Genomic DNA, 143,824 nt, shown 5'->3' on the forward strand with positions numbered 1-143,824 from the left:
ATCCACCAGCCAGATAGAGGGACCTCACTGAATACATTCAGCATAGATCCCAGAGACAGTCACATCTTAGAAATGGGACTAAACTAACCCTAAAGTAAAGGGTACTCTACAACTACTCTGTAAGAGCTTTAAAACAAGCTTTGAAAGGACCAAACTAATCCACAAGGAATTTAATTGCCTGTCAAAAAACAAACAAACAAACAAACAAAAACGCCAACAAACTTTAAAGGAATAAAATAATATCTAGCACTCAACAATGGAAAAAAATGCAACGCTTACATCCAATAAAATATTACTAGATTTCCAAGAAGCAGAAAAATGTGACACATAACTAGTAGAAAAATCAATTTAAAAAGACCCAGGAAAATGTAAGTTTGTGCAGCCTCTATGGAAAACAGTATGGAGGTTACTTAAAAAACTAAAAATAGAGTTACCATATGATCCAGCAATCCCACTCCTGGGCATATATCCAGAGAAAACTATAATTTAACAAGATACCTATACCCTAATGTTCACTGCAGCACTATTTACAATAGCTAGGACATGGAAACAACCTAAATGTCTATTGACAGATGAATGGATAAAGTAGCTGTGGTATATATACAATGGAATATTACTCAGCCATAAAAAAGAATGAAATAATGCCATTTGCAGAAACATGGATACTAGATATTATCATACTAAGTGAACTAAGTCAGACAAAGACAAATACCATATGATACAGCTTATAAGTGGAATCTAAAAAACATTGTACAAATGAACTTATTTCCAAAACAGAAAGAGACACAGACATGGAAAACAAATTTATGGTAACCAAAGGGGAAATGGTGGGGGCGGGGAGGGATAAATTTGGAGTTTGGCATTAACAGATACACACTACTATATATAAAATAGGTAAACAAAAAAGATCTACTGTATAGCACAAGCAACTATATTCAATATCTTATAATAACCTATAATGGAAAATCATCTGGAAAAGAATATATATATAAGCATACATATATGTATAACTGAATCACTTTGCTGTACACCTGAAACTAACACAACATTGTAAACCAAATATATTTCAATAAAAATAATTTTAAATAAAATAAATGAAATGAAATGAAAATGTAATGTTCAGAGTAAATTCTAGTTGATTGTATATGTGTAATAAAAATATAGGTATAAATTTTCCTCAAAAAATTAAGAGGACCCAGAAAAAATAGAGAAATGGAGTTATTAAAAAACATAAAAATAGATATTATAAAGGTGTGATATGATCAAAGATTTAAAGGAAAACACATGAATAATGAGGAGAAAAGTGAACAGTGTAAAAAAGAAGCAAATGAGAAGTATAACATTGAAAATGAAATTTTTACAGAGTAGAACTTACAGACTAGACATCTGAGAATAAAAGCAATGAGCTTGAATTCAAAATGAAACACAAAAAGAAAAAAATTACAGAAAAAAGGAAAAGAACCTCGGTGATCTTTGGGACATTATCAAGTAGTCTAGCATAAATATAATTAGAATCCAAAGAAGAAAGAGAAGGAGGATAGAAAAAAAAAAAAAAGTTGATGGGGCTTCCCTGGTGGCACAGTGGTTAAAAACCCTCCTGCCAATGCAGGGGACATGGGTTCGAGCCCTGGTCTGGGAAGATCCCACATGCCGTGGAACAACTAAGCCCATGTGCTACAACTACTGAGCCTGTGTTCTAGAGCCCACAAGCCACAGCTACTGAAGCCCGTGTGCCTAGAGCCCATGCTCTGCAACAAGAGAAGCCACTGCAATGAGAAGCCTGCACACTGCAACGAAGATCCAACGCAGCCAAAAAAAAAAAAAAAAAAAAAAAACTTGAATAAATGATGCCTGAAAATTTTCCAAAACCAATGAAAACTCTAAACCCAAAGATCCAGGTATTTCCTGGTGGTCCAGTGGTTAGGACTCCATGATTGCACTGCAGGGGGCACAGGTTTGATCCCTGGTCAGGGAGCTAAGACCCCACAAGCTGTGCAGCATGGCAAAAAAAATAATTTTTTAACTAAAAAAAAGAAAAAACCCAAAGATCCAAGAATCTTAACAAACCCCAATTATCACAATAACTAACAGGGACAACTACACAAAGGAACATTATAATCAAACTGATGAAAACCTGTGATCAAGAGAAAAACCTTAAAAGTAGCCAGAGGAAAATGACACATTACAGACAAAGGAAGAAAGATATGAATTACTATGACCTTCTTGATGGAAATTATGCAAGCCTGAAGACAATGGAGTGCTGAAAGGAAAAAAAAAATTCTATATCCAGTGTAAAACTAAAAGCAAAATAAAAACTTTCAGATGAGAAAAAGCTGAAAGAATTTCCCAGCAGCAGACTTGCCCTAAAAGAAATGTAATTCTGAGGGGTGTCCAGATAGCAGAGTAGGAAGATCCTGGCTCACCGCCTGCCACAGAAAACCAGAACTGCAACTATTTATGCAGCAACCGTCAAGGAGAATCCACAGCTGAAGGTATAAAGAAGGATCATCAACAAAAGGGGTGAGAGGGGAGTGTGTAGTCAAGACCCACACCCTTGGGCAAGCAAACCACAAACGGGAGGATAGTCACAATACTAGAGGTTCTCCAAGCCCCCCATCGGGTGCGTCAGCACCAGGAAGATGAGCCCCCAGGACATTGGGCTTTAAGGCCACTGGGGCCTGTGTGCAGAAGAGCCAAGGGCTGTAGGAAACAGAGACTCTGCTCTTAAAGGACACATGCAAAACCTCACACTCTCCAGGACCCGGAGCAGAGACAGCAATTTTTAAGGAGCCTGGATCAGACCCACTTGCTGAACTTGGAGAGCTGCCCAGAGAGACAGGAGGCAGTTGGGACTCCCCCTGGGGATATAGACACTGGCGGCAGCCATTTTTGAAAGCTCATTCAACTGTGAAGACACTAGTGCTGAAAAGGGCCAATTTGGAGTCCTCCCTCTAGCCTACTTGCACCTGGGGTTTAACTGTCTACCAGCTGGTCAGCACCAACCACAGACCACTTCCCCGGCCCTCCCGGCCAGCAGCCCTAAGGTCCAGCCCCAGCCATAAGCAGGCCCAGGACCTGACCTTGCCCACAGGTAGGTTGGAACCAGCTCCAGGACACCCAAGGTCCCAGTCCTGCCCATCAGTGGGCTGGCACCAGCCTCAAAGGCCCCAGACAACAACATTAGCTACACCAGTACCCTATCCTACCCATCAGTAGCCAGCAGCCTCCACACAAGGCAGGGCCTGGCAGCCAACGGGGTCGGGGCACAGCCCTGTGAACCAGCATGCCCACAGTAGTTGGCCTGGCCACAACAGAAGGAAACACATAGGGGGCACCCCAAGAGCATACAGCTCTGATGACCAGCAAGGAGTGTGCTGCTGGGCCCCACAGGACATCTCTCACATAAGAACACTTCTCCAAGATCAGGAAATGTAACTGACATACCGAATACATAGAAATAAAAACTATGAGATTTAGGTAAAATGAGGCGATAGTGGAAGAGTGGCAATGTTCCAAATGAAGGAACAAGATAAAACCCCCAAAGAACTAAGCAAAGTGGAGATAAGTAACCTACCTGATAAAGAGTTTAAGGCAATGGTCATAAAGACGCTCAATAAACTCAGAAGAATGGATGATCACAGGGAGAGCCCACACTTACACGGTCAATTCATCTATGACAGAGGAGGCAAGAATATACAATAGGGAAAAGACCACCTCTTCAGTAAAGGGTGTTGGGAAAACTAGACGGCTACATGCAAAAGAATCAGACTGGAGGAGGAAGTTGCAAGGTGGAGGAGTAGAAGGACATGAGCTCACCCATTCTTACAAAAACACCAAAATCACAACTTAATGTTGAACAACCATTGACAAAAAAACCCTGGAAACTACCAAAAAGATACCCTACATCCAAAGACAAATAAGAAGCCACAATGAGACAGTAGGGGGGGCACAGTCACAATATATCAAATCCCATACCTGCCGGTTGGGTGACCCACAAACTGGAAAATAATTATACCACAGAAGTTCTCCCACAGGAGTGAAAGTCCTGAGCCACACATTAGGCTTCCAAGCCTGGGGGTCTGGCAACAGGAGGAGGAGCCCCCAGAGAAACTGGCTTTGAAGACCAGCAGGGTTTGATCACAGGAATTCCACAGGATGGGGGAAAAAGAAACTCCACTCTTGGAGGGTGCACACAGGTTCTCATGCACACTAGGACCCCGGGGAAAAAAGCAGTGACCTCATAAGAGACTGAACCAGAACTACCTGCAAGTATTGGAGGGTCTTCTGCAGGGACGGGGGCAGCTGTGGCTCACTGTGGGGACAAAGACATTGGCAACAGCAGTTCTGGAAGTACTCATTGGTGTGAGCCCTCCTGGAGGCTGCCATTTCCTCCCCAAGACCTAGCCCCCTACCCCCAACAGCCAGTAGGCTCCAGTGCTGGGATGCCTCAGGCTGAAAACCAAGAGGGCAGGAACACAGCCCCATTCATCAGCAGACAAGCTGCTTAAAGTTTTCCTGAGCACAGCCCTGTCCACCAGAGGGACAAGACCCAGTTCCACCCACCAGTGGGCAAGTACCAGTCCGTCACACCAGGAAGCCTGCACAGCCTCTTAGATAGCCTCATCCACCAGAGGACAGACAGCAGAAGCAAGAAAATTACAATCCTGCAGCCAACAGAAAGGAAACTGCAATCACAGAAAGTTAGACAAAATGAGGCAGCAGAGGAATATGTCCCAGAGGAAGGAACAAGATAAAACCCCAGAAGAACAACTAAGAGAAGTGGAGATAGGTAACGGTAACCTGCCAGAAAAAGAATTCACAGCAATGATCATGAAGATGATCCAAGATCTCAGAAAAAGAATGGAGGCACAGATCGAGAAGATACAAGAAATTTTTAACAAAGAACTAGAAGAACTAAAGAACAAACAAACAGAGATGAACAATAAAATAACTGAAATGAAAAATACACTAGAAGGAATCAACAGCAGAATAACTGAGGCAGAAGAACGAATAAGTGAGCTGGAAGACAGAATGGTGAAAATTACTGCCACAAACAGAATAAAGAAAAAAGAATGAAAAGAAATGGGGACTGTCTCAGAGACCTCTGGGACAACATTAAATGCACCAACATTCACATTATAGGGGTCTCAGAAGAAGAATAAAAACAGAAATGGCCTGAGAAAATATTTGAAGAGATAATAGCTGAAAACTTCCATAACATAGGAAAGGAACTAGTCACCCAAGTCCAGGAAGTGCAGAGAGTCCCAGGCAGGATAAACCCAAAGAGGAATACACTGAAAGACATAGTAATCAAACTGACAAAAATTAAAGACAAAGAAAAAAATATTAACAGCAGCAAGGGAAAAGCAACCAATAATATACAAGGGAACTCCCATAATGTTATCAGCTGATTTCTCAACAGAAACTCAGCAGACCAGAAGGGAGTGGCATGGTATATTTAAAGTGATGAAAGGGAAGAACCTACAACCAAGAATACTCTACTCAGCAAGGCTCTCATTAAGATTCAACAGAGAAATCAAAAGTTTTACAGACAAGCAAAAGAGAATTCAGCACCACCAGACATGCTTTGCAACAAATGCTAAAGGAACTTCTCTTAGCAGAAAAGAAAAGGCTACTACTAGAAACAAGAAGATTACAAATGGAAAATGTCACCAGTAAAGGCAAACATACAATACAGATAAGAAATCATCCACACACAAATATGATATCAAAACCAGCAACTGTGAGGAAAGAATAAATGCAGGATACTGGAAATGCATTTGAAATTAAAAGAACAGCAACTTAAAACAATCTTGTTTATATATAGACTGCTATATCAAAACCTAATGGTAATGGCAAACTGAAAATCTACAATACGTACACACATACAAAAGAAAAAAGAATCCAAGCACAACACAAGTTAGTCATCAAATCACAAGAGAAGGGAATAAAAGAGGAAGGGAAGAAAAAAGACCTGCAAAAACAATTAAGAAAATGGAAATAGGAATATACATATTGATATTTACCTTAAATGTAAGTGGATTAAATGCTCCAACCAAAAGACATAGACTGGTTGAATGGATACAAAAACAAGACCCCTATATATGCTGTCTATAAGAGATCCACTTCAGATCTAGGGACACATGCAGACTGAATGTGAGGGGATGGAAAAAGATATTCCATGCAAATGGAAATCAAAAGAAACCTGGAGTAGCAGTACTCACATCACACAAAATAGACGTTAAAATAAAGACTGTTACAAGAGACAAAGAAGGACACTACATAATGATCAAGGGATCAATCCAAGAAGAAGATATAATAATTGTAAATATATGTGCACCCACATAGGAGCACCCCAATATATAAGGCAAATACTAACAGCCATAAAAGGAGAAATCAACAGTAACACAATCATAGTGGGAGACTTTAATACCCCACTTTCACCAATGGACAGATCATCCAGACAGAAGTTCAGTAAGGAAACACAGGCCTTAAAAGACACATTAGACCAGCTGGACTTCATTGATATTTATACAGCATTCCATCCCAAAGCACCAGAATACACATCCTTCTCAACTGCACATGGAACATTCTCCAGGATTGATCATATGCTGGGCCACAAAGCGAGTCTCTGCAAATTTAACAAAATTGAAATCATATCAAGCTTCTTTTCCAACCACAATGCTATGAGATTAGAAATCGACTACAAGAACAAAAACTGTAAAAAAAAACCACAAACATGTGGAGGCTAAACAACATGCTACTAAACAACCAATGGATTACTGAAGAAATCAAAGAGGAAATCAAAAGATACCTAGAGACAAATGAAAACAAAAGCATGATGATCCAAAAAGGGAACTCTCCTACACTGTTGGTATACAATTGGTACAGCCAATGTACATTGGTACACTGGTATAGTCACTATGGAGAACACTGGTACATTGTTACAGCCACTATGGAGAACAGTATGGAGGCTCCTTAAAAAACTAAAAATAGAGCTACCATATGATCCAACAATCCCGCTCCTGGGCATATATATATGGAGAAAAACATAATTCAAAAAGATACTTGCACCCCAGTGTTCATTGCAGCACTATTTATAATAGCCAATTCATGGAAGCAACCTAAAGGTTCATCAACAGATGAATGGATAAAGAAGATGTAGTATATATATACAATGGAATATTACTCAGACATAAAAAAATAATGAAAAAATGCCATTTGCAGCACAATGGATGGACCTAGAGATTGTTATACTGAGTTAAGTAAGTCAGACAGAGACAGACATATATGTGCTATTGCTTATATGTGGAATCTAAAAAAATGGTACAAATGAACTTATTTACAAGAAAGAAAAAGAGTAACAGATGTAGAAAACAAACTTATGGTTATGAAGGGGGAAGGGAGGGAGGAATAAACTGGGAGATTGAGATTGACATATACACTATATATAAAATAGATAACTAATAAGAACCTACTGTATAGCACAGGGAACTCTACTCAGTACTCTGTAATGACCTATTTAGGAAAAAGAATCTAAAAAAGCGTTCATATATGTATATGTATAACTAATTCACTTTACTGTACAGCAGAGACTAACACAACATTGTAAATCAACTATACTCCAGTAAAAATTAATTAAAAAAACAAAACAAACAGAAAACCCAAACTGAAAAAAACCTATGGGACATGGCAAAAGCAGTTCTAAGAGGAATGTTTATAGAAATACAATCTTACATCAGGAAACAAGAGAAATCACAAATAAACAACATAACCTTACAGCTAAAGCAACTAGAGAAAGAAGAACAAACAAAACCCAAAGTTAGTAGAAGGAAAGAAATCAGAGCAGAAATAAATGAAATAGAAATGAAGAAAACAATAGAAAAGATTAAAGAAACTGAAAGATTGTTCTTTGAAAAGATAAACAAAATTGATAAATCTTTAGCCAGACTCATGAAGAAAAAAAAGGAAATGAAAAAAAAATATTGGAAATGAAAAAGGAGACGTTACAACAGACACCACAGAAATACAAAGGATCATAAGAGACTACTACAAGCAACTGTATGCCAATAAAACAGACAACCTGGAAGAAATGGACACATTATTTGAAAGGTACAACCTTCCGAGACTGAATCAGGAAGAAATAGAAAATATGAACAGACCAATCACAAGTACTGAAATTGAAAATGTGATTTTAAAACTCTCAACAAACAGAAGTCCAGGACCAGATGGCTTCACAGGCAAATTCTACAAAACACTTAGAGAAGAGCTAACACTTATCCTTCTCAAACTTTTCCAAAAAATTGCAGAGGAAGGAATACTCCCAAACTCATTGTATGAGCCACCATCACCCTGATACCAAAAACAAAGATACCACATAAAAAGAAAATTACAGGCAAATATCACTAATGAACTTAGATGCAAAAATCCTCAATAAAATACTAGCAATCCGAATCCAACAATACATTAAAAGGATCATACACCATGATCAAGTGGGATTTATTCCAGAGATGCAAGGATTTTTTTAATATCCACAAATCAATCAGTGTGATACACCACATCAACAAATTGAAGAATAAAAACCATATGATCATCTCAATAGATGCAGAAAAAGCTTCTGACAAAAGTCAACACCCATTTATGATAAAAACTCTCCAGAAACTGGGCATAGAAGGAACCCACCTCAACATAGTAAAGGCCATATACGACAAACCCACAGCAAACATCATTCTCAATGGTGAAATACTGAAAGCATTTCCTCTAAGATCAGGAAAAGACAAGGATGTCCACTATTGCCACTATTATTCAACATAGTTTTGGAAGTCCTAGCCATGGTAATCAGAGAAGAAAAAGAAATAAAAGGAATACAAATTGGAAAGAAGAAGTGAAACTGTCACTGTTTGCAGATGACATGATACTACAGGTACATAATCCTAAAGATGCCACCAGAAAACTACTAAAGCTAATCAATGAATTTGGTAAAGTGGCAGGATACAAAATTAATGCACAGAAATCTCTTGCATTCCTATACACTAACAGTGAAAGATCAGAAAGATAAATTAAGGAAACAATCCCATTCACCACTGCAACAAAAAGAATAAAATACTTAGGAATAAACCTACCTAGGGAGGTAAAGGACCTATACTCAGAAAACTATAAGACACTGATGAAGGAAATCAAAGATGACACAAACAGGTGGAGAGATATACCATGTTCTTGGATTGGAAGAATCCACATTGTGAAAATGACTCTACTACCCAAAGCAATCTACAGATTCAGTGCAATCCCTATCAAATTACCAATGGCATTTTTCACAGAACTAGAACAAAAAATCTTAAAATGTGTATGGAGACAAAAAAGACCCCTCTTGAGAAGAAAAAAGGAGCTGAAGGAATCAGGCTCCCTGACTTCAGACTATTCTACAAAGCTACATTAAACAAGGTAGTATGGTACTGGAAAAAAAACCAGAAATATAGATCAATGGAACAGGATAGAAAGCCTAGAAATAAACCCATGTGCCTATGGTCAATTAATCTACAACAAAGGAGGTAAGACTATACAATGGAGGAAAGACAGTCTCTTCAATAAACAGTGCTGGGAAAACTGGACAGCTACATGTAAAAGAATGAAATTAGAACATTCTTTAACAACATACACAAAAATAAACTCAAAATGGATTAAAGACCTAAATGTAAGACCAGATACTATTAAATTCTTAGAGGAAAACACAGGCAGAACACACAGCAATATCTTTTTTGAGCTGTCGCCCACAGTAATGGAAATAAAAACAAAAATAGACAAATGGGACCTAATTAAACTCAAAAGCTTTTGCACAGCAAAGGAAACCGTAAACAAAATGAAAAGATAACCCACAGAAAGGGAGAAAATATTTGCAAATTATGTGACCCGACAAGAGATTAGTCTCCAAAATTTACAAACAGCTCATGTGGCTCTATATCAAAAAGACAAAAAACCCAGTCAAAAAATGGGCAGAAGACCTAAATAGACATTTCTCCAAAGAAGACATACAGATGGCCAAGGGCACATGAAAAGATGCTCAACATCACTAATTATTAGAGAAATGCAAATCAAAACTACAATGAGATATCACCTCATACCAGTCAAAATAGCCATCATCAAAACGTTTACAAACAGTGAACCCTGGACAGGGTGTGGAGAAAAGGAAACCCTCCTATACTGTTGGTGGGAATGTAAATTGGTACAGCCACTATGGAGAACAGTATGGAGGTTCCTTAAAAAACTAAAAATAGGGCTTCCCTGGTGGCGCAGTGGTTGAGAGTCCGCCTGCCGATGCGGGGCACATGGGTTCGTGCCCCGGTCTGGGAAGATCCCACATGCCGCGGAGCGGCTGGGCCCGTGGGCCATGGCCGCTGGCCCTGCGCGTCTGGAGCCTGTGCTCCGCAACGGGAGAGGCCACAACACTGAGAGGACCGTGTACCGCAAAAAAAAAAAACACAAAAACTAAAAATAGAGCTACCATATGATCCAGCAATCCCACTCCTGGGCATATATCTGGAGAAAAACATGGTTTGAAAGGATACATGCACCCCAATGTTCATTGCAGCGCTGTTTAAAATAGCCAAGACATGGAAGCAGGCTAAATGTCCATTGACAGATGAATGGATAAAGAAGATGTGGTACATATATACAATGGAATATTACTCAGCCATTATAAAGAAAGAAATAATGTCATTTACAGCAACATGGATGGACCTGGAGATTATCACACTAAGTGAAGTAAGTCAGTCAGAGAAAGACAAATACATGATATCGCTTATATGGGGAATCTAAAAAAAAAATGATACAAATGAACTTATTTAACAGAAACAGAAAAGACTCACAGACTTAAAGAACTAAACTTATGGTTACTGGGGGGAAGGGGAACAGGGATAGACTGGGAGTTTGGGATTGACGTGTACACACTGCTGTATTTAAAATGGATAACCAACAAGGACATACTGTACAGCACAGGGAACTCTGCTCAATATTCTGTAATAACCTAAATAGGAAAAGAATTTGAAAAAGAATAGATACATGTATATGTATAACTGAATCACTTTACTGTACACCTGAAGCTAACAAAACATTGTTAATCAATTATAGTCCAATATAAAATAAAATTTTTTTAAAAAAGAGAGAAACAGCAAGGACGCCAGTGCGGCTGCAAGAGAATGAGAATGAGGAGGAGATGGGACCAACGAGTAATGGAGGACAAGACTATATGGGACCTTCTAGGACATTATATGGACAATGGCTATCACTCTGAGTTCATTTGAGGTAGACAAGACTGAGATGGATTATTGAGAAAAAAAAATCTTTTGTTGGAGTCAAAGACAAAAGAGAAATTAGAGAGAGAGATAAAGTGATTAGGGATTTCAGAAAGAAGATATGTCTACATCATCTGAGTAGAAAGGGTCACAGAGATCTGGCACTAATTTTGTATGGTTCTCTGTATGTAAAAGACCTTCTAATAGCACCTTGAGTTTTTAATATGTAAAAAAAAAAGAATCAAACTGGACTAGTTTCTCACACCATATGCAAAAATAAACCCAAAATGGATTAAAGACTTAAATATAAGATCTGAAACCATAAAACTCATAGCAGAAAACCTAGGCAGTAAGCTCGTTGACGTCAGTCTCAGCGATTTTTTTTTTGGATCTGTCTCCTCAGGCAAGGGAAATAAAAGCAAAAATAAACAAATGGGACTACATCAAACTAAAAGGCTTTTGTGCAGCAAAGGAAACTATCAACAAAATGAAAAGGCTGCCTACTAAATGGGAGAAGATATTTGCAAACAATATATCTGATAAGGGGTTAATATCCAAAATAGACAAAGAATTTATATAACTCAACATCAAAAAAAAAAAAACCTGATTAAAAACTGGGTAGAGGACCTGAATAGACATTTTTCCAAAGAAGACATACAGACGGCCAACAGACACATGAAAAGATGTTCAACATCACTAATCATTAGGGAAATGCAAATCTCACACCCGTTCAAATGGCTGTTATCAAAAAGACAACAAATAACAAGCATTGGGGAGAATGCAGAGAGAAGGGAACCCCCCTGCACTGTTGTGGGAATGTAAACTGGTGCAGCCATTGTGGAAAACTGAATAGAAATTCCTCAAAAAGTTAAAACTAGAACTACCATATGATCCAGCAATTTCACTTCTGGGTATTTTTCCAAAGAAAACAAAAACACTAAGTCAAAAAGATACATGCAGCCCTAAGGTTGTTGCAGCATTATTTACAACAGGCAAGATATGGAAGCAAACTAAGTGTCCATTGATGGATGAATAGATGACTAAGACATGAATATATATATACATATATATGTATATGTGTATCCATGTATACGTTTGTGTGTATATATGTGTGTGTGTGTGTGTATACATATATATACACATACACATTAGGATATTACTCAGCCATTAAAAAAACCCTGAAATCTTGCCATTTGCAATGATTGGACCTAGAGGGCATTATGCTTAGTGAAATAAATCAGACAGAGAAAGAAAAATACCATATGACTTCACTTATGTGTGGAATTTCTAAAACCAAACAAACATGCAGAAACGGACGCATAGATATACAGAACAAAGAAGTGGTTCCTGGAGGAGAGGGGGTGGGAGGATGAGTGAAATAGGTGAGGGATATTAAGAGGTACAAACTCCCAGTTACAAAATAAATGAGTCAGGGGGGTGAAGTGTGCAGCATGAGGCATGTAGTAGATAACATTGTAACATCTTTGTATGATGATAGATGGCAGCTAGACTTATGGTGGTGATCATTTTGTAAGTATGAAAACTTCAAACTGCTGTGTTGTACAGATAGAACTGATACATTTTGTAGGTCAATTTTACTTCAATTTAAAAAAAGAAATGTAATTCTTCATGATGTTCTTCAGGAAGAAGGAAACACGATAAAACTTATATCTACACACAGAAATGAAAAATGCCAGAAATGGTAATATGTAGGTAAATATAACACATTTTTCTCATTTTAAATTTCCTTAAAAGATAATTGGGGCTTCTCTGGTGGCGCAGTGGTTGAGAGTCTGCCTGCCGATGCAGGAGACACGGGTTCGTGCCCCAGTCCGGGAAGATCCCACATGCCGCGGAGGGGCTGGGCCTGTGGGCCATGGCTGCTGAGCCTGCGCGTCCAGAGCCTGTGCTCTGCAACGGGAGAGGCCACAACAGTGAGAGGCCCGCGTACCGCCAAAAAAAAAAGATAATTGACTATAGGGCTTTCCTGGTGGTGCAGTGGTTAAGAATCCACCTGCCAATGCAGGGGACACAGGTTCAAGCCCTGGTCCGGGAAGATCCCACATGCCGTGGAGCAACTAAGCCCGTGCGCCACAACTATTGAGCCTGTGCTCTAGAGCCTGCGAGCCACAACTACTGAGCCTGCATGCCTACAGCCTGTGCTCCGCAACAAGAGAAGCCATCACAATGAGAAGCCCGCGCACCACAACAAAGAGTAGCCCCCGCTTGCCGCAACTAGAGAAAGCCCACGTGCAGCAATGAAGACCGAACACAGCCAAAAATAAATAGATAAATTTATTTTTTAAAAAAAGATAATTGACTATAAAGGAAAATAGTAACAATGAATTATGTGTGACGACATATGAAAGTAAAATCTATTAAAACGATAGCATAAAGGTTAAGAAAGCGTAAGTGAAAGTACACTGTTTTTAGTTTCTTACACTATTACTTGAGGTAGTATAATATTATACGAAAGTAAAATGTGATTAGTTAAAAATGCATATTTTAAGCCTTAGAGCAACAATTAAAAAGTAAAGAAAACGGTGCTTGCTTAGGCAGCACATAGAGTAAAAAGAAAAGAAAAGGAAACAAGATTAGCTAATAAGTCAATAGTAGAGATAAAATGGAATCCTAAAGCTATAACCAGTTAATCCAAAGAAAGCAGGAAAAGTAGAAAAGGAACAATATGGATAAAAAGGAAACAGATAACAACATGGTAGACTTAATTCCAATCATACCCATAACTGTATTATGGAATCTAAACATACTATCAAAAGGCATATGGCCAGTTTAGATTTAAAAATCAAAACTGAATTATATACAGTCTATAAGGTATTCACATTAAATATAAAGGCACAAGTTGGTTAGAAGTCAAAGAATGAAAAAGATAAATCATTAAAACACTATCCCCCCAAAAGCCAGAATAGTTATGTTAATATCAGAGAAGTAGCTCTCAGAACAAGAAATACTACCGAGAATAAAGAGGGACATTTTATATTGATAGAGGGATGAATTCATCAGGAAGACACAACAATTCTAAATATATAAGCACCTAAAAATAAAGCTTCAAACACATGAAGCAAACCTGATAGAACTGAAAGGAAAAATCCACAATAATAGCTGGAGAGTCTTTCATTCTCATCTCAGCAATGATACAAGTAGACAGAAAGTCAGCAGAAACATATGAGACTTGAAGAATACATGAACTAGGATGTTCAGTAAGACCACTGTCCTGGAATTGGCACAAAGGCCCATAGCTGAAAACCACAGGCTCGAAGTATTCCATATTCTAAAGAAAGCTGCCCAAAATGGAAGCCAGCACCCCTTTATTAAGTGATGGACGAGTTAGCCCTACTACCCCGTACCAGCATCCCAACTACCATCCACCTGCCTCCCACAAGCCCATATGGGGCCACGGTTGTCAAGGGGAAGGATTGAAGTTGGAAGTCTTTGGCTTAGGGAAGAGTCCAAGATTCACATTACAGAGGCTCCCCAGCCCAGTTTTGGGAGGGGGACCAAAGAAAATCCATTGTAGCGTCTGAGATGACTTGTCTGAAGGAGAGGCATCTCTCCACTGGCTGCATCCCTGGTGAGCTGTAAGCCAGCAGGCCCATAATAGTGCAGCCACCGGCATGGAGAGAAATAAGAGAATTATGGGGAGAGCTTGATCTGTAGCCCTGGGAGTTGTGCAGCACTTGTGAGTTTGACAAAGGCATTTTCTTCTCCCCTGGAAGTTTCTGGAGGCAAGCAGCCTATAGGAATAGCTGAAGGCAGAGAGAAAAGAAAGTGCTGTGATTCTCAAGAGGAAGATTCTCAGCATCCTCTCCCAGCTCACAGCGTCAGAGGGGGAGTCCCTGCAGCCCCGAATGCAGAGAGCCCCGAGGCTGGAGGAGACAGAGACCAAAGCCAAGGTTATGGCCCAAGCAGGGCACTCTCAGGTCAGGACCATAGGGTCCCTGCCCCTCCTCCTCTTGCAGTCCCCAACACCACAGAAATTGGACCTCGAAAATCAGTGGGAGTTGAGCGACTAATAAGTCCAGAAGCAGACCCCCACCTACAGCTTCCTTCTAAAATGCTGCAGAGGAGACAGTGACAGAGCAGCTCACACACCCTCCCTCTTAAGTGAGACCGGTGGGCTCTGCGGGGGAGGGGGATGAGCTCAGCCCGAAGTCACACCCAGGCCTGGCGTCTGAATAACTGAAAGCGACTGGAAACCGCTGCGGGACTGGCCGAAAATGCTGCCAAGGTAAAGGAGGGGGACTTGACGGAGGACAGGGATAGGGAAAACGTTAGACTGTTTCAGGTCTATATCCCACCGGGTTCCAAGAGCTTAACAAAACCAGATAGCGTGTTGCCGTGTATCTAAATAGTGCGTGTATTTGTCAATCTCAATGACTTTTCGGCACGTGTGTGTGTGCTGCGTTATATCTAGATGCAGTGATGTGTCACTGAGCATTTGGGTCATTTCCATTTTTCCCCTTAGAAACAAGGTTGCTGTAAACATCGTGGGATACATCGCTCTACATTTCTTCTTAGCTCTGTCCTTTGGTGTATGCCGGGAGACTCCCTTCCATCCAGTCCCTTAGCTCACATCTACCCCTGTCAATCTACAGTGACATCCTATCAGTATAGCATATGTATGGGTTGGTTTTCCTTCTGTGTAGGTGATGGCGTGCAACTCAGGCTGGCTTGTACCCAGAAGACAACTTATTGACTCACACAGCTGAAAGTCCAAGGGCAGAGCTGACTACAGGCTCCCCCATCCGGAGCCTCAGAAGGCACCAGCCGGCTGTGTTCTGATCTCTTTGCTCTGCTTTCTCCAGGAGTGGACTTCACTCCAGGGAACTGCGATGGCGGCAGCAGCTTCCAAGCCTCGCACCTTCACGAAATACAGGGAAAGAAAGTGTATCTTTCCCACAAGCCCCAGCAAACATCTGTATTCACCTCATTGGCTCCAAATGAGTTCTGTACCATCTCTGAACGAATTACTGTGGCCAGGGAGGTGAAATACAGTGGTAGAATTAAATTAGGGGCGACTGGGTGAGTGGTCAATCTATTCACATGGTAGAAATGAGGAGGAGATGTTTATAAAGAAGATTTAGACTCTTGTTGTCAGAAAGAGGGAGCATGGATTCTGGGCACCAAACCACACTTGTCTACTACACCCATGAATGTGTCTCTTTCTCCCTGTAGGATTATAAACTCTGAGGGCAGGGGTTATACTGACTTCACCACTGTGTTCACAGAACCCAGAACAGTGCCTGACACAGGAAAGGGAAATGGTTAGTGACTATTTATTGAATGAAAAAATTCCCCAAAGTGGACTAACCAAGCCAGAGGAAATAAACATTTTTTAAAGATCATATTACTTGTTGCCAGATTCTTCTCCAGAAAAAAAAAAAAGTACCAATGTATAATAGAATTGTGGTAAAGAATAGTATAATGGTAATGTATGTTAGGATAGCTATTTCCCCCCAAAATTGCCAACACTGAGTTTTATTGTTTTGGTTCACTTCTGATAATACAATATGTGTTAGCAGATTTTTAAGATGCTTTATTTTACATGCATTTAATCATTAACAAAGTTGATCATTTGCAGAGCTAAAATATTAACTATAAAGTTGGTCTATACATTTTATTTTATTTTTTATTTTTTTGCGGTACACGGACCTCTCACTGTTGTGGCCTCTCCCGTTGAGGAGCAACAAGCCCCGGACGTGCAGGCTCAGTGGCCATGGCTCACGGGTGCAGCCGCTCCGCTGCACGTGGGATCTTCCCGGACCGGGGCACGAACCTGTGTCCCCTGATCGGCAGGCGGACTCTCAACCACTGCGCCACCAGGGAAGCCCGGTCTATACATTTTTAAAAGCTATTCAGTAAGATTTTATAAATCTCCCTTTCCAAGTTACAGCTTCCAGTATATTTCCACAGTGAATTGTCTCTGAGGATTTTTTTTAATTGTAGTAAAATACACATAATATAAAATTTACCATCTTAGCCTTTTTTCAGTGTACGGTTCAGTAGTGTTAAGTACATACACATTGTTGTGAAACCAATCTCTGGAACTCTTTTTACCTTGTAAAACTGAAATTTTATACCAATGAAACATCAACACCCCATTTACCCCTTCAGCCAGCATCTGACAACCACCATTCTGCTTTCTATCTCCATGAATTGGACTCCTCTACATATCTCCCATATATAGAATCACACGGTGTTTGTCCTTTCGTGACTGACTTATTTCACTTAGCATGATGTCCTCAAAGTTCATGATGTTGTAAACCTGTGTCAGAATTTCCTTCCTTTTTAAGGCTGAATAGTATTCCGTTGCATGTGTATATCACATTGCTTTATCCATTCATCTATTGATGGACACCTGTTGTCTCCACTTTTTGGCTATTGTGACTAATGCTGCAATGGACATGGATGTACAGATATCTGTCCAAGACCCTGTTTTCCACAGTGGCTACAGCGTTTTACATTCCCACCAACAGCACATAAGGGTTCCAATATCTCCACATCTTCACCAACATTTTTTATCTTCTGTTTTTTTTTTTATATAGTAGCCATCCTAATGGGTATGATCTGAGGATTTTATGTCCCATAAAGATGATACGGAACACAAGATGGGTAGTGTCGTGTTAAAGGTGTTGAAAGGGAGTTTCTTCCAAGAAAACAGGCAGTGACAATCTCTCACTGGCAGCGAGTGTGGTCCCTGTCCCACATCTACATGTATACTTTGAAAAAAAAGAAACATTCCATTTCTTGTTCTCAAGAACTAGAAAATTTTGGAGAAGCATGGGTTGTTTCCTAGTGTAATTATCTTCCTGGTGTCATTGTCAGGAAACCAGACATTTCCTGAGGATAAAAAAGAATGGCAACTCTTAACATACGTAAGAGCAGCAAAAGAGAATAATTGGAAAAATATAAAACAAGAGGATAAATGATAGGAAATATTATGCATTTCAAGGAATACAGACTGCAGTTCGGAGCAAGAGAGGAAAAGAAACCAAGTTTCCCGTGAATAAGAGGCTGCAAGTCCTCTGCAGGCCACCAGCTGTAAGGACAGCAGGAGTGAGGTAGGAGGTAGAAGGGCTCCTGGGCTGGGCAGCTGGTGCTTGCCAACTGGAGCAACACTGAAGCTCTGTTTTCCCTGGACGCTCCCAGGACCAAGTTAATGGCAGGAGCTGAGCTCTGCCCGAGCAAAGAGATAAGATGATCACTCCTGAGTCAAGGAGATCTCCCCTGCTAAACATGCACAGGAAGGCTCCTTGCGGGTCAAAAAGCAAAGGTCGCCACCCCATAGTAGGTGTTGTCAAACCTCCCATTAGCCTCTGCTCTGAAACCCATCTTGGCAAAAAGATGCGTACGCATATTGGGAAAGAGCCTAGGGCAGGTCAGATGTGGGAAAAGAAGTGAGATAATTGGCCAAAGGAGAACAAAGACGCAGAAGAACTGCACTATATAAATGACTTAACCGTCTCTTTACTGCAATTCTCCTCATTATGGAGGACACCCACACCCTTTCTCTCCAGGTGTGTATTTCTGCCTTGCTTCTGTCTTAAATAAACAAACTGTTTCTCTGTGTGCTCTCCCACATATTGTGCTGTGTCTCTAATAATAAACTTTGTACCTGTTTTTACAGTTTTTGCCTCCTTGAGAAATTCATTTTTCAAACAGGGCAAGAGCCAGGGGAGCTTTGCTTCTAGCCTCTAGCCCCTGGTGGACTGGTGGCTAGGATGCCTGGTTTTCACCCAGGCTACCCAGGTCCAATTCCTGGGCAGGGAACTAATATCCAGCTTCAAGACCACTTGCTGCTGTCTCCTCGAGATGAGAAATACCAGCAGAAACATCTTGAGAGAAGTGAACAGAGGGTGATGGTGTCACTCATTTTTTTATTGAGCTTGTCCTATGTGTCAGGCACTTTTGGAGACGCTGGAGATTACACCATTGAACAAAATAGACAAGCTCCACCTTCATGGCATTTCCTTATAGAGAAGGGGGCTGATGATTAAATAAATACATAGCATTTCAAATGGTGAGTCCTATGGAGAATGACACAGGGCAAGGGTAAAAGGAGTATGTTGGTGGGACTGCCATGTGTTCCCATGTTATATAGAAAGACCAGGAGAGGAGCCTCTATTACAGTGATATCTGAAGAGACACCTGGGGGAAGAGAGGGATCGAGAGGGAGTGAACCATGCAGATATCTGGGGGAGGGACATCCAGGCATGTGAAAAAGCACTGGAGCAGAAACGAGCCCAGTCATGTCGGAGGGGCAGTAAGGAAATCTGTGTGGCTTGAAGGGATGGATGACGGGAAGGTGATAGGACATGGTGTCAAGAGTAGAAGGGTAGAAATCTGGACCCCTTGGTACTTGGTGATCCTGGCAGCAAAGTGGTGTTCCCTTTAACTTGAGTTTGAACCATCTTAAAAAATATTGATTAATTATAGTTGCTATGAAATCATTTTATTCTGCATTATCATGCTTATAAAATTACATTGGTAAGGAAGCAAAGGGGGTAAAATGTTAATAAGTAGCCAATTTGGGTAAAGGTGTATAGGAATTTTTTGTTCTGCTTTTGTGACTTTTCTGTAAGTTTGAAATTATGTTAAGATTTTAAAGTTATATAAATTCCATTGACAACTTTCTTTTTTTTTGGCTGTGTTGGGTCTTTGTTGTTGTGTGAGCTTTCTCTAGTTGCGGCGAGCGGGGGCTACTCTTCGTTGTGGTGCATGGGCTTCTCATCGCAGTGGCTTCTCTTGTTGTAGAGCACAGGCTCTAGGCACGGGGGCTTCAGTAGTTGTGGCTCGTGGGCTCAATAGTTGTGGCACACGGGCTTAGCTGCTCCACAGCATGTGGGATCTTCCCGGACCAGGGCTCGAACCCGTGTCCCCTGCATTGGCAGGCGTATCCGTAACCACTGCACCACCAGGGAAGCCCTAATCTCTGTTTTTAAAATATCATTCTGTCAGGGTATTTGGCAAGAGAAGGAAACTGTCTAGGGCTGGGTTAAAAGCAGAGAAACCAGTGAGAAGGCACTTGCCATAACCCAGGACAGATGGCAGTTGCTGGGATCGGGGGGGAGTGATGGCTGTGGAAGGACGTTGTCAAGGCTTAGAGGTATGTTGAAGGTTGAGCTGTCAACACTTGGTGATGGTTTGGACGCGGGGTATGACAGAAAGAGAGGGTTAAAGGATGTCTGGACTTCAGCCTGAGCTACTGGTAGGGCTGGATTGCCATTTGCTGGGAAGAAGACCAGAGGAGGAGCAGATTTGCTGAGAGCCCAGGAGTTCAGGTTTGGACTGTTAGTCTGAGATGCTGCTTAGATGTGGAGCAGTTGAGGAGGTGGTTGGGTGTGACAGTCGGCAGCTCAGGGGAAAGTCAGGGCTAGACAGGCAGCCAGAGACGTAGCCCAGCCACCTCCAACTGTGAATGTCGCCAGCAGCCTGTGTGAGAAAGATTAGAGGCTGGAACATTACTCACATCCCTCACTTTCATATGTTATAAGGTATGGTAATGAGCTGCATAGGTCTAAAACCTAATAGAATTAGGTAACAGGAATATATATATAACAATATATTTTCAAGTAATATGCTCCAGTAATGACTACAGCCTCCCTGTGACGTGCATCCATTCATCTTGTCTCCCTGTTAGAGCCCTACATGTCCCCTTCACCATGGGGCATTTGCACATGCTTTCCCTCCACCCAGAGCCTCACAATCCCCCCCACCACGACTACCCAGGAAACTCCTACTGCTCACCCTTCAGACTCAGTTCCCACATCCCTTCCCTAGGAAGCCTCACCCACAGCTCAGACCCCTGGGCTCCAGCCATCCTACAAGTGCCAACCCTTCTTTCCAGTGGTAGTTTTATATTTATTCTAGTGATTATTTGCTTAACATCCCTCTCACTCATTAGAATGTAAGCCTAGTATAGAATTTTATTCACGATAGTTTCTCTGGGACCTAGCCTATATCTGGCACAAATACTCAATCATTGTTGGATCAGTGAATAAACAGGAAGAAAATCAGACAATAAGATCTTCCCTTAATGGTTTGAGAAACCTGAAGAACAAATGTGGTCGCTAAGGTCCAAGTCCTCTACATTAATATTAATGATCCCTGAAAACTATGCTAAAGTGAAAGGAAATTTTTAAATGTGTTTACATGTTATAAGAGGATCCTATTTCCCAAAGAGCTAAAACATTGTGAAATTGCTCCTCACACCAGGGCTTTTCATTTGATATCTGATGACATTTTCAGTGTTCTGTACACATTCCTTAATTTTGTACTTTTTCTTTCACAATTGAACACATTCTCAATGGGCTTAATTCTAAAGAACAGCCAAGTGAGACTAAAGTGTCCACTGTCAGCATACCTAATGATTTGCATCATTGTTTTAATCAAATTAAGTTTATAAGATCTATACCTTTATCACTATTATTGACACTTGCATTTTCCTTTCACTTTTATAAAATAATAAGGGACAAATGCAATAAAATATTTAAATGCACACACCATTGTACAGATGGAAATGGTGACAGTGCCCAAGCACTGTTGTGGGCTTCCAAGCCAAGACTCATTGAGCTGTAGATCAAAATACTCATCCATAATGGAGCATGGATTGCAAGCAGAAAAGATAAAATAAAGATACTTAGTAGTAACCTGGTGGTGGAGAAAGATGTAAACAGAAATAATTTTAAGGCAAAAACTGCGATAAAGTGTTATGGTATAGAAAGCCAAAAGTGATATGGGGAAGGTGACTATAAGCTGGTTGATAATAAAATCCACTTGGATTAAGTGGAATTTAAACAAGGTCTGGCAAGGAAAAGAGTTAACAAGCAGATAATAGCAGAAAGAGATCATCAAAGGAGTGACATTATAGAAGAAATTAGAGTAGGAAGTTCCAGGAATCCAACCTTCCACCTAAACAATGATCAAACTGGCAGGAACTGTCTGAAGTAACTACTTTGGGACCCTATAGTCTAGTTAAACACTTGCAGAATCCAGGGGAGACAGTGATGAAGAGACCAGTAAATTTCAGTGAATTTTAACCTGTTGCATGTTAGAGATTACCAGCCACCAGTCCCAAGCCCTGTGGCAGGCATCCATGGTGGTGGCTGCCTGCATTCCTGGTGTGGCTTGCTGGAGCCAGGCTGGACAATAGGACCTTGTCTTCCAAATGTCAGGACTGTGTGTTCTGATTGCTGATTGCTGCCTTTGATCACTGAGGGGGTGGCAGTCACTGTTTCAATCCCCATGGGCTGAAGTGGCTTCCAGGGAACTTAAAAAGACTCCCCTTTTAGGAGTCAGACATTTAAATAAGTCTTTGTCAGGACATTGGCTGACCACAGAGAAAATGGAATAGAAACTTCAGCAACCACACACAATAAGGAATACACACCTTACAAAAATATTTTGGAAAAGTCACAAAGGATGGCTCCAGCTCTCAACAAGTAAGATTCACCAATCCCTGAGGAATGGGAGAATTAGATTTTCAGAGTTACCATAATATCCAAAATGTCCAGCTTCTCAATAAAAAAATTATAAAACTTACAAAGAAATAGGAAAATATAGCCCATTCATGGGAAAAAAAGAATTTGACAGAAACCATCCCTGAGGAAGCCTAGACATTGAAATTATTACTTGAGATGTTAAATCAGCTGTCTTAAATACACTCGATGAGTTAAATGAAACTACGGACAACAAACTAAAGGAAATCAGGGAAACAATGTATGATCAACATGAGAATATCAATAAAAAGATAGAAATTATAAAAAGAAACCAAACACACTGTGAGTTATAAAGTATAGTAACTAAAATGAAAATTTTACTAGAGGAGTTCAATAGCAGATTTGAGCAGGTGGGAGAAAGGATCAGTGAATTTAAAGATAAGACCATTGATATTATCCAGTCTTTGGAGCAGGAAGAAAAAAGAATGGGGAAAATGAACAGAGCCTGAGGGACCTATGGAGCACCATCAAATGTACCAATGTTCACATTATAGGACTCCCACAGGAGAAAAAAGAAAAGAGCAGAAAAATAATTTCAGAAAGAAATGGCCCCAAACTTCCCAAATCTGAGGAAAGATATGAGCATACACATCCAAGAATCTCAGTGAATTCCAATAAGGATAAATTCTAAAAAGACTCACACAGAGACACAATAGAACCAAACTGTTAAAACCCAAAGACAAAAAGAGAATCTTGAAAGCAGCAAGCAAGAAATGACTCATTTTGGCCAAGGAATCGTCAATAAAATAAGCAGCTGATTTCTTCTCAGAAACTATAAATGCCAGAAGACAGCAGGATAACATATTTAAAGTCCTGAAAGAAAAATTATCAACCCCAAAGTCCATATCCAGCAAAACTGTTTTTCAAGAATGAGGGAGAAATTAAGACATTTCTAGATAAACAAAAGCTGAGAGAGCTATCACCAGTAGACTTGCTTTACAAGAAATTCAAAAGAAAATTCTTCAGGTTGAAATTAGAAGACACTAGAGAATAACTCAAAGCCATAAGAAAAAATAAAGAGCACTGGTAAAGGTAACTACATAGGTTAATATAAAAGACCAACAAATATAAAAGCCAGTTTATTGTATTTTTGGTATGATTTGTAACTTCTTTCTTTTTCCTATGTGATTTAATAGGCAAACACAATAAACAATTATTATAAATCTATGTCTATAGAAGTACAATGTAGAAAGATATAATCTGTGACAATAACAATGTAAAGGGGGAGGGATAGAGTGTGTAAGAGCAGAGTGTTTGTATTCTATAGAAACTAAGTTTATCTTATTCAAAATAGGTTGTTATAAATTTAAGATGTTAACTGTAATCCCCAAGGTAACCTCCAAGAAAATAACTAAAAATGAACAGATAAGAAAAAAGATGGGAATCAACATGATGCTCTACAAAAAAATAAATAAATAAAGATGAATATGAAAAAAGGAAGTAATATGAAAAAGAAGTAATGGAGGGATTGAACAACAAAAAATATGTGACATACAGAACACAAATACATAAATGGCAGAAGTAAATTCTTCTATATCAGTGATAACATTAAATGTAAATTGATTAAATTCTCCTATTATAAGGCAAAGATTGGCAGATTGGGTTAAAAAAAAGAAACTATCTATACGCTTTCTACAAGAGACTCACTTCAAATAAAAAGGCACAAAGAGGTTGAAAGTAAAAGGATGTAAAAATATATTCCATGCAAATAGTAAGAAAACGAGAGTTAAAGTGTCTATATTATTGTTAAAGTAGACTTTAAATCAAAAAAGTTTACAGGAGACAAGAAGGACACTGTATATTGGTAAAAGGTTTGAAACAGAAAGAAGATATAACATTTATAAGCATATAAGGCAAGACAGTTCTGTAATAATAGCTGGATATTTCAATAATGGATAGAACAACCAGACAGAAGATCAGTGAGGAGATAGAGGGATTTAAATGGCACAATAAACCAATTAGACCTAAAAGATATCTACAGAATACTCCATCCAACAGCAGCAACATATACATTCTTCTCAAGTGTACATGAAACATCCTCTAGAATAGACTATATGTTAGGACACAAAATGAGTCTTAATAAATTTTAAAAGAATGAAATAAAAATTATCTTTTTGACCAGCTACAAATGAATAATAGAAGTAAAACTGGAAAATTTGAAAATATGTGAAAATAAAAATATGTGAAAACAACACACTCTTAAAAATTAATAGGTAAAACACGAGATCATAAGGAAGATTATAAAATACTTTGAGGTAAATGAGGAATAAAAACACAACGTACCAACACTTATGGGATGCAGCAAAAATAGTACTAAGAGATAAGTTTACAGCTATAAATGCATTCATAAAAAAGATTTCGAATCAATAACCTAACTATACACTTTAAGGAACTTGAAAAAGAAGAGCAAACTAAACCCAGAGCTAGCAAAAGGAATGAAATGATAAAAATTTGAATGGAGATAAGTGAAATAGAGAATAGAAAAATAATAAAGGAAATCAATAAAACCAAAAGTTACATCTTTGAAAAGATCAACAAAACTGAAAAACTTCAGCTAGATTGACCAAGAAAAGAAGAGAGAAGATTCAAATTACTGAATCAGAAATAAAAGATAGGATATTACTAATTTTGATATTACAGAAATAAAAAGCATTACAAGGGAATACTATAAATAATCATATGCCAACAAATTGGATCACTTAAATGGAATATATAAGAAACACACAATCTTCCAAAATGACTCACGAAGAAATAGAAAACCTGAATAGACAAGTAAAGAGATGAATCAGCAATCAAAAACCTCTCAACAAAGCAAAGCCTGTGAAGACCAGATGACTTCACTGGAGAATTATACCAAACACCTAAAGAAAAGCTAATGTTCTTCCTCCCGAAACTCTGCCAATGAATTGAAGAGGAAGGAACACTTCCTAACTCATTCTATGAGGGCAGCACTACTCTTATACCAAAGCCTGACAAAGGCACTACAAAAAAAAGGAAACTACAAACCAATATCTTACACATATTGATACAAATATTAACAAACTGAATTCAGCAGCATATTAAAAGTATTACACACCATGACCAAGTAGGATTCATTCCTGGAAAGCAAAGGAGAGTTCAAAATACGAAAATCAATCAATATAATACACCACATGGACACACAATCATTTCAGATGATTGTGTGTCACAATCATTTCAACCCCCATTGACACACAAAGGGGGAAAGACACACAGTCATTTCAATTGATGCAGAAAAAGCATTTGACAAACTTCAACATCATTTCATGATTAAAAAAAAAAGCAACAAATTAGGAATAGGAGGAAACTTCCTTAAATAATAAAGGCCATATATGAAATATTCATACCTAACTTCACATTCAATGATAAAAGACTGAAAGCTTCTCCCCTAAGATCAGGAATAAGGATGCCTGCTTTTACAGCGATATTTAGCATAGTAACACAAGTTCTAGCAAGAGCAAATAGTCAAGAAAAAGGAATTAAAGACATCTAAATTGGAAAGGAAAAAGTAAAATTATCTCTGTTCACAGATGACATGACCTTATATGTAGAAAACCCTAAACATTACACACACACAGACACACACAACAGTTAGAGCTAATAAATCAATTCAGCAAAGTTGCAAGATAAAAAAAATCAATGCTTCACAGAAGGGAAAAGAACTTCAGGGGCCTATGGAGGTAATCTGTTGGCTGGGCCTACAGCCAGGGAGAGATATCTGAGCCTGCCTGGAGCGTTAGGGTCTTGGCAAAGGCAGGGAATCAGGCACACCACTGGAACGTTGGCTCCAGGAGGCCAGGTACCCTCTCCACGTTCATCATTTTATCACCAGTCCCTGACGCATAGCAGACATTCAAAATGTATTTGTTGAATGAATGCTAGAAAGAAGTAGTTCTCAAACCGTTATCATAATGTATGATATCAGAATGCATCCGTTCACATCAGAATCCTTGGAGGCCTTGTCAGAGCACACGTTGCTGAGCCCAGAGCTCCTGATTCAATAGATTGAGGATGAGCCTGAGAATTTGCATTTCTGACCGGTTTCCTGGTGACACTGATGCCACAGGTCTGGGACCACACATTGAGAACCACTGATTTAGAAGGAACAATCACCATTGTTGAAGGACCAGGTCCCTTTAACAAATGTCTAAGTAAATATGTAAACCCCTAGATTCTTTTTAAAATCCTAGGCTGGGGAGCTCAAAGCATGACTGAATTTCTTGCCATACTAACTGGCAAATTAAATGTGAAAGCCAGATTTAATTAGATTGAAAGAAAAAGAAAGGAATATGGCTTTCCGTGTATGTGACTGTTAAATTTTTACTCAGTGAAACAGGTGAAGAAACAAGTTCCTGAAGGAAGTGAGTCTTCAATGAGACCCATATAGGCAAAACCAGAAATGGATTGAAATTTTGAGTCTGCTGCTCGCTAGCTGTGTGACTGTGGGTAAACTATCCAACCTCTCTGGACTTCAAATACTGTACCTTAAAATAGAGATGATAACCGCAAACTCATAGGGTAATCATAAGGACTGGATGAGGCAGAGTAAATAAAACACAGGAGAAGCTCTCTTACCCAATTGCTACTCAACGAACTTGCCAGTTTAATTTCTCCATCTTCCTGACCTAGGCCTGCTGCGGATTCACAGTCTACCTGCCCTTGCCCGTACTTCCCATAGAATCAGCCCTCTGTATCCACGGAGGCAGGACACTTGGATGTGGAGGGCTGACTCTACTCCACCATTTTATATAAGGGACTTGAGCATCTGTGGATTTTGGTACCCACGGGGGTCCTGGCACCAATCCGCATGGATACTGAGGGATACTTCAGCTCTCACCAGCGGAGTCAGAGGCGTTCCACATCAGGTGGGTCTATTATCAAGCCTGTTTGCTGGCTGTACTTCACAATGTAATTATGTAATTTAACTCAATATTACTTAAATCGATGAAATATGAGTGCAAAAAGAAAGGACACTATTGTTTCTACGAAAGACAACTTGAATGCGTTGGAAAGTCTCCATAAAGGCCAGTCTTTTTAATGAATTACTATCAGATTACATGCACGTGAGACATCTGTGAAAGAGTGCGGGAAACAGTCAAAATCTAGAAAGGTGCTTTGCTTGACTGGTCCACATACTTTCAGGTCCTTGCTCCACTTTAGAGGATCTCACACTGGAAATCTTAGCTGAGGGATCACAGATGTAGTTTATGCAAGAATAATGAGATGGAATACTAGTCAGCTTCTATCCTCAAAGAAAGAGTCTCGGCCTTAAATCAACAGATCAGCCCCCAAAATGAACAGATTCATGTCTTAAAGTAAAATGTGTTTAAGGTCTGAGTATATCACTCTGTATGCTTCCCCACTTCGACTTAACAGACCATAGCACCAGTCCGATCACGTCAGCTAAGAAGTGTTCACGATACTTGGCACTGCCTAAATGTTACTTCCTTCTCTCACCAACACCCCTGCCACCTTAAAGATCCATTTGGTTTCACACCCAAATGCCACTCCTGTTCGTTAACATTTCATTGGTAAATACACACTGTTGAAGTGTGCTATTTGCAGAGAGCATTTGAGGCCCGGGACATTTCCATTTTACACATTCCAGAAGCCTCAGCCCCACAGCTCAGCAGGATCCAGGGAGGCTGGGGAGGGTGGCAGCGCAGAGATGCTCATGAATAATCATCCAGGCTTTAACAAAAATACAGCACCTGCCTTTACACAGCACGCTACGATGATGAGCCCTTGGAAGACACAGGTTAATCTCCTGGCACCCCTCAGAGCGGGGCCAGTGCTCTCTCTTCCACTTAGATGGCTAGGGAGTGGGTCACAGAAAGGATAATTGACTTGCTTAAGTCAGCACTACAAGTTAGCAGAAGAGATAGAGTCAGACGTTGGGTGGCTGAGGTTGCCTGCTGTCAGCCGGGTCTCAGGGTTTGGGTCTGTCTCCCTTCCCAAGAGTTTATGTGTGTGTGCTGAGCACAATAATGCCTTTATATAGAATACGTGTGTGCGTGTGCGTATGCATATATGTAGATGTATCTTTCCTCCTTCATGAAAATGCCTGGAAAAGAAATAGTGTGTTTAATGTTTTGTCACACTTCACTTTGTTCTAGCCCCTCAACTGACTGGGAACAGCCCAGCATGCCCCCTCCTCCCTCCCCATTTCTGCATTCCCTGACAACTTGTTTCTCAAAGAAAGAAGCAGATGCCAGGGCCACTGCCAACACCAGCCCAGCCCATCCGCAGCAACGGGAAAAGTTGGAGAAACAGCCCAATCTGGGCAAAGGACTGCAGCCTGGAGATAAACTCCCCAGAAGACCAGGCTATGCCGGCCCTCAGCGAGTCCTAGAATTTGGAGACAGGCAGACTACCTACATTTAGAACATCCTGCTGAATAAAAATAGGATTCCTTGGTACCTAGGAACATTCCTACCTACTCTTTCCCACACCCCTTGGCTGTGGCCATGTCACGGTTAGGACACTTAGAGAGGTCGGTCAAAAACTGTGACAGTTGGCATGTAAGTTACTTGCATGGTATAAGGAGGAAAAGTTATGCAAATATCAGCTCAGTGTGAGGAGGAAATACAGGTGGGCCACAGAGAATGTCAACAGGGAAGGTTGATAAGATCCTGTTGTCTCTCCCAGGGCCAACCTGAGAGGCACTGGGACCAGCATTCATTCACTCGCAAAAGGCTATCAAGTGGCCGCTGTGCGCCAAGCACCAGGGGAGAGTCTGGGTGCTGGTGGTCGTGAGGAAAGCAAGAGTCGGGCAGCGGGCAGGAACAGACTAGGAAAACGAACAAGGAGGAGACTGCGGTACCTATGGACTCGGTACAGTCTCTGCAGTTGCCTAGTAAATCCCGGACTCCACGCTGGGGCCAGTGCCCCTTCTGCCTGTCCCCATGTCTCCTGTTTCCCTCCCCAGACTTTAGAGGTCCACAGAGGGTGATCGTCTTGCCCCACAAGGATGGCCGGGTCTGTGTCACATGGAACCAGCAGAACTATAATGGAATCCTTCATTCTGGTCTGGGTAGAGCAGGAAATTGGAAATGAAATGCAACTACTTTGCTTCTCAATTAACTCTGATTTTCAGACCACACGTGGGCCTAGAAATCCCTCAGGGTGTCATTCTCTACTGTACCTCAAGATGGGTTTAAAGTAAGTCATACTACTATTAACAAAAAGACGAGAGATTAACAAACGCTGATGAGGATGTAGAGAAAAGGGTTAACCCTTGTGCATGGTTGGTAGGAATGTAAACTGGTGCAGCTGCTATGGAAAACACTATGGAGGTTACTCAAAATTTTTAAATAGAGTTACCATATGATCCAGCAACTTCACTCTCAGGTATTTACTGGAAGAAAATGAAATCACTATCTTGAAGAGATATCTGCCCCCACACACACACCCATGTTCACTGCAATGTTATTCACAACAGCTGAGACATGGAAACAACCTAAGTGGATAAAGAAAATGTAATCTGTATCTATATCTATTTTATTTATATACCTATATTTACATCTATACACACACAATGGAATATTATTCAGCCATAAAAAAGAAAGCAATTCTGACATTTCCAACAACATGGATAGACCTTGAGGGCATTATGCTAAGTGAAATAAGTCAGACAGAGAAAGAGAAATACTGTATGATCTCACTGATATGTGGAACCTAAAAAAGCCAAATTCATAGAAACAGAGAGTAGATGGGTGGTTGCCAGGGGCTGGGGGCTGGTGGAAATGGGGAGATGTTCCAACCACACGATCTTCACTGTAAGATGAATAAGCTCTGGAGAGCTAGCGGACAGCATGGTGACTATAGGTAACAAGACTGTGGTATAACTGGAAAGTTGCTAAGGGAGCAGATCGTAAGGTGTCTTTAACACATGCACAGTAATTATGTGAGGTGGTAGAGATGTTCGTTAACATTTTGGAAATGATTTCACAATATATACATCTATCAAAGCCACACGTTGAACATCTTAAACTCACACAATGCTGTATGTCATTTATATGTCAATAAAGCTAGAAAAAGGAGTAAGCCATACCACGGGAAAGGCAACGTTCGCAAATGTGACCTCCCTTACTTTTTAAAAGATAACATGTTTTGAAGGTGTGAAACTGAAGGAGCACTTACTATCCTGAAGTTTAAGAAGACCTGGCATCTCAGCTCGGTCACAAATAAGTTCTGGGTCAGTCGCTTCACGGCACTCAGACAGCTCAGGTCACCCATTTACCCCCATACCTAGCTTGTGCATTTCAGAAGGTATGTGGAGCCCATTGTTGTCTGGGTCCTTCTTCATAGGAGAATTGAGGGCAGGTCCCTCATTCCTTACCTCTATAAAAGAGTAACCAGGGCTTCCCTGGTGGCGCAGTGGTTGAGAGTCCGCCTGCCGATGCAGGGGACACGGGTTCGTGCCCCAGTCCGGGAAGATCCCACATGCCGCAGAGCGGCTGGGCCCGCGAGCCATGGCCGCTGAGCCTGCGCGTCCGGAGCCTGTGCTCCGCAACGGGAGAGGCCACAACAGTGAGAGGCCCGTGTACCGCAAAAAAAATAATAATAATTAAAAAAAATAACCATTAGACTCTCTATATTTGCTTCATTATGCCACCAGAACCATTTTCTAAACTCTGCTGTGAACAGAAATCCAGCAGTTGGTCAGGGGGTGAGGTCATGGCCCACCTTTACTCCTGGCCCATTCATTGAGAGGGGCAACAGCCCTGTGACGGAGCCCTGCCCACCCCCAGGCTCCAGCTCCAGGGCCGAGGCTTCAGGAGGCTGGCTGCCGAGAGCCCCACCTAAGCTGCTCTTTGAGGACCCCCCTCGCGTGGAGGGAATGCCAGGGCTCCAGGTTACTGTCCTCCCTGAGACTCCTCATAGTGTGGGGTCCAAAGGCCCAGCCCCCCAGCCTCATTTAACCCAACCCAGAGGGCTGTACCCCGTCAGAGTCCCTGGGAGATGAACCAGAGTCCCCCCACCACCACTAACCCCCATACTCAGTCTCCAGCTCAGAGTCTGTCACTCGGCAAAGAAGCTAAGCTAACCTAGGACAGCTACCCACCCATGCCCACACACTGGCGGGCCTGAAGCCTGGCTCACTCAGATGCTTTACAATGACAAAGGAACTCTTCCTCCTACACTTTTCAGTGAAAGGATGATTAACCAGGTGGTGTGTTTGTGTGCGCGTGTGTGTGTGTGTGTATCCATTCCAGAAGAACTGAGAACGAACGGGGTGATGTCCTACATGGAACTGACTATGACATTCAATCAGGTTGGCTAATTAAGACACATTCACTGCCAACTCCTGAGACGGAAGCTGCCATGGGGCTCGCATAGAAAACAATTAACCCCACTCAAGTTCAAGCAGCTTATGTGAGCTGAGAGAGCCCATTCCCCCTTCTAGAGCCATTAATTAACGAGTCTGTTTCTTTCCCCTCCCCATCCCTCATTACCATCATAACTTCTTTCACTGGTGGCATCAATTGTCATTCCGTGCAATTCCCCAACTGACAACACAAATGCAAATTTGGAGAGAAAATCACAGGGCAAGAGCACACTGTGCCTGCGGATATCAACATCTGTTTCGGTGGAGATGCTCCTTTTACTTGAAAGCGTATCACAGCCTGGCTCATGCAACGACCAGCAGTCTTGAGAGACATCAGCAAGAAACCCAGGGGCCCTGAAAATCCTCACTAATACAAATTAGTGTGGCTTCCATTTCGTAGGGTGAGGGAAATGGTGTGTTTTTAAATGAGAAGACCTGAAGTATTGTCAGTAAAATGAAAGGCCTCTCTTCACAGGTTTGCATATGTACCACTCAGATCCTGGTGCTGGTTGCTTGAGGCTTGGAATTACCCACATCCACAGTTCTTTTGAATGGACCTGGTTATTTGCCAACAAGGTTACTGACTGTCATTTTTAAATAACACTGGTGCCAAAAGAGATGCACTGTTTTCTCATAGGGCCTTTTTTCCTTATGCCTGTGGTTGTGATCTTGGGTTTCTCCAGTGTTGTAATGAAGAGCAAGGAGAGAGGTGGGTTCAGCTAGAGGTTTCTTGGGATTCTGCTGATCTCAGACCAGTCTCTAGGGGGATATGTCTCACCAGCCAAGGCCACGGGAGACTGAGCTGTAAAGGAGAAGGCCGCTGACATACAGCCAGGGAATGAGAACATGAGGTAGCAGGAGGAGATGGGTGAGTGTGTACAGACAGAAACACTCAGAGTCACTGTGCAGGGCATCTCCTCACTAGGAAGTTATCTGAAGTAGTGATTGGAAGATTAAGCAGAGAATCAGAGCAAAAGGAGTTGGTAGGTTATTCTATCCAGTCTAGAGAAGACCATGCAGAATGACCTCAGTGCTGCCTAGAGTTTACTGTTGAAGGAACTATAATATTTTACCTTTCTTTAAAATTTGGAGTCTCTTTTTCTCCCCATTAGACAGTGCTAGATAAACACAAACTCTTTGCTTCCAAATTCTTCTTTTCCTAAGCTCCATGTAAATTACCACCCTACAGTTGGCATTTACCATAAAACTGTTGCAATTGCCAAGATTACTGTTTATCATATAAAAACTAATAAATTGACTTTAGGTGACAGTATCTGTCCTGTTCTCCAGTGTAGGGGTTCACCAGTGTGGTGTTTCTCCATGCTCCTACTACACCCAGCTTCTTTTTCTAAACTGTGACATTGGGACCCATACGGTGGTCTTTAGAGTTAGAAAGTACCATTAAAACTCAAATTGAGGAGCTAAGAAACAGAAAGAGACAACGTAGTTAACAATAAGAAAGGGTGGTGGAGGAAGAATGGACAGATCGGTGATATATCATTGGGAAAATGAGCCAGGATTCACATTCACACATGTGAAAGGAATTTGAGAGACAGAATATCCCAAGAACGAAGAAATCCCTGGTGTAGGGCAAAGGTGGCCAAGCTGCTAGTTGTAATTAGTAACCCCAGGGTTTCCAAACTCAGAATGCCACCTGCCACAGCAATGAATCCCCATGGGTTTCTTTAGAAGACAGTTCAAATTTATGCATCTTTTAGCCCCAAATCCCTATTTTATTTCCTACCCTAGAGAACTGGGCTGTGAAAACTCCTTTAGCCCCTCTAGACTAAGAAACAATTTCTGGTTCCCTGTCTCCTTTCTCCAGGGAAGGGCCCTTGTTTCCACATGGTTTCTAAAGATGAGGAGAAGAGAGGAAGCACTTCTGCAACAGCAGAGTAAGGACCTCCAAAATTCCTCTCCTCCATAGCAGCAGCTGTGACACTGGCAAAAGGTTACCAAAGTTGATGTTTCAGAACTCTGGAAATTAACCAAAGGCTTGCAACAATCCAAAAAATATTTATTCAAGAGAAACAGCTGAATGTCAGTAAGAACAATGAGCTTTGTAGTATTTTCACTTGTCCTAATTCCACTCCCCTCTACCTAGCTCCCCGTTAGCCTTGAAAACCAATAGCCTCACAATACAGTGACTGTGAAAACTGTAGCCTAACAACCACTGGATGGGGGACAATGGGTTTGGAACTCTTCCAAAGCCTTGTCCCCAGAGAATTATCACTACTTAAACGGTTTGACAGCTGCCTGAAAAACTCCATTCTCTGGAATTGTCTTTGTTTGACCTGACTCAGGCAAGCAGTCCTATCCCCAGGGCATTTGTCAAAAACAATCAGTAGCAATTGTTTAACATCTCAGCTGCCTGAGGCAGAATACCAGTTGGGACTGACAACAGGCTGAACAAAACTCTTAAAAGGAAAAACTAGAGAATAAGCTATCTGTAAGGGGAATAATCCCATAGGTTGAAATTTTCCAACATAATCCTAAGACTCTAGAAGGCCACACAGGCACAGAGTTATGTGCATGCCCAAGAAAGACCTGAGAAGCCCCTGATTGCCCTCTGGCTGACCTTCAAGCTTTGCACAAGCAAACAGTGGCGACTATGAGGAGGAGTTGTGAACTGCCTGCCAGTACCATTGACGGCAATACCTTAACACACAGATGTGTTGATCCAAAGTATGTAAAGAAATCTCTGTCTAATCATTATCTGGCCACTATGTTAAACAAGTATAGATTTCAATGGCTGCAGATAACAAAGAATACAGATCTGACAGATGTACTCCAGAGAAATCACTAAACAAACAGTGACAACAACTAACAGAAACAACAAACCCTGGAGAATAGGGTGATCTTATTTCTACAATTACCATATTACATTATTTAATGTCCAGTTTCAAATAAAAAATTACAAGACACGAGGAGAAACAGGAAAGTATGGCACATCGATAGTTAAAATAAGCTGTCATGATAAACTGTCCCTGAGGGAGCCTGGACATTGCGCTTACTAGAAAAAGATATTAGATGAGCTATTATAAATATGTTCAAAGAACTAAAGAAAACTATGTGTAAGAAATAAAGGGACTCTTGAGAATGATGTCTCCTCAAATACAGAGTATCTATAAATAGATAGAAATTATTTTTAAAGAACCAAATAGCAATTCTTGAGTTGAAAAGCACAAAAGTTGAAACGAAAAATTCACTGGATAAGCTCAACAAATATTTGAACTGGCGGAAGAAAGAATCAGCAAACTTGAAAACAGAGAAATTGAGATCATCTAGTCTGAGAAAAAGAAAAAAAAAAATGAAGAAAAGTGAATAGAGCCTAAGAGACACCATCAAACATACTAACATACACATGAGAAAGAAAGAGAAAGGAGAGAGAGAATATTTGAAGAAATAATGGCCCAATTACTTCTCAAATTTGACGAAAAACATTAATCTGCAAATCTAAGAGGTTCAATAAAGCCCAAGGTGGATATATTAAAAATATCCACACCTAGACACACCATCATCAAATTCTCGAAAAACAAGACAGAGAAGCAACTCACCATATACAAATATCTCCAATAAGATTAACAGCTGAATTCTCATCAGAAAACATGGAGACCAGAAAGCAATAGGATGACATATTCAAAGTGCTGAAAGAAAAAGACAATCAAGAATTCTATATCCAGCAAAACGATCTTTCATAAAACAAAGGAGAAATTAAGATATTTCCAGAAAAACAACAACTGAGAGAATTCATCACTAGCAGACTGGCCCTACAAGAAATAGTAAAGGGAGTCCTTCAGGCTGAAATTAAAGGACACTAGACAATAACTTGAATCCACAGGAAGAAATAAAGAGCAACAATAATAGTAACTACATAGGTGAACATGACAATATGAATGTATTTTGTTTGTAACTCTTTTATTCTCCTATTTGACTTTTTAAAAAGCTGCACAAATCAATAATTATAAAACTGTGTTGATGGGCTTATAGTGTATAAGGATTTAATTTGTATTATAAAAATAGTACAAAGGAGGGGGAGGACACAAAGCTTTATTGGAACAAAGTTTCTGTATATTATTTAAATGAAGCCAGTTTTAATATGAACCATATCGTTTTAAGTTAAGGTGTTAATTGTAGGGCTTCCCTGGTGGTGCAGTGGTTAAGAATCTGCCTGCCAATGCAGGGGACACAGGTTCGAGCCCTGTCCAGGAAGATCCCACATGCTGCGGAGCAACTAAGCCCGTGCACACAACTACTGAGCCTGCACTCTAGAGCCCGTGAACCACAACTACTGAGCCCGCATGCCACAACTACTGAAGTCTGCGTGCCTATAGCCCATGCTCCGCAACAAGAGAAGCCACTGCAATGAGAAGCCCGTGAACCACAACGAAGAGTAGCCCCCACTCGCTGCAACTAGGAAAAACCTGCGTGCAGCAACAAAGACCCAACACAGCCAAAAATAAAATATATAAAATAAATAATTTTTTTAAAAAAGATGTTAATTGTAATTCCAGGGAAACCATTAAGAAAATAACTAAATATATGGTAAAAGAAATAGCAAGGAAATAAGAATGATATATTAGAAAATATCTAATTAAAAAGAAGGCAGTAACAAAGGAAGAGAAGATCAAATAAGACATAAATCATACCAAAAACAAATAGCAAAATGGCAGATGTAAACCTTACCTCATAAGTAATTACAATTAAATGTAAATGAAATAAGCACTTTAACCAAAAGGTAGAGATGATTGGCAGCATGGTTTAAAAAAAAGTGGTCCAACTATATGCACTGTCTACAAGAGACAATTTAGATTCAAGGCATAACAGATTGAAAGAAAAAGGATGGAAAAAGACATATCATACTTTAGTACAACAGTACCCAAAAGAGAGCTGGAATGGCTATACAGACAAAACAGACTAAGACAAAAATTGTTACTAGAAGCAAAGGAGGACATTTTATAATGATAAGAGGAGCAATCCATCAGAAAGATATAGCAATTATAAACCTGTATGCATGTAATACCAGAGTCCCAAAATACATGAAGGAAAAATGACAGAATTGAAAGGAGAAATATACAATTCAACAATAATAGTTGGAGATTTCAATACCCTACATTCAATAATGGATAGAACAACTGGGCAGAAAATCAACAACAAAGAAATAAAGAGTATGAGAAGAGATATTTCTTTCCTGGTTGGAAGATAATCTAGGCCTACTTTATTGCCCACATTCCACTCGAAGGAAGAGAAAGAAGTAGTCCAAAGCAGAAGAAGGATCCAGGAACACCAAAAGAGGGGTGTTCCCAAAAGAATGCCTCCCTCTGAAGGAACAAAAGCTTTTAATCTCCTTGTTTTTCCTGGAGAAGGGTGCCCACACCCAACAATTGACCCATTTGCTGGTCCTTGATCCAAATCAAGAGGGAGGAGTAGGGGGTGTGGAAATGGGTCCTCGATCCTCCCTTAAAAGTTAGAAAGTGTCCTGTCCATATCTTTCTAAACAATATTAACTGCCTGTTATTTTGAGAGCTGGAGACACAGGAAAATGACATCAGCCTCCCAGCACTCCTAAAAATGTCATGACAGAATTGTTCACCTGGGGAGGCAGGGAATACCTGGGAGTGATCATCAGGCTACCACCTTTTATTTAGAACTCTTGGTATGACATATACATTGAAAAATATATGAAAAAAGGAGAGTATACAAAAATTAATCAGATACCAATAGAAGAAAATTTTTAACTTTTAAAATGAATTTAAATTAAAGAATAACACATAACTATTTTTATTAACTAATAAAAATTAAACAATTTTTGCCTCATTTGAAGAGACCTATATTTTTTCTATACCTGGAAAAAAATTTGGCACTTTTTCTTCCCTCAAAGATTGTAAACATTTTGCTATGTCACCAGGCAAGCAATGATTAATTGATTTAAGTTCAACACTCCACTGTGGAATGCATTGCTACATACATTAAAGCTGATTTTCTGTTACCTTGTAATTTACTGACTAATTCCTTCAATCAAGTCCATTTAAGGGCTTTACTAGATTTCTACGGTAGTTTAATGATTTTTGCCAGTGCCCTCCTAGAATAGTACTTTTTTTTAAAGCATTCTTTTAAAGCTTTATAATCTTTAATTAGTTAATCTTCACAATACTCCAATGAAATTATATGAGAATTACTCCATTTTTATGGAAGACTTAGTGGAGTGACTCTCATAAAAGAGTGCACATCAAAATCACCAAGGTTACTTGTTAAAAGTGAAGATTCTTGGGCCCCATCCCCTAGAAAACTTTGATTCAATAGGTCTGATTGAGACTTAATACCCTGTAGTTTAAGTAAACAGACCTGATTTAGATGGTAGAGAGCAACATTTTGAAAAATACTATCTTAACCCACAGATCTCTGGACAAGAACATCTATTGTTTTTCAAAATATGGCAGACTATCTACCTTGACTTCAACCCCACAAGATTACTTTCATGTTATATTGTAAAATAGCTTTAGTGCTGGCTAATACGTAACACAACTTTTAAACACAGTAAGTCTGAGGAGAAGTTAAGGAATACCTAAAGGGCAGCACTCAAGAAAATAAGAACTGAAGGGGTAAATGAAGAGCTGAAGCCAACATCCGTCTTGAAAGCCAGACCAGTGGATTTTGTTCTCAGTTTTTACACCCTCAGGGAACACAAGACCCAGAGACAAAAACCAGGGCCTACCTAAGGTGGGAACTTTTTAAGAGACACCTCCTTTATGCTAGGATCTAAAGAGGCTATACTGTCAGTGCAAGGGTGAATCAGGAGTAAACCTGTCCTCACCCAGAGTGACTATGAGAAAAATTGCTGACTCACACTGGCTCTGGATGGAGAGGAGGGAAAAAACTACCCTGAAATTCATAACCACATGGTAGTTCTCACATGGATTTTCAACCCAAATTTCATACTACCTGTATAGTTTGAAAAATCTCAAACTTGGTCTTTTTAAAAATTAGGTCCTAGGGTCAATCCAACAAGAGGATCCAGTACTTATAAATATTTATGCACCCAACACAGGAGCACCTAAATATATAAAGCAAATATTAGCAGAACTAAAGGAAGAAATAGACAGCAATACAATAATAGTAGGGAATTTAGCACCTCACCTCTATCAAGGGGTAGAGCATCCAGACAGAAAATCAATAAGGAAACATCAGACACATTAGATCACAGAGACTTAACACACATATACAGAACATTCCATCCAAAAGCAACAGAATACACATTCTTCTCAAATACACATGGGACATTCTCCAGGATAGATCATATATTAGCCAACAAAATGTCTTAATAAATTAAGAAGACATATAAAATTAAGCATCTTTTCCAACCACAATGGTATAAAACCAGAAATCAGTTATAAGAAGAAAACTGGAAAATTGACAAATATGTGGAGATTAAACAACATGCTACTGAACAACCAATGGGTCAAAGAAGACATCAAAAGAGAATTAAAGAAATACCTTGAGACAAATGAAAATGGAAATACAGCATACCAAAACATGGGATGCAGCAAAAGCAGTTCTAAGAAGGAAGTTTATAGCAATAAATGCCTACATCAAGAACAAGGAAGATCTCAAATAAACAACCTAAATTTACACCTCAGGGAATTAGAAAAAGAGGAAAAAACAAAGCCCAAATTTAATAGCTATAAAGAAATAACAAACATCAAAGTAGAAATAAATTAAGACTAAAGACAATAAAAATGATCAATGAAAGTAAGAGATGTTTTTTTGAAAAGATAAACAAAATAGACAAATCTTTAGCTAGAATCACCAAGAAAAAGAGAGGCCTCAAATAAATAAAATCAAAAATAAAAGAGGAGATGTTACAAGTGATACCACACAAATGCAAAGTATTATAAGACTACTACTAAGAACAATTATACACCAACAAATTGATCAACCTAAAATAAATGGATAAATTCCTAGAAACATACAACCTACCAAAAGTGAATCATGAATATATAGAAAATCTGAACAGACTGTTTACTAGTAAGGAGATTTAATCAGTAACTAAAAACTTCCCAAAAACAAAAGTCCAGGACGAGACGGCTTCACCGGTGAATTCTTCCAAACATTTAAAGAAGAATTAATACCAATACTTCTCAAACTCTTCCAAAAAAATAGAAGAGTTGGAAACACTTCCAAACTCATTTTATGAGGCCAGCATTACCCTGATACCAAAACCAGACAAGGACACTACAAGGAAAGACAATTATATACCAATATCCCTGGTGAACATAAATGCAAAAATCCTCAACAAAATATTAGCATGTCAAATTCAACAATATATTAAAAGGATCACACACCGTGATCAAGTGGGATTTATTCCAGCGATGCAAGGATGGTTCATATCTGCAAACAAAGAAATGTGATATACCACATTAACAAAATGAAGAATGAAAATCATATGATCATCCCAGTAGATACAGAAAAAAACATTTGACAAATTTTTTTTTTTTTTTTTTTTTTTGTGGTACGTGGGCCTCTCTCACTGCTGTGGCCTCTCCCGTTGCGGAGCACAGGCTCCGGACGCGCAGGCTCAGCGGCCTTGGCTCACGGGCCCAGCCGCCCCGCGGCATGTGGGATCTTTCCGGACCAGGGCACAAACCCGTGTCCCCTGCATCGGCAGGCGGACTCTCAACCACTGCGCCACCAGGGAAGCCCCATTTGACAAAATTTAACATCAATTTATGATTAAAAAAAAAAAAACTTCTCAACAAAGTGGGTATAGAGGTAACGTACCTCACCAACATCAAAGGCCATTTATGAAAAGACCAGAGCCAATATCCTACTCAATGGTGAAAAGCTGAAAGCTTTTTCTTTAAGATCAGGAACGACAAAAGGATGCCCACTTTAGCCACTTTTATTTAACATAGTATGGGAAGTCCTAACCAGAGCATTTAGGCAAGAAGAAGAAATAAAGGCACCCAAATAAGAAAGGAAGAAGTAAATCTGTCTCTATTTATAGATGACATGATATTAAATATAGAAAACACTAAAGGCTCCATCAAAAAACTATTTGAATAAACACATTCAGTAAGGTTGAAGCATACAAAATCACTATATAAAAATTGGTTGGGTCTCTATATGCTAATAATGAACTATCAGAAAAAGAAATTAAGAAAACAATCCCATTTACAATTGCATCAAAAGGAATAAAATACTGTAAGTCCCCTACATATGAACAAGTTCTCTTCTGAGAGCACGTTAGCAAGTCCAATTTGTAAGTCCAACAAAGTTAGCCTAGGTAGCCAATTAACATAATCAGCCACATAGTACTGTACTGTAATAGGTTTACAATACTTTTCACACAAATTATCCATAAAAAACAAACACAAAAAATAAAGAAAACAGTTTTCATCTTACAGTACAGTCCCTTGAAAAGTACAGTAGAGCAGTACAACAGCTGGCGTCCAGGGGCTGGCATCCAGTGAACAGGCAAGAAGAGTTCCTGACTGGAGGAGGGAGAGGAGGTGGGGGATGGTAGAGCTGAAGGATGGTCAGCAACAGGAGATGGAGGGCGAGCTGCAATTTCATGCACGCCTGACGGTGATGGCACAGGTTCTGGTTCCTTGCTGGATTCAATTCTACCCACCCTCCTGAAGAAACGATCCAGTGATGTCTGGGTCGTGGCTCCTTTTTTCTTGCCATGGATGACACGGCAGCACTGGATCGCATTCTGAACGGCTGCATTTGTGTACCGTTCTACGTTCAGGTCCTGTGCCTCAAAGACTAACGGTGCCTCCTCAAATAAAGAAAATGCCCTTGCCATTCCCTGTGTCGTGAATCTCTTCAGTTCTTCAGTTACTTCTTCTTCCTCTTGTCACTCCACTCTCTCAAAATCATTATTATTATTATTATTATTTTGGCTACATTGGGTCTTCATTGCTATATGCAGGCTTTCTCTAGCTGTGGTGAGCAGGGACTACTCTTCATTGCGGTGCACAGGCTTCTTGTTGCTGTGGCTTCTCTTGCTGCAGAGCACAGGCCCTAGAGCAAGAGGGCTTCAGTAGTTGTGGCTCGAGGGCTCTAGAATGCAGGCTCAGTAGTTGTGGCTCGAGGGCTCTAGAGCGCAGGCTCAGTAGTTGTGGCTCGAGGGCTCTAGAGCGCAGGCTCAGTAGTTGTGGCTCGAGGGCTCTAGAGCACAGGCTCAGTAGTTGTGGTGCAAGGGCCTAGTTGCTCCATGGCATGTGGGATCTTCCTGACCCTAACCCTGAGGACTTTCATCCCTTCAAGGAGCTTTTCATGTGACTGATACTCTCACCTTCAATCTGTCTGAGGAACTAGCAAACTGTTGTACAGCTGCTGCCTCCATTTACCCCCATTCGGAAGTCAACAGCCTCAGCTCTAGGTAGGCCTTTAACAAGTTACAGTGTTGCACATTATCTGGACTTTTCTCATGAGGGTAGGAGCAACGTGGTCTTGCAGCTTTCTGCATCCTAAGTAGCGGTGAAAACTCTGCTTAACATTTAATAAAATATTTAACTAAATATTTAATAAAAACATTTCTAGGGAAACAAGGAAAAAAAAAGAGAAATGACATTACTGATGGTGAGATAAGCCAGGGTAAATGCTAATCACATAACTGAGCAGGATAAATGATCTCTGGAGTACACGTAGCTCAGTGGACCTTCATTATCGGAATTAGCAATGGTTATGATCATAGATGAACACACAGCACATCCTTCCAGCCCCATCCCAAGGTGGGAGACAAAGTGACTTCAGCATTTACAATAAAGGACAGTACATGCTGGCAGCCAGCCACATCTACCCTGAAGTCTGGGAACCAAAGAAGGTACCTCCCCTGAATCCTGATTCTTGCCCCTGAAAGCAGATAAAATATAACTTTATAACCTAGAAAGGGTAGATATTTCTGTCACAGAAATAGAGTTAGAAGGCACCCCAAATATAGCTCCCTCCCCCAAGCAAAGCCAGCATAAATTGGTTTGCAGATATCAAGACCGGGAACAGTGCTTTCTATACATACAGAAAGAGCGAATTTGGTCCTCCTTTGAGTCTGGGATGAGTATGTGTGTGGGGAAAACTATTCATTTTTATGGCATCTTTTCCTGTTATTTTTCAACATATTTAATGGAAATAAGTAAGACTTCTGTAAAAGATTTCAGTTATTACGTGACCTCAAGTCATTTCTACACGGTGGGGACTTTTTTCTTTTAGAACTTCTGAGACACTGTTGGGTCAAGACAAGGAACAAAGAAACAGCATAAAAAAATTAAAGAGGGAGTTTAATCTCTTCCAAGCGCACTTCTTTCGTACAAGTCACAATGAGGGGACCCAGCTGTCCTGAAACCCATAAGTGGTTCTCTCACACTGGTGTGGAAATTGTTCATTTCCCTGGCATTTATGCTCCAGGAGAAACTATGTAGCAAAGTTCTCTGGGGGATAAGCGGTCTGAGCATGTGCGCGCACGTTTACAAACTTGAGGCCAGCCAAGGATGGGGGTATTAGAGGTCACTTGTGTTTGTGCACAGTAATAATTGGGAGGATGTGTTTGGTTCCACAGTTTTGCCTGTTGGTCTGGTCTTGCACGGGAGTCTCAGAGGAGCAAAAAAAAAAAAAAGGCAAGAAGATACAAAAAACAACATTGCATCAATGCATCCATGCGCTACCATGAAGGGTCTGCCTGCTGCTCCCCAGCGTGCTTTGGCTTAGCTATTTGACTCCCTGTGACTGCCACGTGTGGTCCAGGGCTGTGGAAAGGATGTGTCAACGTGGATGAGTAAACGCAGGGCACCAGAGCTGCCTGCTCCGTGCCAGGCACCGTGCAAGGTCCAGACGTGTCTGAACTCTATTCTAACTCAACCCAGCAAGAGTTACATTGTATCCCCACTGGATCAATGCAGAGGCTAGCTCAGAGAGGGTAAGTAACTTGTACAAGGTTGCACAGTGGCCAAACCAGGATTCAACCCTGTTAAAGCCCTGCCTTCCTTCAAGGGCACCAAGTGCCTCCGTCCTGAAGAGGTGCATTTCCACCTGCACCCCAGGAGGCAGCTCTATCTGGCAGGGAGGAAAGCGGCGTATAATCCTGGATCAACCTCGCTGGGCAAGCCGTATTTTTCAGGCTAGTTTTGGGGTTCTCTAATTGTGGTCTACATCTGTCCTGTTCGAGACACCCCGTCAGTCAATGATTCTTCAGAAGATGTGAAGTGCCAGCTTTGTCCAACCCTCAATTAAGAAGTGAGGTTTGAGCGCCTTGCCCAAGGTCACCCTGCTTTCAGTGAGAGCCCTGCCTGGGACCCAGACACCTGAGCCCTCAACACAGCTCCTTCTGTGCGCGTGCGGCCCATCCACGGACAGTCAGAGGCTTAGTGTCGGGCTGACTCCCAAAGGGTGTTGGGTGTCCATCCCAGACTGAGTTAGAAAACCACGTCCCTTCCAACTGGAGACACTGCATGGGCCCCGCTGGGAAGTTCTCCGTTGTGGTAGAGCTGCCTGGAGGCTGGGGACAGGGGTGGCCAGGGCTGCCGACCCAGGACTGTGCCTCTCCTCCGGGAGTGGGGAGCGGGTGTGTCAGCGGCACCTATCTCCACAGCATGGACCTAACTCCGGGGGTGACTGGGGAAGCCTCTCCCAGCCTCTCCACCTACCTGAATCCCGCCCCTCCTCCAAGGCCAGGGTCAAGTTTTGCCCCCTCCTAATGTCCTTGTGGATTAGCTGGGATTTTGCAGAGCGAGTCCTCCGTCCTCTGAAATGGACACACCCTCCTGGTAGCTACCATCCATGTGACAATACATCGGGCCCTTTCGTGGTTGTCATGGCTCTGTTCCCGCCACCTGAGACTGTTAGGTGGTCATAGCATTCCTTCTGAGTGAGGGTCACGGTTACGCGTTTGGGCCCTACCGTTCCTCACGCACGGCTCCCACGGGGAGGTCCCTGCTTGCCAGCTCCTCACTTGGGCACCTAATCCGATATATCAGCTCCCGAACATCGGGCATAAGAGGAGGGGTGAACAGTGGCGTGAGGCTTTGGCGTGGCTCCCCCTACCATCTACCGTCCTTAGAGCCGGTGGCTTGGCGAGGGCTTGGCCGGGTCGGGGGCTTGGGGGGGTGGAAGGGCATGGTGAGGACGATTCCAGCTCTGGCTCTCTGGCTGCACAACTTTGGGACAAGGCATCCTTTTCGTGTCCTCATATGTAGGATGTCGATACCCACATGCCCACCTAACAGGCCTTTCAGGGGCTGAAGGAGGTCACGCATGGACATGACCTGCGCAGAGCAGGTCAGCTGCTTTGATCTCCCTTCCTGGCACTTGTCATCATTTGCTATCACATATTCATGTGTGTGATCACTTGACTAAGAACCGTCTGCTCCACTGAAAGACACGCTCGGCGAAGCCAGAAGCCCTGTCTGTTCTGCTCGTCTCTGCACCTCAGTGATTCCCAGCCCACTCTCTAGCACACAGCACATAACTGATAAATATTTGGTGAATATGTGAATGTACAAGTGAATAGGAGGCACTGAATAAGGGTTTGTTGGATCATAAAAGAGCAAGGTGTGCCTGGAAGGGCTGCTAACTTTGTGTCTTGACATGGGTGCTGGTGACATCCGCTGGCAATACACCCAAGTTTCAAAATGTAGGTTTTAGTATCATTCAGATGCGGCCAATCCAACAGATCAGGAGACGCCTGCTATTGCAAAGCAAAAGAACAAGAGATATCTGCTATGGTGAGTGTGAAGCATCAGAATATAATCGATAACACGGTGTACTAATGGTCGGCGGTCAACACAGAGGGCTACAAGACCCTGTAAGAGGGGGCCCAGCATCTACATAGCAGGGACAGAGAGGGAGACACCATATTGAATAAAGCAGCTACACACAAGCTTGGGCTATATTTTTCTTTGTTTTTCTAAAGCCAAAACCAAGAAAGACAGTCCTAGCAAGGTGGTGATGGGAAACTCAGGAGCTGAGGGCAGTCCAAGGGAGCCAGGAAGATTCACAGTTCAAGTTCACAGAACTAGTAACTTGCAGGTTGAGCTCTGAGGCCAAGTCTATCCAATTCCAAAGCCCATGCTCTCTCCCCTACTCATCACTACAGCTCTCTGGGTAGAAAAATATTTTGCCAGTCTAAGCAAGTATGAAAGAAAAGGCTCATAAAGTTATTCATTTGTTTGTTTGCTGATATGACTTGGTGTTATAAAGTTTCTGAGAGACACATAAGAATACATAATTTTCAAAAATTACTTATTAAACATTTACCATGCGGCAGATACATGCTAAAGTTTTTACCTACACTATTGCATTTTATCTGCAATAACCCTTTACAGTAGGTAGTATTATTATCTCCCTTTTGGGGGGTGAAAAAACTGGGATTTAGAGAGACTTTAATTTGCGCCATGCGATAGTTAGTATGTGGTAAAGCTAGAATTCAAATCAGGTCTGAGGCCTTAAGGTCTTAACCGTTAGGAGAAATAGCTGAGAAGTCAAGGTAAAGGAAAAACATGATTAAGAAATTACAGCCTGATTACCCCCTAGAATTACATTCTTTTTTTTTTAAATTTTTATTTATTTTGTTTATTTATTTATTTTGGCTGCGTCGGGTCTTAGTTGCGGCATGTGGGATCTTTGTTGAGGCACGTGGGATCTTTTGTTGAGGTGCGAGAACTCAGTAGTTGTGGCCTGCAGGCTTAGTTGCCCCGCGGCATGTGGGATCTTAGTTCCCCGACCAGGGATCGAACCCGCGTCCCCTGCACTGGAAGGTGGACTCCTTACCACTGGATTATCAGGGAAGTCCCTAGAATTACATTCTATATAATCCCAATGGGAAGTCAGGAATGAGCCCAAAATACTAAAGATTCCTAGCAAAGCAAAAAAGAAGAATACTAATTATGAGTCACAATATGCTTAAGATAAAAACTGAGAACTCCCTGGTGGTCCAGTGGTTAGGACTCCACTGCAGGGGGCCCAGGTTCAATCCCCGGTCGGGGAACTAAAGATCCTGTAAGCCACCTGATGTGACCAAAAAAAAAAAAAGAAAATTAGGATAGCCCCAGTCTTTCTGCTACAGTGAATTTTACCTGTGAGTCTTCACAAAGAGAATAAAACTGTGTGAAGCCATGGATAATGTCCTAACCACATCTTTACAATAAGTACAATGACAAGTTTTATACGTCATACACTTGCAATTCACACGCTTCATCGCAGTCAGGATAAAACAAAAGAATGTGTGAGTTGAAGAAATTCTGTGTGAGGCCAAACAAATGCAGTCCAATTCATAGCTCTCTGAGCAATTGATCTGAGCCAGGGTGTGTGTGTGTGTGTGTGTGTGTGTGTGTGTGTGTGTGTGTGTGTGTGTGTGTGTGTGTGTGTGTGTGTACAGACTGCACTTCGTTCAGGGAATCCTCCATACATATTTGAACAGGAGTTATACAGGGAGCCCTAGTTGTCATTTCTGTTAAAATTGAGGAACTAAGAAAGGTTTAGCTGGATGGATGGTCACCCGATCTACGTGGAATAATTTGATTTTGATCAATATTATCTCATAAATATTATTTTTCAATATCAATAGGCGGAATTCTATGAAATGCAATCTAAAACTATTCTAAGAACAATATGTGAAATACAAATTCATATGCCAATACTATTTTCTGTTCTCTCAATTGCTTTGAAAAGAAAAGCAATGATTCTTACTGTTTAATTATTTATTAAATAGAAAAGGACTTTAATAATCAAATAAACAATGCCAGTGTGCGCAGTTGGATTACAGATGGAAGCAAATGAGGGGGCTCCCTTTAGAGCACAGCTTTGATCATGTAGTAAAGAATTGTTGTTTGAAAGATTTTCCTCTCTTCTTTATAACGGAAATAAAGTGCCTCATAAATGAAGTTTTCATTAAGTATTGAAAGAAAGCAATGAGAACAGAAGGAACTTGGAATGAGGTGGAATTGGTGAGGAAGACATATTAGTAGAAAGTACATCAAAATATATGAAGATGTCAAATAAAATATGACTTGGAATGTCAGCCAGGTAGTATTCAGCATACAGGTTAAAACTGGGAACAAAATATTCTGATGTTTCTATTTAAGTCAGGAATAAAATGAAAAACGAATAGGCCTAATACCATGAAGTGAAGAATTCACAGTTTGGCTAATCAAAAAGGATTCTTGGATTTAAACATAAAAGAAAACTGTTAAATTCACTTGAGAATCACCTGTGATAGTTATTGCTCATGACGTGGTTTTCGTAACACAGACTGAAGTAAATGATGGCTGAGATCCAGGGCCTCTGCAACAAATGGATGGAGTGTAAATCTTAATGAGAAAAAAATGAGATGATGATGAGCGGAAATGGGCTGATGTCTTTATGACACCAGTTACAGAAACCAGAAGAAGTTCTCTGAAGAAAAATGTGGACCTGTACGAACTTTTTAAACACCTTTATTGCTGTGACATACAGTAAAGAAGTTATATGTTGATGCTTAAGTTAGGATGCAGATTTTAGGCAAATTCCTCAATTTATTTTTAACTAGAATGAAAATAATTTGGTTAAAACACTTCCTTACAGCCTCACTCACATATGCCTTTGCGACCACAGCTGAATGGTACGTTGCTGCCCGTTTGCACCACTGGGCAGACTTGTCTGGTCACTTCACTGTTATACCCGCAGCACCTAGAACAGTGTGGTACACAATTACTGCCCAAGAAGTATTTGTTAAAAGAATGAATGCTTTTGAATGAATGAATGAATGCCATTTAGACACAGAAGTAAATGCCCCCCAAAGTTGGAAATAAAGTTGCTTCTGGGAATGAAATTAATAATAAGATATACTAAAATACCATAGCTGTAAAAATAACCCCAAATATTGCCTATACATGTGAGAATGAGGAGATTTGGGACTCCTAAGTATAATCAAGATATGGGGTGTAGTATTAGGGAGTTATGATACAACGTGATCACAACCAAGAAAATAAAAGACATTTTTTATATGTTGCTGGAAAAAACTAAGTAACTGAATGGGATCTGGGAAATAAGGGATCAATGATTAAGAATTTTTAATTTCTCTGACTCCCTTACTAGTGAGAAAATAAGCTCCATGGGGGCAGAGACTTTTTTTTTTTTTGGTTTGGATGGGTGGATGGAGGGATGGATGAATGGGTGAATGGGTGGATGGAAGGATGGATGAATGGGTGGATGGAGGGATGGATGGATGGATGAATGGATGGATGGTGGGAGGGATGGATGGATGGATGGATGGATGGATGGATGGGTGGATGGATGGATGGATGGGTGGATGGATGGATGGATGGATGGACGGGTGGAAGGATGGATGGATGGATGGATGGATGGATGGATGGACGGGTGGATGGAAGGATGGATGGATGATTCATTCATTCATTTATTCACGTAGTAAAGAATTGTCCGTGCTAATCCAAATGGTAAGTCTTAGACTCACTGCGTCTCAAGCCTCCTGTGGATCTGTTCCCCACACCTGCGTCTCCACCAGCTCCATCTGTGCCGGAGGAGAGACACAGAGGCTGGAAGGCTGAGCACAGATGTGTCTCGCTGCCAGGGAAAGGGGTGCACGAGGACGTGAGGTGAACGGTGACCCCAGGCTCTGCAAGCACAGATGGACACTCAAGTGCAGCACCTAGCTCTTCTGCCTGGTCACCTGCTGGCCCCAGAGTATTTGCCTTGTCTACGTGGTTGCACTCCAGGCAGCAGGAAAAAGAACCCGTTCCCTCTCCTCCTGGAGAACAACAGGGCAGATGCACACATGACTTCCATTCGTGTCCCACTAGCCACGTGGCCACGCCAGGTAGGCTGGGAGGCGTAGCCTTTATGGTCCGTGGCCACATCCCTGGTGAATCTCTTCCTCAGCAAGGGGAGGACAGACACTGAAGGACAGCGTCTGCCCTTTGCTGGCATGGTGGGGTCATTTGTAAGGTATTTTGGGGAAAATGTGACACCAGTAAAAGTTAAAATGTTGATGTTTGTAAATGAGCTGTTGCAATTTGCAAATTATATCTCTCCTTGACTGTCTTTCATTTCAATACCACTCTGGGTGAAAAGCAAGGCACAGAGCTTCGTCGGGCACAACTGCGTACATGAGCAAGGCTTTGGTGGCCCCCAGACTTCATCAGGGGGGTGGGGGAGAAAGGCACAGACCACAGTGGAATTAGAGAGCTGGGAGTGCAGCAGCCTGGGCTAGAAAGCCACGTGGGAGCCCTGCAGCAGCTCGGCATTGCCAGCATTTGAAGCTCGGGAGGAATGATGTGGAAAGACCCACGTGAAGTGTCCTTAGAACCCTGCAGACCCCTTTACACAAACATCCTCCTCACCAAGCAAACCCCGATGAGAACCAGCTTCCCAAGGACTCTGAAACTGGGTAGGGCTTGGTGCCTTTGTTAATAGGTCAAATATGGCAGTCACCATCAATAGATCTTGTCCCCTGTAAACCTCTTTCAAGTTTGGGGGTCATAACATTGTGAGTTAACTCAGAACCCAGCTGATGCTGGGCTCACTGATATGGTGATGTTCCCAAACTAGTGCGTGAATGCATGTCACCAGAACACAGGGACCCCGGGTGAGGGGCCCGGCCCATGGCGAGCTCCCCCTCAGTGTTTCGATCACCGCATGACTCATGGCAACAGAATAAGCCCAACACCACGCATGTGGCGTCATGGCTTAAACATGCGTGTTTACACCAGGATGACTGCCGGCCACCAGAAGATGCAACAGGATGGCAGACCTGTCCCTACAGCCACCCATGGGAGACACAGGTGCTACTCTAGCCACCAAGAATCACAGAAACTCTCAGGGCAAATAAGCACAGAAATCCCTAAATGCCTTTTTCCCTGCACTAAAAAAATTAGACCATTCCAGTATTTCTGATTTAACATGGCTGATTTGAGATTCATATATCAGGGAGAAAAAAGGGACAGATCTCTTGCCAACTGCTACAATGGAAATAAAATAGCAAAACTTTACAAAAAGCCCAAATCAGAAATACATTGTAAATATAATTAAAGGTACATAATGCCCTGCCTATCAATTTGCATAAGTGATCTTTTCATTTTCAGTGAAAATTATAGGCATAGCTATTCTCAATAAATGTGTAATTTGGATGGAGAAAAGCCCAGAGCTAGCGTAAAATTCATCTCTACCAGTTGGTGTTTAGCTGTTTCTAAAATGAAATAGAGCAGAAACAATCACAGAGCTCTCAGAAAGTGAGCAGGTCCAAAGAGGTAGCAAATAAAAAGGAAACACCTGCAAAGCCCACAGCGTCCAGCCACCTCGGAGGATGTTCTGATTCCAGTAGATTGGGTCCACTTTAGGAAGCCAAAAGTCTTTCTCTTTCTGTGTCAAAATATCCTTCATTGCCTAGAGCTAAGGATATCAGTTCACGTCTACGACTCAAAAGGCAAGGACCACAAAGAGAATAATGGCTAAGAAGGTCAAGGCTTTTCTTAAATTTCATTATGTATTTTATTTTTCTGGTTCTGTTATAAACCCCAATTTCCGATACTTCCGAGAGCAGCTTAAGTGTCCAAAAAGCTGGGCTGGCCGCGAGCACCTTGGTGGCAGCCGTGTCATCATACTGTCCTCTGGGGAGGAGAGGGAGCAATGGCAGGGGGACATCCACACCTGTTGAACTCCTTCTATGGGCTGGTATTGGGTGAAGCCCTTTAAAATCCATTGCCTTGCTTAAAGGGCAGGACCCCTCTGGGGTAAATAATTATTATCTCCATGTCACAGATGAGAAAAATGAAACTTGGAAAACTAAGTCACTTCCCCAGAATCTCACCACTAAGACATGGTTCCTGCTACGTAGTCGAAGTTAACAAACGTTTGCTCAATGAAAGCAAGAATATATAGTTCCATAAGTTAAAAATAAAAATACAGAGGCTGTCAGATTCCATAAGCAGATGTATTTGTTTGCCAGAGGAAAACTACGGCCCAGTGCCCGAGGATCCTGACACGGGGCACACTGAGGGCCTGGCTGAAGGAGGGGAAGTACCCAGGGCCAAATCCTCACATCTGAGCAGGCACAGGAAGCCCAAGGCAACAGCAAACGCCTCTGGGAAGCAGGGTCTGGACCCAAACTCAGGGCAGGCGGGGGAGGGGCCCCACGAGCAGTGAGCACAGAGTCTGCTCATGAGGGGGTGTCTGAGCCATACTCGGGGCGTCCAGGCGGGGGCAAAGGCCACAGCGGCACAGGTGGCATGGGGGACCCCACTGGTCACTTTGGGAAAGAAGGTGACCAGTATTCCCTCAGAGCTGAGAGAAAAAGGCATTTGCCTCTGCGCGGGCACAGGTCCCTGGACACAAGGCTCAGCGAACAGAGTTCAGATCAGGAACTTCTGGGCAGTGCACAAACCGTACACCTGTACACGGCAGCCCTGAAGGTAGGCAGGTAGCTGGAGAATCTGTATCAGAACGTCTGGACCCCAGACGCCGCCTGTCTCCTGGTCCAGCTCCGTGTGGATCGTGACCTCCTGCCGACACAAGCAGGTCTCACCGAGCATCCTACCCCTCCGCTTCCCTGGACAGAGGCCTCCTCTCCATCTCCCACCTGAAGCCTGAACAAGGCAGGTGCAGCCTACTGGGAGGGGCAGGACATCCCCTCCTTTCTAGGAGCTTCTCTCTTCTCTGCTTCACGGCCCTGCCCTCCCTCCTCTCCCTGGACCGCAATCCAGAAATAAAATAAGATCACACGTGTCCTCTGTCTCACACTCTGCTTCCTGGGGAGCAGAGGTAGATCGCTAAGAGAGTAAATGGAAGCCCCCTCCCCAGGAAAATGCACATGCGAACAAACTGAGGCATGGCGTCTCCGTGGTTCGTGGCTCCCCGAAGGCCAGGCTGAGACCTAGGTACGAGTTTCGGTTTTGAAGTAAATGCACATTTCTTTCTCTTATCTGTGAAGACACTCCAGCACTTCTGACCCCAGGAGAGCTCAACATAGCACAGAGCACCCTCAACACAGCCACCAGAAGCTAAAACCAGACAGGGGTGAGGCAGCTCTCAGAGGCTCCTGGAGACCTGGATGGGGGTCTGAAGTGGATCTGAGACAGGACAGGGTGTTTCCGCCGCACTGCTCTGGCCCCTGACCAATCTCGGCTCACGTGGTCTTTTCCCCAAACTCCCTTGTATCTTAGCAAGTAGCATCAATGTTGTTCAATAAGATAAAAGTTTCATTACAAAACCTTCCATGGTCCAGAAGCCCACCCGGACCGCAGTTCCTCCAGCCCTGCTGCCGTGGCCGCCCCACGTGTGCAGACACCTGAACCACTGCACTGCTCCCCCCGACACCCCTACCACCTGGAATTTTGGTGGGTTTCTGTTTGCCAGAGACCTTGAAAGACCTGAAGGTTCTCCCTCGTCTCCCCTAAGGAGGGAAGAAGCAGCCCCCTGGCCACGTGCCTGCATCTATGAGGATGAGCTTTGAAGGGGCTGGAGGAAACCATTAGCCATCACTGGACACACAGCCAGTGCACCAGCCTTGGACACGCACGCTAATCGGTTTGACAACCTGTCAACTGAAAACCAGCAGTGGCATCCAAATGCCACCCAGAGAACCCCTGAGAGGCAGGTAGGCAGTTAGGTCTGCCTAGCACCCCTGCTCCGTGCAAAGGTGCTGCAGACAGACAGACGGGCTGGCTGCTTTTAACCCACTCCAGCTGCTCTGAATACTCCCTCCTCTTCACACCCCCATTGCAAAGGGAGCCACCAGTCCCTGCTTTTCCAGCGCCGCAAGCTGAGCCAGCGCCAGCAGCAGTATGCGTGGCCAGGAGCATGCTGGGAAATCAACTCCGGTGGAGCTACCTTCTGCCTGGTCTCAAATCTGAAAGACGACCAAAATCAGGTGCCTGGCAGACAGGTTCCCAAAATATCAGCCTCTGGGGTTAAAAGCGCCCTCCTGACATGTGCCTGATTAGGGGTGATGGATCTGGAAACTGCTACAATCAGGAAGCTAAAAAGATATTACAATGCTAGCATCACACTTCCAGTAAGCTGTGGGAGGGCGTTAAGTGGAAGGAGGCCGCAATAACGCTTCCCCGCGGTAAACAGTGACCTCAGAGGCTCAGGCCACACGGCACTGGCCCACTCGCTCGTTCTCCTAGATATTTATTCTACGAAGACACATTCATTGACATTTGTGGAAGCAGGAGGGTGGAGAGCAGGTTTTCAAACTGCTCTGCTAAAAGCCCGGAGCTCCCAAGGGGCTTTCATTCAACGAGTATGAACCGAGCGCCAACTACGTGCCGGCGCCGTTCCTGGTGCTGAAATACAGCAGCAAAGAGCTCAGTCCCTGTCCGCGTGGCGTTCAGCTTCTACTGGGAGAGAGGACACCAGACAAAATTAATAAGTAAAGTACGTATAAACTGAGAGCAATAAATACTGAGGAAAAGGGAATAAAGCAGGGAAGGGGTGAGGACAGCCAAAGCAGGAGGCTGGGGCTTTAGGTTCCCTGGGAAGGCTTCCGGGAGAAAGGGGCATTCAAGTAAGGCTGTGAGACAAAAGGAGACCCTGGTGGTCCACCAGGGTAGGGGTGGGGGGAGAAGGAGGCAGAGCCAGGAACGTTGTAAGGCAGCTAAGAGCCCAGGGGAGGGAAGGGGATGGGGCTGACCCGGAAAAAGCCAGTATTAGGAAGGGGAGGGAGGGCAGAGTGGGCTGTACCGGGGCACCAGATGCCTCAGTCATGGCAGTCCTATTTTCATCTGTTCAAAAAACACTCATGCTCTACATCAGATTTTGTTTCGGAAAATCACTCACTGTCAAAGGGGGGCTGGGGGACAGTTTGAAAACGCCTTTCACCCGTGTGGTATGAAAGGCTTTGGAACAAGGCAATGCTGGGTTTGATTCCCAGGTCAGTCACATGCGGCCTGAGTGTCCTGGAGCTCTGACTTGCAGCTGACCCTCCCTCTCTGCACGCCCAGCACAAGGAGGCTTGGGGAAAGAGCCCTTGGCACAGAGTCTGCAGCTTACCTGAGCTCAACGGACGGTTTCCCTGATCCTGTCTCTAGCATGGACAGCCTGGGCTTGAGGGACACACAGGCTGGGACCCACCTTCGAGGAACTACAGCCAGGAAGGAAGGTGAGATAGTACACACAGGACACAGTGAGAGGCAGCCTCAGGCCACAGCCGAGCTAGAGGTTTAACCTCCAGAAGCCCCTGTTTTCAGCTACAGGGGCGAGGAGGAGGTGACTCATTAGGGAGGACATTGCAGGTGGAGGGGACGAGGCGCAGGTTTATCAAGCAGGGTGTGTTGGAGGATGCCAGGGAGACTTTGGTGAAGGTCCATCCTCGACAGCTGGAAAGGCTGTCGAAGGACCGTAGTCAGATCACAGACAGCCTCCAGCGCCAGGATGAGAGGGTGGTTTTTAGAAGGAAATGGGTCCTTGGAGGTTTTAAAGATGAGATACAACCATTAGGACCATTTAGACACAATGTATGGGATGGATGGCCAGAGGCAGCAGGAGACAGAGGGAAGACAGGGGCTGGGGTGCAACGCAGATGCAAGCGGCAGGAGCTCAGAGCCCTGGCGGGGCTTAGATAACAGTCTGGGCGGCTGACTGAGAAACCTGCCCTGCCCTCTCCAGTTGTCAACTCGAGAGACAAGGCAATTGGTGGAGCAGAAATTGGGAAGTTTAAGAGGGACTTTGCTCGGTGATGTCGGAGGGGGAGGAGAGGAAGCAGGTCCAGAGACGACTGTCAGGGACTGACCCCTGGGGACACAAGGCCTGAGGAAGAGTGAGCTTCGGGGACACCCGGGACCCTGGAGATGGAAGAAGCAGAAAAGCCAAAGGTGCCTGGATACAAGGAAGATGGAGGGCCAACCCAATAGCCCAGAAGCTGGGTGGTTCAAACTGGCCCCAGGATCTTTCTGAGGGCAGCTTCAAGGGGGAGGATATCAAGATAAATAGGAATGACAAACGTAGACTACTCATATCTGGTCGGCGGTCAAAAGAAGGGGCTAGGGTGATTTGGGAGAATTATAGAATTGATATTCAAGTTTTTTAGATTAAAGATATTCTGTGTGCATCAGTAAACAGAAAGGAAAGTGATAGAGATTTGAGAGACCGAGGATGTGGTTAGAAGACTGGGAAAAGGCTATTTGGCTCATTTAATCTGTGATAAAAGCCCAGAGGGTAGAGAAGATACCAGCACATGCCACCTGGCCAGAGAGCCGGGACACCAAGTGCCGTGCGCACCCACACGTGCACAGACAAGGGCAATCACCTCAGTCCTGAAAGTGGCCTCGGTGGTCAGTTGAGTGTGGCCACATCCTGTATGCTGACTTGCGTGGCTGCCCCCCTGCTTCCTCTGGGGCTCATCACCACTGTGGCACCTGCCAGGCGCTCTCTGCTGGGATCTTCATGGTTCCGTTTCTCCGAATGTGCTTCTCGTCCCGACGCCCGTGGAGCCTGGCCCTGCCGCCTGCAGCGTGGTTGAGGCCCTCCCGCTGAGCCGCACCCCTCGGCCCTCCTTTGTAACGAGAACCCTTTCCCACGCGTCTCGGTTGCATTCACGACGGAGCATTTTGCAAACCTTTCTCTCCTCCGTAACATTTATGTTCTACCATCAGCTATAACCTCACGCAAGATCATTACAACAATCCAATCACCACGAATTCACAGCACCTCGAAGCCATGCCGCCTCGGCCATGCTTCTTCCTCTGAGGAAGAAAGAGATTTTCCTCCCAAGAGGTGGACCCAGCCGAGCAGCGAGAACAGGATTTTGTGGAGAACCATCATGATTCTGTTACTTCTCCAGCCACAGCGCTTCCTGCCCCGCCCGGGCGCAGGATAACCAGAGTGTGACACAGTGACAGGAGCCAAAGGAGGGGGATGCTCGTGAAGCATGGCGGGCACGGGGCACGGAGGGACGAGGGGCAGGCCGAGAGCAGGCAGTGCGGAGGGGAGGGGACACTGAAGAGGGTGCCTTGGAGCGAGCAGGCTCCCACGGGAGGGCGAACAGCTAGCGGCCGGTGGCCGAGTGGGGACAGATGTGGGGACGGCGGGAAGGGGGCCAGGGGTGGGGAGGTCCTCGGCATGGACGCCAAGGCTACAAAGAACGGAGGCAGGAAATGGGAGGGAACTGGACACAGAGCCACGGAACCAGCAAGCGGGAGGGGGCTGGGAGGCATGGGCAGGATGTCCACAGCGACACAGGTGACGAGAGTCCTCTGGCCCAGCGCCCAGGATGACACCTGTGACACCCATCAGGCCAGGGAGGAGACAGACAGAGGGGGCTTGAGACCCTCCGAAAGGAAAGTGAAACGAGAAAGAGAAAAGAGAGCGCTAGGAACACACGGGAGGAAACGAAGAATCATAGGTGACCCAGCCTACGCCTCTGCAGAGGATTTCATGGGACTTGAAGCATAAAGGCGAGAGCTGATTAGACAAAAGAGGAAGGGGCGTAGCTGAATTATTTTGAAGATGAAACGAGAAACCAGGCAAACGAAAACTTCCAACCTGAATCGCGTGAGCCCTCCTTGGCCGGACCCTGGGAAGCTGCCCAGAAGGAAGACAGGCCACAGAGGCCCGGCCGCTCTGGTCCACGGGGGCGGTCAGGATGGCCAGGGCAGCCCCCGCAGGCACAGCCCAGAGCCCCACATTCATTCTTCTCGCCCCCCAACTTCCAGCACATCTGTCCTGCCCTTCGGGTGCCCGTCCTTGGCCAAAACCATGGTGACAAGCGACGTCCGTGCAGCCTGACTGAAGGCCCCTGGGGGCTCCTGGTCATCCGGGCAGGTCTCACCTCAGACATCACCTCCCCAGGACGGCCCCGCCCTCGCCCAGCGCCTGCACTGGGGCCCCCTGCCATGATCCTGCGTACCTGTCGGCAGGCAGGTCTCGGTCGGTGTCCCCGGCAGGAAGCCAGCTCCGCGAGGCCCAGCACCGCCCTACACAGAGGGACTGATGTCAGCATGTCAGATGCAGGAACCACACAGGCCTCCAGGGCAGAGGCTGGGGCCACACACATCACAGGGGTCTCACTGTCACCCCGGGACGCCCCACTGCCACAAGGAGAGCAGCCGGGGCCACCTCTCTGCCCGCAAGGTCTAGTTTGATAAAGTATTTAAAATGAGGACTGCCGAGCTCCCATGATTACCACTAAGAAAATGGTTTCCTCTTCCCTATTAACCACCAAAACAGAGTGGAAAATTATTCTCCCCTAGGAAGGTTTAGCGTTCAAGCAGAGATGTCTGCAGGCACGGCCCGGATCCACAGGCCCGTCGTCCCCTCCCTCCCAGGCTGCAGGCACCTCTGAGTCCTGAGCAAGGAGAGCAGCCCTGCAGTGCCACCACCAGGACGCCCGAGGAACTGCTCCGGGCCTGCACCCCAGGAAGGGCCCCAAAGCAGGGGGATTCCTGAACTTCTGGCAGAGAAAAAAACAGGCGCAAATCTGTGAGGGCCTCAGAGACCAGTGACCCTCCAGTCGGGGCACTTGACCAAAAGGGTAAAGCCAAGAACATGGTCTTCATTCCAGCTTTGTTTACAATCTGCATCTGTAAGGTCCCCTGCAGGCTCCAGCACAGCATCTCCAGGTGTGAAAAAGGAACAACATCAACCCCGCGGAGGATGCTGCAGGGAACTGGGCACAGGGACAGGATTCCGCCAATGCAGAGCATTAGGCAAAAGATGTCAGACCGCCGGATCCATTTCTGGTTACCAGAGTTCAGAAAGCTTCTACACACAAATGTCTAGACAGAGGGTAGGAAACGGATTAAAACATGTAGAATGCACAGCAGAACTATCTCCCAGGCTCTGTCAGCCAGTGCAAGAAATACAATCAAATCCTGAGGCGTGAAAAATGGGGTATTTCTCTTAGGTTGCCAAAAAATCCATTTTATATTGTCTGCTACAATAACACGTGCTTGAAAAGTTAGGATTAAAAAAAAAACAAACACCTTTTGCCTAGGGATGATCCTTCAAACAATTTGTCTATATTTTGACTGACTAAAAAAGGGGTATCAAGAAAATTCCAACATAAATTCCACAAAGATAATGAGTAAGGAAAAAAGCAAATATCCCAATTGAGAAACAGGCTAATATTACATAAGAAACATAACTGTATAAACATAATTTTTATAAGAAATAAAAATGGTAAGTATAAAAAATGAAAAATCTCAGTAATTAGAGAAATTCAAAACAAAATAACATTTCCCTATCAAGGAGGCATTAAAACAAAATCAATAACATTAAAGTTGATTCACTGGAAGGAAAATACATTTGTATACCTTCTGGAGGGCAATTGGCAATATTTACATAAATCCTTAAAAACCGACAGGATTTTTTGACAAATAATACAACTTATGGGAATTTATCTTATAGAAATAATTATAGCAGGAAAGAGCTGGCTGCAAGCATCATCTGTAAAAGGAAAGTTGTAAAGAATCTGATGTCTACCACGAGGATTTACTAAATAAAACAGCTGTGTCTACTCAGCAGACAACTATGCAGCCATTACAGTGTGTCTAGTATCTGTATGTCCCCAAGACGTTATTGAAATATTACACAGGAAGAAAAGCTGGGTAACTAAAACAAACAAAAAAATGCACTTATGATCCAATTTGGCAACTCTATATACATTTATTTAAATACTCAACTACATATATATATGCAAAGGGACAGAAACAAGGCCCTCCCAGATGACGGCGGCTGTCTGTGCAGCTGAGACTGGGGGTATTTTTAAATTTTTTCCCTTTTATTTTCTGAGGTTGCTATAATGAAACATATTGCTTAGGCAATACAAAAGAAACAAGAGTATTTCTTAATATTAAATTAAATTTAAAAAAAGAGGAAAATAAAATTCCAAAATAAACTGCCGAGAGTGGAAGCAGGAAGGAAGAGCCCCAGGCCCAGCACCTTCCCGCCGAGCGGCCACCCGCACAGCAGGGGCCGCCATCCCCAGCCGACACCAAGTCTCCACGTCCTGACTTGCCCAGCTCCATCGGAAGATGCGCTCCGAGGGCGGGCAGAAGAGAGGTGTTTCAGAAAACGTCCCATGTTTCTTGAAGAACGTAAAAGGCAAAGATATTTAAATTGGGCTTCATTACACACCCATGTACCTGAAGTGAAAAAAACAAGTTCTACGTAGTTCCTAGTGGGGAGATGGGACCCCAAACCACTGGACCAAGACAAGAACCACATTTGGAATGGCCACAAGGGAGATCTGGCAAATTTTATTGAATTCAGGATCTATTTTCAGGATTCTATTGCAATACTTACTACATAAAAAAGTGTTAAGAAATAGTGTGAAAAAATAACTGTAAAATGCAATACATATTATATAAACTCCGAAGGATTTTCCACGTGTTTCAATGCCACGAATTCAAGCATCTGAAGTCCTGCCTCCTCCAGCTCTCTTGGACCTGGGGCCATGGCATGTGCACGTCCGTGCACAGCTTAGACGGTGTATCTTCTCTCTCCCTCGTGCTTTGCCTTGTGGTACTTCATGTAATCACTGTGCAGCTCCTTAAAGACGTCTCGGACCCCCGGCTGCAGCGAGGCCCGCAGGAACTGGATGTCGGGCTCAATGCACAGGTCCAGGATGAGGTAGATGCCCTCCTGCAGGAGGCCTTTCACCGCCGGATACAAGGTGACCTGGGAGAGGGGGACACACTCACTTCTCTGTGAGCGCAAACAGGCAGGTGCCAGACCCTTGAGGCTCTGACAAGGGATTCCAGCTTCTGCCACCAACTTGAGAGAAGACATTCCTTTTAAAATGTCATTTTGCTTGTAAGTGAAACAACTGACTATTCATAAACTTTTAAGTTTATATTTGGGGGAAACAGAGGCCAACTCAAGCAAACAAAAACCTGAGATGGAGTAAAACGTCACGAAATCACAAGGGTAGCTTTGCTATTCAGTGAATGATGCCTCCGCACTTACCAGAGGCATTTAAAACTTGAATCTTTAGATTTAAAAAATCTTATGGTAGGACTTCCCCAGTAGCACAATGGTTTAGAACCCGCCTGCCAATGCAGGGGACACAAGTTCGAGCCCTGGTCCAGGAAGATTCCACATGCTGTGGAGCAACTAAGCCTATGTGCCACAACTACTGAGCCTGTACTCTAGAGCCCATGAGCCACAACTACTGAGCTCACGTGCCACAACTACTGAGCCCACATGCCACAACTACTGAAGCCCGCATGCCTAGAGCCTGTACTCCATAACAAGAGAAGCCACCACAATGAGAAGCCCGCACACCGCAACCAAGAGTAGCCCCCGCTCACCTCAACTAGAGAAAGCCCCTGTGCAGCAACAAAGATCCTACACAGCCTAAATAAATAAATAAATAAATAAATTTATGGGAAAAGAAAAAATCTTATGGTAAGAGCCACCTGAACACTGTGTCATATTCTTCCTCGTGGCCAATCACGTTGGAAGCTCTACTCACTATGGGATGAGGGCGGCAACGTTGCCACCTCCCCCCAGAGCAGGGCAGGTAGGCAGTGGCTCTGACGCTCTCCAACCGGATCCCTGATAGATCCCGTCATGTGGCTCAGTGTCAGACGTGACTTATAATTACCACTTCATAGGTATTTTTACTTCTTCCAACAATAACACAATGGGCCCTAAATCCCTAACTGCCCCAGAATGGTTTAATCGGTCCCTGTGTCCAAAGATGCAAGCCTTCCTAAAAATCTGGGTTAACCAACATCTGGGCCACAGCAGGAGGAGTGGCAGCCCAGCTCTGGCGTGGCTACATCGGCTACTGGCACAAACCTTGCAGGTCAGAGATTCAGGCTGGTATGTGGACACAGAGGCCAGGACAGCAGGCACTACTCACCCTGCCAGAGCCGCCCAGGCTGCAGCCGGACCTGGGCAGGGCAGAGTCTGCCCACTGCGGCAGCTGTAGCCAGAAAGCAGCAGCAGGGTTCCGGCTGACAGGCCTGGCGTGTGGCCAGTTCTTCCTTAGTGTCCTGATGACCTAGGAGTTCATCAGGTCATCAGGAGTCCTAAAGAGGAGATTTGTTTCTGCCCCTAAGACGATGCTGTTGTTCACAGATATGGTTATTTTCACACAGTAGCTCAAAAAACATCTGACAGATGATCATCTTAATTAAATTTTACTGTTTTATAGATGATAAGAACATTCAAGGGCCACAGGAGGAATGGCTTGTCTGTGATTCCATACTAAGGTATTAGGGAGGGAAAGAAAAAATAAAATGGACAAACTGAAACCAGAAGTCCTTAACCTCACTAGCTGGGTGAGGGCTTGCTCATTCATTCACTGAATCACCACTCACTAAACAAATAATTCCGTTTCCAAAGGCAAAAAGAGGCGCAGTAATTTCCCCAGTGGCAGCACTGAGGTCTGAACTGGGCCTCTGAGTCCAAATGTCACAGCCCTTTAGCTGGTGTGTCTCCTTATGAAGTACAGCCCGGAGCATGGGGAGGGGGGAATGGGACAGTAGTATCAGGACAACACAACCCCTTTGCATCTTTACGTTAGACAGCTTATTTGGAAAACAGGGGGAAAAAGTCAATTTCTACAACATTACGGTCACTGGCCAACGAATGGAAACATCTCTAAGTTAACCTAAAAGGACCTTAGGCCAGGGGAATAGTGCAAACTATTTACTCTAAGCTATCTGATACAGAGGGACAGTTGTAAATCTGATCTACAGGTAAAAGAGAAGATAAAAGTGACCATAACTTCCCCGACATGTCTCCAGGGTGACACATCTCTGCGTGGAAGGAACAAGGCCTGTAGGAGCAGCTGCCCCTCCTGCCCGAGGCCGTCTCACTGTCATCGGCCCAAACCACCGAAAGACCTTTACCTACGCTGCCTGCTGCTGAAAAACTTGCCATCTAGCCTGTATTTAAACTTCAACATGTCTTCCTGGTCTAGAAAGATTTATGGCTCTCTCAGTAGAAGCCTCTAGTACATATGGAATACTTCCTTCATTCCTGATTTTAAAAACAAATAAGAGTTAAAACGTAGACTGTCCTGCCAGTGGATTCTGGGACGCAACAGCCTCAGCTAATTCCCAATGCCTTTGGCCTTCAAGATTAAAATTAAAAAATAACAGATAAGCATAAATTAGACACGAATAACGAGGCTGGCAAACCAGAGACTTTTCATAAAGTAAATCTCAGAAGAATAATCAGTGACTTCAGGGTTCAAATCACAGCCTCCGCTCTTGGCCCTTGGGTAAGTGATATTGCCGTGTCTCATTCCGTTCTTCAGTGAAACAAAAAACCATGCCAGCTCCGACTTCCCTGGTGGCGCAGTGGTTAAGAATCTGCCTGCCAATGCAGGGGACATGGGTTCGAGCCCTGGTCTGGGACGATCCCACATGCCGCGGAGCAACTAAGCCCGTGCGCCACAACTACTGAGCCTGTGTGCCACAACTACTGAAGCCCGTGTACCTAGAGCCTGTGCTCCACAGCAAGAGAAGCCACCACAATGAGAAGCCCACTCACTGCAGCGAAGAGTAGCCCCCATTCACCACAACTCGAGAAAGCCTGTGCACAGCAACAAAGACCCAACCAGCCACAAATAAATAAAATAAATTTATTAAAAAAAGAAAATCATGCCAGCTCGTATTCCAGCAAAAGCTCACATATTAATGACTTGAGTGCTTGGGAAACAACAAGATTCTATAAAAATGTTAAATAATTGCAAGGAAACCAAACCCCAAGCCCATATCTCATTCAAACGACGACCTGCAGGGGCCCTTGTATGCGGCCCCAGTTCCTACACACCCCGCCCCCCGACCCGGCCAACCGTCCGCCCACGTGACGGCCATCTCCACTGGCTGAGGGATTGGGGCCGGGGCTGTGGAAACAACCTGAAGCGGGGTCAGGACGGAAGCTGAGGCCACACCAGGCCTTCTAAGGAAGCCCCTTCAGACGACCCTCCCTTGAGAAACGCCAACACCTCTAATGGAACACATTTAACCAGTGGCTCGCCACCATTCTTACGAGATTTACAAAGGCGGGTATTCTATTGAGAGCAAGATAAACGATGTAACTGTGTATCTATACCTGCACAAGGAGGCAGATAATACACCTGAACACACTACTTCAAGAGCGTGACGTTCCATTTAAACAAGTAAGACACGAAGTCTTGTAACGAACTTACTACACAGGTCACGCGGGGTCTTGTGGAACTGTGAAAATAGCACACTGACACTCCAGAGTGAGGTCACTGTTGAAGAATGAATGAATTATCCAGAACACTAAGGCCAAAAGTCAGATTAATTGGGACCAGAGTGTTTAATCCAGTTGAACAAGTCTACCGGGATCTCCCCCAGGCCATCTGCCTGAGCGTTGGAGAGCGGCCCCGTGAGCCCCTGCTGCTGAGGGACCCCAGGATCCCTCTTTCTGCCTCCTGCTCTTGGACCGGGGTAACATTTCACCTCCCTCATGACCCCAGAGACTGAGCAAAACAGGCCCAGGGTTTGTGCCAGAGCAAGGAGAGACCTACCGGTGGCTGAGAGCCCCCGCGACCCGGGCACCGCCAGCGCCCTGCGTCTTCGTGCAGCCCGCACGGGGACCCTGCAGGGGCTGCAGCACACGCGGGACAGCCGCCACTGCACAGGACCGCCAGGCCCCACGGGTCGCTGGCCGCACAGCTGGGGGACCCTGCAACCGAGGACTGTGGGCTTACCTTCTGCGCCTCCATCACATACTGGGCCACCATAAAGGGGGAAAACACCCTGAACTCCTCGGCCCGCAGTGCCATGTGGCTGTACATCCTTTCCACGAGGCGGGCGCACTCCAGCACCACTGGCAGGTCCTCTGCGCTTCCTACAGAAGTAAAGAGTTTCCAAACCGATTAGCTCAAAAGCCGTGCGTTTTAACTCTTCCAATTTTACTCTTTCAACATAGCCCCAATTATTCAAACCTTCCTTTTTTTTTTTTCCCCCAGACTCTTTTGTTGGCTCAATTTGAAGACAGAATTAGGGAGACAGGATGTGTCCAAATATTGATCTATATTACAAAAGGAAAGGCACTTACAATCCTCAACAGTCCATGGGTTTTTTAAGGATTGGACTAGAATAACCAAGATTTTAGGGTGAAATCTAGGATTGCTATTGTATTTAGAAAGGAAAATATGATTCTAAAGATAAGACGGCCTGATTATGTCTTTGCCTCGTTAAGTTTCAGAAATCATCTAGGATTTCCCCTTTATAGACAGGTATGAGACTCAACTACCATTACTAGACCTCTTGCTGGCTTCCCAGGTTTACTTCTGACTCCTAGTTCCTCCCACCCGAAAGTGCCAGGATCACCCAGGCCTTTACACACTCCTCTCCCAGGGATTCTAACAGCCTGAAGTGTCCCCGCGACCCAGGTTACATGCGCCCCGGCCCCCTCCAGCCAGGCTGTCACAGCAGTTGGGGAGGGACCCCAACTCAGCAGAGCAACCTCTCCGGTTTTCACTCAGCATAGTAATACATCGTTTTTATAAAATTCTAGAAAATGCAAACAAGCCTACGGCGACGAAAAACACATCAGTGGCTCCCTGGGGCTGGGGCTGGACCCCAAGAGGGCTCTTTCGGGGATGATGCAAATGCTCTGTGTTTTGACTGTTGGTGGTGCTTCCCCGCACGAATTTACCCATCAAAACTCATTAAAGGGGCTTCCCTGGTGGCGCAGTGGTTGAGAGTCTGCCTGCCGATGCAGGGGACACGGGTTCGTGCCCCGGTCCAGGAAGATCCCACGTGCCGTGGAGCGGCTGGGCCCGTGAGCCATGGCCGCTAAGCCTGCGCGTCCGGAGCCTGTGCTCCGCAACGGGAGAAGCCACAGCAGTGAGAAGCCCGTGTACCACACACACACACACAAAAACTCATTAAAGTATATACTGTAAACAGATGCAGTTTGTTACACGTAAGTTAGGCGTCAATGAACTTGACTTTTGGAATGCACAGTATAATATGCAAATTTCTAAATAATGAGACTCTCCCCCGAATTAGAAATTTAGCAAGAATCAACAAACCTCCAGGCTGGAAAACAAGCTGTACACATAATTTATGCAATTGTCATATGGCAGCTTGCTCCATTGGTAAACAAAACAACCTTGCTGAGATGCAGCAGGAACAGTGAGCTGCAGGAACTCTGCCCCCCTATAAGATGAGCAGTAAGCTGGCTCCACCACTGCCCGTTCCTCCTTCATCTCCCCGTTAAACTATGAGCTCTGTAAGGGCAAGGATGGAATTGTAGATGCTTTTATATCCCCAGTAAATAAGAGTAAATATTTCCTGAATCTAGATACTTTTTTTCTCCAGAAAAGAACTATTTCAATTAGGGGATGTTAAATGCATTCACTGCTGTGGATACAGTTAAAAAATGTCACAGTCTGAAATTTTTTAAATTGTTTACGTGTTCATTTGATGATCTGAATATTTCTCTTACGTAAACTCAACTGTGTGGTTTTATGTTCCGTAACATGTGTGGCCAGAGACACCTGTAAAATAAACACATTTGAAATCGGTATCTGATACTGTTACTCTGAATTACCTTTGTCTTTCTGCCGCCCTTCGCGTATAACTGAACACACCAGTCTATGAAAACAGTTCAAGAAAGAAGGGATGGCTTTCTGCATTACCTGCAACGATAGACAAAAGACTATGAAAATATGTAGGCAACAGTTTATTTCAAGATCTACTTTAAAGGAGTTCATATTTATTTCCTTCTTAACCTTACCTATCAGGACACTCAAAACAGTGTGGCAACTCCTTTTTGCCAGGATTTTCTAGGGAAATGCTCACCCTACTTACTTAACTCTTTTACATCCGTTTTCATGGTTCGGGGTGGGGCTTCCATGCTGCATAACTTTAGGAATCTAATGCAGCAATCCTAGTTTAGACTTTGCTGAATCTGTCTTTTACTCTGTTAGTGGTGCCTTCTGGAAATGGGTAGAAATAAATAACAAAACATACAGTAGCCAGTGTATTCAAGTATAATTGCCACTTGAGAAAAAGATTACATAAAGCAAATCCATTTAAAATGAGAAACAAAACTTCTCATTTTTTAGCAATGAAAAGGCCTGGCTGGGACTTTATCTTGAAAAATGATATGAAAGTTATAAAACAGGCTTCTTCTTTTTTTTTTTTTTTTTTGCGGTACGCGGGCCTCTCACTGTTGTGGCCTCTCCCGTTGCGGAGCACAGGCTCCGGATGCGCAGGCTCAGCAGCCATGGCTCACGGGCCCAGCTGCTCCGCGGCATGTGGGACCCTCCCGGACCAGGGCACGAACCCGCGTCCCCTGCATTGGCAGGCGGACTCTCAACCACTGCGCCAACAGGGAAGCCCAAAAGGCTTCTTTTACACTCAACCATCCTGCGATCATGATCAAAGCAATGCACTGTCCAATAAGGCAGCCATGAGCCACATGTGGCCACTGAAATGTTAATTAATTAATGTTAAAATTCAGTTCCTAGTCATACAATTCCACATTTTACGTAGTCAAGACACGTGTGGCCAACGGTTCCTGTGCTGGGTGGTGCAGATACGGAACACGCCCGCCCAGGAGAAGTTCTACTGGGCGGCACTGCTCTAAGGCTCAGGGTGAACGAGGAGTGAATCAAGTGTCGGGACTCTTTTCTTTGGTACAGTTTATCCAAGCAAAGTCTGGAGAGCATAACACCACATTCTTTATGTCAAGTTATCAGCTTCAGCAACATGTTCAGAAAGAGGTCATTTCTGCCAAAGAATTGCAGGGCGTCATCACATTTCCAGAGGCCCTGTCTTCCTCCTCTGCTATCACAGTGATTAAATGCACACAAATCCAGGGCCAGCCCATCTGAGTTCACACCCTGGCTTAATATGCAATCCCGGACAGAACACTGAACCTTTTCTGTGCCTGTTTCCTCATTTGCAAAGTGAGGATAATAACAGGCTGTCGTGAGGGTTAAATAAGTTAAAACACGTCAAGAGCTCAGCATGGCACCAGCTGCGGATCGCCCTGCCGGGGACCCTGGCTGGGCTCACTCTGTGCTGCTCCCTGCACATTTACCCAAGCCGATTCCAGCCGGGGGCCCGTATCAACCCCCATCCACCGCCCACACAGCCCAACGCGTGTGCCCCGCTCCCCTGAGTCTGCCCCGCGGCAGTGAGTGTGAGCTGCCGTAAGTCACATCCTTCTTTACTGCAATACCGTGTCATTATCCTTGTCAATTCTCTCCTTTCATTAAATGGTCTAATTCTGCTCAATGGTCATTCCTCACTGGTTTTGCAGGAGATGCACACAGTTTTCCAACGTCACTTTCCTCAACTGCATGAAATCCTGAATCTTTTGCAAGATCTGCGGTGTCACTTTGTAATTGATTGGGGTTGCATTTACATTCTACGGTCACACAAAAATCTAAGAATCAGCAGAGCTCTAACAAAGAGCCTCCCAAGATAGGCAGGGCCGAAGGCGATTCTTAAGTGGGGAGGACACTGGATGGAATGCTTAGTTTACCAGAGAATAAATTTTTTAAAAACTGCACTGCTGGCAGGTCTCCAACCGTAGAACATCAAAACACTTAAAAAATATTTGAACGTGCCTACGTATATGTGTATCTGTCCTATTTATAAGTTCCCACGCTTCCCACGTAGAGCAGAGGCACAAATGAACACCAGCCAAGGAAATCCAGTCTTGTAGCTAAAATTCAGACTCAGCTGGGTGACACTGGTCAAATCATTCAGCAGCTCTGAGCGTTGGTTTCTCTACCAATGAAATGGGATTGCCACCGACTACACAGACTTGCTGTAGGGGTGAAAGGAGGCACACAGCAAACGTTCAATAAATGGTGGCTAAACTGGAATCTCTTCTACGGGGCGTTTGCTCCTAGTCTCATTTTATTTAAAAAGCAGCACACTGTAAGACCGGAACTCAGGATGGCTCACTCCCTACATGCAACTGAATTATAAACCCGAGAGATCTACGCCAGTGAGTGACATTTAAATATATGATCTGCAAAAACAGAATAATTTCTAATGGGCTTCCAGAAACACCCAGGACACAGGCATGTTCCAAGTGTCAGGTCCAATACAGCCTGATGTGAAGGTCACATACTTCTGTGCTTGAGAAGCCGCCTGGGCCCTAGAAATTACTCGAAGCCGGAAGTTTGTTCGGCAAACCACTGTCCTTCCCACGCCGCCGCTCTTCTCGAGGATGCGTTTCCCTGCCCAGCGGGCGCCCTGTCCTCCTCACCTTCGGGTGACACTGCAGGATTGAGAAGAGCACGTTGTGGACCCGCGGGAAGATGTGCCCATACTCGGGGGGCCTCAGGGCGTCCAAGGGCACGGCCAGCAGGACGCCGAAGGCCAGGCCAACGTGGTGCGGGTTGCCGATGGCCCCCTCCCCCTGCCTCAGCAGCGCAGCCAGGACGTCCAAGATGGGCCCCACCAGTGCCGGCGCCACGGGCTGTTCCCGACAAGCCTCTCGGGTCTGCAGCTACAGGGCGAGGAACGAGGGACAGAAGATGAAGGCGATTCTCCGGAGAAACAGCCCCAAACCCAAAATGACCGAGGGAAGAACGTCCAGACCCCAAAGTAACCCGAGTGGTCACTGGGCAGTTCAGAGAGACAAGGAGACCAGCGTTCAACCCCCTGGGCGGCACCTACAAGGGACGTGGCCGTCTCGGTCCACACCCTCTGACGGATGCGCCTACCACGAAGAGAAGTAATTTCTCATAGAAGAGTTGATTCATCTACTTTCTCAGAATAAAAAAACTTCACATCACACACATAACAATATTCTCCCAAAAAGATCCTTGTTCTAAAATGTCTATAATTCAACTCCATCTGTTACATTTCATAAAGGACAGCTCTAGTTCAAGACAGTCAATTATTGTTCTAAAGAATACAGAGCAGAGACTGAAGTTGAGGGGTGGCCCGAAGTCTTACCTGGGTACCCTGCGCGAGCCCACCTGTGACAGCCCTCCTCACACGGCCAGCTGTAAACAGCACCCCAGCTGAGGCCGTCTGGGGCCTCTCACAGTGATCATCTTTCCTGGGTGCCCTGGCTGTGCTGACGCTGTGCTATCCCCTTTAGAGTGACCTAAACGCCTAGCCTGGTGTTTATATCCACGTGGCCCTACTATGCGCTCGGCCAACACTGACCAGGCACTGCCCTGGGCCCTGTTCCCCCCTCCCCGCCTTCTTCCTGATGTTCCCCCTACATACACCTAAGTACAAATGGGCTTCGTCCACTAATGCAGATTCCCAGGGAAACAACAAAGCAACAAAACAAAAGATCAGAGAAGAAAGCAATGTCTATTCTCTAGACCCTTTTGCCCTGAGAATATGCTAACCCAAGGCAATGCTCTCACGTAGCACAAGCTATAATCAGGGTTGATAATGATGGTCAAATAGGCACTGCTCTTCCGAACCCAAGTCTGGGAATACTGACACCAGACATTTTTTTTTTTTTTTTTCCTTTGCGGTACGTGGGCCTCTCACTGTTGTGGCCTCTCCCGTTGCGGAGCACAGGCTCCGGACGCGGAGGCTCAGTGGCCATGGCTCACGGGCCCAGCTGCTCCGCGGCACGTGGGATCTTCCCAGACCGGGGCACGAACCTGTGTCCCCTGCATTGGCAGGTGGACCCTCAACCACTGCGCCACCAGGGAAGCCCCCCCTCCACTTTCTTTTTTTTTTTTTGACACCAGACTCTTTTGAGAGCAGGAACACAGACAGCGCCCACCGGAACCAGGCTTTTGTTCTAATGAAACAAAAAGTCATGTGACTACTGTGTATGTTCACATGTACCAAAATTTAACGTCTGCATGGCATTAACAATCGTCTATCTGCAACATTACTATCCTAGTCTAGACCCATTTTTTCCCTCACTGAATCGTCACTTAAACACACATATTCCTACACGCGAATGAATGCACTAAACTGCCCACAGAATTTCGTGTGGACACAGAGAGGCCCGGGACTCCTTCTCCTGTCACCTAATTTAAATGGAAGCCTCCTGTGGGCACCATGTTCCTTCCATTACGGACCACGAATGCTTTCTGACGCCCAAGGGCCTTCACATCACATCTACTGATGACACTACGTGTGCAACCAGACAGAGGTGCTGCCTGGACACCCAGACAGAAAAGCAATGTGGTTACAGCCGTCTTCAGGACACGGCCCCGGAAACACACTCTGCATAATAAAACCAGAGCGTGACAGAAGCAGAAGCACCGCCCCGTCTGCACGTGAAAGGCAGGGGCAGGGGGACGCACGACCCAGAGGTACTCACCATTAGAGCCATGACCATCTGTGGGCACGCACGCCAGAACAAACTGGCCTTCTCGCCACCAAACGGGCAGTTCAAGAGCAACTTGACCAACGTCACAGCCGACAAAACAGCCTAGGGGACAAGGGAAAACACTCAGCAGTAGGAGGAACCAGCTCTCTCGGGAAGCCCAGCTCGGGAAGCAGGCTGGTCAATGGTGCTGTGACAAAGCAGAGCCCATTAGAGCCCTGTGCTGGGGCAGGGACGAGACCCAGCTTGAGTCAAGTGCTGAGCGTGGTGCCCTTCCCGTCACCTGCGGGAAGAAATGAACAAGGTGAGCAGACTGCGGCAAAGGAAGGGCCTTCTCTGTAGCGTCTCACTAAACCGAACACGTAAACGTGCCAGGACAGTGAAACACAGGAGGCCACGGCGATCTTATCAGAGGCCCGTCTCGTCAAGGTGGCGTCGGAAGAGGAGGCCGCTGTAACTCACCCGCGAGAACGGCACGTGCCTAGGGGTGAAAGGAAACACGGACAACGTGCGACAAGTAGACCAGGTGCCGGGATGACAGGTGACGGTTTCCGACCATGGGAAGGGAGGGGAAGGGACTCAGTGACCCGTGCTGGGCATCTCTCAGCATCCGCTTCAACCATCGGCCCCTTCCTCCTGCCCCTAACGCTGCAGAGCCCACACCACGAAATCCTGGCTTCTGCCCTTTGCTCCCTCTGACCACAACCCACCCCCACCTGGCCCGAGCTCCGTGTGTCTCCCCACTGAGGGTCTGCTGGCTGGCGCCCCCATCCCCCATCTCCTGGCACTCACCTGTGCTCACTGCGCTGTGCACGTACTATCCCCTCCCTGTCTCCATAGCAACGCCCCCCAGCCCCACCCAAAGCCTCTCCACCTCTGACCTCAGCTCAGCCTCACCTCCTCCACGACTCTCCTCTGACCATCTGACGGGCTTACGTAGAAGTTTATGGTTTGTCTCCCCTGGCTTGCTGAAGGGAAGCCCAGAGGCCTTCTCAAAGCTGAGCCCATCGTGCTGCACACGCACGGTGAAAACTTCCAGAGGGAGGAGGGTGGCAGCAGAGATGGGCCTCGTGTTCACACAGAGGAGATGTAAGTCCTCCCTGCTGCCCCCAATCTGCTCTCTCCAGCTCTCCTCCCACCCAAAGCAAAACCCAGCTCCTGGGTGCCAATTATTACCAGCAGTCAAGAAGCCACTCATACGGCAGAGAAAGCTCAGAACCAAAAGGCCTGGGCCGCCACCCTGGGCCCAGACAGTGAGCTCCCAGCCTTCCTCTGCCTGTGCGAGCAGGGACAGCCTCTGGCCGGTCCGGCACTCAGGGTCGTTCAGGGGACCAAACTCGAGCATATCAGCTCCGCGCAGAGCCTCCCAGACACACAGGCCTAGTGGGAGTGAGGGGCTTCGTTAGCAACTACCAGACAGACTAGGGGGCTAAGGACCAAAGGGCAGCTCGTCACCCTGAAAGAGCCTCAAATGGGACCCAGGCTATGTGACCAAACCAAGTAAAAGCAGAAGTACGATGTGAGAGGTCTCACACAATGGATGTGAATGGAACTTTTTACGGGTCAGTATACAAGTACGGATTGACTTTGCACATTTGTTTAGTTTCAGCGCTGACACCGCATTGCAAGTAACTTTTCCCGTTGAAGCCCATATCACTTACGTGCTGCCGCGCAAGAGAGAAAGGAGCAACCCACCTGCAGATCTGCTCTCCACGTGTTACTGACGTCCAGTCCCTGGAGGATACTCTGCAGGGCCATCCGGAAGTCCTCTGTCGTCCCAACCTCTAACATTTGGGTGAACAAGGCTCCCAAATGAGGCTCTATCTCCTCAACTACCTGAACCGGAATCGCAGGATCTGCGAGGAAAACAAAACTGCTGTGATAGACAAGGGGCAGGTGAAATGGTGCACAGCTGCTAAAGGTCAGCATCTCAGGGACGCAGGAACGGTCACGGTGCAGGTCAAAACTGCAGGGCACATGCACAGCATGACACCACCCCCTCACACCCAGCACCTGTGCCCTGCCCATGGCATCTGTGCCCTGCCTGCAGTACCTGTACCCTGCCTGCAGTACCTGTGCCCTGCCCGCAGTACCTGTACCCTGCCTGCAGCACCTGTGCCCTGCCCGCAGCACCTGTACCCTGCCCGCAGCACCTGTACCCTGCCTGCAGCACCTGTGCCCTGCACCCGTCACCTGTGCCCTGCACCCGTCACCTGTGCCCTGCCCACGGCACCTGTGCATTGCACCCGGCACCTGTGCCCTGCACCCGGCACCTGTGCCCTGCCCACGGCACCTGTGCCCTGCACTCGGCACCTGTGCCCTGCCCATGGCACCTGTGCCCTGCCTGCAGTACCTGTACCCTGCCTGCAGCACCTGTGCCCTGCCCGCAGCACCTGTACCCTGCCCGCAGCACCTGTACCCTGCCTGCAGCACCTCTACCCTGCCCATGGCACCTGTGCACTGCATCCGGCACCTGTGCCCTGCACCCGTCACCTGTGCCCTGCTCACGGCACCTGTGCCCTGCACCCGGCACCTGTGCCCTGCACCCGGCACCTGTGCCTTGCCCACGGCACCTGTGCCCTGCACCCGGCACCTGTGCCTTGCCCACGGCACCTGTGCCCTGCACCCGGCACCTGTGCCCTGCCCATGGCACCTGTGCCCTGCCACGGTACCTGTGCCCTGCACCCGGCACCTGTGCCCTGCCCGCGGTACTTGTGCCCTGCCCGCGGCACGTGTGCCCTGCCCGCGGCACCGGTGCCCTGCCCGCGGCACATGTGCCCTGCACCCAGCACCTGTGCCCTGCCTGCGGTACCTGTGCCCTGCCTGCGGCACGTGTGCCCTGCCCGCGGCACCGGTGCCCTGCCCGCGGCACATGTGCCCTGCACCCAGCACCTGTGCCCTGCCTGCGGTACCTGTGCCCTGCCTGCGGCACGTGTGCCCTGCCCACGGCACCGGTGCCCTGCCCGCGGCACATGTGCCCTGCCCACAGTACCTGTGCCCTGCCCGCGGTACCTGTGCCACCTGTGCCCTGCCCACGGTACCTGTGCCCTGCCCGTGGCACCTGTGCCCTGCACCCGGCACCTGTGCCCTGCCCATGCACCTGTGCCCTGCCCGCGGCACCTGTGCCCTGCCCACGCACCTGTGCCCTGCCCATGGCACCTGTGCCCTGCACCCGGCACCTGTGCCCTGCCCACAGTACCTGTGCCCTGCCCGCGGTACCTGTGCCACCTGTGCCCTGCCCACGGTACCTGTGCCCTGCCCACGGCACCTGTGCCCTGCACCCGGCACCTGTGCCCTGCCCACGGCACCTGTGCCCTGCACCCGGCACCTGTGCCCTGCCCACGGCACCTGTGCCCTGCACCCAGCCCGGAGAAAAGCCCGAGAGAATGAGGAGGAAGATGATGTTCAGCTGGGCTTGTCTCTGGACCATGAGAGACAGGTGACCGGCACTTTCTTTATACTCTTTTTCTACTTTGCTTATATTCTTTTATAAAATCAATAGGGGCACAGGGGTGGGGTGGTGCTTTAACACAGACGGGGATGTTGAAGAGATGGAAAGAACCCCAAGCTTGTGGGGACTGCCCGCTGCAGTCACCCAGTTGTTCCCACTTAATGCAGGACAGCCTTCTGAAGTAAACCCAGTGTCCCCAGGTTTCATCAGAGAGCCCACGGTTAGGGAGTTCAAGGCCCTTTACAATCTGACTCCAGAGTAACTTTCCAGCCCCGTTCCAGCCAGCAGACTATCCCACACTGCAGAAGACACTCCTACGCCCCAGTCTTTGCTTACAGGGGGTGGGCGGGACCAAGGCTTCAAGAGAGAACATCTAGGTCCAAGTGTTCCACAAACTTAAGATCCTGGATGCAGGACCTCTCTGGGCCTCAATTTGCTCATCTGTGAAATGGGTAGAACAGCACCAACTCTTGCGGTTGGCAAATCAAAGAAAGGGCACCGCAGACTCCCATCCCTGGGAGGCTGAGTGTCGGCACTGCCACCTTCCCCGCCCTCCCTTCACCCACCTCCCATGGCGGAGGCCTCGCCTGCCTGCACAATCCACCGCTCTGGTCATTTCAGAGCCTTTCCTCACCCTGTGACTCAGGTAACTTGTGTGAACGTCTGTTTACTGAATTAGACAAGGCAAAATCAACAGCTCAGTCATCGCCAGAGGAGGACACAGTTCCACATGTATATGAAGCATTTTTAAAACGGGTGGGTTCTTATAACTGAACTGAGGCAGCTGATTCTCCTGTCAGAGAGCATTTCTTAAAAATGCTCATTTTTCTGAGCTGAAACCTACCTGAATCACCCCCGAGGACCCAGGTGGTCACCTTAACCCTCCCTCTCCCAGCCCAAAGCCTTGGGCCACTCCCCCCTTGGCCTTTGCTCCAGACCTCCCACCACCCTGGTCCCTTCTCTAGGCCCAGTCTAGCAGCTCAGGTGCCTGAGGCCTGGGCCCTGGGGCAGTGCTCAGGCCTGTGATCTGGGGAAGCAGTGGGGTGGCTGGCCTCACTCCCGACCGCGGCTCTGCCCCCAAAGTCAAAGGTACCAGCAGTCCAAGGACACACAGTTAGGACTTAGGGGCCACCTCCATTTCAGGGATAAAGGCGGACACTGCGTTCTGCAGGGGGTTGCAGGGATAAAGGGGAACACTGCATTCTGTCTAACGAAGGGGCAGGAGAGTCAGAGCTTCGGACCACCGGGGGCCATATCTTAGGACGTTCGTTTAGAATGCTCTAACCAGTGTTAACAGAGGACTGAATTTCAGCCCCCGTTACTAAGGTGACACCGTTCCCTAAGACAGCAGCTGACAGGGTGAGACAGAACACGTGAGACCGAAGCCTTTCAGTCAATCCACAACCAGGGCAGATCAGAAAGGGGGGCAGCAGAGTGTCCTTCAGGTTACAGCACCCCAGCCCTGGCCTTGGCCCAGGCGGCCTTGCTTCCTACAGAGCCCAGAGAACACCTGTGTGTGCTGTGATGGCTGGGCTAGGCTGGCAGACTCCCCAGCCCCACCTCAGAGGCCTACCCTAGCTAGCCTCCACCTCAGTACCAGCCAAACAAGAAGAAAATGGACCCACGCCAACTGGGAACAGTGCCACCCTGATGAGCTCAAGTTAGGGACGGACCCTAGCCTGCCAACCTCTGACCTCGGGGACAGCAGGTAGTGACTGTCCTGCTGGAGAGAATGAAGACACCGGCTGGGTTTTCAGTCCTGATTAGCTGGCCTGCAAGGGTGACATCCGACTACAACACTGCGATGACATCACAGGCTGAGCCTCTGTCCAATCAGCACCCACAGCCCCACGACGCCCGGTACCACTCTGAGACCTGCGGGACGATGTCCTACCCTCAAGGAATTTTATGAGGTTCCCTATAAATTAAGTCACTTGGAGTTTTGAAAAGTTGGCAGATTTTATCTTTCTGAAGTCCACTGACGGCGCTGAAGATCTGATACTGAAGGGCCTACGAATAAAGATGAAACTGTCTATGTTGACCTCTGGGGCCAGGACAGAAAAAGGCTAAAACAGAGAAGAGTGGTTCAAAACTATAAACTAGAACAATCTCCAAAATAAGTGAAAAACTGAAGTGCAAAACAATATACCTAGAAGGCTGCTGTCTGTCTAAAAAGCAGGTAAAACAACTGTGAAGGTAACTGCTTACAGGTGCAGAGAAGGCAGACACCAGAAACGAACTCCGGGGAGGGAGAGTTTCTCCCAGGTCGTCGTGTGGTACCTTCGGAAATGCAGACCTGCTTCAAAAAGGAGAGGGGGAGCAACTCACCTGGCTGCCGCTTAGCGACCTCTCACCAAAAGCTCTACGGTACAGAACTAGCTCAAGAGAAAACGTCTCACCTGCAAGGACTTTTCTCACAGATTGAAACACAGAGGTAAACACAGACTCCTTCTGGGGGTGCAGTTCTGGGGCTAAAAAGAACAGAGTCAAAAACTGCACAGCTGCCTGGAGAGATGGGGTGTCTCCTGCTAGATCCGGCAACTCCGACAGGATCTGAGAGTAGACAGCCTGGTAGAGGGCGGCATGGGGCAGCAGCACGTGGTCCGTCCCGCCGTGCCCAGAGCACAGGGCCACATCGGCCTCCAAGAGCGAGGCGACCGACGAGAGGACGGGCGGCGGGAGGCGGCAGCCCCGGGCCCCGCGGGCAGTGCAGAGCTGGAGCATGGCCCCCGCCTGTACCACAGCCGCCTGCAACAGCTCACGCGGTGCTTCCAGAGCCTCGTGCTGCTCCTGCTCCTTGACCAAAGGCCCCAGCGCCTGGCACAGCTTGGTTAAGGACACCAGAAGGAGCTGCTGGCCCAGAGGTGTCTGATCTTCCGACCGTGTGCCTGGAGCTGCTTCAGGGCGCAGCTGGGAACTCGAGAGGAACGCAAGGATTTTCCCAAAATTGAGCTCCGGGCTGAGCTTCCTCTGGAGGAGCACCTGCAGTGGCTGTTCTAAGAACGTCCCCACCACCTGGAGGAATTCCAGCCAAGAGGGGTCGTCCATGTCCACAAGAAACCTCCTACTGGCTTTGAACAAGGAGGTCAGCGTGATCTCAAAGATATCGCTAACGTACATGACCCTGAGCACCGACTGGGCGCTCTTCCCTCTCTGCAGGTAACCGAGAAGCCGGTAGCACGTCATCAAGAACCTGAGGGTCAGCGAGGGGGAGCAAGAACTGCCCAGCACGGTGCCGGCCAGGGACAGCAGCAGGAGAACACAATGCACGTGGCAGGGGGGCGGGAGGCTGTCCAGCTGCAGAGCAGAAAGAACCTCCAAAAGCCGAAGAATGCTCTCCAGCTGCTCTCCCTCCAGCTGGACGGGGGAGTCACCCCTGGCCAAGGAGAGTAAGTTTTGGGCGATTTCTCCCCTTGGCTCTACACCTTCCGACCCGACCTTTGGAAATCTGCTTTCCCCGTGAGCCACGACCGCATAATCCCCTTCAAAAAGCCAGGGCAGCTGCTGGCGGAGAAGAGCAGGGCCCCCCTGGGCGCCAGCACACAGGATGCCAGCGCAGCTCGCAGTCACGCGCAGTAAGAGCGCAGAGTGGAGGGACTGCATTTCGGGGAGGAGAGGGCTGTGAAGGACGGCCTTCGATATTTCTTCAAGTGTGATGTCTGGCTCCTCCTCCGCCGGGCCTTCCTGGGCTTTGCTCGTTGGCAAAGTTCTCAGCAGGATGTCGGCCAGGTACCGCAGGTCGTCTGGACAAAGATAGGATGCTAAGATCGTGAGATTGGACATGACCAAGTGCCAGTGGGCGACGGGGTAGGTGAGCGCACTCACTGTCCCCACCTGGCCGTCCCAGGAGGCCGTCGTCCCCCGGGTCAGGCTCGCTCTCCCGGAGCCCAGGATGTAGGCGGCATCGCGCCTCAGAGCAAGGAGGGCTTCTTCAGACTGGACGCTCGCTTGCAGCAAGGTGTTTTTCATCCTCTGCAGGTGGAGCTGCTCCAAGCAGTACCTGCCGAGGGAGTTGGACTGAGCCGCAAACTCCTCTATCGCCTTCCACTGCCTGGCCTCCACGCCCGGGAGCAGCGGGGGGAGGCTCGAGGGCTCCGGGGCGGTGCCCGCGAGGGCCCCGGGCTCAGAGCGATACGGGTCGCAGCTCAAGCCCAGCACAGTGTCCACCTGGGCCCAGGTGTGGGCGAGCAGGAGCGCAGAGTCACCGACTCTCTGTTGCCAGGGCTCGGGCACCGAGGGCTGGGGCTTGCAGAGGAGGTCCAGCAGGGGCTTCACGAGGCCCCGCAGCGTCTCGTCCATGGTGCGCCGCGTGCGCCTGACCACGGGCAGGGGCGAGTCGCCATCCAGGCTCCGCGCGTGGACCATGACGCAGTGCAGCAGCGAGCTCAGTGACAGCGACTTCAGGGCCATGTCCATGTCACCCTGCAAATCAGGCAGGACCAGAGACTGGAAGCTCTCCAGGATGAGGGCCCAGGCGTCCAGGACCTGGCTCGGGGGCAGATCCGGGAGGCACTCGCGGAGCACAGCAGCGGGGCCCGCAGACAGCACGGGCAGCCTGAGCGCCTCGGCCGCGGGGCGACAGATCACGCCCAGCACCTCCCCGAACAGCCGGGGCACCTGCCGGAGCTTGGCGAACGTCTGGAAGAGTGTACCGATCAGCGCCTCCTGGGCTTTCTGGGTCCGCGACTCTGCGACTTCTGCGTCGATCCAAGCTGAAGCCAACAGGTCGTCCAGGTCTGGCTCCAGAATCAAATGATTCAGAGACAGCAAAGCCTTGAGGCAGCGGAACCAGGCTGGCACGGGGGCCTGTGGGTGGTTTAGCAGCGTCTCGGCCAGACGGCGGTAGAAGCGGAACTGAGTCTCCCCGTGCCGAATCCGGTCAGTGGCAATGTTGTAGATAGTACTACTGGCCACTGAATTTAGCAGCTGTTCCAAGGCCAGGAGTTCCACGGTCCAGTCAGACGCAGACAGGGCTTGCAGCTGCTCCTCCCGCAGGTGGGAAATCCTTAAGCAACCGAACAGCGGAGGGAGCACCTTGAAGCAGAGCAGCTGGTTCCCCTCCTTGAGGTAAGAATCTACAAAGAGCTTGTACAGCAGGGCCACGGAGTTGGCCACCACAGCAGCCTGAAGGGACGGTTCACAGTAGCCGGCATCCACCAGCCTGGCCGTCACGGTGCCCAGGGGCGCTAGGAGATTCTTCATGGCCCCCATCTTTGTGTCACCTTGCTGCTGGTCCAAGAGCTCCTCTTTGTAGGAAGGGAGCAGCTCGGCCTGAAAAGCTCCACCTCGAAGCACGGCCTCGATCTGACTCCTAATGTCCCGGCCTAGTGCCGGCCGCAGCAGGTCCTGGCCAGCCTGGGTCCACGTGCCTGCCAAGAGTAAGTGTCTCAGGACCAGGCAGGGCTGGAGCAAGTGTGTGGTCACCTCCCCAAAGGTGCGTCTCGGGTTGACCTGCTGCCGCTGAATCGAGAGGTAAAGGCCGAGGGCCAGGTGAAGAACCTCGAACAACTGGGGCATCACGGCTCCCGGCTGCCTACAGGCCAACCAGCACAGCTGGCTCAGCAGGTCGACCGTCAGCTCCTGCCTGGCCGTGTAGATGACAGCAAGGGCGGGTGTCGAGAGGATACCCTGGCAGCAGCTCAGCACAACACAGATGCTCCTCTGAGATCCCAAGAGAGCAAACTCGGCCATTCTCTCATTGATGATCTGACCATTAAGAAAAAAAGAAAACTCATCACTGACCCTAAACCCACACGTACACACAAAAAATACAACACAATCAGTGAACTCACTCCTTGCCCTCATCTGAATGAGAGAAATGCCCAGATTCGCACATCTAAATGAACTTGGCATTTCCTTAGCGCACCAAAGGAAGGCAGAGGACCTGTCTTAACTCCTACACACATCCATCTGCTACCAGTATAAACTTGGGAAGGGGCTCAGTGCCTTTGTAAATCTGCTGTCCCTTTTTAAAGAGCAGAGTTTTATAAGGCTTAAACTCCTAAGATTTCACTTTTTCTTAGATCCTAAACCTATAATTCAACTTAGATGCTACAGGTAGATGGACAGTGGCCTTGGGTTATGATCCTGTGGTCCAAAACACATTTTTATAATCAGTCATACTGTTTGTATTTAAAAAGCCAAAGCAAAAGGCATTCTTAAAAGAGGAAAGTAAACGCTGCCAGCTACTACTTAACATACAGCAAACCCAGTCTATTGCTTCCAAAATTCTGAAATTCACAAGCACCAGAAATTATGAGGGCCAGACAGGTTCCAAAGTTCACTTATAGGCTAAGTGACTTGCTCCCAGCCTTACGGCATCTGAGAATCAAATTTATCCTAGGTGTTAAGTTAGCAGTAGCCCAAGGACACAGGTGTGTTTATCTCCATCCGAGTAACTGCTGGCTCTGGAAAAGCCGAAACAAAGATATCACATACTTAAATGCCAGCACACTTACTACAGTGATCTCCAAATTTTTCTGATTATACAACTTTTTCCACACTTATACCCGATAAGGTTATAAATTATATGTATGCACTATAGCACTAGTATCTTATATAATTATAAAGCATACATAGAAATTAAAGTGACTTTTTAAAAAACATATAGAGATGTAAGATTTTCTTCCCACACTCCCAAAGAACCATTCAGAATAACCCACTTTGGTGACCACTGGTCTATCATTTTAAAAAGTGACACAATTTAGAGCATAATTTCAAGAACCACTAAAGCCTATGAACCATCAGGCATCAACCATTTAATTCTTCTGTTCCCAGCCTCTACTGCTTTTCTCCTGCGCACACGCTCGTGTGGGTGAGGCTGCAGCGTAGAGCGCGGGCTTTGCCATCAGACAGATGGAGGTTCAAATCCCAGCTCTGCCACTTACTTTCTGTGTGACTTTCGTCAGGTTACCTGGCCCACGCTCAGTACTCCTTATTTGTGCTTTTTATTGTCACCGGCTATTCTCACAGTATTTCAAAATACTCAATACTGACAGTGAAGTTTATAATCCCGACCTGAGACTTCAAAATCACGGAGCCAAAAACCTTTGAGGAAATTCTCATCCAGATTTTGGCCTTTGACCTCCCTCCAGTCCAGCAGAAAGGTGAAAAAAAAAAGTCATAAAGTAGCATCATTTGCTGGCTACCTTTTCCAACTAAAAAGGTAATTAACCACTTTACGAAAAAGTTCTTAGCTTTTCATAATATAAAGTGCTTAGCACGGTGTAGCGCATACAATATGCATTCAATAAATATCAGTCGTTATTATAACTCTAAAAATATTATTTCTTTCTCCTCCCCTACTTTGATATTGTCTGTATCTTCATATCATTAACCGTAAGACAAATAAGCCTCCAGCATTAACAGGAAATCAATAGAGATACCTGTAACACTTATAGGATAACACAGGAAACTGTTAATTACCTTGAGGAGGGAAATCTGAAGGTTAATTGTCTTTCCATTCTTGAGGAGATTCTGCAATTTTCTGCTATGTAGAATGTTATCCATATAGATCCAAAGCCTTTCGACAATGTCTTCCGTCAGTTCAAGTTTTTTCTTATAAAACGCAACCAACGACTGTCGTGCCCAATCAAGTAATACCTGAATTTGGAATATACTTTAAAAATAAACGAATAACCAAATACAATTGCCAGGGGGGAAAAACTCTCCTTTAAAACTTATCTTTGGTAACATTATATTACATTTTGGTGTCTTAAAATATTTATTATTAAAGAATCAATCAAAAAACTAAGTGTGTCTTCATCTGGGGCCAATAAAAAGTTTCAAGAGAAACCGGTTTCTTCTAACTAATTGCTTCCAAGTTTTACAAGTTAAAAGCACAACAACAATTGCTCAGAATGGCCACAAAAGGAATGACACACAAAAGCAAAAATGCAGAGTCAGAAGACCAGGGTTTGTGTCCTGGCTTCCCGAGTTAACTGCAGCTTCATCCCGAAACCTATTTACCCTGTTCAGAAGACAGAGAGTCTTCTATGAAATGATTCACAAGTGCTGTATTAAAAGGAGGGCTGGACATAAACAGTTTCCATTATTGTGACGTGTTTCCTTATTCATAAACACAAGGAAAAGTGGTGAGGCTTCAGCTCAGGACACCAGAACTGTCAATAACAACACGAATAGTGACAAACGCTAAAAGGAAAAAACTCTCTCTGGAGAAGGGTAGTGGAAACCTTGATGAAATTGCCTGCCACGGCTGCCAGGTCAAACAGACAAAATGATTCTCAGGTGCAGCCAGATTTAGAAACGACTAGCTCTGCTAGTGCTCTACATACTGGACCTCATCATTTCAATGGCTGTAATCCACCTGACACATTTTGTGCTGCTTAATACTAGCAAATGAGTATCTAACTGCATGAGCTCATCATCCCGGTGTCTCCATTGTATTAACTGCTTTTCTTAGTCAGATAAGCTTGAGAAATGTTAACAAAGAGCTATGTCTTTCTTGGTTCCTAATCTGTTTCTAATCTATCGGTTTCTAATCTATTTCCCCTCAGTTTACTACAAATGCTAAAGCTTCCCTACTTCCAGCCTTCGATTCATCAAGTTCCAAAGACGTTTAACAAAGCACCAACAAGAATTGCTTATGGAGCATCACTTAGGATTTACAAACAAATGAAGCTGCCAACAGACTCAGAACTTAACTTCTGTAACCTAAATCCTAATTTGCTCACTGATGCACATATTTAATTCAGAATATAAGAGATGTTTCCAAACATAAACGAAATGCTGAGGTTTTGTAACAGAAAAACTTTGTTAATGTAATACCTAACTACTTACTTGATCTCACTGATAGGACTTTTAACTTTCTAACCATGTTTCCCTTTCCCAACCTTTAATCTTTTTAAATTTTAACTAAATGTCAATATGCAATTTACATAAGTGATCATTAGTTTAGGTTGTAGAAATGTAACTTTCACATTAAACTTACTTGTTCTTTATTTGGAAGAACACACTGATGGGAAATCCAGGCAAAGTGCGCTAGTTTTAGTTTATCTTCCCAGGAAGTTGTCTTGCTTTTAAGTTTTAGAGAAATGCCAGAATAAACAGCGGCCATTGCTGTGCTTCACCTACAATTTAAAGCAATGGAAAAAATTTATATTTTTTAATATAAAGGACCAGAATATTAAGGTCAAACTTAATAGGCAGCAGAAAATGAACACTATGTACCTTATTGTCTACATAACTTATACTCCTTTAAAAATATTTTTCTAATGAATTAAACACTGTTGGGCAGAAGTTTATACATAAGATGCTTGAGTCCCTGAGTTTCTTGGAGGAAATTCAAACAGACGATGGATTACACACACACATACAAGTATTCCTGCTGTGATCAAACATCACATCCTCAGAGGTCAGTGCGCAGGAATTCAATGGAACAAAACCCAAAGTGTTCAAATTACTTGTGAAAAGATTCGTTCACACATGGTTTTAGACTGAAAGAGTTTTTTCTGCAAAAATATTCTAATACATACTATAGAGTATATACTAGGACCCACCCCACTGAACAGTTTAAAAAGATAAATAGGGCTTCCCTGGTGGCGCAGTCGTTGAGAGTCTGCCAGCTACTGCAGGGGACACGGGTTCGAGCCCTGGTCTGGGAGGATCCCACATGCCGCGGAGCAACTAGGCCCGTGAGCCACAACTACTGAGCCTGCGCATCTGGAGCCTGTGCTCCGCAACAAAAGAGGCCGCGATAGTGAGAGGCCCGCGCACCGCGATGAAGCGTGGCCCCCGCTTGCCACAACTAGAGAAAGCCCTTGCACAGAAACGAAGACCCAACACAGCAATAATTAATTAATTAATAAACTCCTACCCCCCAACATCATCTTTAAAAAAAAAAAGATAAATAAGCAGTATTTGGAAATAGTACAAGTACAAAAGAATATATAGTATATTCTTATACAAAAGAAATATATACAAAAGAAATATAGTATAAACCCAGTCCCAACAGATAGAATGTTTTTTCAGCTGCAACAGTAACTTCATAAACTTACCAACACACACTGCTTCTAAGACTCTACAGAATATAGTTACATGATTAACGCTGGAAGGATACAATTATGAATAAAGAAGGAACACAAACATACCAACCACCTATAATCCTATAAAACTGAGGTAAATGTAGCTTAGAGTTTCCTAAAAGCCAAAGTAAAAAGGGGAGAACATATCAGGTTAAGTCATTTTCATTACATAAAAGTAAACAAGTCAGTTCCTCAAGGGAGAAAGTTTTTCATGATACTTAATACTGAAATAAAATTATCGTAAATAACAAAATAGGGCCAATGAAATACCGAGAAAAGATCGCAGCCCCGTGATTCCAATTTAAATACTGTCAAACCAAAACAATTTGCTATCCTGAGAACTGGATCGCTGGATTTTTAAAATCTAAGGGGTCTGAAATCCTACAGACCTACCTTCAGAGCTAATTCTCAATAGGGATCTTTACAGGGAATGAGCGAACATCGGATGAAAGACAGGTTCAGCACGGTACCCTTCACTATTTCAGAGGCCAGAACAGTCAAATGCTGTCAGTCTTCCTCTTTGTCGAAACGTCCAATATCCATTCAACAGCTACTAATTTAACTTCTAAATTCAATGTTATACAGCCATGGCGACAGCTACAAAGTACTTTAAAAGTATCTGCAGAACTGGTTCCAAAGACGCCCCATACACCCTCCCGGATCTGTCAACCTTGGGCCCTCGGTGCCCGCAGCGATCCCTGCGAGCGGGCGTGGGAAGCCCGGTGCGGACCGCAAAGCCCCGTCCGTCCTCGCGCGGCCACGCTAAACCCTGCGGAACAGAAGGAAGCGAGCAGCCAGGAGCGAGGCGAGCGGCCGCCGGAGGAGCAAGCCAGCGTGGGAGGGCCATGCCCAGGTAGGGAGCTCACCTGGAGGGACCTGGTCACCTGGGAAGGACCGCGGGCGGGGCGAAGGGTCGGCTGGGAGGGGGCTCACCTGCAGGCCGCCCCCAGGTGAGGAACTCACGCAGACCCCGCCGTGAGGGGCGGCGGGCGGGGCGGAGGGCAGTCACCGGGTGGGGAGCTCTCCCGGCGGCCAGCCGCGGATGGGGACCGCGCAGGGACGAACGGCCGCAGCACCGGCGGGACCGACTCCGGGGCCACCACGTGGGGGATCGCGCTCCTTCCTCCGGACTCCGGCTGCGCTGGGAGCTGCGGGGCGGTGCTGGACCGGGCGGCAGGAACGTGGGGCGGGACGGCTCGCACGCCAGGCATCGCCAGCCGAGCGCCGAGGCGCCGCGCCCATTGGCGGAGACGGTCGCGCGTCGAGGCCCGAGCGGCCCGGCCCAGCCCGCGGCGGCTCCGCGTCAATCAGTCATGGGGCTGCAGCCCAGAGCCGCCGCGGGGGCGGCGGGGCACTGGGCGCGGGGGCCCGGCTGAGCCGGCCGCGGAGCGCGAGCCTGCCGCGGAGACGACGGAGGCGGACGCGGGGCGACCCCGGCGGCGGCGGGGGGAGCGGGAGCCGCCTGGGATGTTCAGTGAGTGCGGGCGGCGGGCCGAGGGCGCGGGCGGCAGCGCAGGCGGCAGCGCGGCCTGGGCGGTGGGGGCGGGGCGAGCGGCCGGCACCGCCTGGAGGCCCGGAGCGCGGGCCCGGCCTCTTCTTCATTTACGGGAGAGGGAAGTGTCTGTGGGCCGAAGTCGGGATGAAACTTGGCGCAGGGTGGCGGGGAGGACGCGGGCGAGCGCGGCGATGCCCACCTGCAAGGGCGCCCGCAAGGCGGCCGCGCCCCTGACAGCCGCGTACGGGGTGCGCGCCGCGGAGCCCCGAGGCCCTGAGCGCCCGGGCGCGACGTGGGCGGGGGAGCCGAGGGTGAGGGACCGGGTGTCCTAGGAGGCTCAGCGGAAGTGCTGCCCTCCCGACAGCGGTGAGAGCGCCCTGGGCTCGTGCCCCGCGGCGGCAGGCTGGAAGCGCTGATCTCTGACCTTGCAGGTGGAGGTCTAGGAAGGGAGACCCGGCTGGCAGGAATCGGGGCTGCGCTGGGAGGGGCGCGCGGGCAGGGGCCGTCTACTCTTAGGTGACCTAGCGCTGCGGGGTAGGGCGGACACGGTGGCCGCCCCGGTCTGGGTCCCAGCTCTGCTTGAGGGTGGGAGTAGGAAGAGGAGTTTGGAGCCATAGCTTTACACTCGGAGAAGCTTCATGTAGCGGAGGGGGCTTGGTGACTACATCGGCCTCAGGTCGAAACCATGTAACTACTATCTGTAACCTCTCGGAGCCTTCGTTTCCTCTTCAGTAAAATGGGGTAATGACTGATAAACTGGACCTTTTACAGGATACCCAAAAAAGGATTAATGAATGTGAAAATGCCTGACAAGTGGGAAGTGTTCTGTAAATACTAGTTATCAGCTATTACAATTTCTTTTTTTGGCAGAGAATACTTTCTAGGTTCCTCGTAGGCCTAAAGTTTTTGCGTTAAATGTAATTTTGATTTTTGTCAATTATAAATCATTCCTGCCTTAAAAATCAGTGTTAAATTGGCAAACCAAAAAGTGGGCTTGCCTTGACCATTTTTTTGTTTGTTTTTTGTCACCAACAGTAAAGCAGATTTGTGTGTTTTGGAATAGTTTTGTTGCTTCTCCCTCTGAATGTGTGAAATTTGTTTGGTTCTATCACTGTGGAACTAGGTAAAGGCTCCTCTTAACTACTCAGTCACTGGTTTTTTGGTTTTACTTTCGCAAACAGATGTCCTTCATAATACCTATGAAGGACATCTCTGGAGAAAGGGCTGTTGTTTGTTTGTTTTGTTTATTTGATGATTCGTTTTAGCTGGAAGGGAGCCCCGGGGGCGCTCTGTTAAACCAGCATTACCCAGTGGACAGTGCTAGAAACCGTTTCTAGCCTCTCCATGTGACAGACAGCCAGCTTCTCAGGTAGTAACTGTTGTGATCACTCTCTCAACAAGCATTTGGTAAGCTTTCACTGTTGTGTTTCCCGAGAGAAGCCTTTAAGCAGCAAGACACTGTAAAAGGTAAGAGCTCAGACCATGCAGCCAGGTGGCCCAAGCTCCCCTCCTGGCACCATGGACCCTTGGGCACCTGTCTGACTTCTTTGAGCCTCAGCTTTCTTATCTGAAGAATGCTCCCTAGCTTATAGGGTTCTCGGGAGGCGTAAACGAGATAGTCTATGTAAAGCACTTAAAATAGTATCTTACCTGTGATGTACACTCAGTAAGTGCCAGGTATTAGTAGTGGTGGTATAGGAAACAAATAGTATGGTGTTTCCTGTGATAGAGGTTTGTTCCTGGGTTTGGTGGGTGGAAGGAATCAGGCTCAAGGAAGCTTTGGGGAGGAAGAAGTGGCCAGGCTTGGCTGTGAAGCATGAGTGGGAGTTAGCTAAACCAGCTAGGAGTGCCATTTTGACCAAAGCCCCTAAGGCGAGAAGGCCTTGTGGTACCCACCTGTTTTGTAAACAAAGGCAGATAAGAGTAACCGCAGGGTGACACAGTGGAGATGATTTTTTTTATCCTCCACACTGGTGAAGGAAGGAGAAAGTTTTTAAGCTGAGCACAGATGGCGTCAGATTAGCCGTTTGGAAAGATTGTGCCTGTAGTGGTGTGGGATTAAAAGTAGGGAAGGCCCAGCCACTTGTCCTGGCAGCTTTGTGTCTGCCTGTGACTCCAAAAGGAAAATGACTGCTTCGCAGAGGCAAGCATTTGAATCCAAATCTGGAAGCCTAAAGAGCACTCTGAGAAGGCATGAGGAAACCAGATCATTCCAGGCAACCTTCTCTCTTAAAAAGCATCTTCAAGGATGTACTGTATATGCCTGACTACTAGGCAGGATTCCCCCCAGAGTATCCCTCTGAAAAGAGGGTGGTACCACATGTTTAAGTCTCTCCTGTTACAGGCACTGTAATTACTCTTTCCAACAACAAGATGCTGTTTGGGAAATACATATTGGACTGAAACAATCTCAGTCATTGCTAGTTCGGGATATTTATACCACCAATGTATCAACAGTAAGTGATAAATTTGAAAAGTTCTGCCACCTGAATCGGTATTGATGGCTTGCGTTGAGATTTCCAGCGAGAGCATCAAGTGCTGTATCATAGATGATTTGGTAGGAGCGAAGATGGTGTGTTCTGGAAAATGGAATTTGATGATTCAGAGTGGCTTCAGTGACTACAGAGACGCTGGTGTTGAAGATGTAAGTGAATAGTTGGCGTAAAATTGTTTCATGAATTAATGTGTTGCCTTCTATATTTTAAAATACATGGAAGTTAATAAATTAAAGATTATAAGCAGACATTTGACTAATTGATCTGCAGTCCTAAAGGGTTTTTTTCTAGTTTAAGTTAGCCAAAAATTTTTCTTTTTTAATTTTCTCATTGCAGGGGTAAAGTTGTCTTAGGTTCGAGCTCGCCTTTTATGTGAACATTTTACAGAAAGTAACTGCTGCTCTGTTTGTCTACTGAAACAAATTCCTTTCCCCGTCTCATTTTTTAACTTCAAGAAGGTTTCAAGAATGTTGTGTACTGGCAAGTTTTAGAAAACACTATAGAAAACTCCCATTCATAAATCTTTGTTTAGCAGTCAAAGAAGATATCTTTCTGGTAAGATGTATGTAAATGTATATGTATCTTAGTAACCTTAGAGTGTTTGATAGTAATAAAAAGTTAGCTCCATTTTTACTAACAAAATACTAATTTTTGGAGATGTGGCAATTTAGGAATCAGAAGTGTTTTGCAAGACTTTGTGCATTGCCATTTTTAAGTCAAGGCACTGCTGCTTTAGTTTCACAAAGTAATGCCATGCTCTGGAACTGTGTTGTCCAATACAGAAAGCACGGGCCATGTGTGGTTGCTTACATTTTACTTAATGAAAATTAAAAATTCAATCTTCAGCTGCGTTAGCCACATTTTAATTGCTAGATAGCCCTTTGTGGCTGGTGGCTACCACACTGAACAGTGCAGACCTAGAACATTTCCTTCATTGCAGGAAGTCCTATGGGCAGTACTGCTCTAGAATAAAAAGTGATCCGGCTGCTCTGTGAGACACACACACATAAAGGATTCGGTGTCATTAAAGCATCTCCAAAACCTCACTTGCTGCATTTGAATTCCATTGCAGGGAGAATGATAAACATAGGAAACCATATCCCCCTTATTCTGAGAGCACAGCATCCTGTTTCTTCTGTCTACAGTGCTTGTAAATGGAGCCCACGTGAAAGGTATTCTTCATGACGTAAGACACGGTAAATGTAGGTAGCCGTTCTATAAATTTGAAGTAAGCATCAAATATTTGTGGCTTTCTTGGTTCATAAAAATCCAGAGAAATCATGTGCCTAAAGTAAACCGTCAAGAATTCCAAGCAGAAGCTAGATGACACTCACTTTACTTTTAATGTGAATTTCAAAGATAAAAGCCCTGTTCTAGGGAACTCTCCATCTGGGGGGGAACTAGAGAACAGTGATGGCAGGAGTGGGCAGTCTGCATGGGGTGCAGAGGGTGATTTTAAGCATGGCAGTAGCATAGTCAGTCTTTTTGTCTGGCTGCATTCAAAAGGGTGTTTGAGGTTGGCCTAGAGTAGTAGGAGGACGTTGGAATAGTCCAGGTGAGAAGTGATTTGTGCTGTCAGATCGCAGCAGTGAGGATATGGTAGCACAATGGCTCCAAGAGAGTCCTGTTTAGAATAAAGAGTTGATGGCCATTTAGAAGTGAGGGGGAGGGAGATAGAGAAAAGCGTCTTAAGATGACAGTTTTCATTTGATTGGTTGGTTTTGGTTGTGGTTTTCTCTGTTGGTGGATGGTGGCACCATTAAGCTGGCTGGGAAAACTAGGAAAAGGAAGACGTATGGAAGGAAGAGAATTTGAGCACATCGAATTTCAGATGTTTGCAGTGTCCAGGTAGAGAAGTCTTGTAGACTTGAGCTCAGGAAGGTGATCTGACTAGAGACAGGACGAGTCTTGTGTCAGTAGGGAATGTGAAGGGTGGAAGAGGGGAGCCAGAGACCTGCCTGCAGGGGAGGCGGTGTGTTCAGCAGCCTAGAAGCCATGTAAGATAGTGGGGAAAAGTGACAGATTTGACAAGAGTTGAGGAATCTCAAGTCTTAGTAAATAGCCCGCTGACATAGGAAGCAGGGTCGGCTGGCTGAGTAAGGAGACTGGAGCAGATTTGGGGGTAGCTGCAGGTAGGAAGCTGCAGGGAAAGGAAGTAGTTGACAAGGAAAGACTTCTGGGACTTTATGGAGGTCCCAGCTGATGTTAGTCAAGTTCTAGGGGCATCTGTCTGCCTGGCTGTATGATTTCTGCTCCACCCCCAACCCTCCTACCCAAATTAACCCCCCAGATTCTACATTGCATCCTGAGCCCGCAGCTGTGAGCCTTGTTCGTGTGCCATTTACTTCTTAGGACTCCATGGGAAAGAGCACAGGTTTTAGTTCAAGTGTATTCATGTTACGTCTGTGTCTGAGCAAAGCCTGAATATGAAAGGCCAACCTAATTTAAAAATTATATCATGTATGACTGAAACCGAGCTCATTTATTTTTCAGCTGCGATTTTTATTTTCACAAGCATTTTATCACAATGATTAATGCAAAAGCTTATTAGGTTTGTAGGTGCTACTAAGAGTGACCTTTTGATGGATTTTATAAGCACTTAGAATACTGCAAGGAAAGAGAAGAGAACTGATATATGAGCACCTACTAGGCACTTTACATGACCTCTCAGTTAAGAAAAAATACAAAATAATTTTTATCTGTTTTTAAGCATAAATTTATAATTGGAAAAAAATACACTTACTTTAAAAAACAACAACAACAGAAACACCTAGCTACTGTCCGTATACTCAGCTGGGGAACTGATTTCAGGATAGTGGTGGTGAGTTTGCCTGGATTTGTTTTGAACTCATTCATCCTCAAAGCTGACACCTTATATCTGAGGGGCAGGGGGAGACACACTGTTCATATAGTACTCTATTGGCATCTCATGGAATTGCGTAGTGCTTAGCCCATGAAGTGCTGGGCTGGGGGTGTCTCTCCGAGCAACCCTCCACCAACCATACACATTTGAACATAAGTGGGTGGGGTTAGGCTGTAGCAAAGAGTATTAAGAGAGTGGTTCTTCCTGCACAGTTGTTACTTTAAGGCAGGAGGGTGATCATGTCCTGATTTTCTGTAGCAACTTTGGTAACAGTAGGCAACTATTAATGCATGAGACATAGATACATATTGTGTCGGAATCCTCGTGTTAATTTCCAGAAATCCTAATAATGTGACATGAAAAGAAAGGTATGTGATCATCCATTTTTAACTTTAAAGTTAAAATATTTTCTGTCAATTGAAAATTAAGGGAAACCCTGAAATTTTTAACAAAGATGTAATTAGATTGAAACTCAATTTAAATTTAAAAGATTTTATAATTACGGGAAAAGATAAACAGGTAACTTGGAATTGCAGTGTTAGTCTCATGTCTGAGTCTCTCAAGAGACAGGTCTGTTTTTAAGAAGGTTTGTGGGGTTTTTTCCCATTTCATTTATTATTTGCTTCACTTGAAATATGTGTGTCCTGGAATCAAGTCCAGGGCAGTCAGTTGGATAACGTCCCTGGTATTTCAGTTGAGCGTGGCTGTACAAGAGACTGATGCCCGCGTTCCTCCCGCCCAGACTCTTGGCTCACAGCCCACCCTCAGGGAAGGTCCTTGTCCTACATGGTGGTTTGGAGCCAGAAACTGCTGTTCCAGACAGCTAATTTGGGCAAATTCATTGGCATCAGTATTTACCAGCTAGTTTCTAGTAATCCCCAATATGGCCCGTTTTTTACTATTGTTCATTCTCACCGCTTTCTGTTCACTCTCTCTTTTCCCCTCCTCTTCAGACATGCATATACATTGTCCCACCTTGGGGACACTTGGCATTGCAGGGTCTGCTGTGTCAGTTTTCCCATGTCTTTTCCTGTGCACATTTTTTTTTTTTCCCCTGTTAGAGAGATGACCTCTTACTCCCATCTTACCTGAAACACTAAGGGACACACATTGATACAAGCATGCACTCCCATGGCAACAAGAGATGGGCAGTAGGAAGTCTGGAAAAGTTTTAGTCCCAGCCAAAATACAAGGCATCAGGCTGCTTTGGAAGAGCTTGGAGACTAAGAACTCTTGAAGTTAGATTGAAAGCATCTTTAGCAAGCGGCGTAGGGTCGTGTGGTGGCGGGGCCGGGGGTGGGAGCCTGGTGGATTGACTGCTTCTGACTTGGGTCCAAACTGGCAAAGGATAGTACTCTCACAGTCTCTGTGTGCACTTAAATTTTTTTTCTCTAAATATTACATTGAATCAGAATCTCCAAGGCTGAAATGATTTATACACACACTCGCAGGAGACTCTTATGTGTAACCAGGTTAGAAAACCATAGAGAATCACTGAAATAGTCAAACTGGTACAGGAATGCTTATTAGTAACCACAAAGAAACAATTATCTGTCTCCATCAATGGACAGATGAATACTTAGAGCAGTGATCCCCACTCTCAAAGTCTCAGAATTCTTGTATGAACAATAGAAAAAAAATCTTAATTAAAAAATAATCTGGGGACTTCTCTGGTGGTGCAGTGGCTAAGAATCCACCTGCCAGTGCAGGGGACATGGGTTCAAGCTCTGGTCCGGGAAGATCCCACATGCTGCAGAGCAACTAAGCCCACGTGCCACAACTACTGAGCCTGCACTCTAGAGCCCGCGAGCCACAACTACTGAGCCCACGTGCCACAACTATTGAAGCCCGCACGCCTAGAGCCCGTGCTCCTCAACAAGAGAAGCCACCACAATGAAAAGCCCGCCTGCCACAACGAAGAGTAGCCCCCGCTTGCCGCAACTAGAGAAAGCCCGCGCGCAGCAGTGAAGACCCAACGCAGCCAAAAATTAAAAAAAAAAAAAAATCTGAGTTGTCATACAGTGAAAGACTAACACACCATAACCAAGTGAGGCAAATTCCATAGTGAAAGGTGGTTCAGTATGAGGAAATTTGTTACTGTTTCACTGTATCACTGAATCTCAATCATTTCAGACCCAGTGCCCCTCCTTTCTAACAAATATTTGATACTGTCTCTGGTAATCCAGAAATGAAATGCATAGATAATATAATCATTCTTTACACCTGGTTTAAAATAATATATTTATGATTTCTTAACATTTTATATTTGTATATAAATATATGTGTTTTTGTGTGTGCATGTCTCCAGCCTTCACTGTTTGCTCTGTTGTGTGACTTTTAGGCAATTGAAAAGTCGATCTTCAGATTGTGTTTTAAAAGAGTTACCATGAATCAGTTTGGAAGGATTATTTATTTGCAGATGATTCTGGAACAACTTGTTTGCTGCAGTATCTGGGTAAAATAGTTGTTTGGTTATTCACCACATATTGTACACTGAAAGAAATTGTAATGGATAAAAATTAGATACAGATAAACTTTTTTTAATATTTAAAGAAAAAATAAATAACAGGTTTTTGGAATGGGGGAATTTTAAATCTTAAAAACAAATGGAGGAGATCACAAAGGAGAAAGCCAGTGCATGTAATTGAAACTGAAAATTTAAACACATCCAAATAAACTATCAAAAACACATCTTCCACACACAAAAAAATTAGAAGTCCTTGATTTAGAGAAAGTTACCCTGGTGGGGACCATCACATGTGTATGGATAAGGTTGCATGCATTCCAAAATGGACACGATATTCTGATCCTGAAGAAGAAAATATTTTTTACATCACAGAAGTGAACCTAGAAAATTCATTCAGCTGTCACTGGTCATCTGGACTGCAGTATTCTTTACTCCAGGCAGAGGAGTGTTTGAGGCCCATGGCAGTATCAGGGGTTCCTGTCATTCTTGATAATAAATTTAGCAGTCAAGGAAAATAGTCCTTTTGGAGGGGGAACCGCCAACTTAGCTTGAATTATCAGAAGTTATTTACCCCTGTTGAGTGCATTTCCTTCCGTATAAGAATTCATGAGATTTTCTAACACATATACATACCCTCTTACAATGTTGATGCTTTTCTGTACCTGGCGTTACAAATAAAGTGTGAAAGAGGTAAACAGTATGATTGACATGAAAACACACTGCTCAAATCCTTGACTCAGCGCCAGCAGCCTTTTCCTGACTGCTAAGAGAAAACATAGCTCTCCCTTTCCCCATTATTAACGTCTCACTTTCTAACACCTCTTTACCCGGTTTCTGAATGTCTCAGGGCTCTGATTTCGTGCTGCCTCCTGCCTGCTTTCTGGCTGGTTCCCTGCTCCCTGAACCCCTCTCCCTGAGCGAGGGGCGGCCGGGAACACAGGGCCCTGGAATTCCTCGGAGCGGATTGAAATCATGGTCCTAAATGGAGTTTGCAGAGGATCTGTGGAGCTTTTTTTTTTCGGGGGTGGGGGGGCGCACATTGCAACACGTAGGCATGTGAGATCTTAGTTCCCCAACCAGGAATCGACCCCATGTCCCCTACAGTGGAAGCGCGGAGTGTTAACACTGGCCCGCCAGGGAAGTCCCGTGGGGCTTTATTATCTAGGCTATTCCTGTTTTCCATCATTGAAGTTGGCCGTGTTTTCATCGGGACAATACATAAAGTGGAAGAGAGGGTGAGGTTGGTCTTAAGGCTCTCAAGTCAGCCAGGAGACTGGCCACGTGGCCTCTACCCACGCGTGACGTCAGGCTGTCCTTATGGTTCCCCCTCAGGTCATGAAACGGGTGCGCACCGAGCAGATTCAGATGGCCGTGTCCTGCTACCTCAAACGCCGGCAGTACGGGGACGCAGACGGCCCACTGAAGCAAGGCCTGCGGCTGTCGCAGAGCGCCGAGGAGATGGCCACCAGCCTCGCAGGTACCACCCACCCCCGTCCCGGAGGCAGCGTCCAGCCCAAGTGCCTCTGAAAACCCCCGCCTAACACGTCCTCCTGCAGGATCCCGGGGGCTTTGAGCTGTACCTGATGTCGTGTGCAACTTTCTCCTTCCGTGAGCTAGGGCCAGGGTCTCTGTCCCCCTCTTGCACGTGTCCCCTCCCCTGTCGCTTGGGCCTCACCCGTGGAAGGCACGTTCTCCAGTTGGATGAGTCCTTTGGGATCAGTGGGTGGAAATGTTGGCATCATACACGTGTTCCTGAGACTTTTAACATTTCTTTTTGCTTCTGCTCTTTGTTTTGAAATTGGATTTGGATTCTTTTTTAGAAAAACTTTGGAGAAATTTTTCCTGCCGTGCTGTCAGGATGGTTATGAGCGTCTTTAAATGGCCGGGTGTGGGGAGCTTAAGGTGGCAGTGCCTTCTCCAGCTCAGCCCGGCTCCTCAGGGGAAGCCTCCTTCCCTTCAGTGTCAGACCCACTCACTCTCCCTCGCCTTCAGACTCTGCTGGGTTCCCCTGACAAGGACAGGGCCAGGCGATGAACTCGGAATCGATTCATGAAAGCCTTAATGTTTCTAGTAGGATGGCCAGTGTACAGGACCAGAGTAATTCCTTCTAAACTCGCCGTCACGGCCTTTGATAAGCTCCCGCTGGCCTGTGTTCATTGGAGCCTGTGCTGTTGCTGATAGACAGTAGGGCAAAGCACTGTTAAATTTGTGTTCTCAGTTGTCTTCTTTTCGATACGATGGAGTATTAGGAGAGTCAGTGTTCCTGGAAAACCACCAGGAAAAGCGGGAAGCTTCTAAAGTGTGATTATTGTAAGATTTTGTCCTAGGTTTTTCTGTTGATTGAGTAATCGGAATACTTACATCTGCGTTCAGCAGATGGTCGTGAAGGCCTGCTGGTGGCCAGGTGCTGAGAAGTTCTCGAGAGAGCTAAGACTCGACCCTGGCTCCCGAGGAGCTCTGCTACAGTCAGCTGAGGCAGGCGGATGAGCGCACGCGGGCGGCGTGCCATGGTCCCGTGAGGGCTGCTCAGCCTCCATACGAGCAAAGAAGGTGGTGCTCTCAGGTTGGCCGGCAGGTCACAAGGGCTTCCCAGAAGGTCTCATGTTCCCAGCATATAGTCAGGGGTCAGTAAATCATAGAAGGCATGAGCTGAGTTTCCAGAGAACCATTAGGAGCTTATCGGGGGGCAAAGCTGGGGGCGGGTGTCCAGGTTATCAGATGTGGGTCCTAGGAGGATGGCCGTGGTGGCTGTGTTGACGGGGGAAGGCCCGGATTGGCGCCAGGGGATCTAGTCAGAAGGCCGCAGCGTGATCCAGTGAGAGGTCAGGACAGCCTGAGCTAAAGGGTGGTCATCGGAATGGCAAGGGGAGGATGCCTGTGAGGGCTTGTGACTGTAGGACTTGAGACTGGTTCCCTCACGGCGGGGCAGCAGGAGGGCCCGCAGCCTTCCAGCGTGTGTCCGAGTTCCTGGAGGGGCGCTGACTCTCTTCCCATCTGTCTCCCCGCCTCTCGATGCTCTCTGTCGTGTCTCCTTGGCCCTGCTGCATTAATTACATTCCTGCTTCCTCTTTCCCACGTGCGTCCCACGCACGTTGGTGTTCGTCCGGATTGTTGTTGAAGATGGCTTGTCAGTCCCCCGCCGCCTCTCCCCAGTTGTGAGGTCCCCCACCCCACCCCCAGCAGAAAGGGTAGGAGAATTTTGCTTTTCTTGTTAGAAAGCATGAACTCACAGAATGGCGATGAAGTGCATGTTTACATCCTGAGTATTGAGACTCCAGCCTCCTTCCTCCTCTCGCTGCCGAGAACACTGCCATCCAGGCACCTGCTGTCCAGGAAGGTGATTAAAAGCCTCGCCCCTGGTGAATCTGTCCTGCCCAACAGAATGGACCGAAAGACATCGCCAGCAGGGAATTGCCCATCCAGGTCCTCTTGGGTGATAAGCGCACGCCCAGAGTTCGCATCAGCTCTGTGGTGCCTCACTTTCAGATAACTAGGGACTGTCAGATCCTGGAAGAAACTGATCTGCTTCATATGAAACATTTAAGGAAACAGTGAGAAGCAACTTGAAGGAAGCAAACAGCAGAGAGAAAAAAAACCTTCAAAACTACCATCATTGATAGCCTTGAAACAAGAAGAGACTGCTATTTTAAGAGAAGAAAACATTGAGATAAATACATGACAGGGAAACTGAAAAATCATTCGAAGGGTTGAAAGTTGAGGAAGCCTCCCAGAAAGTAGAGCAGAAAGACAAAAAATGGAAAATCTGGGAGACATTAAAGGGTCAGTTCAGGAGACCTACCTCGAAATTGTAGGCGTCCCAGAAAGAGAACACAGGAGAGAAAGCAACAAAATGATTCAAGAAAATTTCTCAGAACTGGAAGACGTGAATTTCCAGATTGAAAGGGCCCACTGAATGCCCAGCACGGGGGTTGAAGATGGACCCATCCCAAGGCACACGATGGTACAGTGTCAGGTCCTGGGGTCAGATGCGTCCAGAGGAGTCTCTCGTGAGCCTGTGTGCCTCTCCTCTCTCGTCCAGCTCGCGTACCCTGTGCTTTATACCTTTCGTTCCTCTGCTGTCACGTCACTGGGTGTCAGGAGCGGGTGGGGTAGGCATGTCGGTCATATTTAACCAGAAGCCCCAACGTACTTTGAAAACGGGCTGAGATGTCAGATGCTACAGCTGCACCTCCTTCCATCCATCCTGCCACGTTTTGGGCTGGCGATTGTCTTTGCTGTCCCCATCTTATGTATCTTTTCCTCCTTAGTCCAATCAGAATCTGGTTGTGCCAACATAGTGTCTGCGGCCCCTTGCCAGGCAGAGCCCCAGCAATATGAAGTGCAGTTCGGACGGCTGCGGAATTTCCTCACCGGTAAGTACTCCACACGACCCCCTTCTCTTGTTAAAAAAGGGCGCTGCGAATTTCCCTCAGAACCATCTGTGTTCCAGCTCTGGTGTTAGGTACCAGGGATTCAAAGGTGGTTGAACGCAGGCCTTGCATTCACACTTATGGTCTATTGGAACTCCCAAGAGCGTCAAATCAGGAGATTAAAGTGTGCAAGGGCAGGGCTCTGGGTGTGTTACTCACTGTTTTGTCCATGGCCTTCAACACAGTGACAGTGACTTGTGTTGAATAAGTAGAAGCTCAGTCAGCCATGTAGGGAAACCTCCTTAAATGCAGCAGGTGTGAAATGGACGTTGATATCACTACCAGTGATACAGTACATCTCAAAATGGTTTTTTCCCCTTATTTCCAAAAATGCAAGACAGTAATCCTCATGAATCAGCAACACCAAAAAATTAGAAGTTGTAATTTAGTCCAGTTCGTGGGTGCTGTGATAACCACAGACACACTGAATCAGTAGATATGAGTTCTAATGAGTTTTTCTAATTCACTCTATGACTTTTTAAATTAATCACTCTAAAAAATGTAGTCGTGTAGCCTTTCTGGGGCCTTTAGTTCCTCATATGTAAAGTGAAGAAGGCTATTCAGAGGCAAAACCAAGTGATTTCGTCTAGTCCTAAGATGACTGATTATAATTTTAATGTTGAAAAGATGATTACACTAAGCGAGACCATGTTGATTCTGGTTATTAATCAAAGTCTTTTGTTGAGTACTTTATACAAAACACCTTGAGGTACAAGAAATACAAAACTTTCTCTGTCCTCAAAGGATGGAGAGTAATTAGCATGTATTGGTTAGTAGAAAATTATAGCTAAAATACTTTGAAGTTGTTTTATTTTTTTTTCCTTATTTGAACAACCCTCAGGTTAATAATTTTTAATGGTAAAGAGGCATAGTAAGTGATCAATATATAAACCAAAATAATAGACCTAATTTTGCACACTTAGAGTTGTCCTAATTTTACTTCACCCTTATAATGGTTAGTATTTTAAAGGAAAGAATCCACATTTCTGGTATTCCGTAGTCGGGCAAAATGACCAAAATGTTACAGGAAATAAAGATTACAAAATAAAACCCTGAAGAAGGTCATCTTATCAGTCTCACAGTTGTTGACTGTTGAATTCATTCTGTTGAATTGTTACAAAGATGAAAAAATTGCGAAGACTAAGGGTCTAATAAAAAGAGTCTATTATGTTTAAACTGGAAAGAAAGAAACTCCATTAAGATCCTCACATCATATAAATGTTAAATGTCTCAGAACAGTGATCAGCTGCTTTCCATGTCCACTAAAGATAAAAAAAGAAAAATTGGATTTATAAGAAGGATTTCATTCAGAGGTAAGCAAGAACTTGGAGATAATCAAGTTATTTTTCATTATTGGCATTGGTTTTTGAGGCTTTGAGCAGTTTTTAAATTTTTTAAAATCAGTTTTTAGAAAGTTATTTTACTCGGTTTTTTAAATACAGTTATGATTTCTCCCTGAGAGACTTCTCTCATCAACCTAGTGGTGAGGAAGCTGGTTTAGAAAGAAGTGCCTGGCGTCTTCCAGCCCTTCTCTTTCCCTCAGTCATCCTGTACTTACGTGAGGCTGACTGTCCTGGGCTAGGTATTGCAGGAGAGTGTATTGATGGGGGCCCGCCCTCTGATGAGGGAGCCAGGCAACGCGGAAGCTCCGAATCTGTCACTGTAATAGTCTCCATCAGCCTTTTCCTACGCAATTTCTCATCTTGTTTCAAAACTGAGAAGGCTGCTGTCTGTTACCTTGTCTGTGATTTAATTCTTTTTTTTTTTTTTGCACTATGCGGGCCTCTTACTGTTGTGGCCTCTCCCGTTGCGGAGCACAGGCTCCGGACGCGCAGGCTCAGCGGCCATGGCTCACGGGCCCAGCCGCTCCGCGGCATGTGGGATCCTCCAGGACCGGGGCACGAACCCGTGTCCCCTGCATCGGCAGGTGGACTCTCAACCACTGCGCCACCAGGGAAGCCCTGTAATTTAATTTTTTAATCCTTGGTCACAGGTTATTTTGAGGGGGTGAGTATATGTGTTTTTCCTCACAGACTGCTTTTCCTGGAACATTTTTCTCCACCTTCAGGGCTCTGAAGAGCAGTCAACCAAGTCAAATGAAGAGTTACTTCCTGAGCACCAAGATGAAATACAACATGTAGTCATTAATCTGAACTGAAAGTTAACCCTAACATAAGAGGGCTAGAAGTCACAGTTTTGCATGAGATGTGACTGGGGGAGTGTTTTCATAGGCCAAGACGGAGCCAGTTGCTGGGTGTTTGTGGGAGCTGCATTTGGAGTGAAGGGAGGGGCTGGCGTGGGGTGGTCAGAGGCAGCCTTCCTGAGGAGGGTAGGGTCGACGTTAGCACTTGCACGCTGGGCATCTGTGCCAGAGTGGGAGGATCCGGCCTACGTGCGAAGGCATGAGCAAAGGGGCAGAGACGGTGATGATTTTTTCAGGAACAGCGAAGGAGCCGGCTTTGTTGAAAATGGGCTTTCAGGGAGGGATAAATTGGGAGATTGGGATTGACATACACACACTACTATATGCAAAATAGATAACTAATAAGGACCTACTGTACAGCACAGGGAACTCTACTCAGTAGTCTGTAATGACCTATATGGGAAAAGAATCTAAAAGAGTGGATAGGTGTATGTGTGCAGCTGACTCACTTTGCTGTACAGCAGAAACTAACACAACATGGTAAGTCAACTGTACTCCAATAAAAAAAAATTTTTTTTAAGAGAAAAAAGAAAATGGGCTTTCAGATTGGAGATAAAGACAGACAAAATGGAGGCAAGATCTGACCACAGGGGTAGAAGTGTGACCCTCATCCTGTGTGATGGAGACAAGCCTGGGCGTGAATGTGGGTGTGGAAGCAGTGGACGAGAGTGTTTGTGGGAGGGGCGATGGGAGGCCAGCCTGAGTCCACTGTGGTCCCTGAGGAGTGAGACAGGGCTTTGGATGCTGAAAGTGGGGTCTTCAGTTCACAGTTACATTGTCAAGGTAGGATCTCCAGGGCTAAGGAGTAAAGAAGGGAGAAGAGCTGAGGATGCCTCAGGCTCTTTGGTGGGGGTGGGGTATACTGAACAGAAATAAGTCAGGTTTTATTTTTTACGTTGTTATGATGATAGCATCCTGCTACGTAACACAGAAGATACAGACTGTGATACAGTACTCAGCATCAGCCCCGGGGAGATACAAAGTAAATTCTAGGAGATGGTAACTCTCGAAGGAGATAACAGAGAAAGGTAAGAGGTTCTAAGGCTGAGCTCCCTCCAGTATTTCTCCTCCAGAAGCTGTGGGGCTGAGAGCTGCCGTGAGCTTGCCTGTTGCTCCAGGGCCTTTCCTACAGGACATGTAGTGGGAAGAGCATAGCCTATGGGGTCAGTCACTCTGGATCTGAATCTGGGGACAGCTGTGACTCCTAGACACAATGTGGGTGTAAGTGCCTGGCTCGTGGGAGGCACACATGCAGTGGTAGTTCTGCAGAGTGAGGTGAGCCTTCGAGGAACAGGGAAGAGGAGGAGCCCCCAGGCAGGGACACGAAGGTGCAGGCCAGCTGGTGCTGTTTCAGAGCTGAGGACGGTGTGCAGTCGGTGGGCCCAGCCCTGTGGAGAAGGGCCGGGGAGTGAGGACCAACAAGCTCGGTGTTCGTTTAACTTAGTGTCCTTTCAGTAAAATATAAGGTGTATGTTACGATTTCAAGGGAACGAGATTCAAATTGAGTTAAGACTTAATGTTAGTCTCACCTTGTTCCACATATAGAATATGTTGATTGGAGCTTTATACCTAATATACTGTTCTCTTCAGACAAGAAAGAACAGTTAAGCAGCTTTGAAACTATGGGCTGAAACAACAGTGAATTTCAGTAAGTTTTAAAGTACTGCATCCCTATTTCTAGATGGCTAGTTTTTTTTAATCCTGGACTTAGTAAATTAAAATGCCTCTCATTTTCGAAAATAAGCCTGAAACTAAGATTGTAAGGAGTTGAAAACAGCCCTTCGTCCCAATAGAATATATTGGACGTCTAATTGGTAAGGGTTGAATCTTTTTGTTTGTTTTAATTAGTATTTGGGGAAAGAAATATTCCAGAGGTCTTCTAAAGAATTACAGTATGTAAGGAAATATTGAAATCTGTATTAGGGTTCTCCAGAGAAACAGAACCAACAAAGTGAATATGTATAGAGAGATTTATCTTAAGGAATTGGCTCACATGATTGTGGAGACTGACGAGTCCAAAATCTGTGGGGCAGGCCTGCAGGCTGGGACTCAGGAGAGCTGCAGTTCATGTCCACAGGCCGCCTGCTGGCCGATTCCTTCTCCCCGCCCAGGGAGGTCAGTCTTTGTTCTCCTAAGGCCTTCAGCTGATTAGACGAGGCCCACCCACATGTGGAGGGTAATCCAGTGTACTTAGTCTACTGACTTAAATGTTCATCTCATCTTAAAAAATGCCTTCACAGAAATATCTAGAATAATGTGTGAACAGGTTTCTGGGCACTGTGGCCCAGCCAAGTTGACACATAAAATTAACCATCACAAGTCCACCACCTATGGACTTGTGATGGCACCCTTACCCATGTCCTTAAACCATAATTAACCTGCAAGTAAAGGTGATTAACAAGGTCATAATTCTACTTAACATGGTACAGCTATCCCAAGTACAACCAAGAATGCCCTAATGCCTTCCTCAGAAGAGGAAGCAAAGTCCACAGGTGATGTTTACCCTTCTCCTTGAGATCCCATAACTTAAATACTGTGACGTAAAGTTAACAATACTTAAACACTATGATATAGGGAATTCCCTGGTGGTCCAGTGGTTAGGATTCCACGTTTCCACTGCAGGGGGCCAGGGTTTGATCACTGGTCAGGGAACTAAAATTCCACATGCTACACGGCACGGCCAAAACAAAAAGAAAAAATACAATGATACAAAGTCACTATAACTTATGTTCCATGGTAAGGGGATAAGAAAGGAAAGAAAACAAAGATATTTGCTTATGTATAGGTATACACACACACACAAACACGTTCATAACAAAATAAGGAGGAATACTCATGACAGGTCCAGTCCTGGGTTCTGTCACTGGTCACATGGTCATAGCTGGTCTTCACCTTCCTCTGCCACCTATTCTGTATTCCCTTTGCCTTCAGTTAGTGCCTCAGCTGGTCCTGGTTCTTTACCTGGTGGGATGATGCAAAGCTTCGTGCCTGAAGGGCCTGGGCCACTACTTGTCCTGCCTGGATTGGATTGTTGCATATTTCCACTCACCTTAACCTCAGGGATGGTGGTACTAAGAGATGCCCTAAGTGACCTCCTGTGTCCCAGACACACTGTCTTCGGCTCCCTGTGGAGCACAGTCCAGTTTCCCCTCGGCATTCAGGGTCACTCACCACAGCCAGCACCAGAGCTCACTGTGCCTGTTGGTACAGAGGCAGGAGCCCTGACTTCAGTTCAGCGGGATCAGTGCGATTGAAGTTCATCTTCTAAGAATGCATTTGAGTGGGGGCATGTTGATCCTCAAATGCACCTACTCTGCAGTTAATTCACCTGTGATGAGGTGAAACAGAGCATCAAGCAGAGAGAGCGTGCAGGAATCATCTCCCTTCCAGTTAGGGAGATAAGATTCCCTAATGCCGTGGTCCTGAATCTTGAGCCAGGTGTGGATTCCTTTTCAGGAAAAAAAGAAGAAAGAAAGAAAATGCTAGCGGAAGTGCTAAGAGCTGACGTAAAGCATTTTTATATTAATTACTTAGGTATGTACAGACATGACACATGAAACCTTTATGCTTTATTTTGTATAAATGCTAAACTCATTTACATATAAAGTACAAGCAAAACCACAAAAATAAACTTCAAATTGACAACAAGTGAAAGTAACAGATGGATTTTGCCAGTCATAACTTGCTACTCTAACGGGCCTAGGGCTGGTGTCACCCAGCTTCCCTGAGGTGCTGGTGCCTGCGATGGCCCTGCTCGCTGGCCACTTGCCTCCATCCAGATGGCTGTGGAACCTTCGCTCCGTCACAGCTCTCTCTGCCCTCCCTCACTTAAGTGTCACACACACTTCTGTGCTTTTCTCATTAGCCTGTGACAAAGCTGTACACTTCTTTGAACATTCTTTATCATGTACTTTCATGGTGTTAAAGTCTCAGGTTAGTAAATGATTTAGTCTTAATGACATGAAAGTGTTCCACTTGTAAATTATCACTGCAAAAGAGAAGTTGTACTTTTTAACCAGCAAAATCAAAATGAGTACACTGACAGATGTGGGACAATTACAGATGAACGACGTCATGTTGCCGTTGAGACATGGCAGTCAGGGGGGCTAGACATGTTAATGAACCCACTAAACTAAGAACTTGATGTTACTGCAGGTGATGGGGCCAAGAGGAATCACAGAACAAAGTACAGCACTAAAACTGTATGTTAATACTTACTTGCTAAAGGCCATCCAGATAATTCTGAATTTACCTGTGTTCATTGTTTTTTAAATTATCAAGTTAAGGTTTCTGTGAAGAACTCAGTCTCCCGAGAATGCGTCTAAGGTCTCTCCAAGGTCTCAGGTCCCAGTTGGAGCAACACTAATGTGCTGGGAAAATACTAACCCTTGAAGACCTGGTACGAGCTACTGAATGCATGTGGGAACGGGCACATCGCTTAACCTCTGGCCGTCGAATTCTGGGTTTACGGCTGACTTCGGGCCGTGTTTGCTGGCCTTCAGGGTCCGTGCTCTTCCTTCCTCAGTCCCGGCTTGGACTTTGAGTGTGCAGAATTCTGTGTTGGGCTTATACTTCAATCCATAGCCTCAGAAAGTAGGGTCCCGGCCAGAAGAGGCCATGTGACGGCGGGCTCCCCAGGAGACTCTGCTGACGGTAAAGGCCCTGCTTCTCTTTCATTACAGATTCTGAATCCCAGCACAGCCATGAAGTGATGCCTCTCCTCTACCCCCTCTTTGTCTACCTCCACCTCAACCTGGTCCAGAGCAGTCCCAAGAGCACGGTGGAAAGCTTTTACAGCCGCTTCCATGGAATGTTTCTGCAGAATGCCAGCCAGAAGGACGTCATCGAGCAGCTGCAGACCACCCAGACCATCCAGGACATCCTGTCTAACTTCCGGCTGCGGGCCTTCCTGGACAACAAGTACGTGGTCCGCCTGCAGGAAGACAGCTACAACTACCTTCTCCGCTACCTCCAGAGTGACAATAACACCGCGCTGTGCAGAGTCCTCACCTGGCACATCCACCTGGATGTGCAGCCCGCCAAGAGGACGGACTACCAGCTCTACGCCAGCGGCGGCCCCTCCCGGGGCGAGGGCGGCGGCCTGGAGCCTGCCGACGTGCCCGCGCCCATCCTGCAGAACGAGGCCGCGCTGGAGGTCCTGCAGGAGAGCATTAAGCGTGTCAAGGACGGCCCCCCCTCTCTCACCACCATCTGCTTCTACGCCTTCTACAACACGGAGCAGCTGCTGAACACGGCGGAGGTCTCCCCGGACAGCAAGCTGCTCGCCGCTGGCTTTGACAACTCCTGTATAAAACTGTGGAGTCTGCGCTCCAAGAAGTTAAAATCCGAACCGCATCAAGTAGACGTGTCCCGCATCCACTTGGCTTGTGATATCTTGGAGAAGGAGGTAGGAATGTCGGTCTTTCTTCCCTGCGTCTGCCTTACTAATCAGCTTGGAATATTCGTACCCAACGTGACAGATCTTACGGCAAACGCACTTCCTTATTTCCCGCATCGTATAGCTAACGCCAGACTCATGCCTCGTAACCTGTAGCCAGTGACTCCCTGCTAATGCCCAGCCTTGGCGGAGACAATAAGCAATTAGACGTAGGATCACTGGGTCAGAGGGTCTGCGTCTTAAAGTGTGATACTGCCGCCTCCCAGTGCCATGAGCAGTAGATGAGGACACTGGTTTCTCTCCACCCTCGCCCACCCTGGCTGCTCTCGGCCTTTCGAGGGCAGTGCAAGTCCTCTGGCTTCACCCAGGGTGCCGCCTTTTCGTCCAGCAGTCGGTGTGATGAGCTGGTTCGCTCTGTTTGCGGGTGGTAGTTGAAAAGGGCAGGCACAGTGGCCTGAGTTTCAGGTCACCGAGAGTCATTGCCTCAAAAAGAGCATGGGCAAAGGGAGACAGAAATTGAACTGCACAGAGCTCACCTTCCCTGAGAGTGGCGCCACGGAAGTTGTGGGTAGGATAGCGCTGTCGTATCACCGCTGAAATTCAGGTGGCTCGGCCTCAAGTTACTTGGGATGGAAAACCTTTGCACCAGGTTGAAAAGTTAATGAGTAAAAAAAAAAAAATCACTCGAGTTAATTTCCCGTTACTGATGAGGGTAGCAAGAATATTGGTGTACAAATTAAGCCCCTTTTCTACCTATTCCTGTTTTCTTAGTCACCTTCCAGTTAGTATGGCCTTCGAGTCTTTGCTTCTTGCAGTTAAGACAGTATAATTAGAGGAGTTTGTTAGGATGAGTACAGAGTCTAAATTCCGATGCACCAACTTCGATTTCTAGAATTCTGTAGTGCCCTCCAGAATGTGTTTCAGTGCGCGAGTTTAGCTTCCTTGGAGACACAGCTCTAGCGTCTTGGTGGTTCTTCACGTACAGTGAGGGATACTGCCCTCGTTTACTCTGTTTTTTACTTAAAAAAACTATTCCTACCGACCTTATTAGCTTTGATGATACTGAGTTTGGGGATTTTTCTAGGCATTAAAAAATAATACAAAGGAAGAGAGCAAAGGTAGAAAGATAGATGCAAAGATGGAAAGAACGTTAGCCTAAAATAAAAGTTTTTAAGATTACACCGTGGCTACCGCTGCATTTTGTAACATGTGAATTATATCTCATTTTTTTAAAAAAACCAAAACAGTAACCAAAAGCTCCTGTGTAAGCATAAAATTATCCCAAATGCACCTGGATTTACAGCCCTGCCCTCCAGCTTCTGTTGTCTCCACGTGAAGAGAAGCTAGATTAGCCTCGGAAATGTGTTCGCTGGGCCCGCAGTGCTCCCGTCACCCGGTGCCAGCAGCCTGGGAATGGGGAGCGGGCCTGCCCTCCCTCCCCCACTTTGCTGCACACCGGATGGAGATAGCTTGTCAATTGGCAGCTGTGTGTTTTTAATATTTGCACAGCATGGCAAAACCACAGGTCCCCAGTGGAGGACTTGCCCTTCTTTCCAGTTATGTGGACAGGACAGGACCACCCTCATCACCACCAGCCTCCCCGCCCTCAGCCCAGCAGTGCAGCACCTGTGTTCAGTTCATTTAACGTCTGGTCATTCTGCCCCCAATCTGGTCGTCTTTAGGTTTGGAAAATCAAGTCAGTGTTGTCAATAATACTCAGTTCTGTAACTTGTGTATAAAACTGTCATTTAGATCTGGCCAATAGGAATATAATGTGAGCCATATATGTAACTTAAATCGTCCTAGTAGTCACATTACAAAAGTAAAAAGAAGTAGTCAAAATTAATTTTAGTAATGTATTTTCAATCCAATATGGCCAAAATATTGTCATTTCTACACATAAGCAGTATTTTTTAAATATTAACGAAGTCTGTTATAGTCTCCCTTTTTGTCCTAAGCCTTAGAAATCCGTGTGTATTTACACGTAGAGCACACGTCCATTCACACTAGCCAGCAGCCACCTTTTCTCTCCTAGGTCAGGCTGCTGTCATCTCTCACACACATAGCAGTGTCTCACTTGCTTCCAAGTCTCACCCACTCCCAAGCCCAGCCATATTTAATTTCTTTCAGCTCCATCGGTAGCTAATTGGAGAACAGCCCCGGGCTGACTTTCAGACCCCAAAGTACCCTGATCTAGGAATGACCACACTGTGAGCTGGGCCACTTGGAACGTCCTAGCACAGAAGCAGACGGAGGGACTCCATGGCCTAAAGCAGGGTCAGCAGACTATAGTATTTGAAGATGTTATATTTCTTATTCTTTGAAAATTTCTGGTTTAAGCATGTCTCATCATGTACATAATATAGTTTATTATTACATGAAAGTACTTTACAAATTAGAAATTCCTATTTGGGATGCATCTGGGGTGGAATTTACTGTGAGGGTTTAGACAGTGGCAGGGCATTTGCGGTGCTGTTCCGTTAGCATGGGAGGCTCTGTGAGGCCAGGCACGTGTGACCCACTGCCTGTTCAGGGTTTCAGCTTGACTGTGCTGAGGCCCTAATGGGGATGGGTTGAGCCACAGAAAAAAATGTGGCCGGACTATTTTAAGCTGCGGTCCTGGCAGGGAGCTGATAGGGATAGCCAGCAGGCCCATGCTGGCTTCCCCATTTCTTGGTTTGTAGAGTCAACCAGGCACTTTTCCACAGGCTCAGGACAATGGCTGGGCCCCTGGGGAGTCCAGCTTGACTCCGGTGTGTCCTGCTCTCTGCCTGTGAGCACACAGAGGGGAGACCCACTTCCATGACTGCCTGGTCCAAATGAAGACCTCTTAAGCCTCGGAGACTACCGTGTGCCCTTGTCGGCCGCTAGCTTTCAGAGGCCCTCTGTGTAACTCACCCAGGGTCGTTTCTTGCCCCCGCAGCTCTGACACAAACTCTCCGGTGCAGAGCAGTAACTTTAAAGTGTTGTTGTAATCTCTTTGGAAAGGAAAATTACTAATATTCTTGGTAACGCTCAGTAGAACCTTAAGCTCTCAAACGCTTAAGTGCTTTTAATGTTGAGTATCTGGAAGAGCCATTTTGAATCTTCATGGACATCAGTGTTTATTTTCTCTTAACTTTTCTCCAATACATAAACGTTGGAGGCATTCATTCCATTTTGAATTTAATAGTTTTCAGATTAAAAGGATGCCCTTTTTCTGTCCAGAGGCTCACGAGGCAAGCGGTTCATGAAGCTTCATCCTACCTCCTGCTCTTCCAGTGAGGTCACTTGGCTTTATGAATTCCAGGGTGAGGACAGCTGCAGTTTTAAGGAGCTTGTCTGCGAGAGAATGAACGGAGAGTGGGTTTGAACACAGAGAGTGTGCTTGTGGGGAAGAGGATGAGGAGAGGGGCCCCCCCACACCACGAGCCGTCCTTTCTGTCGCCACACCTAGGGATTCATTTCCAAGACTCACATGAGTCGCTTGGCTTTATTTAGAGCAATTCTGACTCCACGCCTCATTTGTTACTTTGGGAAAATATTTGAGACCCTCCAGAGAGTCACGGTTTCAAAACTCTTCTTTCCTTTGGACACCAGCCGTTCATGCCTGGTCACAGGGTGTGAGCATAACTTGCTGATGGCTGCACCCCTGGCCTACTGTTATTTCTGCGGTATGTCCAGGTTTTAGTTTTGGATGAACTCCCGCAGCGGTTCTGTATAAAAATCTTGAAACCGCGCCTGCCTCCATCACTGGCCCCAGGCGTGGCGGTAACAGGCATGTGGAGATTTTTCTAAACGGACTGGAGACAGGGGGCAGCATGGCCTGCAAAGCAGCTGAGACTGACGGGCGAAGACATGCCAGTAGAAGAGCATCTAAGAACATAAGTTCAAAAGTACGTCTTTTCGAGCGATCGGCTCTTGAAATCGGTTCTCCTCAACCTAAGAGTAAGGTCCACAGTCATCGCTCTGCACTAGTAGCCTTGCTGTAGTCTTAGCTGCGAGGTGAATTTAAGGAAGGCAATTTGTAAGTGGTAGGAGACTTTTTATTCAGTTATGCAATTAAGAGTTCTTCTCCTGGAGTCACCGTAAAGAGCAGGGTCGTTCACTGAGTATATGCTGTTTCCCAAGCAGGTCTGTTTCTAGACGTTTGTTTTCCATGACAGACCACTAAACGCTCTTCTCTTTGTGTGTGTGTGTGTGTGTGTGTGTGTGTGCGTGCGTGCATGCATGCGTGCGTCCCCGCAGGACGACGAGGACGATAACGCAGGCACGGAGATGAAGGTCCTGCGGGGACACTGCGGGCCAGTGTACAGCACCAGGTTCCTTGCGGACAGCTCAGGGCTGCTCTCCTGCTCTGAGGACATGTCCATCAGGTACTGGGACCTCGGCAGCTTCACCAACACCGTGCTGTACCAGGGCCACGCCTACCCCGTGTGGGACCTGGACATCAGCCCGCACAGCCTGTACTTCGCCAGTGGGTCCCACGACCGCACGGCCAGGCTGTGGTCGTTTGATCGGACGCACCCGCTACGCATCTACGCCGGGCACCTGGCAGACGTGGACTGCGTCAAGTTCCACCCCAATTCAAACTACTTAGCCACGGGCTCGACCGACAAGACGGTCCGGCTGTGGAGCACCCAGCAGGGGAACTCGGTGAGGCTCTTCACGGGCCACCGCGGCCCCGTGCTCTCTCTGGCCTTTTCCCCCAACGGTAAGTACTTGGCATCGGCGGGCGAGGACCAGCGGCTGAAGCTGTGGGACTTGGCGTCCGGGACCCTCTACAAAGAGCTTCGGGGCCACACGGACAACATCACCAGCCTCACCTTCAGCCCGGACAGCAGCCTGATCGCGTCGGCGTCCATGGACAACTCGGTGCGCATCTGGGACATCAGGAGCGCGCACTGCAGCGCACCCGCTGACGGCTCGTCCAGCGAGCTCGTGGGCGTCTACACCGGCCAGATGAGCAACGTGCTGAGCGTGCAGTTCATGGCCTGCAACCTCCTGCTGGTGACCGGAATCACACAAGAAAATCAGGAACATTGATTTTTATCTTTGATGTAACGGACTGGGGCGTGCGAAGGGCTCCAGACGACAAGTCTTAGGACAGACGTATGAAATCACTGACTGACTGTGAAGGACTCCCCACGTCCCCACGCATCCCCCCTCGCGCCCCCACGCATCCCCCCTCGCGCCCCCTCATCCCGCGGACATCCCGAGCCCGCCACCCTTTGCTCAGCCCCCAAGTGTGGAGGGACGGGGGGAGGAAGGGCGGTGACGGGGAACGAACGTGAGATCAAGAATCACGGAGATCCCGCGGTGTCCCCCTGCCGGCCCCTTCCTGTCTCTGGAGCCAAGATGCCCTCACCTCGCCGGGGCTGCACTTGGCCAGAGGAGGTTTGCTGGGCGCCCTCCCCAGGAGCAGTGCTGCAGGGTCACTGGGTGGAAGGGACTCTATCTGGGTAGAATTCGGGGGCGGGAACGAGGAAAGGGGGCGGGGTCATCCTGGCAAATGTCTTTCCTTTTTCGTGGTTGCAGAGAACCAGGATTTTTTATTATTATTATAATTATTATTAATGCGAAGAGGAAGCCTAGCACTGGCGGAGGGGCCTTCTCTGCTCTCATCTTTCAGGTTTTACTCCTGGCACTGGCTGTGATACTTGGAATTTTGAGGTTCAGGGAATTCAGAGAATTTGGTCATACAGTGTATTGGGCGAAAGGGAAAATTTCTGGGTGACAGATTGATCACTCCAGCTGACATGTTTCTAGAAGTGGGTGGGTGGATTTGATTGAGAAAGTCTTGGGCTCTTGCAGTGATGGTGGGATAGATTCTTTTCGTGGCTGCACTTCTATTAACAGTTCTCTCCCCTGAAAGGACAGATTGTGGTAAAGAAATGAAAATAATTGGAAGTGAGAAGTCAAAAGATAGAATTAGAAAATGTTGAATTTCCAAATGATTCTGAGGTGTGGCTCTTCCAGCGTCTTTTCCCCCTGAGATCATCCCTCCCACCTCCTGCTTTGCAATAGCAGTTTAATGAACAGTCTGTGAAACAAATCTTAAGTACGAACACACACGTCGAAAACTACGCTCTGAAGATAAAGCAACTTCTAATTTGTGGAAAAAGGATTAAATATTTCTGTTTTCTGAAAAGAGTTATTTTGTATTTTGTTTTCTATTAAAATGTATTTAGTTTCAAAAAACAAAAAGCGTTGGCATCTCTTTTAAACTGAGGACAGGCGGGGGTGTGGGCTGTACTGGGGACACAGCTCAGCTTTCTGCAAGGTGGCAGCCAGTTACGTAGCCCGGACTCCCCGGGGAGCTGCTCTCCTGTCTCTTGTATTCTGTCCAGCTTGCTTCAAATCATTCCTCTTTGCATTCACGTGGATTATTGATAGCATACAATACTTTTTATATATCCAAACTTGCCAGTGGCTCGCCAGAGACAACATACATTTTTCTCTCTAGAGTTTTTTGGTGAGATCCTACTTCAGTTTTCTTTAAAGACCCCATTGTAAAATCTCTAAGGGGCATAAGGACGGTGTCATTTAATTTACTCAGACCATTTATTGAACCATTCCAGATAAAGGACTCATTCAAAGATTTAAATGATGCAAGAATTTTTTAAATGTACTTTAAAACATAATTTTCTGGCAAGGACACCAAGATGTATCACGAAATTAAATGGGAAGACTAGAATTCTAGGCCAAAAAAATTTTTTTACTTGAGCCTAAGATCCTAATTAACAGGAAATGTTTCTTATTCATAAAACTCCATATATTTCAGATATTGTAAGAAAGAATGTTTGGCGGCATACCCAGGCAGCATCACCTTTCACATGGTCTGCTGGCAGAGCCTAGAATTCAAGCGCGTTCTCATCCGTAATAAGTGAGCTCTTAAGTTGGGTTTTGTGGTGTATTGCTAGAGACAATGAAACACCTAAATTGGGCTGAATCTTTCTCAGAAGTGAAAGGACCACCGATTTTAGGTTTCATTTTTGTGTTTTAATGCAGAATTTCTCTGATTAAACGCAGAAGTGCATTAGGTTGGTCGGCCATCACTACCAATCACATATACACTTTGTGATTTCAGTTCAGGCTCTCAATGATCTGCATAGTTGGCCTTTTGTGAACTAATCTTAATGTGGGATATAGTTGAATTACCCCACATTACTTCCCCAAACCCTTAGAAATATTATAAGGGTGTGTATGTGTCCTTATGTCCACAACGGTGCATGAGAACATGGTCACACTCTTCAGGTCGCTTTCTTGTACTGCTTTATTTTATCTTATCTTCAGAGCAATCCTGTGAGGCAGACAGGACTAGAGATATTACCATGTCGTAGGTGAAGTACCTAAAATACCCAGAAAAGCTGTGGTATCTGTACCCAGCACGGAATAGTCAACCTGTCTCAAGTGTGTTATGTAGACGATCTATATTCCAAACCCTCAAGTTCTAGCTAGAGGGTATAGTCCTGAAGATAGAAGAACTTATTTTTTAAAAACTCTCCAAAAAGGAAATATGAGTATAAATAAGTTATTTAACAAGCATGTGTATATGGCTCTTACTCTCCACCAGAAACTGCTCCAAGGGTTTTATGAAAAGTAACTTATCTCCATAACAACGCTGTGGGTTAAGTGCTGTTTATAATCCCCATTTTACAGGCGAGGAATCTGAGGCACTGATGGATTAAGTCACTTGCCAAGTGTCATCAATTACAGCTAGTAACTGATGAAGCCAGAGTTTGAAGTGGGCAGTCTGGCTCTGGGTCCATGCTTCATCCACGCTGTTGTCTCCCTTCATTCCCACAGAACCAGGTAAAGAGTGACCTGAGGTCTCTAGTAACAGTGTTCCTGGCAGTAGTTACAAGACTCATGCTTCCCTTTGCCAGATAAATCAGTAGAAACAGCAGGATCAGGAACTGCTAGTAAGAAAAAACTTAATATATAGCTAAAAGAAACCGCAGAATATTCACTTATTTTGAAGCACAATGGTAAATCTCTGCAATGTGTTTAAGGTGGGGGACGGGGGAACAGCTGAAATTTCTTAGACTGACAGGCTCAGAAAATCTGACTGTAATTTAGCAATATAGACTAGCCAAAAGAGAGAAAATTAGGATAAAGGAAAGTAATGTAAGACATAAAACAGGAACCAATTTAAAGCTTTTATGTTCAAGATCCAGCTTCTAAGGGTATCCATGATTCCTAGTTTTTCATTTTATTCCCGTATTTAAAATGTCTTGGTTGTATTAAAAAAAAAAAAAAAAAAAAACCTGTTGCATATGTAGGCTTCTGATTCTGCTGTCGCCCAGATGGGTATTAAGTACATGGATTAAAAGATTAGTCTGTACTTCAACTTGTCTTTCAGTTGCATGTTTTAGAGAAGTGTCCATTATGTCTATGCCCGGCCCACACCAAAACTTCATATTATTGTCACCTGCATAGTAGCCAAGTGACTCAAACTGCTTTGTGGGGAGCAGAAAATCTTCACTGAGGAGCTTAAGGAATGCAAATGTTCCCTGTCAATTTCACGCGTTGAAGGACACTTAAATACTCTCCTATGATTGACTGAAATTCAAAAACAATTTTTCTATGTTAATATGTGAGTGTCTGTTACAATCAGATATCATGTTAGTGGGTGGAAATACAGTGGTAAGCAAAACTGACACAGTCCCTGGCTTGACTTTAGAGAGGGAGGCAGATATTGATCAAATGATGCCATAAATATAGACATATATGTTTTCAGTCTGTAGCGCGTGCTGTACTGGCTGCGGTGGAAGAAGAAACCCAGGGATCCGGAGAAGTAGTAATTAAGCCGAGGCCTGTAGGATAGGTGAGAGTTATCCAGGCAGAGTCAGGAGAGAACTGGGCACACTCAGGGAAGTCCAGTGGGGCAGGTAAGGAATGCCACAGCGTGACATGAGCTTGGGTAACTGGCATGGCGTCAGGCACCAACAGGAGTTTGGAATGGAAGCCACTGAAGGGTGTAGAACAGGGAAAGGATGCAGCCCGGTTTCCACCTTAATATTGCTGGCAACAGGAAGGCATACAGACACGTTTACAACTGCAACTCACTTCAACATCAGGATAACTAGGCATCGATTACTGAACCCAGGCTGTCAGGCACTGCGGGGCACAGCTGAGTGGTGGAAGCCAGCTGCCCTGCCGAGTGGCCCCCCGGGCAGTGAACTGAGAGCAGCCTCCAACCCAGAGCCAGTGAGGACCTAATTCTGCCAAAGGCCACGCGGCTGAGCTTGGGTGCAGATCCTGCCTGGCTGAGCCTCAGATAAGACCGCTCCTGACCAACCTGGAAGCAGAGGCATTCAGTAAGTGCCCAGATCCCCAGCTCACATTGGGGTGAAAGAACTACTGATTTAAAAAGAAATCACTGGCAGCTGGAAGGAACACAGAGTGGGGGCAGGGTGGTGGGCAGTTAGGGTCATTGCAGTCGTGCAGGGGAGAGAGGCAGGCGGCGTGGGCCAGAGTGGCTACAGTGGGCAAGGAGAGAAGGGGACAAGTCCAGTGAGTATTTCAGAGCTGGATTTGGCTGGACTTTGTCCTGGGTTGGATGGGAGAAAAGAAGAAAGGAATAATGGATGACCCCAATGTTTCTGGCAAGAGCGATTTCATAGCTGGTATTGCCACTTACTGTGATGAAAATACTAGAGGAAGAGGAGGTTGGGGAAGGGATAACGAGTTCACTTTTGGGCCTCTTAAGTTTGAGGTGATTATGAGAGAACCAAGTGAAGACGTCAGACGCCTTTAGAGAGGGACAGACGCCTGGCGCTCAGGAGACATCGGGCCTCGACCTGCTAATTCGGGAGTTGTCTTCATTACAGTGCTTTCTGCCACGTGGGACAGAAATAGGACTCCAAGTGGCTTTAAAAATAACGAATCTTATTGGTTCACATAACAAAGTCTAAAGGTCAGGTGTGTCTCCTGTGCAGAGCGCTACCAACAGCAACGAGGGCCAGATATTCATGTCCAGTGGGAATGTGACCTTACTTTCCATTCCATGCTCTTAAGAACAAGGAAAAAAATTTCTGGAAGCACCAACAAACCTCTCCGATTTGGATTAGGCCTGCTAATCACTGAATCAGTCCCTGACAGGGCAAGAATCCTTGGCATATAGTTGGAATTGGAAACCTTGCAAATAGATGAGATGACCAAGGATAACCAGGAGATCAGGGGTTAGGACTACGTCTTGATGTTCCCTGACATTTAAAGGTCAGGAAGGAGTTACAGCCAACAAAGGAAGAAAAACAGGAGAGGGTACCGTTCCAGAAGCCTAGGGGAGAAAATACTTCAAAATCGGTAATGGTCAGCTGTGCTACTGAGAATTCACAAAAGATAAGGATTCAAAATTATCCATTAGATATGGTGGGGAGGGGTGGTGGGGACTCACAATCTGAGCACTAGAAGTTATGGCTGAGTAATGAGCATTGAAAGACCGTTGAAACTGATTGAAAAGAGGAAAGGTAATAGGAAATAAATATGAAACTGTGAAGGTGACACACACAGCAAGGGAGGAAGGAGAGATTTTGTACAACCCTGCTAAGACAACTGGCAATCGACAGGGAAAAAAAAAAAATTAGACCCATAACTCACTATGCATGAAAATCAACTCCAAGTAAAATAAAGCCTAAATGTGAAAGGCAGAAATCTAAAGCATTTAAAAGAATATCCTCATGACCTAGAAATAGGAAGAAATTTCTAAAGACACAAAAGGCCCTCAATAAAAAAAAGAGAAGATTGATTAAATTCAAAAACATCCATTCATCAAAAGAACCAAAAAAGAAAAAGTGAACGGGCTATAAATAGAAGGACGAACTAGTAACATGTGATGGACATAGACAAACATCTGGAACCACACTGGACAGTAGAATCAGCTGTGAGGAGGGGAATGTTCTCTAGTTGAGTCCTGTAGAACGTTCTGAGATGAGGGGAATGTTCTCAGGTTCTCTCCTGTGGAACGTTCCTTGAGGAGGGGAATGTTCTCAGGTTCTGTCCTGTGAACGTTCTGTGAGTAGGAGAATATTCTCTGGTTCTGTCCTGTGTAATGTTCTGTGAGGAGGGGAATTTTCTCAGGTTCTATCCTGTGGAACATTCTGTGAGGAGGGGAATGTTCTCTAGTCCTGTCCCATCCTGTGGAATGTTCTCTGAGGAGGCGAATGTTCTCTGGTTCTGTCTTGTGGAACATTCCTTGAGGAGGGGAATATTATCTAGTCCTGTCCTGTGAACGTTCTGAGACGAGGGGAATGTTCTCAGGTTCTGTCCTGTGGAACATTCTGTGAGGAGGGGAAGGTACTTGGGTTCTGCCCTGTGGAAAGTTCTGTGAGGAGGCGAACATTCTCTGGTTCTGTCTTGTGGAACGTTCCTTGAGGAGGGGAATATTATCTAGTCCTGTCCTGTGAACGTTCTGAGACGAGGGGAATGTTCTCAGGTTCTGTCCTGTGGAACGTTCTGCGAGGAGGGAAATGTTCTCTAGTCCTGTCCTGTGGAATGTTCTGTGAAGAGGGAAAGTCTCTAGTCCTGTCCTGTCTTGTAGAACGTTCTGAGAGAAGGGGAATGTTCTCAGGTTCTTTCCTATGGAACATTCTGTGAGGAGGAGAATGTTCTCTGGACCTGTACTGTAGAACGTTCTGAGAGGATGGGAATGTTCTCATATTCCGTCCTGTGGAACATTCTCTGAGAAGGGGAATGTTCTCTAGTCCTCTCCTGTCCTGTAGAACATTCGGTGAGGAGGGGAATGTTCTCTAGTCCTGCCCAGTCCTGTAGAATGTTCTAAGAAGAGTGGAATGTTCTGTGGTTCTGTCCTGTGTAACATTCTATGAAGAGGGGAATGTTCTCTAGTCCTGTCCTGTCCTGTAGAAAGTTCAGAGAGGAGGGGAATGTTCTCAGTTTCTATCCTGTGGAACGTTCTGTGAGGAGGAGATTGTTCTCCAGTTCTGTCCTGTAAACGGTCTGTGAGGAGGGGAATATTCTCAGGTTCCATCCTGTGGAACGTTCTGTGAGGAAGGGAATGTTCTCTACTCCTGTCCTGTCCTGTAGAAAGTTCTTAGAGTAGGAGAATGTTCTCTGGTTCTCTCCTGTGGAACGTTCTGTGAGGAGGGGAATGTTCTCTAGTCATCTCCTGTCCTGTAGAACGTTTTGAGAAAAAGGGAGTGTTCTAAGAGTCTGTCCTGTGGAACGTTCTGTGAGGAGGGGAATGTTCTCTAGTCCTGTCCTCTGGAATGTTCTGTGAGGAGGGGAATGTTCTCTCATTCTGTCCTGTGGAACATTCTATGAGGAGGGGAATGTTCTCTACTGTCCTGTCCTCTCCTGTAGAACGTTCTGAGAGGAGGGGACTGTTCTAAGGTTCTGTCCTGTGGAACGTTCTGTGAGGAGGGAATGTTTTCTATTCCTGTCCTGTGAATGTTTTGTGAGGAGGGGAACGTTCTCTAGTCTTGTCCTGTCCTTCAGAACGTTCTGTGAGAGACAAATGTTCTCTAGTCCTGTCCTGTCCTGTGGAACGTTCGGTGAGGACGGAAATGTCTCTAGTTCTGTCCTGTCCTGTAGAACGTTCTCAGAAGAGGGGAATGTTCTCACGTTCTTTCTTGTGGAACATGCTGTGAGGAGGGGAATGTTCTCTAGTCCAGTCCTGTGGAATGTTCTCTGAGGAGGGGAATGTCCTCTAGACCTGTGTGTGGAACATTCTATTTGGAGGGGAATGTTCTCTACTCTGTCCTGTGGAACTTTCTGTGAGGAGGGGAATGTTCTCTAGTTCTGTCCTGTGTAACATTCTGTGAGGAGGGGAATGTCCTTTAGTCTTGTGTGTGGAACATTCTGTGAGGAAGGGAATGTTCCCTATTCCTGTCCTGTCCTGTGGAATGTTCTGTGAGGAGGGGAAAGTTCTCTGGTTCTTTCCTGTGGGACGTTCTGTGAGGAGGGGAATATTCTTTAGTCCTGTCTTGTCCTGTCCTGTCCTGTCCTGTGGAACGTTTTGAGAGCAGGGGAATGTTTTCAATTTCAGTCGTGTGGAACATTCTATGAGGAGGGAAATGTTTTCTAGTCCTGTCCTGTGAACGTCTGTGAGAAGGGAATGTTCTTTGGTTCTGTCCCATAGAATGTTCTGTGAGGAGGGTAATGTTCTCCGTCCTGTCCTGCCCTGTCGTACGTTTTGAGGAGAGGGGAATGTTCTCAGGTTGTGTCTTGTGGAACATTCTGAGAGGAAGGGTATGTTCTCAGGTTCTCTCCAGTGGAAGTTCTGTGAGGAGGGGTATATCCTCTGGTCCTGTCGTGTCCTATCCTATAGAACTTTCTGAGAGGAGGGGAATGTTCTCAGCTTCTGTCCTGTGGAACACTCTGTGTGGAGGGGAATGCCCTCCATACCTGTGTGTGGAAGATTCCATGAAAAGGGGAATGTTTTCTATTGCTGTCCTGTCCTGTGGAATGCCTGTGAGGGGGGGAATATCCTCTCGTGCTGTGTGTGGAACATTGTATGATTAGAGGAATGTTCTCTAGTCCTGTCCTGTCCTATAGAACGTTCTGTGATAGACGAATGTTCTCTAGTCCTGTCCTGTGGAACAACTGTGAGTGGTGAATGTACTCTACTTCTGTCCTGTAGAATGGACTGCAAGGAGGGGAAATTCCTCTAGTCCTGGCCTGTGGAACGTCATGTGAGGATGGGAATGTTCTCTGGTTCTGTCCTGTGGAATTTTTTGTGAGGAGGGGAAAATTCTCTGGTTTTGTCCTGTGATAAATTCTCTGAGGAGGAGAATGTTCTCTAGTCCTGTCCTGTCCTGTAGAACGTTCTGAGAGCAGGGGAATAACCTCAGGTTTTGTCGTGTGGAACATTCTGTTAGGAGTGGAATGTTCTGTAGTCCTGTCCTGTAGAACGTTCTGAGAGGAGGGGAATGTTCTCTGGTTCTGTCCTTTGGAACGTTCTGTGAGGAGGGGAATGTTCTCAAGTTCTGTCCTGTGGAATGTTCTCTGAGGAAGGGAATGTCTAGTCCTGTCCTGTCCCATAGAACGTTCTGTGAGGAGGGGAATATTCTCTAACCCTGTCATGTGGAATGTACTGTGACGAGGGGAATAATCTCTGGGTCTGCACTCTGTAACATTCTGTGAGGAGGGGAATGTCCCTTAATCCTGTGGGTGGAATATTCTATCAGGATGGGAATGTCCTCTATACCTGTCCTGCCCTGTGGAATGTTATGTGAGGAGGGGAATGTTCTCTAGTCCTGTCCTGTCCTTCCTGTAGAACGTTCTGTGAGGAGGGGGATGTTCTCTACTCCTGTCCTGTGGAATGTTCTGTGAGGAGGGGAAGGATCTCTAGTTCTGTCCTGTCCTGTAGAACGTTCCGTGAGGAGGAGAATGTTCTCGGGTTTTGTCGTCTGGAACGTTGTATAAGGAGTAGAATGTTCTCTACTCCTGTGTGTGGAGCATTCTATGAGGAAGGGAATGTTCTCTATTCCTATCCTGTCCTGTGGAATGTTCTGTGAAGAAGGGAATGTTCTCTTCTTCTGTCCCGGGAAACGTTCTGTGAGGAGGGGAATATTCTGTAGTCCTGTCCTGTCCTGTAGAACGTTTTGAGAGCTGGGGAATGTTGTCAAGTTCTGTCCTGTGAATGCCCTGTGAGGCAGGGAAAGTACTCAGGTACTGACCGGTGGAACATTCTGTGAGGAGGGGATTGATCTCTACTTCTCTCCTGTGGAACGGTCTGTGAGGAGGGGAATTTTCTCTACTCCTGTCCTGTCCTGTAGAACGTGCTGACAAGAGGGTATGCTCTCAGGTTCTGTACTGTGGAATGATATGTGAGGAGCGGAATGTTCTCTAGTTCTGTCCTGTGGAATGTTCTGTGAGGAGGGAAATGTTCTCTGGTTATGTCCTGTGGAACGTTCTGTGAGGAGGGGAATGTCTCTAGCCCTGTCCTGTCTTGTAGAACGTTCTCAGAGAAGGGCAAGGTACTCAGGTTCTTTCCTATGGAAAGTTCTGTGAGGAAGGGAATATTCTCTAGTCCTGTCCTGTCCTGTCATGTAGAACGTTCTCTGAGGTGAGGAAGGTTCTCAGTTTCTCTCCTGTGGAACCTTCTGTGAGGAGGGGAATATTCTCTGTTTCTGTCCTGTGTAACATTCTGTGAGGAGGGGAATGTCCTCTTGTCCTTTGTCTGGAACATTCTGTGAGGAGGGGAATGTTTTCTAGTCCTTTTGTGTCCGGTAGATCGTTCTTAGATGAGGGGAATGTCCTCTAGTGCTGTGTGTGGAACATTGTATGAGGAGGGGAATGTTCTCTAGTCCTGTCTTTCCTATGGAAAGTTCTGGGGGAGATGAATGTTCTCTAGTCCTGTCCTGTCCTGTGGAACATCTGTGCGTACGGGAATGTACTCCTGTCCTGGGGAATGGACTGTAAGGAGTTGAATGTCTTCTAGTCCTCTCCTGTGGAACGTTCTTTGAGGAGGGGAATGTTCTCTCGTTCTATCCTGGAATAAGTTTTCTGAGGAGGGGAATGTTCTATAGTCCTGTCCTGTCCTGTAGAACGTTCTCAGAGCAGGGGAATGTTCTCAGGTTCTGTTGTGTGGAAAGTTCTGTGAGGAGGGGAATGTTCGCTAGTCCTGTCCTGTCCTGTAGAACAATCTGAGAGGAGGGGAATGTTCTCATGTTCTGATCTGTGGAATGTTCTCTGAGGAAAGGAATGTACTCTAGTCCTGTCCTGTCCTGTAGAACACTCTGTGAGGAGAGAAATGTTCTCTGGTTCTTTCCTGTGGAACGTTCTGTGAGGAGGGGAATATTCTCTAGTCCTGTCCTGTCCTGTGGAATGTTTTGAGAGCATGGGAATGTTCTCAATTTCTGTCGTGTGGAACGTTCTATGAGGAGGGGAATGTTTTCTAGTACTATCCCGTGAATGTTCTGTGAGGAGGGGAATGTTCTCAGGTTCTGTCCTATGGAACGTTCTGTGAGGAGGGCACATTCTTTGGTTCTGTCCCATGGAATGTTCTGTGAGGAGGTTAATGTTCTCTGTCCTGTCCTGTCCTGTAGAACTTTCTGAGAGGAAAGGAGTATTCTCAGGTTGTGTCTTTAGGAACGTTCTGAGTGGAGGGGTATATTCTCAAGTTCTCACCAGTGGAACTTTCTGTGAGGAGGGGAATATCCTCTAGTCCTGTCCTGTCCTGTCTTATAGAACATTCTGAGAAGAGGGGAGTGTTCTCAGGTTCTGTCCTGTGGAACACTCTGTGTGGAGGGGAATGTCCTCTAGGCCTGTGTGTGGAAGATTCCATGAGGAAGTAAATGTTCTCTATTGCTCGCATGTCCTGTGGATTGTTCCATGAGGAGGCGAATGTCCTCTCGTGCTGTGAGAGGAACATTGTATGATTATTGGAATGTTCTCTAGTCCTGTCCTGTCCTGTGGAACATCTGTCAGTCGTGGAATGTACTCTACACCTGTCCTGTAGAATGGAGTGTAAGGAGGGGAATGTCCTCTAGGTCTGGCCTCGGGAATGTTTTGTGAGGATGGGAGTGTTCTCTGGTTCTGTCCTGTGGAACGTTCTGTTAGGAGGGGAATATTCTCGTGTCCTGTCCTGTCCTGTAAAACGTTCTGTTAGGAGGGGAATATTTTCAGGTTCTGTTCTGTGGAACGTTCTGTGAGGAGGCAAATGTTCTCTTATCCTGTCATGTGGAATGTTCTGTGAGGAGGGTAATGTTCTCTAGTCCTTTCGTTTCCTGTAGAACGTTCTGAGAGGAGGGGAATGTACTCTCGTACTGTGTGTGGAACATTGTATGAGGAGAGGAATGGTCCCTAGTCCTGTCCTGTCCTGTAGAACGTTCTGAGAGCAGAGGAATATTCTCAGGTTCTGTCCTGTGGAACGTTCTGTGAGGAGGGATATGTTCTCGAATCCTTTCATGTGGAATGTTCCATGAGGAGGGGCATAATCTTTGGGTCTCTATGCTGTAACATCCTGTGAGGAGGGGAATGTTCTCTAGTCCTTTGTGTGGAACATTCTATGAGGATTGTAATGTTCTCTATACCTGTCCTCCCCTGTGTAATGTTCTGTGGGGGGGGGGGGAATGTTCTCTAGTCCTTTCCTGTCCTGTAGAACATTCTGAGAGGAGGGGAATGTCCTCTCATGCTGTGTGTGGACCATTATATGAGGAGGTGAATGGTCTCTAGTCCTGTCCTGTCCTGTAGAACGTTCTGAGAGTGGGGAATGTTCTCAGGTTCTGTCGTGTGGAATGTTCTTTGAGGACGGGAATGTTGTCTGGTTCTCTCCTGTAGAATGTTCTATGAGGAGGTGACTGTTCACTAGTCCTGTCCTGTCGTGTGGAACGTTCTGAGAGGAGGAGAATGTTCTCATGTTCTGTCCAGTGTAACGTTCTGTCAGGAGGGCTATGTTCTCTAGTCCTGTCCTGTGAAAGTTCTGTGAGGAGGGGAAAGTACTCAGGTTCTGTCAGGTGGAACGTTCTGTGAGGAGGGGAATGTTCTCTGATTCTGTCGTGTCTTGGAGAGTGTCGTGAGAGCAGGGGAATATTCTCAGGTTCTGTCGTATAGAACTTTCTGTGAGTAAGGGAATGTCCTCTAGTCTTGTCCTGTCCTGTAGAACGTTTTGAGAGCAGGGTAACATTCTCAATTCCTGTCCTGTGAACGTTCTGTGAGGAGGGGAATGTTCTCAGTTTCTCTCCTGCGGAACGTTCTGTGAGGAGGAGAATGTTCTTTGGTTCTGTCCCATGGAATGTTCTGTGAGGAGGATAATGTTTTCTGTCCTGTCCTGTCCTGTAGAACGTTCTGAGAGGAAAGGAGTATTCTCAGGTTGTCTCTTTTGGAATGTTCTGAGCGGAGGGGTATATTCTCAAGTTCTCTCCAGTGGAACTTTCTGTGAGGAGGGCAGTATCCTCTATTCCTGTCCTGTCCTTTCCTATAGAACATTCTGAGAGGAGGGGAATGTTCTCAGATTCTGTCCTGTTGAACACTCTGTGTGGAGGGGAATGTCCTCTAGACCTGGGTGTGGAAGATTCCATAAGGAGGTGAATGTTCTCCATTGCTGTCCTGTCCTGTGGAATATTCCGTGAGGAGGGGAATAGCCTCTCGTGCTGTGGGTGGAACGTTGTATGATTATTGGAATGTTCTCTAGTCCTGTCCTGTCCTGTGGAACATCTGTGAGTCATGGAATGTACTCTATACCTGTCCTGTAGAATGGACTCTAAGGAGGGGAACATCCTCTAGTCCTGGCCTGGGGAACGTTCTGTGAGGATGGGAATGTTCTCTGGTTCTGTCCTGTGGAACGTTCTGTTAGGAAGGCAATATTCTCAGGTTCTGTCCTGTGGAAAGTTCTGTGAGGAGGGAAATGTTCTCTTATCCTGCCATGTGGAATGTTCTGTGAGGAGGGGAATGTTCTTTAGTCCTTTCCTTTCCTGTAGAACGTTCTGAGAGGAGGGGAATGTCCTCTCGTGCTGTGTGTGGAACATTGTATGAGGAGGGGAATGGTCTCTAGTCCTGTCCTGTCCTGTAGAACGTTCTGAGAGCAAGGGAGTGTTCTCAGGTTCCTGTCGTGTGGAACGTTCTGTGAGGAGGGGGATGTTCTCTGGTTCTCTCCTGTAGAATGTTCTGTGAGGGGGTGAATACGCTAGTCCTGTCCCGTCCTGTAGATTGTTCTGAGGAGGGGAATGTTCTCTAGTCCTGTCCTGTGAACGTTCTGTGGGGAGGGGAAGTACTCAGGTTCTATCACGTGGAACGTTCTGTGAGGAGGGGAATTATCTCTGCTTCTGTCCTGTGAAAAGTTGTGAGGAGCGGAAAGTTCTCTGCTCGTGTCCTGTCCTGGAGAACGTTGTGAGAGCAGGGGAATATTCTCAGGTTCTGTCGTATGGAACCTTTGTGAGGAGGGGAATGTTCTCTAGCTCGGTCCTGTAGAACATTCTGAGAGGAGGGGATTCTCCTCTACTTCTCTCCTGTGGAACGTTGTGTGAAGGGGAATGATCTCTACTCTGGTCCTGTCCTGTCCTGTCCTGTGGAATGTTCTGAGAAAAGGGGAATGTTCTCAGGTTCTATCCTGTGGAACGTTGTGTGACGAGGGGAATGTTCCCATGTTCTGTCCTGCAAAACGTTATGTGAGAAGGGGAATATTTTCTAGTGCTCTCCTATGGAATGTTGTGTGAGGAGGAGAATATTCTCTGGTTATGTCCTGTGGAACATTCTGTGAGGAGGGGAATGTCTCTAGTCCTCTTGTGGCTTGTAGAACGTTCTGAGAGAAGGGCAAAGTACTCAGGTTCTTTCCTATGGAACGTTTTGGGAGGAGGGACATGCTCTCTAGTCCTGTCCTGTAGAATGTTCTGACAGGAGGGGAGTGTTCTCAGGTTCTGTCTGATGGAACGTTTCGTGAGGAGGGGAATGTCCTCTGGTCCTCTCCAGTGAAAGTTCTGTGAGGAGCGGAATGTTCTCAGGTTCCCTCCTGTGGAACATTGTGTGAGGAGTTGAATGTTCTATATTTCTGTCCTGTCCTCTCTTGTAGAATTTTCAGTGAGGAGGAGAATGTTCTCAGTTTCTATCCTGTGGAACATTCTCTGAAGAGGGGAATGTTCTCAGGTTCTGTCCTATGGAACGTTCTGTGAGGAGGGGAATGTTCTCTAGTGCTGTCCTGTCCTGTAGAACGTTCTCAGACAAGTGGAATGTTCTCACATTCTTTCCTGTGGAACGTGGTTTGCAGAGGGGAATATTCTCTAGTTCTGTCCTGTCCTGTCCTGTAGAACGTTCTGTGAGGAGGGGAATGTTCTCGGGTTTTGTCCTGTGGAATGTTCTATGAGGAGGGGAATGTTCTCTACTCCTATCCTGTCCTGTAGAACGTTCTGAGAGCATGGGAATGTTCTCAGGTTCTGTCGTGTGGAACGTTCTTTGAGAAGGGGAATGTTGTCTAGTTCTCTCCTGTAGAATGTTCTGTGAGGAGGTGAATGTTCACTAGTCCTTTCCTGTCCTGTAAAACGTTCTGAGAAGAGGGGAATGTCCTCTACTCCAGTCCTGTCCTGCCCTATAGAACTTTCTGAGAGGAGGGGAATGTTCTCTAGATCTGTATGTGGAAGATTCCATGAAAAGGGGAATGTTCCCTATTGCTGACCTGTCCTGTGGAATGTTCTGTGAGGAGGGGAATGTCCTCTAGTCCTCTGTGTGGAACATTCTATGAGGAAGGGAATTTCTCTATTCCTGTCCTGGCCTGTGGAAAGTTCTGGGAGGAGGGGAATGTTCTCCGGTTCTGTCCTGTGGAAGGTTCTGTGAGGACGGCAGTGTTCTCTAGTCCTGTCCTGGCCTGTAGAACGTTTCGAGAGCAGAGGTGTGTTCTCAAGTTCTGTCCTGTGAATGTTCTGTGAGGAAGGGAATGTTCTCAGGTTCTCTCCTGTGGAAAGTTCTGTGAGGAGGGGAATTTTCTTTAGCTCTGTCCCATGGAATGTTCTTTGAGGAGGGAAATGTTCTCTGACCTTTCCTGTCCTGGAGAACGTTATGAGAAGAGGGGAATCTTCTCAGATTGTGTTTTGTGGAACCTTCTGAGAGGAGGGGTATGTTCTCAGGTTCTCTAAAGTGGAACGTTCTGTGAGGAGGGGAATGTCCTCTCATCCTGTCCTGTCCTGTCCTATAGAATGTTCTGAGAGGAGGGGAATGTTCTCAGCTTCTGTCCTCTGGAACATTCTGTGAGGAGGGGAATGTTTTCTAGTCCTTTCCTGTCCTGTAGAATGTTGTGAGAGGAGGCGAATGTCCTCTCGTGCTGTGTGTGGAACATTGTATGAGGAGGGGAATGTCCTCCAGTCCTGTCCTATGAAACGTTCTGTGAGAGACGAATATTCTCTAGTCCTGTCGTGTTTGTAGAACATCTGTGAGTAGTGGAATGTACTCTACTCCTGTCTGTAGAATGGACTGTAAGGAGGGGAATGTCCTCTAGTCCTGGCCTGTGGAACGTCCGGTGAGGAGTAGAATGTTCTCTGGTTCTGTCCTCTGGAATGTTCCATAAGGAGGGGAATATTCTCTGGTTTTGTCCTGTGATAAGTTCTCTGAGGAAGGGAATGCTCTATTCCTGCTCTGTCCTGTAGAATGTTCTGAGAACAGGGGAATGTTCTCAGGTTCTGTCTTGTGGAACATTCTGTTAGGAGGGGAATGTTCTCCAGTCCTCTCCTCTAGCACATTCTGAGAGGAGGGGAATGTTCTCTGGTTCTGTCCTGTGGAATGTTCTGTGAGGAGGTGCATGTTCTTGGTTCTCCCTTGTGGAACATTCTCTCAGGAGGGGAATGGCCTCTAGTCCTGTATGTGGAACATTCTATGAGTAGGAGAATGTTCACTATTCCTGCCCTGTGGAATGGACTGTAAGGCGAGGAATGTCCGCTGGTCCTGTCCTGTGGAACGTTCTGTGACGAGGGGAATGTTCTCTGGTTTTGTACTGTGGAACATTCTGTGAGCAGTGGAATGTTTTCTACTCCTCTCCTATACAACATTCTGAGAGGAGGGGAATATTCTCTACTACTGTCCTCTGGAACGTTCTTTGAAGAGAGGAATGTTCTCTAGTCTTGTCCTGTCCTGTAGAACATAATGAGAGGAGGGGAATGTTTTCAGGTTCTGTCCTGTGGAACACTCTGTGTGGAGGTGAATGTCCTCTAGACTTTTGTGTGGAAGATTCCATGAGGAGGGGAATGTTCTCTATTGCTGTCCTGTTCCGTGGAATGTTCCGTGAGGAGTGGAATGTTCTCTTGTTCTGTGGGTGGAGCATTGTATGATTACTGGAACATTCTCTAGTCCTGTCCTGTCCTGTGGAACATCTGTGAATAGAGGAATGTACTCTACTCCTGTCCTGTAGAATGGAGTGTAAGGAGGGGAATGTCCTCCAGTCCTGTCGTGTCCTATAGAACTTTCTGTGAGGATGGGAATGTTCTCTGGTTCTGTCCTGTGGAACGTTCTGTGAGGAGACAAATATTCTCTACTCCTGTCATGTTGAATGTTCTGTGAGGAGGGGAATAATCTCTGGGTCTGTACTCTGTAATATTCTGTGAGGAGGGGAATGTCCTCTAGTCCTGTGTGTGGAATATTCTATGAGGATTGGATTGTTCGCTATACCTGTCCTGTGGTGTGGAATGTTCTGTGAGGAGGGGAATATTCTCTAATCCTTTTCTGTCCTGTAGAACGTTCTGAGAGGAGGGGAATGTCCTCTCGTGCTGTGTGTGGAACATTGTATGAGGAAGGGAATGTTCTCTAGTCCTGTCCTGTCCTGTAGAACGTTCTGAGAGCAGGTTTGGAACGTTCTATGAGGAGGGGAATGTTTTCTGTTTCTCTCCTGTGGAATGTTCTGTGAGGAGCTGAATGTTCGCTAGTCCTGTCCTGTCCTGTAGAATGTTCTGAGAGGAGGGGAGTGTTTTCTACTCCTGTCCTATGAACGTTCTGTGAGGAAGGGAATGTTCGCAGGTTCTGTCCTATGGAACGTTCTGTGAGGAGCAAAATGTTCTCTACTCCTGTCTTGAGGAATGTTCTGTAAGGAGGGGAATGTTCTCAGGTTCTGTCCTGTGGAACGTTCTGTGAGGAGGGGAATGTTCTCTAGTCATTTCCTGTCTGATAAAACCTTCTGAGAGGAGGGGAATGTTCTCTCGTTCTAAGTGTGGAACATTGTATGAGGAGGGAAAAGCTCTCTAGTCCTGTCCTGTCCTATGGAACGTTCTGTGAGAGACAAATATTTTCTAGTCATGGCCTGTCCTGTGGAACATCTGTGAGTAGTGGAATGTACTCTACTCCTGTCCTGTGGAATGGACTGAAAGGAGTTGATTCTGTTCTAATCATGTCCTGTGCAATGTTCTGTGAGGAGGGAAATATTTTCTACTCCTGTCCTGTGGAATGTTCTGTGACGAGGGGAATGATCTCCACTTCTGTCCTGTGTAACATTCTGTGAGGAGTGGAATGTCCGCTGGTTCTGTGTGTGGAACATTCTATGAGGAAGGGAACGTTCCCTATTCCTGTCCTATCCTGTGGATCATTCTGTGAAGAGGGGAATGTTCTTTGGTTCTGTCCCGTGGAATGTTCTGTGAGGAGGGTAGTATTCTCTGTCCTGTACTGTAGAGTGTTCTGAGAGGAGGGAAATGTTCTCATGTTGTATCCTGTTTAACGTTCTGTCAGGAGGGGAATGATCTCTAGCCTTCTCTGAACATTCTGTGAGAAGGAGAATGTTCTCTAGTGCTGTCGTGTGGAATGTTCTCTGAGGAGGGGAATGTTCTCTGGTTCTGTCCTGTGGAACGTTCTGTTAGGAGGTGAATGTTCTCTAGTGCTATCCTGTCCTGTAGTTCATTTTGAGAGCAGAGGAATGTTCTCTATTCCTTTCCTGTAGAAATATCTGAAAGGAGGGAAATGTAGTCTGGTTCTCCCCTGTGGAACGTTGCGTGAGGAGTTGAATGTTCTCTAGTCCTCTCCTGCTTTCTAGAACGTTCTGAGAGCAGGGGAATGTTCTCACGTTCTTCCGTGTGGAACGTTCTGTGATGAGGGGAATGTTCTCTGCTTCTCTCATGTGGAACACTCTGTTAGGAAGTGAATGTTCGCTAGTCCTGTCCTGTCCTGTCCTGTAGATTGTTTTGAGAGGAGGGGAATGTTCTCATGTTGTTTCCTGTTTAACGTTCTGTCAGGAGGGGAATGTTCTCAAGTTCTGTCCTGTGAATGTTCTGTGAGGAGGGGAATGTTCTCTGGTTCTGTCCTGTGGAACATTCTCTGAGGAGGGGAATGTCTCTAGTCCTGTCCTCTCCTGTAGAACGTTCTGAGAGGAGGGGAATGTTTTCTAGTCCTTTCCTGTCCTGTAGAACTTTCTTAGAGGAGGGGAATGTCCTCTCATGCTGTGTATGGAATATTGTATGAGGAGGGGAATGTTCTCTAGTCCTGTCCTGTCCTGTGTAACGTTCTGAGAGCTGGGGAATGTTCTCAGGGTCTGTCGTGTGGAACATTATGTTAGGAGGGGAATGTTCTCTAGTCCTCTCCTGTAGAAGGTTATGAGACGAGGGGAATGTTCTCACTTTCTTTCTTGTGGAACGTGCTGTGTGGAGGGTAATGTTCTCTATTTCTGTGCGGTCCTGTAGAAGGTTCTGTGAAGAGGGGAATGTTCTGTAGTCCTGTCCTGTGGAATGTTCTATGAGGTGGGGAATGATGTCTAGTTCTGTCCTGTGTAACATTCTGTGAGGAGGGGAATGTCCTCTAGTCCTGTGTGTGGAACATTCTATGAGGAAGAGAATGTTCTCTATTCCTTTCCTGTCCTGTGGAAGGTTCTGTGAGGAGGGGAATGTTCTCTAGTCCTGTCCTGTTCTGTAGAACATTTTGAGAGCAGCTGAACGTTCTCAATTCCTGTCCTGTGAACGTTTTGTAAGAAGGGGAATGTTCTCAGGTTCTGTACTGTGGAACGTTCTGTGAGGAGGGGAATGTTTTGGGTTCTGTCCCATGGAATGTTCTGTGAGGAGGATAATGTTTTCTATACTGTCCTGTCCTGGAGAACGTTCTGAAAAGAGGGGAATGGTCTCAGGTTGTGTGTTGAGGAACGTTCTGAGAAGAGGGGTATGTTCTCAGGTTCTCTGCAGCGGAACGTTTTGTGAGGAGGAGAACGTCCTCTAATCCTGTCCTGTCCTGTCGTATACAACTTTCTGAGAAGAGGGGAATGTTCTCACCTTCTGTCCTGTGGAACATTAGGTGTGGAGGGGAATGTCCTCTAGACCTGTGTGTGGAAGATTCCATGAAGAGGGGAATGTTCACTATTGCTTTTCTGTCCTGTGGAATTTTCTATGAGGAGGGGAATGACCTCTAGTTCTGTCCTGTCCTGTAGAACATTCTGTGAGGAGGGGAATGTTCTCGGGTTTGTCCTGTGGAACATTCTGTGAGGAGGGGAATGTTTTCTAGCCCTGTGTGTGGAACATTCTATGAGGAAGGGAATATTCTCTGTTTCTATCCTGTCCTGTGGAATGTTCTGTGAAGAAGGGAATGTTCTCTGCTTCTGTCCTGTGGATCGTTCTGTTAGCAGGGGAATGTTCTTTGGTTCTGTCCCATGGAATGTTCTGTGAGGAGGGGAATGTTCTTGGTTTTGTCCTGTGGAACGTTCTGTGAGGAGGGGAATGTTCTCTAGTCCTGTGTGTGGAACATTCTATGAGGAAGGGAATATTCTCTATTCCTGTCCTGTCCTGTGGAATGTTCTGTGAAAAGGGAAATGTTCTCTGCTTCTGTTCTGAGGAAGGTTCTGTGAGGAGGGGAATATTCTGTAGTCCTGACCTGCCCTGTAGAACGTTTTGAGAGCTTGGACATGTGTATTTCTGTCCTGTGGAACGTTCTGTGGGGAGGGGAGTGTTCTCTATTTCTGTCCTGTGAACGTTCTGTGAGGAGGGGAATGTTCTCAGGTTCTCTCCTGTGGATCGTCTGTGAGGAGGGGAATGTTCTTTAGTTCTGTCCCATGGAATGTTCTGTGAGGAGGGTGTTGTTCTCTGTCCTGTCATGTCCTGTAGAATGTTCTGAGAAGAGGGGAACTTTCTCGGGTTGTGTCTCGTGGAACATTCTGAGAGGAGGGGAATGTCCTCTTGTCCTGACCTTTCCTATATAACTTTCTGAAAGGAGGGGAATGTTCTCAGGTTCTGTCCTGTGGAACATTCTGTGTGGAAGGGAATGTCCTCTATACCTGTGTTTGGAAGATTCCATGAAAGTGGTATGTTCTCTATTGCTGTCTCCAGTGGAATATTCTGTGAGGAGGGGAATGTTCTCTAGTCCTGTCCTGTCCTGTAGAACGTTCTGAGAGCAGGGGATTGTTCTCAAGTCCTGTCATGTGGTACATTCTTTTAGGAGGGGAATGTTCTCTAGTCCTATCCTGTAGAACGTTCTGAGAGGAGGGGAATGTTCTCTGGTTCTGTCCTTTGGAAAGTTCTGTGAGAAGGGGAATGATGTCTGGTTCTGTCCTGTGGAGTGTCCTGTGTGGAGGGGAATTTTCTCTGCTCTTGTCCTGTCCTGTCTGGAAGAACGTTCTGAGAGGAGGGTAATGTTCTCACATTCTGTCCTGTGGAACGTTCTTTGAGGAGGGGAATGCTCTCTGGTTCTCTCTGGTGGAATGTTCTGTTAGTAGGGGAATGTTTTCTGGTTCTGTCCTATGGAACGTTATGGGAGGATGGGAATGTTCTCTATTCCTGTCCTGTAGAACGCTCTGAGAGGCGGGGAATGTTATCTGGTTCAGTCTTGTGGAAGCTTCTGTGAGCACGCGAATATTCTCTAGACCTCTCCTGTTCTGTAGAACGTTCTGAGAGGATTGGAATTTTCATGTTCTGTCCTGTGGAACGTTCTGTGAGGAGGGGAATTTTTTCTACTATAGTCCTGTCCTCTCCTCTAGAACGTTCTGAGAACAGGAAAATGTTCTCAGTTTCTGTCCTTGGGAACGTTCTCAGAGGAGGTGAATGTTTTCAGGTTATGTACTCTCAAACGTTTTGTGAGGAAGGGAATATTCTCTAATCCTGTCCTGTCCTTTCTTGTAGAATGATCTGTGAGGAGGGGAATGATCGCTAGTTCTGTCCTGTCCTGTAGAATGTTCTGTGAAGGGGGGAGTGTTCTCGGGTTTTGTCCTGTGGAACGTTTTTTGAGGAGCGGAATGTTCTCTACTCCTGTCCTGTGAAATGTTCTGTGAGGAGGTTAATGTTCAGTAGTCCTGCCCTGTCCTGTAGATCGTCCTGAGAGGAGTCAAATGTTCTTAGGTTCTGTCCTGTGGAACGTTCTTTGAGGAGGGGAAAGTTACTCAGGTTCTGTCCTGTGGGAAGTTCTGTGAGGAAGAGAATATTCTCTAGTCCTGTACTGTCCTGTAGAACATTCTGAGAGGAAGGGAATGTTCTCAGGTTCCGTCCTTTGGAACGTTTTGTGAGAAGGATAATGATCTCTAGTGCTGTTATGTGGAATGTTCTCTAAGGAGGGGAGTGATCTCTGGTTCTGTCCTGTGGAACGTTCTGTTAAGGGGAGAATGTTCTCTAGTGCTGTCTTGTCCTGTATTACGTTTTGAGAGCAGAGGAAGGTTCTCTGGTTCTGTCCTGTGGAACGTTCTGTGAGGAGGTGATTGATTGTTCTCTAGTCCTGTCCTCTAGAAAGTTCTGAGAGGAGGTGAATGTTCTCTGGTTCTCTCCTGTGGATCGTTGTGTGAGGAGGGGAATATTCTCTAGTCCTGTTCTGTCCTCTAGAACGTTCTGAGAGCAGGGCTATGTTCTCAGTTTGTGTCATGTGGAACATTCATTTAGGAGGGGAATGTTCTCTAGTGCTCTCCTGTAGAACCTTCTGAGAGGAGGGGAAAGTTATCTGGTCCTGTCTTTGGAACGTTCTATGAGGAGGGGAATGTTCTCTGGTTCTGTCCTGTAATATGTTTTCTGAGGAGGGGAATATTCTCTAGTCGTGTCCTGTCCTGTAGAACGTTCTGTAGCAGGGGAAGCTTCTCAGGATCTGTCGTGTGGAACGTTCTGTGAGGAGGGGAATTTTCTCTGGTCCTGTCCCGTGGAATGTTATGTGTAGAGGGGAATGTTCGCTATTCCTGTCCTGTCCTGTAGAATGTTCTGGGAGAGCAGAATGTTCTCAGGTTTTGTCCTGTGGAATGTTCTGTGAGGACGGGAATGTCTCTACTCCTGTCCTGTCTTGTAGAACGTTCTGAGAGAAGGGCAAGATACTCACGTTCTTTTCTACGGAACGTTCTGGGAGGAGGGGAATGTTCTCTGGTTCTCTCCTGTGGAACGTTCTGTGAGGTAGGGAATGTTCTCTGGCTCTTTCCTGTGATGAGGGGAGTGTTCTCCTGTCTTGTCCTATCCTGTGAACGTTCTGTGAAGAGGGGAATGTTCTCAGGTTCTGTCCTATGGAACGTTCTGTGAGGAGCAAAATGTTCTCTAGTCCTGACTTGAGGAATGTTCTGTAAGGAGGGGAATTTTCTCAGGTTCTGTCCTGTGGAATGTTCTGTGCAGAGGGGAATGATCTCTACTTCTGTCCTGTGTAACATTCTGTGAGGAGTGGAATGTCCGCTGGTTCTGTATGTGGAACATTCTTTGAGGAAGGGAATGTTCCCTATTCCTGTCCTGTCCTGTGGAATGCTCTTTGAGGAGGGAAATGTTCTCTGGTTCTGTCCTGTAGAACGTTCTGTGAGGAGGGGAATGTTCTCTTGTCCTGTCCTGTCCTGTAGAACGTTTTGAGAGCAGGGGAATGTTCTCAGGTTCTCTCTGTGGAACGTTCTGTGAGGAGGGGAATGTTCTTTGGTTCTGTCCCATGGAATGTTCTGTGAGGAGGGTAATATTCTCTGTCCTGTACTGTAGAACGTTCTGAGAAGAGGGGAATGTTCTCAGGTTGTGTCTTGTTTGTTGAGCATTCTGAGAGGAGGGCTATGGTCACATGTTCTCTCCAGTGGAACAATCTGTGAGGGTGGGAATGTCCTCTAGTCCTGTCCCGTCCTGTCCTATAGAACTTTCTGAGAGGAGGGGAATGTTCTCAGCTTCCGTCCTGTGGAACATTAGGTGTGCAGGGGAATTTCCTCTAGACCTGTGTGTGGAATATTCCATGAAGAGGAGAATGTTCTCTATTGCTTTCCTGTCCTGTGGAATGTTCTGTGTGAAGGGAAATGTTCTCTAATCCTGTCAGTTGAATGTTCTGTGAGGAGAGGAATAATCTCTGGGTCTGTACTCTGTAACATTCTGTGAGGAGGGTTATGCCCTCTAGTCCTGTGTGTGGAGTATTCTATGAGGATGGGAATATCCTCTATACCTGTCCTACCCTATGGAATGTTCTGTGAGGAGGGGAATATGCTCTAGTCCTGTCCTGTCCTCTAGAACATTCTGAGAGGAGGGGAATGTTCTCATGTTGTATCCTGTTTAACGTTCTGTCAGGAGGGGAATGATCTCTAGCCTTCTCCTGTGAACGTTCTGTGAGAAGGAGAATGTTCTCTAGTGCTGTCGTGTGGAATGTTCTCTGAGGAGGGGAATGTTCTCTGGTTCTGTCCTGTGAACGTTCTCTTAGGAGGCGAATATTCCCTAGTGCTGTCCTGTCCTGTAGTTCATTTTGAGAGCAGAGGAATGTTCTCTGGTCCTGTCCTGTAGAAAGATCTGAGAGGAGGGGAATGTACTCTGGTTCTCTCCTGTGGAACGTTGTGTGAGGAGTTGAATGTTCTCTAGTCCTCTCCTGTCCTCTAGAACGTTCTGAGAGCAGGAGAATGTTCTCACGTTCTGTCATGTGGAACGTTCTGAGGAGGGGAATGTTCTTTGGTTCTCTCTTATGGAATGCTCTGTGAGGAGGTGAATGTTCACTAGTCTGTTCTGTCCTGTAGATCGTTCTGAGAGGAGGGGAATGTTCTCATGTTGTATCCTGTTTAACGTCCTCTCAGGAGGGGAATGCTCTCTAGCCCTGTCCTGTGAACGTTCTGTGAGGAGGGGAAACTACTCAGGTTCTGTTCGGTGGAACTTTCTGTGAGGAGGGAAATGTTCTCTGCTTCTATCCTGTGGAACGTTTTGTGAGGAGCAGAATGTTCTCTACTCCTGTCCTGTCCTGTAGAACGTTGTGAGAGCAGGGGAACATATTCAGGTTCTGTCGTAAGGAACAATTTGTGAGGAGGGGTATGTTCTCCAGCCCTGTCCTATAGAACATTCTGAGAGGAGGGAATTGTCCTTTACTTCTCTGCTGTGGAACATTCTATGAGGAGGGGAATGTTCTCTACTCCTGTCCTGTCCTGTAGAACATTCTGAGAAGAGGAAAATGTTCTCAAGTTCTTTCCTGTGGAACGTTATGTGAGGAGGGGAATATTTTCTAGTGCTGTCCTTGCAATGTTCTGTGAGGAGGGGAATATTCTCTGGTTCTGTCCTGTGGAACGTTCTTTGAGGAGAGGAATGTCTCTAGTCCTTTCCTGTCTTGTGGAACGTTCTGAGAGAAGGGTAAGGTACTCAGGTTTTTTCCTATGGAACGTGGGAGGAGTGGAATGTTCTCTAGTCCTGTCCTGTAGAACATTATGACAGGAGGCGAATGTTATCTGGTTCTGTTTTATGGAACGTTCTGTGAGGAAGGAAATGTTCTCTAGGCCTGTCCTGTTCTGTAGAACGTTCTGAGAGGTTTGGGATTTTCTCAGGTTCTGTGCTGTGGAACGTTCTGTGAGGAGGGGAATGTTCTCTAGTATAGTCCTTTCCTTTCCTGTAGAACGTTCTGAGAGGAAGGGAATGTTTTCTAGTCCTTTCCTGTCCTGTAGAACTTTCTAAGAGGAGGGGAATGTCCTCTCGTGCTGTGTGTGGAAAATTGTATGAGGAGGGGAATGTTCTCTCATCCTGTACTTTCCTATGGAAAGTTCTGTGAAAGACGATTCCCTAGTCCTATCCTGTCCTGTGGAACGTTCTGAGAGCAGGGGAATGTTCTCAGGGTCTGTCGTGTGGAACGTTGTGTTAGGAGGGGAATGTTATCTAGTTCTCTCCTGTAGAAGTTTATGAGACGAGGGGAATGTTCTCACGTTCTTTCTTGTGGAACGTGCTGTGAGGAGGGTAATGTTCTCTAGTTCTGTACTGTCCTGTAGAACGTTCTGTGAAGAGGGGAATGTTCTCCGGTGTTGTCCTGTGGAAAGTTCTGTGAAGAGGGGAATGATTTCTAGTTCTGTCCTATGTAACATTCTGTGAGGAGGGGAATGTCCTCTAGTCCTGTGTGTGGAACATTCTATGAGGAAGGGAATGTTCTCTATTCCTATCCTGTCCTGTGGTTTGCTCTGTGAGGAGGGGAATTTTCTCTGGTTCTGTCCTATGGAAGGTTCTGTGAGGAGGGGAATGTTCTCTAGTCATGTCCTGTCCTGTAGAATGTTTTGAGAGCATGGGAACGTTCTCAGTTCCTTTCCTGTGAACGTTCTGTGAGGAACGGAATATTCTCAGTTTCTGTCCTTTGGAACTTTCTTAGAGGAGCTGAACGTTCTCAGGTTTTGTACTCTCGAACGTTTTGTGAGGAACGGAATGTTCTCTAATCCTGTCCTGTCCTTTCCTGTAGAACATTCTGTGAGGACCGGAATGATCTCTAGTTCTGTCCTGTCCTGTAGAATGTACTTTGAGTGGGGGAATGTTCTCGTGTTTTGTCCTGTGGAACATTTTGTGAGGAGCAGAATGTTCTCTAGTGCTGTCCTGTGGAACGTTCTGTGAGGATGTTGATGTTTGGTAGGCCTTTCCTGTCCTGTAGAACGTTCTGAGAGGAGTGGGATGTTCTCAGGTTCTGTCCTGTGGAACGTTGTTTGAGGAGGGGAAAGTACTCATGTTCTGTCCGGTGGAACGTTGTGCAAGGAGGGAATGTTCTCTAGTTCTGTCCTGTGGAAAGTGCTGTGAGGAGGAGAATATTCTCTAGTCCTGTACTGTCCTATAGAACATTCTTAGAGGAAGGGAATGTTCTCAGGTTCCATCCTTTGGAACGTTTTGTGAGAAGGAGAATGTTCTCTAGTGCTGTCGTGTGGAATGTTCTCTGAGGAGGGGAATGTTCTCTGGTTCTGTCCTGTGGAACATTCTGTTAGGAGGCGAATGTTCTCTAGTGCTGTCCTGTCCTGTATTACGTTTTGAGAGGAGAGGAATGTTCTCTGGTTCTGTCGTGAGGAAAGTTCTGTGAGGAGGTGATTGATTTTTCTCTAGTCCTATCCTCTAGAATGTTCTGAGAGGAGGGGAATGTTCTCTGGTTCTCTCCTGTGGATCGTTGTGTGAGGAGGGGAATGTTCTCTAGTCCTGTTCTGTCCTCTAGAACGTTCTGAGAGAATGGGAATATTCTCAGTTTGTGTCGTGTGGAGCATTCTTTTAGGAGGGGAATGTTCTCTAGTCCTCTACTGTAGAACCTTCTGAGAGGAGGGGAAGGTTCTCTGGTCCTGTCCTTTCGAACTTTCTGTGAGGAGGGGAATGTTCTCTGGTTCTGTCCTGTAATATGTTTTCTGAGGAGGGGAATGTTCTCTAGTCGTGTCTTGTCCTGTAGAACGTTCTGTAGCAGGGGAAGCTTCTCAGGATCTGTCGTGTGGAACGTTCTGTGAGGACAGGAATTTTCTCTGGTCTTGTGCCGTGGAATGTTATGTGTAGAGGGGAATGTTCGCTATTCCTGTCCTGTCCTGTAGAATGTTCTGGGAGAGGGGAATGTTCTCAGGTTCTGTCCTGTGGAACGTTCTGTGAGGAGTGGAATGTCTCTACTCCTGTCCTGTCTTGTAGAATGTTCTGAGAGAAGGGCAAGATACTCGAGTTCTTTTCTACGGAACGTTTTGGGAGGAGGGGAATGTTCTCTAGTCCTGTCCTGTAGAACATTCTGAGTGGAGGGGAATGTTATCTCGTTCTGTCTTGTAGGATGTTCTGTGAGGACGGGAATGTTCTCTAGACTTGCCCTGTTCTGTAGAACGTTCTACGAGTATTGGAATTTCCTCATATTCTGTCCTGAGGAACGATCTGTGGGGAGAGGAATGTTCTCCAGTATAGTCCTGTGCTAACCTGTAAAACGTTCTGAGAAGAGGGAAATGTTCTCAGCTTCTGTCCGGTGGAACGTTCTCTGAGCAGGGGCGTGTCCTCTAGTCCGGTCCTGTCCTGTCTTATAGAAGTTTCTGAGAGGAGGAGAATATTCTCATGTTCCATGCTGTGAAACGTTCTTTGAGGAGGGGAATGTGCTCTAGTCCTGTCCTGTGAACGTTCTGTGAGGATGGGAATTTTCGCTCGCCCTGTCCTATCCTATAGAACGTTGTGAGAGGAGGGGAATGTTCTCAGGTTCTGTCCTGTGGAACTTTCTGTGAGGAGGGGAATGTTCTCCAGTCCTGTCCTATGAACAGTCTGTGAGGAGGGGAATGTTCTAAGGTTCTGTCCTGTGAAACATTCTGGGAGGAGGTGAATGTCCTCAGGTTATATATTGTCGAATGTCCTGTGAAGAAGGGAATGTTCTCTATTCCTGTCCTGTCCTTTCCTGTAGAATGTTCTGTGAAGAGGGGGATGTTCCCTAGTCCTGTCCTAAGGAGTGTTCTGTGATGAGGGGAATAGTCTCTGGCTCCGTTCTGTGTAACATTCTATGAGGAGGGGAATGTCCTCTTGTCCTTCGTGTGGAATATTCTAGGAGGAGGAGAATGTTCCCTATTGCTGTCCTGTCCTGTGGAACGTTGTGAGGAGGGGAATGTTCTCTGGTTCAGTCCTGTGGAATGTTCTCTGAGGAGGGGAATGTTCTATGGTTCTGCCCTGTGATAAGTTCTCTGAGAGGGGGAATGTTCTCTAGTCCTCTCCTGTCCTGTAGAACGTTCTGAGAGAAGGGGAATAATCTCATGTTCTGTCGTGTGGAACATTCTGTGAGGAGGGGAATGTTGTCTACTCCTGTCCTGTAGAATGTTCTGAGGCGACGGGACTCTTCTCAGGTTATGTCCTGTGGAACGTTCTGTGAGGAGGCGAGTGTTCTCTGGGTCTATCCTGTGGAATGTTCTGTGAGGAGGGGAATGTTCTCTGGTACTGTCCTCTGAAACGTTCTTTGAGGAGGGGAATGTTCTCTGGTTCTCTCCTGTGGTACGTTCTGGGAGGAGGAGAATGGTCTCTAGTCCTGTCCTGTCCTGTACAACGTTCAGAGAGAAGGAAAATATTCTCTGGTACTGTCCTGTGGAAAGTTCTTTGAGGAGGGGAATGTTCTCTGGTTCTTTCCTGTGATGAGGGGAGTGTTCTCCAGTCCTGTCCTATCCTGTGGAATGTTCTTTGAGGAGGGGAATGTTATCCAGTCCTGTCCTGTTCTGTACAACATTCAGAGATGAGGGGAATGTTCTCTGGTTCTGTCCTGTGGAACGTTCTGTGAGGGGAGGGAGTGTTCTCTAGTCCTGTGTGTGGAACATTCTATGAGGACGGGAATATCGTCTATTCCCATCCTATTCTGTAGAATGTTATTGGGGGAGGGCAATATTCTCTATACCTTTCCTGTCCTGTAGAACGTTTTGAGAGGACAGGAATATCCTGTAGTGCTCTGTGTGGAACATTCTTTGAGGAGGGGAATGTTCTCTATCCTATCCTCTCCTATGGAACGTTCCTGAGAGATGAATTTCTCTAGTCCTGTCCTGTCCTGTGGAACATCTGTGAGTAGGGGAATATTCTCTAGTGGTGTCCTGTGGAGTAGACTTTAAGGAGGGGAATGTCCTCTAGTCCTGTCCTTTGGAACGTTGTGAGGTGGGGAATGTCTTCTACTCCTGTCCTATGAACGTTCTGTGAGGAGGGGAATGTTCTCAGGTTCTGTCTTGTGCAACGTTCTGAGAGAAGGAGAATGTCCTCTGGTTCTGTCCTCTGGAATGTTCTGTGAGGAGGGGAATGTTCTCACGTTCTGTCCTGTGGAAGCTTTGTGAGGAGGGAATGTTGTCTTGTCCTGTCCTGTGGAACATTCTGTGAGGAGGGGAATGTTCTCTAGTATAGTCCTGTGCTACCTTGTACAACGTTCTGAGAAGAGGGGAATGTTCTCAGCTTCTGTCCTGTGGAATGTTCTGAGAGGAAGGGAATGTTCTCAGGTTCTGTCCAGTGGAACGTTCTGTGAGCAGGGGAATGTCCTCTAGTCCGGGCCTGTCCTGTCCTATAGAACACTCTGTGAGGAGGGGAGTGTTCTCTGGTTCAATCCTGTGGAATGTTTTGTGAGGAGGGGAGTGTTCTCTAGTGCTGTTGTGTGGAATATTCTGTGAGGAGGGGAATGTTCTCTGGTTCTGTCCCATGGAACGTTCTGTGAGGAGGCGAATGTTCTCTAGTCCTGACCTGTCCTGTAGTACGTTTTGAGAGTAGAGGGATGTTCTCAAGTTCTGTCCTAAGGAACGTTTTGTCAGGAGATGAATGTTCTCTAGTCCTGTCCTGTAGAAAGTTCTGCGAGGAGGGGAATTTTCTCTGGTTCTCTCCTGTGGAACATTGTATGAGGAGGGGAATGTTCTCTACTCCTGTCTTGTCCTGTCCTTTAGAACATTCTGAGAGGAGGGGAATGTTGTCTGTTTCTTTCCTGTGGAATGTTATGTGAGCAGGGGAATGTTCTCTAGACCTGTCCTGTAGAACGTTCTGAGAGGAAGGGAATGTTCTCTGGTTTTGTCCTGTAGAATGTTCTCCGAGGAGGGGAATGTTCTCTGGTTCTGCCCTGTGGTAAGTTCTCTGAGGGGGGGAATGTCTCTAGTCCTGCCTTTTCCTGTAGAACGTTCTGAGAGCAGGGGAATGTTCTCAGGTTCTGTTGTGTGGAAGATTCTGTTAGAATGGGAATGTTCTCCAGTCCTTTCCTGTCATGTAGAACATTCTCAGGTGAGGTGATTTTTCTCTGGTACTGTCCTCTGGAAGGTTCTTGAGGAGGGGAATGTTCCCTGGTTCTCTCATGTGGAATGTTCTATAAGGAGGGGAATGTTCTCTTGTTCTGTCCTGTGGAACGTTCTGTGAGGAGGGGATTGTTCTCTTGTCCTGACTTGTACAACGTTCTGAGAGAAGGAGAATGTTCTCTGGTACTGTCCTGTGAAACATTCTTTGAGGACGTGAATGTTCTCTGGTTCTTTCCTGTGAGGAGGGGATTGTTCTCCAGTCCTGTCCTATCCTGCGGAATGTTCCTTGAGGAGGGGAATATTCTCAAGTCCTGTCCTGTTCTATAGAACATTCTGAGATGAGGGTAGTGTTCTCTGGTTCTGTCCTGTGGAGCATTCTGTGAGGAGGGGAATGTTCTCTAGTCCTGTGTGTGGGATATTTTATGAGGAGGGGAATATTCTCTATTCCCGTCCTGTCCTGTAGAATGTTCTCCGGGGAGAGGAATGTTCTCTAGACCTTTCCTGTCCTGTAGATCGTTTTGAGAGGAGGGGAATATCCTCTAGTGCTCTGCGTGGAACATTCTTTGAGGAGGGGAGTGTTCTCTAGTTCTGTCCTCTCTTGTGGAATGTTCTTGAGAGAGGAATTTCTCTAGTCCTGTCCTGTCCTGTGGAACATCTGTGAGGAGGGGAACATTCTCAGGTTCCGTCCTGTGGAACGTTCTGTTAGGAGGGGAATGTTCTCTATTCCTGTCCTGTCCTGTAGAACGTTTGGAGAGGAGGGGAATGTTCTCAGTCTCTGTCCTGTGGAACGTTCTGAGAGGAGGGTAATGTCCTCAAGTTCTGTCCTCTGGAATGTTCTGTGAGGAGGGGAATGTTCTCTGTTTGTGTCCTGTGGAACTTTCTGTGAGGAGTGGAATGTTCTCTAGTCCTGTCCTGTCCTGTAAAATGTTTTGAGATGAGGGGAATGTTCTCAGGTTCTGTCCTGTGGAACCTTCTGTGAGGAGGGGAATGTTCTCAGGTGCTTTCCTGTGGAACGTTCTGTGAGGAGGCGAATGTTCTCCAGTCCTGTCCTGTGGAACGTTCTGTGAAGAGGGGATGTGCTCTGGTTCTGTCCTGTGGAATGTTCTCTGATGATGGGAATATTTTCAGGTTCTGTCCTGTGGAATGTTCTCTGATGTTGGGAATATTTTCAGGTTCTGTCCTGTGGAACGTTCTGTGAGGAGGGGAATGTTCTCTAGTATAGTCCTGTGCTACATGTACAACGTTCTGAGAGAGGCGAATGTTCCCAGCTTCTGTTCTGTGGAACGTTCTGAGAGGAGGGAATGTTCTCAGGTTCTGTCCGTTGGAACATTCGGTGAGCAGGAGAATGTCCTCTAGTCTGCCCTGTGTTGTCCAGTAGAACTTTCTTAGAGGAGGAGAATGTTCTCAGGTTTCGTCCCATGGAACGTTCTGTGAGGAAGGGAATGTCCTTTAGTTCTGTCCTGTGAATGTTCTGTGAGGAGGGGAATGTTCTCTAGCCCTGTCCTGTCCTATAGAACATTGTGAGAGGAGGGGAATGTTCTCAGGTTCTGTCCTGTGGAACTTTCTTAGATGAGGTGAATGTCCTCAGGTTATGTACTGTGGAACGTTCTGTGAGGAAGGGAATGTTCTCTATTCCTGTCCTGTCCTTCCTCTAGAAATTTAGGTGATGAGGGGAATGTTCCCTAGTTCTGTCCTAAGGAATGTTCTGTGAGGAGGGGAATATTCTCTGGTTCTGTCCTGTGTAACATTCTGTGAGAGGGGAATGTTCTCTAGTCCTCTCTAGGAGGAGGGGAATGTTCTCTATTGCTGTCCTATCCTGTGCAACGTTCTGTGAAGAGAGGACTGTTCTCTAGTCCTTTCCTGTTCTGTAGAACGTTCTTAGAGGAGGGGAATATCCTCTAGTGCTGTGTGTGGAACATTGTATGAGGCGTGGAATGTTCTCTAGTGCTGTCCTTTACTATGGAAAGTTCTGTGAGAGACAAATGTTCTCTAGTCCTGTTCTGTCCTGTGGAACATCTGTGAGTAGGGGAATGTACTCTACTCCTGTCCTGTGGAATGGACTGTAAGGAGTTGAATATTTTCTAGTCCTCTCCTGTGGAACGTTCTGTGAGGAGGGGAATGTTCTCTGGTTCTGCCCTGTGGTAAGTTCTCTGAGAGGGGGAATGTTCTTTATTACTGTCCTGTCCTGTGGAACGTTCTGAGAGGAGGGGTATGTTCTTAGATTCTGTCCTGTTGAACGTTTTGTGAGCAGGGGAATGTTCTCTGGTTCTGTCCTGTAGAATGTTCTCTGGTTGCCCTGTGGTAAGTTCTCTGAAGGGGGGAATGTTTTCTAGTCCCGCCTTTTCCTGTAGAACATTCTGATAGGAGGGGAATATTCTCACGTTCTGTCGTGTGGAACGTTCTTGAGGAGGGGAATGTTATCTAGTCCTGTCCTGTAGAACGT

At 46.0% G+C, this 143,824-nt stretch overlaps 2 protein-coding genes across 9 annotated transcripts; one reads left to right on the plus strand and one right to left on the minus strand.

The window, feature by feature from the left end:
- Nucleotides 1-59,133: 59,133 nt before the first annotated feature.
- On the minus strand, nucleotides 59,134-85,937 carry URB2 (URB2 ribosome biogenesis homolog). The gene is made up of 10 exons (XM_060035106.1): nucleotides 85,782-85,937; nucleotides 83,756-83,894; nucleotides 82,231-82,407; nucleotides 77,205-80,511; nucleotides 73,050-73,210; nucleotides 71,349-71,459; nucleotides 69,309-69,551; nucleotides 66,630-66,717; nucleotides 64,777-64,916; nucleotides 59,134-60,758 (listed from the first exon to the last, which is right to left on the minus strand). The coding sequence occupies exons 2-10, from the start codon at nucleotides 83,879-83,881 to the stop codon at nucleotides 60,561-60,563; spliced, it is 4,551 nt and encodes a 1,516-aa protein (XP_059891089.1). The 5' UTR covers nucleotides 83,882-83,894; nucleotides 85,782-85,937; the 3' UTR covers nucleotides 59,134-60,560.
- A 192-nt stretch (nucleotides 85,938-86,129) lies between these two features.
- Nucleotides 86,130-112,440, plus strand: TAF5L (TATA-box binding protein associated factor 5 like). Of its 8 annotated transcripts, none has more exons than XM_060035110.1 (7): nucleotides 88,877-88,987; nucleotides 89,911-90,010; nucleotides 94,043-94,156; nucleotides 95,501-95,645; nucleotides 98,437-98,541; nucleotides 105,484-106,208; nucleotides 110,427-112,440. In XM_060035110.1, exons 3-7 carry the CDS (start codon nucleotides 94,088-94,090, stop codon nucleotides 111,222-111,224), a joined length of 1,842 nt encoding a protein of 613 aa, XP_059891093.1. In that variant the 5' UTR covers nucleotides 88,877-88,987; nucleotides 89,911-90,010; nucleotides 94,043-94,087; the 3' UTR covers nucleotides 111,225-112,440. The 8 variants fall into 8 exon arrangements, with proteins under 8 accessions (XP_059891096.1, XP_059891090.1, XP_059891098.1 ...); XM_060035111.1 differs by lacking the exon at nucleotides 88,877-88,987 and adding an exon at nucleotides 89,378-89,393; XM_060035107.1 differs by lacking the exons at nucleotides 89,911-90,010; nucleotides 94,043-94,156 and adding an exon at nucleotides 86,474-87,810 and having other exon boundaries at nucleotides 88,859-88,987.
- Nucleotides 112,441-143,824: the final 31,384 nt, after the last annotated feature.

The sequence above is a fragment of the Delphinus delphis genome, chromosome 16, assembly GCF_949987515.2.
Source record: "Delphinus delphis chromosome 16, mDelDel1.2, whole genome shotgun sequence".
Taxonomy (NCBI): domain Eukaryota; kingdom Metazoa; phylum Chordata; class Mammalia; order Artiodactyla; family Delphinidae; genus Delphinus; species Delphinus delphis.

What these genes read in the sequence shown, in the direction of transcription:
- URB2 (XM_060035106.1), bottom strand. Translation starts at nt 83,881, where the DNA reads ATGGCCGCTGTTTATTCTGGCATTTCTCTAAAACTTAAAAGCAAGACA. An exon ending in TTCTTCCAAATAAAGAACAA is followed by an intron (nt 82,408 to 83,755) that starts GTAAGTTTAATG and finishes TTCCAAATTCAG; the next exon opens with GTATTACTTGATTGGGCACG. An exon ending in AGATGGTCATGGCTCTAATG is followed by an intron (nt 69,552 to 71,348) that starts GTGAGTACCTCT and finishes CTCGCCCTGTAG; the next exon opens with CTGCAGACCCGAGAGGCTTG.
- TAF5L (XM_060035107.1), top strand. Translation starts at nt 88,913, where the DNA reads ATGGTGTGTTCTGGAAAATGGAATTTGATGATTCAGAGTGGCTTCAGT. An exon ending in GATGGCCACCAGCCTCGCAG is followed by an intron (nt 95,646 to 98,436) that starts GTACCACCCACC and finishes TTTCCTCCTTAG; the next exon opens with TCCAATCAGAATCTGGTTGT. An exon ending in GCTGCGGAATTTCCTCACCG is followed by an intron (nt 98,542 to 105,483) that starts GTAAGTACTCCA and finishes CTTTCATTACAG; the next exon opens with ATTCTGAATCCCAGCACAGC.